This window comes from Salmo trutta, chromosome 17 (genome assembly GCF_901001165.1).
Source record: "Salmo trutta chromosome 17, fSalTru1.1, whole genome shotgun sequence".
Classification (NCBI taxonomy): Eukaryota; Metazoa; Chordata; class Actinopteri; order Salmoniformes; family Salmonidae; genus Salmo; species Salmo trutta.
Window position 1 is genome coordinate 6,024,130 of NC_042973.1, and position 144,179 is coordinate 6,168,308.

General features: G+C 42.4%; 3 protein-coding genes and 2 long non-coding RNA genes across 7 annotated transcripts; 3 read left to right on the forward strand and 2 right to left on the reverse strand.

Annotated features, from left to right (window-relative positions):
- Window positions 1-5,827: 5,827 nt before the first annotated feature.
- On the forward strand, window positions 5,828-33,133 carry alpi.1 (alkaline phosphatase, intestinal, tandem duplicate 1). 3 transcript variants are annotated; one of them, XM_029695459.1, is made up of 11 exons: window positions 5,828-6,139; window positions 14,373-14,498; window positions 16,052-16,167; window positions 16,867-17,041; window positions 23,489-23,661; window positions 24,442-24,576; window positions 26,764-26,839; window positions 27,523-27,657; window positions 29,555-29,746; window positions 30,006-30,122; window positions 31,438-33,133. In XM_029695459.1, exons 3-11 carry the CDS (start codon window positions 16,054-16,056, stop codon window positions 31,707-31,709), a joined length of 1,389 nt encoding a protein of 462 aa, XP_029551319.1. In that variant the 5' UTR covers window positions 5,828-6,139; window positions 14,373-14,498; window positions 16,052-16,053; the 3' UTR covers window positions 31,710-33,133. The 3 variants fall into 3 exon arrangements, with proteins under 3 accessions (XP_029551319.1, XP_029551317.1, XP_029551316.1); XM_029695457.1 differs by lacking the exon at window positions 5,828-6,139 and adding an exon at window positions 13,361-13,543; XM_029695456.1 differs by lacking the exon at window positions 5,828-6,139 and adding an exon at window positions 14,125-14,253.
- An 8,492-nt stretch (window positions 33,134-41,625) lies between these two features.
- alpi.2 (alkaline phosphatase, intestinal, tandem duplicate 2) lies at window positions 41,626-67,949 on the forward strand. The gene is made up of 11 exons (XM_029695460.1): window positions 41,626-41,757; window positions 45,982-46,098; window positions 51,313-51,428; window positions 51,868-52,042; window positions 55,970-56,142; window positions 58,862-58,987; window positions 59,259-59,328; window positions 60,978-61,112; window positions 62,005-62,196; window positions 65,927-66,043; window positions 66,510-67,949. The coding sequence occupies exons 1-11, from the start codon at window positions 41,667-41,669 to the stop codon at window positions 66,797-66,799; spliced, it is 1,602 nt and encodes a 533-aa protein (XP_029551320.1). The 5' UTR covers window positions 41,626-41,666; the 3' UTR covers window positions 66,800-67,949.
- Window positions 67,950-69,067: 1,118 nt separating this feature from the next.
- LOC115151484 (uncharacterized) lies at window positions 69,068-80,027 on the forward strand. The gene is made up of 9 exons (XM_029695461.1): window positions 69,068-69,727; window positions 70,115-70,267; window positions 70,484-70,589; window positions 71,273-71,396; window positions 71,631-74,309; window positions 77,272-77,446; window positions 77,661-77,823; window positions 78,114-78,246; window positions 79,813-80,027. Exons 1-9 carry the CDS (start codon window positions 69,660-69,662, stop codon window positions 79,983-79,985), a joined length of 3,774 nt encoding a protein of 1,257 aa, XP_029551321.1. The 5' UTR covers window positions 69,068-69,659; the 3' UTR covers window positions 79,986-80,027.
- A 12,196-nt stretch (window positions 80,028-92,223) lies between these two features.
- Window positions 92,224-93,345, reverse strand: LOC115151486 (uncharacterized). Its single transcript, XR_003867303.1, has 2 exons — window positions 92,476-93,345; window positions 92,224-92,405 (listed from the first exon to the last, which is right to left on the reverse strand). It is a non-coding gene; the product is annotated as an uncharacterized LOC115151486 (long non-coding RNA).
- A 24,886-nt stretch (window positions 93,346-118,231) lies between these two features.
- On the reverse strand, window positions 118,232-118,692 carry LOC115151485 (uncharacterized). The gene is made up of 2 exons (XR_003867302.1): window positions 118,543-118,692; window positions 118,232-118,494 (listed from the first exon to the last, which is right to left on the reverse strand). It is a non-coding gene; the product is annotated as an uncharacterized LOC115151485 (long non-coding RNA).
- Between the last annotated feature and the right edge of the window lie 25,487 nt (window positions 118,693-144,179).

Consider the following 144,179-nt stretch of genomic DNA (forward strand, 5'->3'; position numbering starts at 1 on the left):
TGACATGCGTTTTTCTCGATATTTTTGTTGTTTTTCTGTTTCTCACTGTTCAAATAAACCTAACATTAAAATTATAGACTGATAATTTCTTTGTCAGTGGGCAAACATACAAAATCAGCAGGGGATCAAATACTTTTTCCCCCACTGTATCAGTGTATCTATTATATCAGTATATATTATACCAGTATATCTATATATCAGTATATATACAATATTAAATATCTATTATATCAGTATATATACTGTATCAGTATATGTATTATCGGTATCTCTTATATCAGTACCCCCTGCAGGGGAACCAGTGCTGGCAGAAGTCACAGTACACCCCTGCAGTGGAACCAGTGCTGGCAGAAGTCACAGTACACACCTGCAGTGGAACCAGTACTGGCAGAAGTCACAGTACACACCTGCAGTGGAACCAGTACTGGCAGAAGTCACAGTACACACCTGCAGTGGAACCAGTACTGGCAGAAGTCACAGTACACACCTGCAGTGGAACCAGTGCTGGCAGAAGTCACAGTACACACCTGCAGGGGAACCAGTGCTGGCAGAAGTCACAGTACACACCTGCAGGGGAACCAGTGCTGGCAGAAGTCACAGTACACACCTGCAGGGGAACCAGTGCTGGCAGAAGTCACAGTACACACCTGCAGGGGAACCAGTGCTGGCAGAAGTCACAGCACACCTGCAGGGGAACCAGTGCTGGCAGAAGTCACAGCACACACCTGGCATCTCGAACCTACACTCCTGCGAGGTGCTCGCAGGCGGATCACGCTTACCGCAGTGTGCACAGCAGGTGGTGTCTTCTTATATTTGAAAACATTTCAATTAAACACATCAAATTGATTAACATGGTTTTTGCAAAATGTAGAAGTACTACAGCAACAATAGTAATTGATACAACTAAGAGAGTGAAAAACAAATAGATTATAAAGTACCTGAGAGTGGTGTCATGGGTGGCGTGACAGAGGTGGCCGATGGAGCTTTTCACTTCCTTTTCTGTGCTGCAGTTGAGAGAAAAAGTAGTGTTAGACAGAGCATGTTTCATCAAAACCCATTTTACTTTTTCATACATCAATACCTCTGGAGGAAGCTGCAGAAGTTTTGAAGGAGGTGGACATGCCTTGATGGCTGGTGCTATGGACTGTAGATATGTAAAGAGAGAGAAAAAAGTTTGAACATTGTAGATTTATAAAACATAAACAGTTATATATTTTTTAATTTGACATGTGTTTACCTGTGGAGGTGGCTTTATTCAAATTGCAGAGGGCAGGGACACCAGACGAGGTTGCTTAGGTGGTGTAACCAGGGGAGACGAAGGAGGCAGTCGGTCCAGAGGAGGCCGCGTTGGTGGTGACAGACAGGGTGGGGGGTGGTGTGCATCGTGGTGGTGGTGGACGAATCCGCAGATGATGGCTTGGAGGAGCTGGTTTTTGTAATGGTTGGGTTGAGGGGACGACGATGGTGTGACCGGGAGAGTAGGCATGTGGCCTTCTTCTGCGGCTCCGGCAGCTCCTACAGGTGTTACACACTGGGAGGCACTGGCGGTGGTGATGCAGCTGTCAGCGGTGGCTCCAGCAGGGGGTCCAGCAGAGGCGATGGCGTCAACGGTCTCATCCATGGCAGCCCTCTCCTGTTCCCTCTGTGTTCTGAGGGCTGCCCGATGCTCTTTCTCCTCTGCCTCGGACCTCTCCTTCTCACCCCTCTCCTGGGACTGGGACTAGAGCTGGGACTGGAGCTGGGACTGGGACTGGAGCTGGGACTGGGACTGGAGCTGGGACTGGGACTGGAGCAGGGACTGGGACTGGAGCAGGGACTGGAGCAGGGACTAGGACTGGGACTGGAGCTGGGACTGGAGCTGGGACTGGGACTGGGACTGGAGCAGGGACTGGGACTGGAGCAGGGACTGGGACTGGAGCAGGGACTGGAGCAGGGACTAGGACTGGGACTGGAGCTGGGACTGGAGCTGGGACTGAAGCAGGGACTGGGACTGGAGATGGGACTGGAGCTGGGACTGAGGGTCCTCCTGTGGTCGTTGGGGAGGAGGTGCTGATGGATGGCACAGTGCTGCTGGTTCCAGGAGAGGCGGTGGTGGGACCCGGTAGGGACCGAGATGGCATTAAATGGGACCCTTCAATGGCTGAAGGGTCAAAGGGGAACAGGCCAAACTTCTTAAACCCTTCCACCACATAGCACATGTCTTTGCAGCGCTGGTACGGATAGCGGAATACTCTGGCAAATTCTGATTTGTTTACCATGTACCTTGGAGAACTCAGCCTTTAAAGGGCCAAAGTATGCCATGTCCAGAGGCTGAAGGACATGAGTGCAATGTGGTGGAAGACAAAGAAGTATAGCTCCTTCCCTTTGTGCCGCCGTGAGCACCTCCGGGTCCATGTGGCTCTTGTGCCCAATCAAAAAGGAGAAGGAGAGGGCGCTCCTTCACTGCATGCTTAGTGAAGTGCTGAAACCACTTCCTGAACAGGTCCCTGTCAACGTAGCCACTGTTTGGCTTGTGTCACAATATCAAGGCTTGTGTCACAATATCTATTATATCAGTACCTATTATATCAGTATCTATTATATCAGTACCTATTATATCAGTATATCTATTATATCAGAATCTATTATATCAGTATATCTATTATATCAGTATCTATTATATCAGTACCTATTATATCAGTATATCTATTATATCAGAATCTATTATATCAGTATATCTATTATGTCAGTATCTATTATGTCAGTATATCTATATATCTATTATATCAGTACATCTATTATGTCAGTATATCTATATATCTATTATATCAGTATATCTAGTATATCGGCATATATTATATCAGTATCTATTATATCAGTATATCTATTATAGCAGTATCTATTATATCAGTATATCTATTATATCAGTTTATCTGTTATATATATATATTATATCAGTATATCTATTATATCCGTATCTATTATATCAGTACATCTATTATAGCAGTATATCTATTATATCTGTATCTATTATATCAGTATATCTATTATATCAGTATATCTATTATATCTGTATCTATTATATCAGTATATCTATTATATCAGTATATCTATTATATCTGTATCTATTATATCAGTATATCTATTATAGCAGTATCTATTTTATCAGTATGTTTACATATAACTCCTTTGCCAGCTGTGGTTGTGTCTTTTTGTGACTGTTTCTAAGTGTGTGTGTCTATTATATCAGAATCTATTATATCAGAATCTATTATATCAGTATATCTATTATATCAGTATCTATTATATCAGTATATCTATTATATCAGTATCTATTATATCAGTATATCTATTATATCAGAATCTATTATATCTGTATCTATTATATCAGTATATCTATTATATCAGTATCTATTATATCAGTATCTATTATATCAGTATCTATTATATCAGTATATCTATTATATCAGTACCGATTATATCAGTATATCTATTATGTCAGTATCTATTGTGTCAGTATATCTATTATATCAGTATCTATTGTCAGTATATATATTATATCAGTATATCTGTTCTATCAATATATATTATAGCAGTATATCTATTATATCAGTATCTATTATATCAGTATATCTATTATATCAGAATCTATTATATCTGTATCTATTATATCAGTATATCTATTATATCAGTATCTATTATATCAGTATATCTATTATATCAGTATCTATTATATCAGTATCTATTATATCAGTACCTGTTATATCAGTACCGATTATATCAGTATATCTATTATGTCAGTATCTATTGTGTCAGTATATCTATTATATCAGTATCTATTGTCAGTATATATATTATATCAGTATATCTGTTCTATCAATATATATTATAGCAGTATATCTTTTATATCTGTATATATTATATCAGTATATCTATTATAGCAGTATCTATTATATCAGTACCTATTATATCAGTATATGTATTATGTCAGTATCTATTATGTCAGTATATCTATATATCTATTATATCAGTATATCTATTATGTCAGTATATATTATATCAGTATCTATTATATCAGTATATCTATTATATCAGTTTATCTGTTATATCAATATATATTATAGCAGTATATCTATTATATCTGTATCTATTATATCAGTATATCTATTATATCTGTATCTATTATATCAGTATATCTATTATAGCAGTATCTATTATATCAGTATGTTTACATATAACTCCTTTGCCAGCTGTGGTCGTGTCTTTTTTGTGACTGTTTCTAAGTGTGTGTGTCTATTATATCAGAATCTATTATATCAGAATCTATTATATCAGTATCTATTATATCAGTATATATATTATATCAGTATCTATTATATCAGTACCGATTATATCAGTATATCTATTATGTCAGTATATCTATATATCTATAATATCAGTACATCTATTATGTCAGTATATCTATATATCTATTATATCAGTATATCTATTATGTCAGTATATCTATATATCTATAATATCAGTACATCTATTATGTCAGTATATCTATATATCTATTATATCAGTATATCTATTATGTCAGTATCTATTATATCAGTATATCTATTATATCAGTATATCTATTATGTCAGTATGTATTATATCAGTATATCTATTATATCAGTATATCTATTATGTCAGTATCTATTATATCAGTATATCTATTATATCAGTATATCTATTATGTCAGTATCTATTATATCAGTATATCTATTATATCAGTATCTATTGTCAGTATATCTATTATATCAGTTTATCTGTTATATCAGTACCTATTATATCAGTATATGTATTATGTCAGTATCTATTATGTCAGTATATCTATATATCTATTATATCAGTATATCTATTATGTCAGTATATATTATATCAGTATCTATTATATCAGTATATCTATTATATCAGTTTATCTGTTATATCAATATATATTATAGCAGTATATCTATTATATCTGTATCTATTATATCAGTATATCTATTATATCTGTATCTATTATATCAGTATATCTATTATAGCAGTATCTATTATATCAGTATGTTTACATATAACTCCTTTGCCAGCTGTGGTCGTGTCTTTTTTGTGACTGTTTCTAAGTGTGTGTGTCTATTATATCAGAATCTATTATATCAGAATCTATTATATCAGTATCTATTATATCAGTATATATATTATATCAGTATCTATTATATCAGTACCGATTATATCAGTATATCTATTATGTCAGTATATCTATATATCTATAATATCAGTACATCTATTATGTCAGTATATCTATATATCTATTATATCAGTATATCTATTATGTCAGTATATCTATATATCTATAATATCAGTACATCTATTATGTCAGTATATCTATATATCTATTATATCAGTATATCTATTATGTCAGTATCTATTATATCAGTATATCTATTATATCAGTATATCTATTATGTCAGTATGTATTATATCAGTATATCTATTATATCAGTATATCTATTATGTCAGTATCTATTATATCAGTATATCTATTATATCAGTATATCTATTATGTCAGTATCTATTATATCAGTATATCTATTATATCAGTATCTATTGTCAGTATATCTATTATATCAGTTTATCTGTTATATCAATGTATATTATAGCAGTATATCTATTATATCTGTATCTATTATATCAGTATATCTATTATAGCAGTATCTATTATATCAGTGTGTTTACATATAACTCCTTTGCCAGCTGTGGTTGTGTCTTTTTGTGACTGTTTCTTGTTTCTTAGTGTGTGTGTGTGTGTGTGTGTGTGTGTGTGTGTGTGTGTGTGTGTGTGTGTGTGTGTGTGTGTGTGTGCCTGTGCCTATTTCTTTCTCTCCTTCTCATGAACCCTCAGAGTCCCTCTTCGGTTCCTCACAAATAAATTCAAAGAAGAAACCTACATATAGCTACAAAGCCCCACAACCTGAGAAACTGACAGAACATACCTAACAGGCTTGTGTTCACAAAGATAGAGAACAAAAAATATTAATCTGACTTCAAGTGTGCTACTGTGGTGGAGAGAGAGAACAGGAATGGGCCATCTAGCTTTCAAAGCACTGGGATATTTCTGACGCGAACGTGTGTAAATGGTCAAAACCAAAAGGTGAGTGGTGTTTTTTCTTTGTTTTCTCCTTCCCCCTCTCTTTAACACAATAAAATGAGGAGCTACGCTGTGGAAGTAGGGGGATGGAAGCTAGCTAGTGTTTACGTCCATAATTTATGACTTCTGTAATTCCCAGAGGTGAGAAACTTTGCCAGCCATTGTTGTGGAAGGCGTTTTAAGAGGCAGATTGCAGATCTGGTGTTAACGGTAACATAGAGAGGAATACAAGACTTAAATAGAAAGACTCAACGTCAGAGATTCTGAGGACCAAGATAGTGTACGGACCAAGATAGTGTACGGACCAAGATACTGTACGGACCAAGATACTGTACGGACCAAGATAGTGTACGGACCAAGATACTGTACGGACCAAGATACTGTACGGACCAAGATACTGTACGGACCAAGATACTGTACTGTCCTAGGGCACAAGGGGCAAGATGAGGCTTGTGGCGCTGTACCTGCTAGTCTTTTCTGTGGATGCTGCTGCTCTGCAGATGTAGATTCAGGTGTTGTATCTTGGTTGACAATTTAATGGGCACACATCCATAATGAGGAGTAAACATGAATAGCAGAGTGGTGACACGTGAAATTCTAATGTGATTATAAATACTATAGAACAGTGGTCGCCAACCTTTTTTTGAGTCAAGATCATTTTCTGAGTCAAAATGCAGGCCGGGATCTACCGCTCAGATCTTTTTCAAAATGACTTGCAACATTAACCAATTAAAAACAGTTCTGTAGCAATGAGGTTTGTGCAGTAAGCTATAGGCCCATTACATTATTACTGCATTCTGGATAGGCTTAAATTGAAAATAAGATAGGTATTTGATTACACTGATCATGTGTTGTATTACTTGTGAGGCACAGCTCCCTCCACTCTCCCTCCCTCCACTCTCCCTCCCTCCACTCACCGTCCCTCCTCTCTCACTCCCTCCACTCTCACTCCCTCCTCTCTCATTCCCTCCTCTCTCCCTCCCTCCACTCACCGTCCCTCCTCTCTCACTCCCTCCACTCTTCCTCCCTCCACTCACTGTCCCTCCTCTCTCCCTCAATCCACTCAATTAAATTCAATTCAAGGGGCTTTATTGGCATGGGAACACATTTTAACATTGCCAAAGCAAGTGAAGTAGATAAACCAAAGTGATATAACTTGTTATGGATAGGGGGCAGTATTTTCACGGCCGGATAAAAAACGTACCCGGTTTAATCTGGTTATTACTCCTGCCCAGAAACTAGAATATGCATATAATTATTAGCTGTGGATAGAAAACACTCCAAAGTTTCTAAAACTGTTTGAATGGTGTCTGTGAGTATAATAGAACTCAAATGGCAGGCCAAAACCTGAGAAGATTCTGTACAGGAAGTACCCTGTCTGACTATTTCTTGGCCTTCTTTGCCATCCCTATCCAAAACAGGGGATCTCTGCTGTTACGTGACATTTTCTAACGCTCCCATAGGCTCTCAGAAGGCGCCAGAACGTTGAATGATGACTCTGCAGGCCATGGCTGAAAAACAGTAGAGCATTTGGTAAGTGGTCGATCTGAGAACAATGAGACTGGTGCGCGCGTGCACGAGACGACTCCATGTTTACATTTTCAGTCTTTGAACGAAAACAACGACTCCCGGTTGGAATATTATCGCTTTTTTACGAGAAAAATTGCATAAAAATTGATTTTAAACAGCTTTTGACATGCTTCGAAGTACGGTAATGGAATATTTTGAATTTCTTTGTCACGATACGGGCGCGTCACCCTTCGTTACCCTTCGGATAGTGTCTTGAACGCACAACAAAACGCCGCTATTTGGATATAACTATGGATTATTTGGAACCAAAACAACATTGGGTGATGAAGTAGAAGTCCTGGGAGTGCATTCTGACGAAGAACAGGAAAGGTAATCCAATTTTTCTTATAGTAAATCTGAGTTTGGTGAGGGTCAAACTTGGTGGGTGTCAAAATAGCTAGCCATGATGGCCGGGCTATCTACTCAGAATATTGCAAAATGTGCTTTCACCGAAAAGCTATTTTAAAATCGGACACTGCGATTGCATAAAGGAGTTCTGTATCTATAATTCTTAAAATAATTGTTATGTTTTTTGTGAACGTTTATCGTGAGTAATTTAGTAAATTCACCGGAAGTGTTCGGTGGGAATGCTAGTTCTGAACGTCACATGCTAATGTAAAAAGCTGGTTTTTGATATAAATATGAACTTGATTGAACAAAACATGCATGTATTGTATAACATATAACAGGAGTGTCATCTGATGAAGATCATGAAAGGTTAGTGCTGCATTTAGCTGTGGTTTTGTTTTTTGTGACATTATATGCTAGCTTGAAAAATGGGTGTCTGATTATTTCTGGCTGGGTACTCTGCTGACATAATCTAATGTTTTGCTTTCGCTGTAAAGCCTTTTTGAAATTGAACAGTGTGGTTAGATAAAGGAGAGTCTTGTCTTTAAAATGGTGTAAAATAGTCATATGTTTGAAAAATTGAAGTTTTCGGATTTTCGAGGAGTTTGTATTTCGCGCCACGCCCGTCATTGGATATTGGAGCAGGTGTTCCGCTAGCGGAACGTCTAGATGTAAGAGGTTATATAAACAATAAAAATCAACAGTAAACATTACACTCACAGAAGTTCCAAAAGAATAAAGACATTTCACATGTTATATTATGTAAATATACAGTGTTGTGACGATGTGCAAATATTGAAAGTACAAAAGGGAAAATAAATAAACGTAAATATGTGTTGTATTTACAATGGTATTTGTTCTTCATTGGTTTCCCTTTTCTTGTGGCAACAGGTCACAAATATTGCTGCTGTGATGGCACACTGTGGTATTTCACCCAGTAGATATGGGAGTTTATCAAAATTCAGTTTGTTTTTTAATTATTTGTGGATCTGTGTAATCTGAGGGAAATACGTGTCTTTATACTCTCCCTCCCTCCACTCAATTTCCCTCCTCGCTCCCTCCCTCCCTCCACTCTCCCTCCACTCACCATCCCTCCTCTCTCCCTCCCTCCACTCTCTCTCCCTCAACTCTCCATCCCTCCCTCAGTTGAGAAAAGTGGACACAGTCTTCCAGCTGATGGCGAAACTCAAGTCCCACTGCTTTATTTCTGTCTCTTGCACCAATTGATGTTGTTACTCCTATGACCAGAGAATGTATTGATATTAAAAAAAGACACAAGCCGCTAATATTAACAATGCAAGCATATTGCAAACACTTTGCTCTACTCTACTCTACTCTACTCTACTAAACTGTTGAACAAAGTGTTAACGGTGCTGAATAACAACTTAAACATGATCATACTCATAAAAAACAAATACAAACAAGTACATATCTATGGTGTATACAGGGTACATATTAATGGTGTATACAGGGTACATATTAATGGTGTATACAGGGTACATATTTATGGTGTATACAGGGTACATATTAATGGTGTATACAGGGTATATATTTATGGTGTATACAGGGTTCATATTAATGGTGTATACAGGGTATATATTTATGGTGTATACAGGGTACATATTTATGGTGTATACAGGGTACATATTAATGGTGTATACAGGGTACATATTTATGGTGTATACAGGGTACATATTAATGGTGTATACAGGGTACATATTAATGGTATATACAGGGTACATATTAATGGTGTATACAGGGTACATATTTATGGTGTATACAGGGTATATATTAATGGTGTATACAGGGTACATATTTATGGTATATACAGGGTACATATTTATGGTGTATACAGGGTACATATTTATGGTGTATACAGGGTACATATTAATGGTGTATACAGGGTATATATTAATGGTGTATACAGGGTATATATTTATGGTGTATACAGGGTACATATTTATGGTATATACAGGGTACATATTAATGGTGTATACAGGGTATATATTTATGGTGTATACAGGGTACATATTAATGGTGTATACAGGGTATATATTTATGGTGTATACAGGGTACATATTAATGGTGTATACAGGGTATATATTTATGGTGTATACAGGGTACATATTAATGGTGTATACAGGGTATATATTTATGGTGTATACAGGGTACATATTAATGGTGTATACAGGGTATATATTAATGGTGTATACAGGGTACATATTAATGGTGTATACAGGGTATATATTTATGGTGTATACAGGGTATATATTTATGGTATATACAGGGTACATATTAATGGTGTATACAGGGTATATATTAATGGTGTATACAGGGTACATATTAATGGTGTATACAGGGTATATATTTATGGTGTATACAGGGTACATATTAATGGTGTATACAGGGTATATATTTATGGTATATACAGGGTACATATTAATGGTGTATACAGGGTATATATTTATGGTGTATACAGGGTACATATTAATGGTGTATACAGGGTATATATTTATGGTATATACAGGGTACATATTAATGGTGTATACAGGGTATATATTTATGGTGTATACAGGGTACATATTAATGGTGTATACAGGGTATATATTTATGGTGTATACAGGGTACATATTAATGGTGTATACAGGGTATATATTTATGGTGTATACAGGGTACATATTAATGGTGTATACAGGGTATATATTTATGGTGTATACAGGGTACATATTAATGGTGTATACAGGGTACATATTAATGGTGTATACAGGGTATATATTTATGGTGTATACAGGGTACATATTAATGGTGTATACAGGGTATATATTTATGGTGTATACAGGGTACATATTAATGGTGTATACAGGGTCAGTATTAATGGTGTATACAGGGTTCATATTTACGTTGCATACAGGGTGAGTGTTTAATGGTGTATATATTGTTAGTGTTTAATGGTGTATACAGGGTTAGTGTGGTGTATACAGGGTTATTGTTTCTGCTGTACACAGGGTTAGTGTTTATGCTGTACACAGGGTTAGTGTTTAATGGTGTGTACAGGGTTAGGGTTATTATAAAGTGAGTTTCCATGACATTCCACTCTGTCACTCTCCACAGTAATAGAGTCTTGGAGCATGAGCATGTTGACAAGTTCATCATGATAGAATTATCACAGGCAGTCATCAGTCATCTGCTGAAGAAGTCAGATTTGGTGACTGCCGTACTCTTCTGTGCTTTTGGAGGAAAACTCAGCCTGTTAAAACACGCTTTTTAAGTAAGTAATTAACTTACAGACATGAGTTGTTGGTGGAAGAGAAGCTGTGAGAGAGACCGGCAGATCTTGTGGTATTACCACTTGTCTTGATGGAAACCCAGCAACTCTCTCTAAATAAACTAGCCTTCCTTTTAGAGTCTAGAGACAGATCCCTCATTATAATAGACAGACGTGCCTCCACAAGCTCAGAGGCTCCCGTGTCTGCTCTGGTATTTTGGTTGGTGTTGGTGCACGTAGAAATAGAATGACTTGAACACAGTGGTGGAAAAAGTACCCAATTTGTCATACTTGAGTAAAGGTATAGATAACTTAATAGAAATTTACTCAAGTAAAAGTAAAAGTCACTCAGTAAAATACTACTTGAGTAAAAGCCTAAAAGTATTTGGTTGTAAATATAAGTATCAAAAGTAAATGTAATTAATATAATAAAAGTGTAAATCGTTTCAAATTTCTTCTATTAAGCAAAGCAGGCGGCACCATTTTCTTATTTTTACACTCAGACATTATTTACAAAAGATGCATGTGTGTTCAGTGAGTCCGCCAGATCAGAGGCAGAAGGGATGACCATGTGTTGTCTTGATAAGTGCGTGAATCGGACAATATTCCGGTCTTGCTAAGCATTCAAAATGTAACGAGTACTTTGGGTGTCACGTAAAATGTATGGAGTAACAAGTACATTATTTCGTTTAGGAATGTAGTGAAGTAAAAGTAAAAGTTGTCAAAAATATAAATAGTAGATTAAAAAACATGAGCTAGCAAACACCCAGAAAAATAGTTTGTGTGGAGGTGCTGACTAACGGTGCATAAACTATAAACGATCAAAATAAAGAAAGTTACACGCTCCATGTAAAATATAAATAGTCAAGTAAAGTACAGATACCCACCAAAAATACTTAAGTTGTACTTTAAAGTATTTTTTACTTAAGGACTTTACACCAGACATCCCCCCCATTCAAGTCAATGTTCTGTGATGGAGCTTTGACTTGCCTAGTTAAATAAAGGTTAAGCATTTCCCCCATTCTAGTTATTCTGTTTCCATGGTGGTATATGTGCTGTTAGCCAAATCATGTGACGCCCCTCTGCTCTGATTCCTCTTTCTGATTAGGCTTGATTAGGCACACTGTACACGTGACTAACCACAATCTGCTACTCTGCGTGTGAGTCACTGGTGAAATGGCAGAGGTTTCTCATGGCAACAGGGATAACAGGATGCAGTCCCCTCTACAAGCCTTGTTTTTTTTGTTCACATCAACATTCGACATTCAACATCAAGACCCAAACCTTGGAGTCAGTCAGTGGTTGTAGGAGGAACAATGTTGGCTCCCGTCACCTCGTTTCACACACTAACTGTTGTCTTTGTGTGATTTTCTTTTTTTATTAACACCATAGGCAGTCTCCACTACCTCACGGAAGAAAAATGCAACCCACTTTATATCCCATTACTTCCCATCAAAAACAGCCAACATTTCTGGATTATTATTTACCGTAAGGGTAGAAGGTCTTTTACATATAAAGAACACATTTCACATTGTTTTGGAGTGAATTTCCCCTTTAAAGCAAAGAAAATTTGAAACTTGAACCTTTTCCAACATGAAAAGCACAGCTCAGATCGTGACTCAATAAAATATCCCTAAGAATAAGAATGGGGAATTGTACATTCTCACATTTTTAAGAAATGAAAAGAGTAATTTGTGATTTGCACTACAGTACGTCAATGCCAACACACATTGGGCAGCCATTTTTCCTTTCTGTTAAATTAACTGGCATATAAAAATACACATTAGAGCATTTCCCACATCAAAGAAACATTTCCATTTTAAATAATACACATTTTTAGAGAGTGAGCTGGAGAGAAGAGGGGTGGGGGGGGGGACAAGCCTTTTAAGAGAGAGGGGCTCCTCTGAGTGTGGAACGATACTGGAGGAGTTTGGTCTTGTGTGGTCCCTGCTTCCCCTTTCTCTCTCTCTCTCACTCTGCCTAAGCCTATGAGCTGGCTAGGGCCCTTTGCTTACAGCACACCCTGAGCTTTAAAAGGCTGGGCTGGAGGTCTGAGGAGGTACACTCTCCTCTCCTCCTGAGTGCTGTGTGGGTCGGTGGGACAGCTTTTCCATCCTCCAGGCCAGTGATGCAGGCATCACCACAGAGCTGGGCCTTCAGGCTGCTCCCTCTCCTCCTGGCCTCTCTCCTGCTTGCCGTTACTGGGAGTATTGCCACAGCCGAAGGTGAGGATTCAGGACCCAGCAGTGGCATAGTCCCTGCCGATAATATTAGCACTGGTCTGGGTGGACGGGCGGATGGATGGGTCTTACAGCTAACCTCAGCCGTGGTTAGTCTCACAGCTAACCTCAGCCGTGGTTTGTCTTACAGGTATTTTACCCTGATGACGACAGCTTGCCTGTCGAAACGGTGGTTATTAAATTATTGCATCTGAGCTCATAGACTGTGAGGCTCTCCTTTTCTTTTTAACTTTTTAAAGTCATCTCACATGTAACCTTAGGCTTGGTTCGTCTCACAGGTAACCTCAGCTGTGGTTCATAAGTAATTGTGGTCAGGTGTGTGAGTAGAGAGAAAGAAAGTGTGTGTGTGTGTGTGTGTGAGTGTGTGTGTGTGTGTGTGTGTGTGTGTGTGTGTGTGTGTGTGTGTGTATGTGTGTGTGTGTGTGTGTGTGTGTGTGTCTGTGTGTGTGTGTGTGTGTGTGTGTGTGTGTGTGTGTGTGTGTGTGTGTGTGTGTCTGTGTGTGTCTGTGTGTGTGTGTGTGTGTGTGTGTGTGTGTGTGTGTGTGTGTGTGTGTGTGTCTGTCAGATCCAGCTTATGTAAAGTGTTATGACACAACGGGATGGATGGACTGTTTGTCTTTCCGTTGTTTTTGTGGCGCAGTCTTCCTCACACCATCAGGACAGCTGCCACTATTCTGAGACTGAGAGGCATCAAGGTGTTTCTTAACTGGTTTTGTCCTTTTTGACGCCTCCTCAGAACCCAAGTCACCTAGGAAAAATGTCTACTCAATTGTCTCAACTGTAACGTGCTTTTGTGTGTTTTTTTTTCATATAGAGGAGCAGGAGAAAGAGAGGGACCCAGCCTACTGGAATGCTCAGGCCAAGGAGACACTCCAAGCCGCGCTGAGACTCCGCCCCCGAGTGCACCGCGCCAAGAACATCATCCTCTTCCTGGGGGACGGTAAAGAGGCAGAACCATAGACATACGATAACCAGATGGTGTTTATGTAAAGCACGGCATTATCTGGCACTGCAGAGCACAGCCTCTTCACTATCTAGCACAGGGATTTCTTTGTCAATTACAGGAGTAAAAATGGAGGAATACTGTTGGATAAATAATTGGAATTGTAGTTATTGAGGCTCAGGCGTGCATCCAACGAATGTGGTTTAAAGAGAGTAGAGCGGCTTTGGGATGCACACTTAGAGGGACACAAGGTCTCAGTGTTTTTGTCATTGGCTGACAGAATTTCTACTCCGCATGAAAGGTCTATTTTGTGATATTTATGAGGAAGTTCTTCTTCTTCTTGTCCTTCTTCTTCTTCTCCTTCTTCATGAGTCATTTACATTGTCATTTGAGTCATTTAGCAGACGCTCTTATCCAGAGTTAGTGCATTCATCTTAATTAAAACAGCTAGGTGAGACATCCACATATCACAGGCACATTACAGTCACAGTAAATACATTGTTCCTCAATAAAGTAGACGTTAGCAAAGTCAGAGCTAGTATGAAAAACGGAGTAATGTGAGTGTTAGTTTACAAACTGGGGGGGGGGGTTAGTTAAGATACTCTGAAGAGGTAGGGTTTCAGATGTTTTCAGAAGATGGGCAGGGACTCTGTTGTACTAGATCAGGGTGAAGCTGGTTCCAACACTGGGGTGACAGGACAGAGAAGAGCTTGGACTTGGCTGAACGGGAGGGCCAAGAGACCAGAGGTGGCAGAACGGAGTGCTCGGGTCTGGGTGTAGGGTTTGAGCATAGCCTGAAGTTAGGGAGGGGCAGTTCCTCTTGCTGTTCCGTAGGCAAGTACCATGGTCTTATAGTGTATGCAAGCTTTGACTGGAAGCCAGTGGAGTGTGCGGAGAAGCGGGGTGACATGGGAAGGTTGAACACCAGGTGGGTTGCAGAGTTCTGGATAAGATGCAGGGATTTGATGGCACAAGCAGGGAGCCCAGTCAACAGCGAGTTGCAGTAGTTCAGATGGGAGATGACAAGTGACTGGACTAGGACCTGATCCGTTTCCTGTATGACGTAGGGTCGTACTCTACGAATGTTGTAGAGCATGAACCTGCAGGAGCGAGTCACTGCTTTGATGTTTGCAAAGAACGACAGGATGTTGTCCAGGGTCACGCCAAGGTTCTTAGTAAAGCCCTTTTGTAAGGAAAACCTAATTCTGATTGGCTGGGACTGGCTCCCCAGTGGGTCGGTCTGGCTTCCAAGTGGGTGGGCCTATGCCCTCCCAGGCCCACACATGGCTGCGCCCCTGCCCAGTCATGTGAAATCCATGAATTAGGGCCTCGTTTATGTATTTATGTCTTGTGAAATCCATAAATTAGGGCCTAACTGTAATTCAGATATTTTAAATTGTTGTATGTTGCGGCTATATTTTTCTTCAGTATAAATAGAATTGTATCAATATAAGAGGCTTCTCAATTAAACACATTAGGAAATATGTGTTAGGTCTTAGAGCACATTAATGAGGGTGGATGACATCGTTGTCATCTCATTTGTCACTCAGGGATGGGTGTGTCCACTGTGTCCGCGGCTCGCATCCTGAGGGGCCAGATGGAAGGAAGGTCTGGAGAGGAGACAGTGCTCGCCATGGATACCTTCCCTTACCTTGCGCTCTCTAAGGTCAGATGGAACCTTGCACTATTTCACCCTAAATCTCTCACTATGCCTCCATTCAATTCACTCAGTACTTGGTTTCATTTCAGGAAGATGTTTCGCATGCTCTGTTCTCTTGACATGTTGTATCTTGTCGTATTTCACCCTACTACAGCTCAGTACAGTCCTCTTGGTGTTGTTGTAAGAAAATGTTACACAGCTTAAGTTGAATTTGACATTTAAAATGAAAATGCAACCATTGTGGTGAAAGCAGGAAACACAGAATTTAGGTCTATGGTCAGAGAGAAGTTAACCAAACATAATGCCAAAATATTTTCATTCTCCATTAAATTCTACACATTTGGAAAAGAATTTCCGGTCTTTTCGCTGTCAGTTCCAGCTTCTCTCACAGTCATCAGATAAGGTGCACTGAATGGCAAACAAAATAATGTAGTTTACAGGGACTCAATGACCCCTCCTTTTTTTATGTTTCCCTAAGATTCCAACCCAAGATAGACTGCAAAGTTGTACGTTATCTTATAAAATAGTGTTTAAGAGTCAAGAAGAGACTTCGGACTTTGGACTTTAGTAGCTATTGCAGCTTAGCTGTTACGCAAAGAGCTCCAAGCCTCTTGGCGAAGTTCCTAGGTTTTGGGGAAAGGTTGTTCCAGTACTTATGTATCAATATGCCTCATAATTTGAGTGTGTTTGTTTTGTGCCTTACAGACATACAGTGTTGATAAGCAGGTAGCAGACAGTGCTAGCACAGCTACAGCGTACCACTGCGGAGTGAAGGCTAACGCTAAGACAGTGGGCCTTAGCGCCAATGCAGTGGCCTACGAGTGCAACACCACGTTTGGGAATGAAGTGTACTCTGTGCTACATCGCGCCAAAGCACAAGGTATGGTGTACTGCAGCACATACACACTCATTTTATACAGACAAGCAAAAACAAAAAAACACACAAAAGTTCACTTACACTACCCATTCACAGCCACCCCATACACATTCCATTGCACAATTGACCCTTCGCTAAGTCCCGCCCCAACATTTTGGAAAACCAATCGCAACGCTCCGGTGGATAGCAACTGTCGCTAACCTGTTTTGTGTTTGTAGCTATAGTATCGGAGTCGTTAGAGTCAACACTCTCAACTCTGACTCCAATTTGACAAGATTGGACCAAAATGAGCTATAAATAGCTACAGCTGCAATGTCAGCATAGGCAGGGCAAACTTGTTTAGACGATGTCTGGTATATCATCGAAAGTAATTAGTCACAGCACATTTTTGGACTCATTCAGTAGTTTTTACCTGATTAAGTTGAATACTATTGATGTCATGGTTGTGTGGAGAGACGGACCAAGGCGCAGCGTGCTCTGATTTCCACATATTTTATTTTGTGAAACTTACAAAACAAAAGGAAACAAACAACTAACCGTAACATCAGCGGTGCTACATGCTACTAACTCAAAACAAGATCCCCACAAAACACAGTGGGGAAATGGCTGCCTGAATATGATCCCCAATCAGAGACAACAATAAACAGCTGCCTCTGATTGGGAACCATACCAGGCCAACATAGAAATGAAACACCTAGATAGAAACATCCCCCCTAGTCACACCCCGACCTAACCAACATAGAGAGTAAAAAGGCTCTCTATGGTCAGGGTGTGACAATTGAAAACATAAGTTGAAAATTATGCTGTCGCTGCTTCCTGTCAGTAACTTTTGATAAATTGACAGATGTACAGTTTTAAAGTGTCCAAATCACTAACCAATATGCAGAAACAGTTTGTGACATATTGAAACCTAAACGTAAAATGTACTATCTACATATACGCTCCCCTACATACATTTATTTACTTGGACAGTGAAGCAAAACCTTTCACTTTGGCTCTATACTCCCAGCATTTTGGATTTGAGATGTTTTAATATGAGGCGACAGTACAGAATGTCACCTTTTATTTGAGGGGATTTTCATACATATCTGTTTGACCTTTAGAATTGAATGCACTTTATGTATCTATAGTCCCCCCATTTGAAGGTGGCATAAGTATGTGGACAAATTCACTTACAGTGTATCAAAGTAGTATTTGGTCCTATATTCTTGGCAATAATTAAATCAAGCTTGTGATTTTACAAACTCGTAGGATGCATTTGCTGTTTGTTTTGTTTGTGTTTCAGATTATTTTATGCCCAATAAGAATTAATGGTAAATAATGTACTGTGTCATTATGGAGTCACTTTTATTGTAAATAAGAATATAATGTGTTTCTGAACACTTCTACAAAAGTAATTAATCTCAGCACATTTTTGGACTCACTCAGCAGTTGTTCGATGCTACCACGATTGCAGATAATCATGAATGAAATGTGAATAATGATGAGTGAAAAAGTTACTGATATGGTATGATATTTATACCTCCGTAACTTTCAATTTAACCTTTTACTGCGGTGGGCTAAATGAAGGGGAAGAAAAGGGGATACCTAGTCAGTTGTACAACTGAATGCATTCAACTGAAATGTATCTTCTGCAAGATACAGGGCTACCTTAATCAACATCCACATCTTTGGCGCGCGGGGAACAGGGGGCTAATTGCCTTGCTCAGGAGTAGAACAACAGAGTTTTAACTTGTCAGCTTGGGGCTTTGATCCAGCAACCTTTTGGTTACTGGCTCAACACTCCTAACCACCAGGTGACCTGCCACCAGGGTCACACAGAGTGTTTCTTGGAAGTCTTAAACAAGTTACTTTGAAACAAAAGTACACACCTCACACACATGGTTATGGGCTTAAAAAAAATAAGATACCTGTACTATGTCAGATATAGAGTTGAAATTTATTATATTTTGAGTTTGCATCCCAATATTACAGTGCACGAGTGGTACCTGAATGCTTTGATGAGCATGTAAACGATGTAAACCATATGCCATGCCCATCTCAGTCACCAGATCTCAACCCAATTTAACACTGATGGGAGATTCTGGAACGGTGCCTGAGACAGCGTTTTCCAACACCGTAAAAAATACATTCAAATGATGGAATTTCTTGTGGAAGAATGGTGTCGCATCCCTCCAATAGAGTTCCAGACACTTGTAGAATCTATGCCAAGGTGCATTGACGCTGTTCTGGATCGTTGTGGCCCAAGACCCTTTAAGGACACCTTATGCTAGTGTTTCCTTTATTTTGGCAGTTACCTGTATGTTAACCACAAATTATTGCCACAATTACAGTAACAGTCAAATGTTTGGACACACCTACTCATTCAAGGGTTTTTCTTTATTTATATTATTTTCTACATTGTAGAATAATAGTGAAGACATCAAAACTATGTAATAACACATATGGAATCATGTAGTAACCAAAAAGGTGTTAAACAAATCAAAATATATTCTATAAATGAGATTATTTAAAGTCGCCACTCCTTGCCTTGATGACAGCTTTGCACACTCTTGGCATTATCTCAACCAGCTTAATGAGGTCGTCACCTGGAATGCATTTCAATTGGCAGGTGTGCCTTGTTAAAAGTTAATTTGTGGAATTTTTCCCTCTTAATGCATTTGAGCCAATCAGCTGTTGTGACAAGGTAGGGGTGGTATACAGAAGATAGCCCTATTTGGTAAAAGATCAAGTCCATATTATGGCAAGAACAGCTCAAATAAGCAAAGAGAAATGACAGTCCATCATTACTTTAACACATGAAGGTCAGTCAATATGGAACATTTGTGCAGTCGCAAACACCATCAAGCGCTATGATGAAACTGGCACTCATGAGGACCGCCACAGGAAAGGAAGACCCAGAGTTACCTCTGCTGCAGAGGATAAGTTCATTAGATTTATCAGCCTCAGAAATTGCAGCCTAATAAATGCTTCACAGAGTTCAAGTAATAGATACATCTCAACATCAACTTTTCAAAGGAGACTGCGTTAATCAGGCCTTCATGGTCGAATTGTGGCAAAGAAACCACTACTAAAGGACACCTTTTAGAAGAAGAGACTTACTTGGGCTCTGTTCTTTGGTCTGATGAGTCCAAATTTGTGATTTTTGTTTCCAACTGCTCTTTCACAAAAAAAGAAAAAAAAATTATGAGACGCAGAGTAGGTGAACGGATGATCTCCGGATGTGTGGTTCCCACCATGAAGCATGGAGGAGGAGGTGTGATGGTGTGCGGGTGCTTTGCTGTTTACACTGTCAGTGATTTATTTAGAATTCAAGGCACACTTAACCAGCATGGATACCACAGCGTTCTGCAGCGATACGTCATCCCATCTGGTTTGCGCTTAGTGGAACATCCATTTGTTTTTCAACATGACCCAAAACACACCTCCAGGCTGTGTAAGGGCGATTTGACCAAGAAGGGGGTGATGGAGTGCCGCATCAGATGATCTGGCCTCCACAATCACCTGACCTCAACCCAATTGAGATGGTTTGGGATGAGTTGGACTGCAGAGTGAAGGAAAAGCAGCAGTGGTTTAAAGTACTTAAGTAAAAATACTTCAAAGTACTACTCAACTAGGTTTTGGGGGTATCTGTACTTTACTATTTATATTTTTGACAACTTTTACTTTTACTTCACTACATTCCTAATGAAAATAATGTACTTTTTACTCCATACATTTTCCATGACACCTAAAAGTTATCTGAAACATTTTGAATGCTTAGCAGGAAAATTTATTTTTTAACATTTAAAAATAGATGGGCCATCTGGTTTGCTTAATATAAGGAATTTGAAATGATTTATACTTTTACTTTTGCACATAAATGTTTTTAGCAATTTCATTTACTTTTGATACATAAGTATACTTTTATACTTTGACAGAAGTAATATTTTACTGGGTGACTTTCACTTTTACTTGAGTCATTTTCTATTAAGGTATCTTAACTTTTACTTAAGTTTGACAATTGAGTACTTTTTCTACCACTGAAATGCAGCCAACAAATGCTCAGCATATGTGGGAACTCCTTCAAGACTGTTAGAAAAGCATTCCAGGTGAAGCTGGTTGAGAGAATGTCAAGAGTGCAAAGCTGTCATCAAGACAAACGGTGGCTACTTCTAAAATATATTTTAAATTGTTTAACACCTTTTTGGATACTACATGATCCCATAAGTGTTATTTCATAGCGTTGATGTCTTTCATTGTGTTGATGTTATACAATGTAGAAAATTGTAAAAATAAAGAAAAACCCTTGAATGAGTAGGTGTGTCCAAACTTTTGACTGGTACTGTATATGTACTGTGTGTCTCACTAGCTTAATTTCCATTTAAAGAGTTAAAAAATGCTATTATGCACAATTTAACTGGGCGCTCTAGAAAGAGCTCCCATAGTGACTGTGCAGCAGCCCATTCATTCCACTTCCCTAGTTAGTGTGTGCCTGCACCCTAATGATCTGGGTAATTGATTAGCAATACACATGGAGCCTTCTTACAATCTCTACTTACCAAAATATTCAAGGATAATCAGTAACCTACGTCAGCCTAGCTGCCTAGACAGGACTTTTGGAGTCGACTCCGACTCTCGGTTGTCAAGGAGTCGAGGAATCTTCTTTTCTGAAGTTGACTCTCCACCATTAAGTTTCAAACGTATTGGAAGAAAATGAGGACAATGGCAAAAGTCATACTGGCAGAGACTTTTCATGAAAAAATGTATCGCTTAAACGGCTAAATAATTGAACTGTGCACCAGGGGTAGTCACGACTGTGATTTCTGAAATACAGAGCCTATTGATGGAGTATTTTACAAATCAGAAAATAATACGAAGTTGCATTGTTTGGTAGCTGGTTAGCTAGCTCACAGTCTTGGTCTTGTCTTAGTCTCAGTGTCTCATTGACCACCATTGCTAACGCTAGCTAGTCAGTTAATATAACTTGTTTTCTCCAAATGCATGTTAGCTAGCTAAGTTAGCCAACGTTATATTATGAATACAACTCTTATCTACTGTTGACAGCAGGATATGATTTTAGATTACTAATTCGTTCCAAAATTGGTTAGTAGCTTTGACTGCACGCTGACAATGCATTCAGAGCCATCCAGTGGCTAGCCAGACTACAAACTTGATTTTACCAGGTTTATTTTACCAATTTTACCGTCAAGCAGTTGTAATGACAGTTCAACAAAAGCGTGTCTCCAGATTAGCAAGGGGTAGTTTGTGTTTGATTTCATTGTCAAAAACACAGTTTGAGTTCATCGAGAGGGGTTTTCTCCAGTAGTTTCAAAGGGTAATTGAAACAGTTGATTGAGGTAGCAACAGTAACAAAGGGGGCGGGGCTTACAAATGGTCAAGGTACACTATCATTATATATATATCTTGTATCCACACCCTCACACACTCCATCATAGATAGATAGATGAGGATGATAGGATTGTAAGGTTATCTAAAGTGCAATGTTCTCAACTCATTATCTACTGTGTCTGGAAGTAAAACGATCATCTGATATTAAGTAACCCTTACAGGCCCAGTGCAGTCAAAATTATATTTTTTCCTGTGTTTTATATAATATTTTACAACAGCTGATGAAACTAACACTGTAAAAGTGTCAACAAATTCCTCATAGTTGCTGTTTGAAAATAAAATCGACACAGGACCTTCTAATCAGCAGGTTAGCTTGGGCGGGAGTTTCGTGTTTCCATGGTGACATCCCCATGTGGTAAATTGGTTAATCGACCAATAACAAAAATTGTTCTAAACCTCTCTGCCAATAACAGCTCGTTTTCCCTTTTCCCATCCCCACTCAGACCACTTCCAGGCAGTTGTAGCAAATTTCTTGCTTGAAATAAAGTTTTATGCTAAAAAGCAATTTTTTCCCATTTTTAATGGAAATCTATTACTTTAAGGTACTTAATTGTTACACAGAAATGATTTGATATTGATATAAAATGGCTGTATTGGGCCTTTAACACCCATAACCCTTATACTTGTTAATCATTGATTCTTATATTTAAGGCCGGGATTCATTCCAAAACAGATAAACGACCTGCACACAATAAAATACTTTTAAACGCAATTTCCCAGACATTTGTGAACATTGAGTTGGTAGTAACCATGCTGTAGATGTAGACTCAAGTAGAAATCAGTTTGTGAGCGACAGGTAGCCTAGTAACCAAGGTTGTTAGTTCCAAACCCTGAGCCGACTATGTGAAAATTCTGTTGCTCCTGTTAGTCACTAAGAATAAGAGCGTCTATTTAAAATGTTTGTATGCCTAAATATAATTCCATAGATGAGTACCATTTATAGAATCAGTTGTTTGATGTGTCTGTCAGTGAATAGTGTGTGCATGTCTAGGGTGTGGAAGTGTGTCCTAATATGGACAATGTACACCTCTGTGTTTGTCAATGGGATATGTGTTCCAGGGAAGTCAGTGGGCATCGTGACCACCACACGTGTACAGCATGCTTCTCCTGCTGCCGCCTATGCCCACTCAGTGAGCCGCAGCTGGTACAGCGATGCTGACATTCCCTCTAGTGCCCGCCGACAGGGCTGTGTCGACATTGCCACACAGCTGGTGACCAACGTTGACATTGATGTAAGTCTCCATGAAGGCCTTTTATTGGTATCACATTCTATATATACTATCATCTCATGTCATTGCTTTTCACTGCAGTATTTCCCAAACCTGGTCCTAACCCACTGGGCACAGATGTCAGTTCAACGTCTATTTTTGATTTGGTTCAGTTGTCAACTAAACTGAATTTAACGCGAAATTGACCAAATAATTCACCATGTCATTGGATTTAGGTTAAACATTGAGAGAAAAAATAATAAAATAAATAAATTCCCTTACATTGATTTTTTTTCAAATATAAAAATGTTTCCACGTTGATTCAATGTCATCACATTATTTATTATTTTGGTTGAAATGATGTAGAAACATCATTAATCCCAACCAATGGTTTGCCCAGTGGGAAGAGTCCCAAAGGGATGCAGATTTTAGTTTTGGGCCCTAGCACTCAACAAGGACAGAGAGTATTTTTTTGAAACTGCTCTATTGGTTAGAGCCTGTAAGTTAGCATTTCACTGTAAGGTCTACACCTGTTGTATTCGACGCATGTGCCTAATACAATTTGATTTGATTTGGGAGAGGGAGGATGGGAGAAAAGAGGAGAAAACACAATCTGGGGAAAGCAGTTCCCCCTGTGCTAACAGTAATCAACATCAAGCATTTGATCTGATTTAGGTGTGTTAGTCCAAGGGCAAAAAACTAAAATGTGGACACCTTTAGGTCCCCAGGACCAGGATTGGGACATACTGTACTACTGTGTGTGGAATGTACACAGTAATATGAAGTATCTATCTGGTGCATCAGGTTATCCTGGGTGGGGGGCGGATGTATATGACCCCAAAGGGAACTCCAGACCCTGAGTACCCCACTTCCTCGTCCCGGAAAGGGGATCGGAAAGATAAGAGGAACCTCATTGACGTCTGGATGAAGGCCCAGCAGGTACACATTGATAATATCCGTTGTTGGTCACATTGAGGGTATATTGTACGAGCCTTTACACCTAAGGATGTGTTAATGTTCTGGAACCTGTTGTCTGTTAGAACCCCACAGAACTGTGTTAGTGTTCTGGAACCTGTTGTCTGTTAGAACCCCACAGGACTGTTAGTGTTCTGGAACCTGTTGTCTGTTAGAACCCCACAGAACTGTTAGTGTTCTGGAACCTGATGTCTGTTAGAACCCCACAGAACTGTTAGTGTTCTGGAACCTGTTGTCTGTTAGAACCCCACAGAACTGTGTTAGTGTTCTGGAACCTGTTGTCTGTTAGAACCCCACAGAACTGTGTTAGTGTTCTGGAACCTGTTGTCTGTTGGAACCCCACAGAACTTCAGCCAGTTCCCTTATGAAAATGGCAAAATAACTTTAATGGTCATGTTCATTCGGGCACACAACGTAAAACTAATTGCAACAGATTGTTTTTTGCAATGGAGAACTTAAATGAGCATTACTCATTGTATTGGTCACGTACACATATTTTGCAGATGTTATCGCAGGTGCAGTGAAATGCTTGTGTTTTTATCTCCAACAGTGCAGTAATACCTAACAATGCAAAATAATACATGCAAATCCCAAAAATGTAAATAAAGAAATTAATAAATATCAGAACGAGCAATTTCAGAGTCTGGAATATCAATATACAGTGCATTCTGAAAGTATTCACAGCCCTTGACTTTTTCCACGTTTTGCTGTATTACAGCCTGCATTTAAAATTGGTTAAATTGAGATTTTGTGTCACTGGCCTACCTACAATACCCCATAACCAAAGTGGAATTATGTTTTCAGAATTTTCTTACAATTAATTAGAAATGAAAAGCTGAAATGTCTTGAGTCAATAAGTATTCAACCCCTTTGTTATGGTAAGCCTAAATAAGTTCAGGAGAAAAAATGTGTTTAAGCCTTTGAGCATGGTGGTGTTATTAATTACAATTTAGATGGTGTATCAATACACCCAGTCACTACAAAGATACAGGCATCCTTCCTAACTCAGTTGCCAGAGAGGAAGGAAACCATTCAGGGATTTCACCATGGTGACTTTAAAACAGAGTTTATTGGCTGTGACAGGAGAAAACTGAGGATGGATCAACAACATTGTAGTTACTCCACAATACTAACCTAAATGACAGAGGGAAAATAAGGAATATACCAAAACATGCAGCTTGCTTGCAACAAGGCACTAAAGTACTACTGCAAAACAGGTGGCAAAGAAATGAACTTAATGTCCTGAATACAAAAGCTTTATGTTGGGGAAAATTCAACACAACTCATCACAGAGTACCACTCTTCATATTTTCAAGCATGTTGGTGGCTGCATCATGTTATGGGTATGCTTGTCATCGGCAAATGAAGGGAGTTTTTTAGGATAAGAAGAAAATGAATAGAGCTGAGCAATGGAAAAATCATTGAGGAAAACTTGGTTCAGTCTGCTTTCCAACAAACACTGGTAGACAAATTCACCTTTCATCAGGACAATAACCTAAAACACAAGGCCAAATATACACTGGAGTTGCTTACCATGACGGAATTGAAAGTTCTGAGTGGCCCAGTTACAGTTTTGACTTAAATCTGCTTGAAAATCTATGGCAAGACTTGAAAATGGCTGTCTAGCAATGATCAACAACTGACTTGACAGAGCATGCGAATATTGTTCAATCCAGATGTGGAAAGCTCTTAGAGACTTACCCTGAAAACATCAGCTGTATTCACTGCCAAAGGTGATTCTAAGATGTATTGACTCAGTGGTGGTGAATGACTAGAATACAGTATTATACATATGGAATGGGTAAAACAGTATGCAAACATTATTAGTGACCAGTGTTCCATTATTAAAGTGACCAGTGTTCCATGTTTATGTACATAGGGCAGCAGTCTCTAGGTGCAGGTTTGAGTACCAGGTGGTAGCCAGCTAGTAACAGTGACTAAGTCCATGTTGATATCCTGTTCCAGTCTGTTTTCTTCCATTTGTTCCCCGCTGAACGTGAGCCAGGTGTAATTTACAGCTTAGGCCTGTATTTACTACTTAATTGCCAGTAAAATTGTTAGGTGTAACTGATGTTCTGTTATCGCATGACGTCAATGTAAAGCTATGAATAAAACAGTGTCCTCTGTGTCTCTGTGATGTCTGTGTTTCAGGACAAGAATTCCCAGTATGTTTGGCACAGGAAGCAGTTTGACGAGATTAATGTAAAGACTACTGACCGTCTCCTGGGTAGGTTGGTTTTTATCAACATTCTGTCTACATGGACACAAGCACATACACACACACACACACACACACACACACACACACACACACACACACACACACACACACACACACACACTCATCAGAGGCGGCTGGTGGGAGGAGCTATAGGAGGATGTAACGTCTGGAATGGAATGAATGGAACGGAGTCAAACGTGGTTTCCATGGTTTCCATATGTTTGATATGTTTTATACCGTTACGTTTTTTTCTCTCCATTCCAGCCATTACAATGAGCCCGTCTCCCTACAGCTCCTCCCGCCAGCCTCCTCTATGTCACACACAAATGCACACACCCTACACACAACCACACGTACAATCAAACACACTCACAAACACCCACAAACAAACGTTCCCTTTGCCGCTAGTGTATGTGAATGTTATCAGGTGTTGAGGTGTTGGTATACCATTGGTATACCATGCCATTCTATTAACTAAGCAATGAAAGATAAGACTGTCACTGAAGTTTTGTCTGAGAATTGATGATTTCCTAATATGGATGCCGTACACGGGGGCTTGAGTTTTCCTTCACCAGGAAAAACGTACTTCTGTCATTAACTGTTACCAAAAGGTGAACTGCGTTACTAAAATTGTGTTCTCTCTTTTATTACTTTCTTCCTCCCTCTCTCTTTCCTTCTTGTGGCGGCAGGTCTCTTTGAGCCAAAGGACATGCGGTTTGAGGTTTTCCGGAATGCCACACGTGACCCGTCCATCGTCGAGATGACAGAGAAAGCCATTCAGATCCTCAGCAAGAACCCCAAAGGCTACTTCCTCTTTGTAGAAGATGAGTACCTTTATTTAAAACCCAAAGGCTACTTCCTCTTTGTAAAAGATGAGTACATACTGTAGCATGGGCTACTATTACATATACAACAAGAACTGCTAAGATGAAGAATGTACCCAGGCTGCATGCTGTTTTGCATTTACGATATTGTAATTTTTGACAGCAATTATTGACAGCATGTGGTTGTATTGAAAGCTGTGGTTGTATTGACAGCTGTGGTTGTAATGGCAGCTGTGGTTGTAATGGCAGCTGTGGTTGTAATGACAGCTGTGGTTTTGTGGTTGTATTGACAGTTCTGGTTGTAATGGCAGCTGTGGTTTTATTGACAGCTGTGATTGTAATGGCAGCTGTGGTTGTGTTGACAGCTGTGGTTGTGTGGTTGAATCGGCAGCTGTGGTTGTATTGACAGCTGTGTTTGTATTGACCACTGTGGTTGTAATGGCAGCTGTGGTTGTAATTGCAGCTGTGGTTGTAATGGCAGCTGTGGTTGTATTGACAGCTGTGGTTGTATTTACAGCTGTGGTTATAACGGCAGCTATGGTTGTATTGACAGCTGTGGTTTTATTGACAGCTGTGGTTGTAATGACAGCTGTGGTTATAATGACAGCTGTGGTTGTATTGGCAGCTGTGGTTGTATTGACAGCTTTGGTTGTATTGAAAGCTGTGGTTGTATTGACAGCTGTGGTTGTAACGGCAGCTATGGTTGAATTGACAGCTGTGGTTGTATTGTCAGCTGTGGTTGTATTGTCAGCTGTGGTTGTATTAACAGCTGTGGTTGTAATGGCAGCTGTGGCTGAAATGGCAGCTGTGGTTGTAACAGCAGCTATGGTTGTATTGACAGCTGTGGTTGCATTGTCAGCTGTGGTTGTATTGTCAGCTGTGGTTGTATTGACAGCTGTGGTTGTATTGACAGCTGTGGTTGTATTGACAGCTGTGGACAGCTGTGGTTGTATTAACAGCTGTGGTTGTATTGGCAGCTGTGTTTGTATTGACAGCTGTGGTTGTATTGTCAGCTGTGGTTGTATTAACAGCTGTGGTTGTATTGTCAGCTGTGGTTGTATTAACAGCTGTGGTTGTAATGGCAGCTGTGGTTGTAATGGCAGCTTTGGTTGTATTGACATCTGTGGTTGTAATGGCAGCTGTGGTTGTAATGGCAGCTGTGGTTGTATTGACAGCTGTGGTTGTAATGGCAGTTGTGGTTGTATTGGCAGCTGTGGTTGTAACAGCAGCTGTGGTTGTATTGTCAGCTGTGGTTGTATTGGCAGCTGTGGTTGTAATGGCAGCTGTGGTTGCAATGGCAGCTGTGGTTGTCATGGCAGCTGTGGTTGTATTAACAGCTGTGGTTGTAATGGCAGCTGTGGTTGTATTGACAACTGTGGTTGTATTGGCAGCTGTGGTTGTAATGGCAGCTGTGGTTGCAATGGCAGCTGTGGTTGTCATGGCAGCTGTGGTTGTATTAACAGCTGTGGTTGTAATGGCAGCTGTGGTTGTAATGGCAGCTGTGGTTGTATTAACAGCTGTGGTTGTAATGGCAGCTGTGGTTGTAATGGCAGCTGTGGTTGTAATGGCAGCTGTGGTTGTAATGGCAGCTGAATTGATTTTTGTTCGTTAACAAAGTGAAGTTCTACTTGATTTTGAAACAATATTGTTCAAGAAGGGTCAAGTCCTAAATTGAGATAGGCTACTCAAGTGTTCACACAATTTTCACAATTAATGATTCATGCAGATGTGTTCGTTGTGAGGATCTCAAGTTAGGATTCAATGATAAAGTAATAAAAATATGTCAATTTTTAGGACACGCTCAGTCTTAAAGCCCCCCCATCTTGAGTCAATCATCAACTCTCCTTGAGTCAGTCATCAACTCTGTCTGAGTTGTGTTGTGTTGTTCTTGTTTTACGAGGGAGAATTGACCATGGGCACCATGATGGCATTGCAAAGCTGGCGCTGACTGAGGCTGTGATGTTTGACCGGGCGGTGCAACGAGCCTCCCGGCTCACCAGAGAATCAGACACCCTCACTGTCGTTACCGCAGACCACTCCCACGTCTTCACCTTCGGAGGAAACACCCCTCGTGGAAACCCCATCTTTGGTATGGCCCAAAACAGTCATAGGTATTTGGTATGGCCCAAAACAGTCATAGGCTCATGTGTGTTACAGATAGTACTGTGTATATTTTAGAGAGATCCTCAAGGATCGCAAGGATGTCTTACAATGTACACTGTACTGTAAGATATACAGTCAAGGGTGCAATGCTTTTATTTGTCTTTTCACTTCAATGTCATATATTTTTTGTGTCCAGCATAGAATGTAATGTTCACCATCATGTTATGTAAACCATTTTGTGTCAGGTTTGGCACACAAGAAGGCAGATGATAGGATGCCATTCACTAGCATCCTGTATGCCAACGGTCCTGGTTATGTACATGTGAATGGAACGAGAGGAAACATCACATTGGTGGATTACTGTAAGTATACTACAACTATTAAAGTAATACAGGCAGTAGCTGTTTTGTAAAATGCGTGCGCATGTTTGTCTGTGTTTGTGTGTGTACAAGCGTGCATGCATGTACTGTACATGTATACTTGCAGATGTGCTCATGTTCCTCTTTCGTACACGACTGTGGTATAGTGTAGTGCTTTTCATACTGTTTTGTTCTTAGCCCCTGGCTAGACTGGCGCTGGGCTAGCTTATTCTGTGTTCACACAAACGTTTGTTAACACAGGGCTAATGATTCATACTTGTATTCCAAAGCCCTGGGCTAACGGACAAACACACATGCGAACAACATTCTATCTCTGCCAGGGGACCAACATTCTATCCCTGCCAGGGGACCAACATTCTATCCCTGCCAGGCAACCAACATTCTATCCCTGCCAGGGGACCAACATTCTATCCCTGCCAGGGGACCAAGATTCTATCCCTGCCAGGGGACCAACATTCTATCCCTGCCAGGGGACCAACATTCTATCCCTGCCAGGGGACCAACATTCTATCCCTGCCAGGGGACCAACATTCTATCCCTGCCAGGCAACCAACATTATATCCCTGCCAGGCAACCAACTTTCTATCCCTGCCAGGCAACCAACATTCTATCCCTGCCAGGCAACCAACTTTCTATCCCTGCCAGGCATCCAACTTTCTATCCCTGCCAGGGGACCAACATTCTATCCCTGCCAGGCAACCAACATTCTATCCCTGCCAGGCAACCAACTTTCTATCCCTGCCAGGCAACCAAAATTCTATCCCAGCCACATGACCAACATTCTATCCCTGCCAGGGGACCAACATTCTATCCCTGCCAGGGGACCAACATTCTATCCCTGCCAGGGGACCAACATTCTATCCCTGCCAGGGGACCAACATTCTATCCCTGCCATGGGACCAACATTCTATCCCTGCCAGGGGACCAACATTCTATCCCTGCCAGGCAACCAACATTCTATCCCTGCCAGGCAACCAACATTCTATCCCTGCCAGGGGACCAACATTCTATCCCTGCCATGGGACCAACATTCTATCCCTGCCAGGGGACCAATATTCTATCCCTGCAATATTCTACACCATGCTCTACCAACTGAGCCACACAGGATAACGTTGGTGCTAGCCCACTTACAATGTTCAAGTGTGAACACTCGCTTAGCCCCAGGCTAAAATCTCCCTAAGCTCAGGCTCTCAGGAGGCTCTTAGCCCAGGGCTAAGGTGCAGTGTGAACGCGCCTTGTATGTGTTTATAAACATGTAGACAAATTGGGCTTTAACCACTACCTCTCTGGTTCTCAGACGATGAAGAGTACATGCAGCAAGCTGCAGTCCCTCTGGACTCTGAGACCCATGGTGGGGAGGACGTGGCCATCTACGCCAAAGGCCCCATGGCCCACCTCTTTCACGGGGTCAAAGAGCAGAACTATATCGCCCACGCCATGGCCTACGCAGCCTGCATCCCACCCTACACGGACTGCCCACCACATCCGCCCGCCTCAACCGGACACACACACACCCTCTCTGGGCTGCTTTTCTGTCTGGCCAGCCTCCTCTGGTTCCTGTTCAGATGACGACACACAATCCGACAATCATGGGTACAGTGTCCATATTAGGACAGTTACCGGTCCATGAAAGTTGTGTCAGAGATGGTGCAAATGGGATAGTTCTAGGTTGTCTATTTTGGAGAAGTGTCTAGATTGCTATGTCATATTGCACTGCAGCAATTTCTAACCATCCTTATAAGGTTCTAAATGGAACATGTAAGGTGCTATAAAGATCATTTTCTTAAGGTTCTATATAGAACCATTAAGAAAGGTTCTATAAAGAACCATTAAGAAAGGTTCTATATAGCACCAAAACAGGATTCTGCTATGCTTACAACCCTGTTTGGGGCTATAAAGAACACTTTTTTATGGTTCTTTATAGAACCTTTATGGATAATGGTTCTATAAATAACCTTTCACAATCCGAAAGGTTCTTTGTAGATCCTTTTGAAGAACCATAAAGGGTCTTTTAATCAGGTCAGCCATATTATATTGTTAAAATTCCATCGGAGTAATTATTGTGTTAATTGACAAGTAGAATCAAGTGAGCTACCTCTTGGAACAACTGGGAGTCCCTGAGTAGAGAATTGAGAAGCACTGATTGATTTAGTCAACCGTTCTCAACTGACACAAGGTCATACGCGAGTCTTTCACAAGACACCGTCACTGGCCACAGTCATCTATAATATGTAATGGAATAACACAACACATTAGATAAACTGAAATTACACTCTTACTTACAGTTGCACAAAAAGAGCTAAGACTAAAACCACGGTCCAAGATATTCGTACGAGCCACAAAAAGAGCTGTGACTAAAACCACGGTCCAAGATATTCGTACGAGCCACTAAAAGAGCAAAGAATCCTTTTCTGAACTGTAAAGAACCATTGAAGAGCTCAAAGGGTTATTGGAGTCATTATGGTTCCACTTAGAACCATCACAAATCCCAAAGAACCCCTTGTGGAACCCTCATTTTTTAGTGTGTACACTATTAATGTGGTTTGCAGTGAAACTGGAAAAAAGGAGACCTGGAATGTCACCAAGATATATTTCCTAGTAGAAGTAGGCCTTACTATAAACTCCAAAGAGATGGGGTCTGTATATTTTATTTGCAATCACTAATAGCTGGACTAAGCCAATGAGATGACTGTGGTAACTAAAGAAGATGTAGTGGCTTAAATAGTATGGTCAGGTATCTAAATTGTATGTCAATTTAAAATGGAGCTGACCATAGCTCAAATAAACCTAAATACTAAATATAGAGATGTTTTTATGTTAAATGCACATGTTTAGTATTAGTGGATTAAATACATCTCTTTGCTTAGATGTATTTCCTAAAGTGTTTCCATTCCCCTTTAAGCAGTATGGTCAGGTATCCCAGACACCGGTCAAGCCTAGGCGTCCCGCTAACGGGACAACTTCCGGTGAAACTGGAGGGCGCGCAATTCAAATAAATAATCATAAAAATTATGGATATTAAACATTTAGGTACATACAAGTGTCTTATATCGGTTGAAAGCTTACATTCTTGTTAATTTAACTGCACTGTCTGATTTACAGTAGCTATTACAGAGAAAGCATGCCATGCGGTTGTTTGCGGACGGCGCCCCACATCAAAATATTTTTCCACCGGCACAGATTTCATAAATTCACAAATAGCGATTAAATATTCACTTACTTTTTGAAAATCTTCCTCTGATTTTTCATCCAAAGGGTCCCAGCAGGGACCACTAGAGATTCATGGATAGGGGGGTCTGGGCATACTCCCCCAGGATTTGTTTTAAAGCCCCCAAAACGTCTTTTCATCATGTATTATTAGAGTAACAACGGGTGTAAAATCGATCAAAATAAGGTTATTTTTGGTCAAGGTTGGCTAAAAGTATACCTGTCTCATAGTTTGTGTTAGACACTGATCTAATATGACTTACTTAAATTCTATCAAAATAAAGAAATTAAAGTCCACTCTGTCCCCATCCATCCAACACCAACAAAAGGCACAAAAACGGCTGCACTATGTAGCCAAAATACTTTTGGGATGTTATTTTGAGAGAGAGAGAGAGAGAGAGAGAGAAATGTGAAGACATGCAGGTCATATTATACCATTAGAAAAAAATCTTTATTTAAATGTGTTGCCCACAAATTAACCCAATAATTCAGACACATGGAACATCTTAACAGTATCATCCACAATGGGGCAAAATTAAATTCAACTAATGAGCTACATACGATTTTAAAAACTGAAAAATAATTAGGAATAAAATCTGATAAAGTATATAATATAACAACCTATATTACAGAACGTCTCCTCCTGCTTCTCTCTGTTGATGCTTATTTTGTGGGTGGACGCATCAAAGTGTACCTCCTATTTTTAAAGGTGGCAATGCGGTCAATAACACTATTGTGGCTTAGTGGCCCAAGCACTTCACCCTCAATGGACATGGCTGCAAGACTTGCAAGCCTTTTCTGACCCATTGTCTTAAGCAACCAGGAGTGCAGCCGGCGCAATGCACTAAAGGACCTTTCACAGGAGCAGCTGCTCACAAGAATTGTGAGGGCAAACTGAATGATTTCCTTCAGAGAAGGAAACACATCATCATCCAGGAGGTTATGCACAGCAAGTATATCTTTGGGAGGACGTCCAGCCTCTCTTTTCCAGGCAAGAAAGTTTCTGGCCACTAACATCTCTTCTGTTTTACATCAATACCGTAGTGCTTGGCAAACTCAGTTAAGCATGATGTATCTAGGACGTTTTTTGAGTTAGGGCTGCATGCCTGTATGCCTTTGAGCAGACCTGCATCTACAGTCAAGAATCGCTGGTCAAGCTCACAAACCATCCTGTCCAAGCAGGGGAGCAACAACTCTGTTTTCATTGTTTGGGAACAGGACAATTCTGTACCTAAACCCAAGGAGGTCTCCACCACAAAATCTCCCATTTTCCTTTGTTTGTGCTTTTTTGCTGCATCTGCCTCTGGAATATTATGAATTTTACAGAGTGCTTTGGTTCTGTCATAAAGTTCTGTGGCAAATGCATCTGTGCGTTTGCCTATCAGTGTGTCACATACAACTTGTTTGCTGAAACAAGCTTCTGCCAGGTCTACAGTCTCTTTCTGGAGGAACTTATGTGGAGGAACTTATGTGGAGAACAGTGGAGAACTTATGAAACTTTGCTCTCAGACCAACAGCCATGGGGGATCCAATGGCAGATAGACAATCAAAAATAGCAGTTAAAGTGTCCAGGACTGCATTTATGGAGCGCAGCTGACGTGCCCAGCGAGTGTTTGAGAGCTGTACAAGTTCAACTGATGCTATTCCAAGTTTGGACTGAGCTTCTTTGAACTTGTGGTGGTTAACTAGGGATGTACTGAAAAACGAAAACACATTTTCCAAGACACTGAAAAACTCAGCAACCTCTGAAATAGCCCTGCAAGTATGACACAACACCAAATTAAGCTCATGAGCATAGCAATGTACAGAAATCGCCTCCGGATGCAGTACTCTGAAATGTGCTTGCACACCTCCTTTGGACCCACTCATGACAGCTGCACCATCATAGGTCTGTGCAACGCACTTTAGGCCTGCTACCCCTCTCATTTGGAGCTGCTGTTGCAACTTATTTGCTATCGATTGGGCATCAAATGACTTGATTTCTGCTAGTACTAGTAAACACTCCTTAACTGTCCCCTCTGTCACATACCTAACACACAGAGCCAACTGTTCAGACTGCCCATCCCTGGCCTCATCCGCCATAATGGCATACATTCCAGATTTTGACATCTCAGAGACCATGGTGTACATAACCTCTTGAGCACAGCATTCGATCATGCCATTCTGAGATTCTGGAGAGACATACGTCGCATTTGATGGAGAATTGTACCTTTGCAGGAGAGGGTCAAACTCCTTCAAAAACTCTATACATTCAAGAAAGGTCCCTCTATTTGTGCTTTCACTAGATTCATCATTGGCACGGAAAGAGAGTCCCTGTCTTCCTAACATTGAGGTGACCGCAACAATTCTCCTCAGATAATCCCTTCTCTCTGCAATATCACTAGCATGGGCAGATGTTAAAATCTGAGCAATGTTCCCATGAGTGCTAGTTGCCTGGTAGCTTGCCATGCCACAACACTGTCTCTGTGTGTTTGTGCCATTTCATGTTTACTGAAGATAAACAAAACTTTTTTCCAATTTTTGCAGCCATTACTGACAAAATAATAAAATGTTATGTTTTTGCCAAGAAGTCTACATGGAAAGCAGAAAGCTCCGTTTTTGTGAACAGAGTACTCTACCCAATTGTATTTCTTAAACCAGCAGCGCCCTGCCCTTTTCTGTGTACCAAAACTTTCATGTGGGTAGCTATTCAGCTTCACTTGTCTGGGCCCAGTGTCTTTGTCACCTAAATCGCTCTCATTTCTGGAAGGAGTTGCTGCAGCGGCTTGATTACTTTCTTTCTCTGGATCTGTTTGTTGTCCCTCTTTCTCTGGGCATGCTTGCTCTCTCTCACTTTTATAGCTCGCATGTTGATCTCTGCCTTGCATAGAAGCCTCTCTTTCTGCATGACCCTTTAAGATATCATGAATATCATTTATTTTATGCCTAACAAAAGTAAGACATATGCTGTCATATGCTGTACAAATTGAAGTGAAAGCTTAAACATCTACTTGATTTTTTTTATCACTAACCTTGATCAGACATGCTCCCTCAGCCCTGACAGCCTCCAGCTTCTTCCCCTCATTCTTGTCTGCTGTGTTTTGACATGTATTGTTATTAAACTCATATCTACAATAACTCAAGGCTTAATAGGTGATTAATCAGTTTAAGTTTCAATTTGTTTTTTTTGGAACTGGTAAAATCTTCATTTCTCACCGAATTGGCCTTCGGCAGAGCTGCTGGCACTGCCTCTCTTGAAGAATTTCCGTATATCCATCTAACTTTAGTGGTTAGCTAGCCTACAGTAGAAGAATTGAGGATCAATTGTGATCAACACTATGTCACCTTTTCTACACATGACCTACTGATAATTGTTTTGCAGTGGCCTACTGAATGAAAGCAATTGAGTATGAAAATATATGTGCATGATGTTACGTCATCTGTCTCATTTATAGCCTGGCACAGATAGCAAAACTACATTAAATACAACATTAACTAGATATCATTGCCACAAAACTTATGTCGAATTTAAAAGACACCGTTACCGTTAGCTAGCTCGCAGCGTCTGTTACACTGTAACTTACAGGCAGCCGCCCATAAACACGTATTGGTTAACAAAGCTTTGATTATGACCAAAGTCTATAGTAGTGAATACTCTCTCTCTCTCTCTCTCTCTGTTCTAACTTGCCACAAATTCACATCGTAGCCTATCTGCATGAATTCGTCCTGTCAGAGCCTTTTCCTGTCAGTTTACAGTTAGCTAGCAGTCTCAAGCCACAGCAGTAGCTAACGTTAACCAAAATGTTAGATACAAGTAGACCTAACTGTCACTAGCGCATGCAGCAGCCTCTGCAGCAGCAGCCTCCCCCTGGTCCTAGTGCCTGCCCGGTAAGCAGTTTAAGATGCGATGGAATGGTTGACGAAAAAAAAAAAATCACAGAGAAAATATATTGACTGATATATTGATTTATTTAAGGGGGGCTAATTAATATTTTAGGGGGCTTAAGCCCCCCCTAAAATAGGCCTAGTGACGTCCCTGAGTCCCAGCTATAACATGTAGTGTCGTTTTATTAGATAAAATCCTTCTTTATATCCCAAAAAGTCATTTTGGTTGGCGCCATCGATTTTAGTAATCCACTCGTTCAACTTGCAAAGAAAGGAATCCAAAAATCTACCCTTAAACTCTACCCCTGAAGTCAAAATATATTTCTATTTTTTCCTCAGATACCCTAAAATGTAATAAAACTATAATATTTCTTACGGAAAGAAGTATGTTCAATAGGGAACCAATTTTAGTAGGTGCGTCTTGTCTTCTTGGCGCACGCAAACACAGATTTCCAAGACTGTGTCCCTGTACTAAAACTGTTGTTTCTTACTCGTTTTTCAAGTTATAAGCCTGAAACCTTGAACATAGACTGCTGACACCCAGTGGAAGCCTTAGAAATTGCATCCTGGGAGCTAGAATTGTGTATGCCCTTATACTGGCCATTGGAAAAGCATGGTCTCTCAAAAAAAACTACATTTCCGGTTGTTTTTTCTTTGGATTTTCTCCTACCATGTCTATTGTGTATACTCTCCTACATTATTGTAACATTTCTACAAACTTCCTTTTCTTTCCAATGGTACCAATTATATGCATATCCTGGCTTCAGGGCCTGAGTAACAGGCAGTTTACTTTGGGCACGTCATTCAGACAGGAAGTGGAGAAAAAATGAGCCTTATGAAGTTAAGCCTAGTCTGGACTAAAAAGCATGTTCAATATGCTTCTTAGACCAGTGCTAGGCTTAATATGTGTCTAGGGAACTGACAATACAGCTCATTCTAATTTCATCAGTCTTTTTACCCTGTTATTGCTTAAATCACTTGGCTTGGCCAATGGTCAAAGGAAGTTAAAGGTTATTCTGTTGTTGTTCTGAGAACATTTAGGATGAAATGCTCCCACTGAACTGTGTTATGGACACAGTTTATAAGTAAACAGGAAATTAACTGCCATTTAGCAAAAGTTTAAATGGTGTATTTTGACCTTTTGTTACCAGATCAATTGTCTTCCTCAGATTGTACCTCATATTAGCATTATAATCTTGTTTTTGTTGTTGAATTTGAAAATGAATGTTTTTTGTATGAAAACCTTTTATACATTTGTAAAAATTTGTTTTGAATATCTCCAAAAATAAAAAATAAAATGTGTTGATTTGCTCTCCTTCCTCTTTGAATCCAACTCACCATACAATGGAAGGGTCAGTTAAACTACTGTACCAAGGTACGTATGATATATATGAAACCTTAAAAATACTGTCTGAAATTAACTTTAATAAAATATTCTTACATTGCAGCCATTTTGTTTCACACAGCCATGGCTGATATATTTGGCTAATTTCCACAACATATTTCCTTCTGTGTTTCGTTAACCACTTTTCCTTAAGTTTTCATATATCTGAGTGAGTTTAATGTGTTTCCGTTCCATTTTCCACTCAATGAATAGTTTTGCCACACAAACTGTTGCTATATATGACAGACTTGCCCAATCTGGTTTTCACAGATGCCCTGTAGACAACAGTTTGCTGTTGAAGTGGACACAGGACAGGATAGGTTATATGATCAGATGATTAACTTACACTTTTGGGGCAGCAGGTAGCCTAGTGGTTTGAGCGTTGGACCAGTAACTGAAAGGTTGCTGGATTGAATCCCCGAGTTGACAAGGTAAAACATCTGTTGTTCTACTCCTGAACAAGGTAGTTGTTTAGGGTAAGAACTGTTCCCGGGTAGGCTGTTATTGTAAATAAGAATTTGTTCTTAACTGACTGGCCTGGTTAAATTTAAAAACTTAAAGAGTAAGATCATTTTATTTGTAGATTGGCAGCTAAGCACACTGGCGTAGCACACTCCCCTGGATATAGATAGGGTTACGTAGTGGATATATAGAGGGTTACGAAGTGGATATATAGAGGGTTACGTAGTGGATCTATAGAGGGTTACGTAGTGGATATATAGAGGGTTACGTAGTGGATCTATAGAGGGTTACGTAGTGGATATATAGAGGGTTACGTAGTGGATCTATAGAGTGTTACGTAGTGGATCTATAGAGGGTTACGTAGTGGATATATAGAGGGTTACGTAGTGGATCTATAGAGTGTTACGTAGTGGATCTATATAGGGTTACGTAGTGGATCTATAGAGGGTTACGTAGTGGATCTATAGAGGGTTACGTAGTGGATCTATAGAGTGTTACGTAGTGGGTCTATAGAGGGTTACGTAGTGGCTATATAGAGGGTTATGTAGTGGATCTATAGAGGGTTACGTAGTGGATCTATAGAGGGTTACGTAGTGGATATATAGAGGGTTACGTAGTGGATCTATAGAGGGTTACGTAGTGGATCTATAGAGGGTTACATAGTGGATCTATAGAGGGTTACGTAGTGGATATATAGAGGGTTACGTAGTGGATCTATAGAGGGTTACGTAGTGGATCTATAGAGGGTTACGTAGTGGATCTATAGAGGGTTACGTAGTGGATATATAGAGGGTTACGTAGTGGATCTATAGAGGGTTACGTAGTGGATATATAGAGGGTTACGTAGTGGATCTATAGAGTGTTACGTAGTGGATCTATAGAGGGTTACGTAGTGGATATATAGAGGGTTACGTAGTGGATCTATAGAGTGTTACGTAGTGGATCTATATAGGGTTACGTAGTGGATCTATAGAGGGTTACGTAGTGGATCTATAGAGGGTTACGTAGTGGATCTATAGAGTGTTACGTAGTGGGTCTATAGAGGGTTACGTAGTGGATATATAGAGGGTTACGTAGTGGATATATAGAGGGTTACGTAGTGGATCTATAGAGGGTTACGTAGTGGATATATAGAGGGTTACGTAGTGGATCTATAGAGGGTTACGTAGTGGGTCTATAGAGGGTTACGTAGTGGCTATATAGAGGGTTACGTAGTGGATCTATAGAGGGTTACGTAGTGGATCTATAGAGGGTTACGTAGTGGATATATAGAGGGTTACGTAGTGGATCTATAGAGGGTTACGTAGTGGATCTATAGAGGGTTACATAGTGGATCTATAGAGGGTTACGTAGTGGATATATAGAGGGTTACGTAGTGGATCTATAGAGGGTTACGTAGTGGATCTATAGAGGGTTACGTAGTGGATATATAGAGGGTTACGTAGTGGGTCTATAGAGGGTGGTGTAGAGAATATATAGAGAGTTATGTAGTGGATATATATATATACACACTACCGTTCAAAAGTATGGGGTCACTTAGAAATGTCCTTGTTTTTTAAAGAAAGCTAATTTTTTGTCAATTAAAATAACATCAAATTGGTCAGAGATACAGTGTAAACATTGTTAATGTTGTAAATGGCTATTGTAGCTGGAAACGGCAGATTTTTTATGGAATGTCTACAAAGGCGTACAGAGGCCCATTATCAGCAGCCATCACTCCTGTGTTCCAATGGCACGTTGTGTTAGCTAATCCAAGTTTATCATTTTAAAAGGCAAATTGATCATTAGAAAACCTGTTTGCAATTATGTTAGCACAGCTGAAAACTGTTGTTTAAAAAAGCAATAAAACTTGCCTTCTTTAGACTAGTTTAGTATCTGGGGCATCAGCATTTGTGGGTTCGATAACAGGCTCAAAATGGCCAGAAACAAATAACTTTCTTCTGAAACTCATCAGTCTATTCTTGTTCTGAGAAATGAAGGCTATTCCATGCGAATAATTTCCAAGAAACTGAAGATCTCGTACAATGCTGTGTACTACTCCCTTCACAGAACAGTGCAAACAGGCACTAACCAGAATAGAAAGAGGAGTGGGAGGCCCCGGTGCATAACTGAGCAAGAGGACAAATACATTAGAGTGTCTAGTTTGAGAAACAGATGCCTCACAAGTCCTCAACTGGCCGCTTCATTAAATTGTACCCTCAAAACACCAGTCTCAACGTCAACAGTGAAGAGGCGATTCCGGGATGCTGGCCTTTTAGGCAGAGTTCATCTGTCCAATGTCTGTGTTCTTTCGCCCATCTTAATCTTTTCTTTTTATTGGCCAGTCTGATATATGGCTTTTTCTTTGCAACTCTGCATTTGTGTGTGTGTATGTGTGTGTGTGTATGTGTGTGTGTGTGTGTGTGTGTGTGTGTGTGTGTGTGTGTGTGTGTGTGTGTGTGTGTGTGTGTGTGTGTGTGTGCATGTGTGTGTGTGTGCATGTGTGTGACATCTCACATGGCGAGGATTACACATTTGCCCTTTGAACCCACCACATTCAGGTCATAAATGGGACCACTAACAATGCTTCAACCTTCCTAACTTTGTTCAGATGTCCTAATGTCATTACTATGCACATAGCACACACCATGGCTAGTCAGCATACCCTCATTGGATTACTCCTATTTCTATCGGTGGATTGGACTTTATCTGTCATTCCAGGTAAAGAACTGTTTTATTTGCTTGGTTTACCAATTAAGCAATTAATTTATGGTATTCTTACGTTATCTGAAATGAATTGGTTATAAGACTATTCATACATGTTGACAAATGGTGAATTAGAAATATTTTTTAACAAGAGACACCTGTCTTTAGACAGTATCAGCAGTCATTTCAAAAGGTACATAACATCTACTATATCAGGATGATGGACAGACTTTTCTTTTTTATTATTTTAGGAGTAACAACTATCATGTGTGACACAAAGTGTGACAATAAATGATAGGGACTAACATAAATAAACATAATGAAATATGGCATGTATCACATATACAGTTGAAGTCTGAAGTTTACATACACCTTAGCCAAATACATTTAAATTCAGTTTTTCACAATTCCTGACATTTAATCCTAGTAAAAATTCCCTGTCTTAGGTCAATTAGGATCACCACTTTATTTTAAGAATGTGAAATGTCAGAATAATATTAGAGAGAATGATTTATTTCAGCTTTTATTTATTTCATCACATTCCCAGTGGGTCAGAAGTTTGCATATTATTATTTGACCCTGCTGGTCATCATAGAACATTTGAACATCTTGGCCATGTTCTCCCCCGGCACAGCCAGAAGAGGACTGGTCACCCCTCATAGCCTGGTTCCTCTCTAGGTTTCTTCCTAGGTTCTGGCCTTTCTAGGGAGTTTTTCCTAGCCTCCGTGCTTCTACACCTGCATTGCTTGCTGTTTTGGGTTTTAGGCTGGGTTCAGCACTTTGTGACATCAGCTGATGTAAGAAGGGCTTTATAAAAACATTTGATTGTATTTGATTGACATACACTCAATTAGTATTTGGTAGCATTGCCTTTAAATTGTTCAACTTGGGTCAAACGTTTTGGGTAGCCTTCCACAAGCTTCCCACAATATGTTGGGTGAATTTTGGCCCATTCCTCCTGACAGAGCTGGTGTAACTGAGTAAGTTTTGTAGGCCTCCTTGCTCGCACACACTTTTTCAGTTCTGCCCACACATTTTCTATAGGATTGAGGTCAGGGCTTTGTGATGGCCACTCCAATACCTTGACTTTGTGGTCCTTAAGCCATTTTGCCACAACTTTGGAAGCATGCTTGGGGTCATTGTCTATTTGGAAGACCCACTTGCGACCAAGCTTTAACTCCCTGACAGATGTCTTGAGATGTTGCTTCAGTATATCCACATCATTTTTCTTCCTCGTGATGCCATCTATTTCGTGAAGTGCACTAGTCCCTACTGCAGCAAAACACCCCACAACATGATGCTGCCACCTCCGTGCTTCACGGTTTGGATGGTGTCCTTCGGCTTGCAAACATCCCCCTTTTTCCTCCAAACATAAAGGATGGTCATTATGGCCAAACAGTTCTATTTTTGTTTTATCAGACCAGAGGACATTTCTCCAAAAAGCACAATCTTTGTCCCCGTGTGCAGTTGCAAACCGTAGTCTGGCTTTTTTATGGCGGTTTTGGAGCAGTGGCTTCTTCCTTGCTGAGCGGCCTTTCAGGTTATGTCGATAAAGGACTTGTTTTACTGTGGATATAGATACTTTTTTACCTGTTTGCTCCAGCTACTTCACAAGGTCCTTTGATGTTGTTCTGGGATTGATTCACAGTTTTCGCACCAAAGTACGTTCATCTCTAGGAGATCTCTAATGCATCTCCTTCCTGAGCGGTATGACGGCTGCGTGGTCCCATGGTGTTTATTCTTGCGTACTATTGTTTGTACAGATGAACATGGTACCTTCAGGCATTTGGAAATTGCTCCCAAGGATGACCCAGACTGGTGGAGGTCTACAATTTTGTTTTCTGAGGTCTTGGCTGATTTCTTTTGATTTTCCCATCATGTCAAGCAAAGAGACACTGAGTTTGAAGATAGGCCTTGAAATACATCCACAGGTACACCTCCAATTGATTCAAATGATGTCAATTAGCCTATCAGAAGCTTCTAAAGCCATGACATAATTTTCTGGAATTTTCCAAGCTGTTTAAAGGCACAGTCAACTTAGTGTATGTAAACTTCTGACCCACTGGAACTGTGATACAGTGAATTATAAATGAAGTAATCTGTCTGTAAACAATTGTTGGAAAAATGACTTGTGTCATGCACAAAGTAGATGTCCTAACCGACTTGACAAAACTATAGTTTGTTAACAAGAAATTTGTGGAGTGGTTGAAAAACGAGTTTTAATGACTCCAACCTAAGTTTATGTAAACATCCGACTTCAACTGTATCTATTTAAGAGAGATATGGCATCTCGCAGTTTTGCTGATGTACCGCGCATAGTATGAAGGTACTTCTTTGAAGAATGCAATACATTTCTACTCTTTCTGTCTTTTAACTGTATGTTAAAGTTGTGTCACTCTGAATTAGCAATGGGGAGCCAATTATATGGAGAGATGCTTTAATGCAAAGCAGCATGAAGGCTAGTGAGAGGTAGCCTACCGGTAAGAGAGGCGAACCGGAAACCGGTGGTTTGCTGGTACCAAATCCTAGATGCCATTGCCTGCTGTTGTGCCCTTGAGCAAGGCACTTAACCCCCCACAACAATAGCCCACCCTACTCCTCTCCAAAAACCTGTTTATCTATGCACAGTACCAGTCAAAAGTTTAGACACACCTACTCACCTACTCAGGGGTTTTCTTTATTTGTACTATTTTCTACAGACATCAAAACTATGAAATAATACATATGAAATTAAGAAGTAACCAAAAAAGTGTTAAATAAATCAAAATATATTTTATATTTGAGATTCTTCAAAGCAGCCACCAGTTGCCTTGATGACAGCTTTGCACACTCTTTGCATTCCCTCATCCAGCTTCACATGGAATGCTTTTCCAACAGAATTTAAGGAGTTCCCACATACGCTGAGCACTTGGCTGCTTTTCGTTCACTCTGTGGTCCAACTCATCCCAAACCATCTCAATTGGGTTGAAGTCGGGTGATTGTGGAGGCCAGGTCATCTGATGCAGAACTACATCACTCTCCTTCTTGGTCAAATAGCCCTTACACAGCTGGGAGGTGTGTTGGGTGATTGTCCTGTTAAAAAACAAATGATAGTCCCACTAAGCGCAAACCAGATGGGATGGTATATTGCTGCAGAATGCTGTGGGAGCCATGCTGGTTAAGTGTGCTGGTTAAGAATTCTAAATAAATCACTGACAATGTCAGCAGCAAAGCACCATCACACCTCCTCCTCCATGCTTCACAGTGGGAACCACACATGCGGAGATCTACTCTGCCTCTCACAAAGACACGGCAGTTGGAACCAAAAATCAAAAAATTGTACTCATCAGACCAAAGGGACAGATTTTCACCGGTCTAATGTCCATTGCGCGTGTTTCTTGGCCCAAGCAAGTCTCTTCTTCTTATTGGTGTCCCTTAGTAGTGGTTTCGTTAAAGCAATTTCACCATGAAGGCCTGATTCACGCAGTCTCTAACCAGTTAATGTTGAGATGTGTCTGTTACTTGAACTCTATGAAGCATTTATTTGGGCTGCAATTTCTGAGGCTGGTAACTCTAATCAACTTATACTCTGCAGCAGAGGTAACTCTGGATCTTCCTTTCCTGTGGCGGTCCTCATGAGAACCAGTTCCATCATAACGCTTGATGGTTTTTGCGACTGCACTTGAAGAAACTTTCAAAGTTCTTGAAATTGAAAGAAATTCTACAAATTAACATAAGACACACCTGTTAATTGAAATGTATTCCAGGTGACTACATCATGAAGCTGGTTGAGTGAATACCAAGAGTGTGCAAAGCTGTCATCAAGGCAAAATGTGGCTACTTTGAAGAATCTCAAATATGAAATATATTTAGATTTATTTTTTAAATGTTGGTTACTACATGATTCCAGATTAGTTATTTCATAGTTTTGATGTCTTCACTATTATTCTACAATGTAGAAAATAGCAACAACAAAAAATGAAAACCCCTGGAATGATTAGGTGTGTCCAAACTTTTCACTGGTACTACATGTGTATTTTGGAGGGGTTGGGTTAAACTACAATTTTGGTTGGACCTTGTAGGCAATTGACCAATAAAGTGATCTTAAACACCAATTATATCTGACCTAAGCAGAAATCACAACCATTGGAAACCTCCAACCGTGATATTTCCAGAACCAAAGTCTCTGAGCTATTGGAACTACATGGATTATGTCATGAATAAAAACAAACGTAACAAAATGTTGATGCTCTTCCTTAGAGAATGAGAAGCACCCCAGCTACTGGAACAACAAGGGGAAGCAGGCCCTCCACAAAGCTCTGGATATGAAGCCAAATGTCCGCCGGGCTAAGAACTCCATTCTGTTCCTGGGAGATGGTGAGTGAGATGGGGCTAAGTGTTGGCATGATTTCCACTATAGACAGGACAAAGGGAGGGGGGGACATGTTCCCCCACACTTAAAAATGTGTCTATTTATGTGATTTAAAGGGTAACATTTGAATTCATGGAAGCTAGAGCCCAATAAAATAAAATTAGCTTTGAATGGCAAAACATTTTCAGACAGACCCGTTATGTTGTCCCCCCATGTGCAATCAATTTTACGCCCTTGGGGCCAGGGATAGGTTATTGAATGGGCAAAATGCTTGGAGGGGAATACGCTTTGCTGAATGATGTATGCTGTATGCATGTGTCAAAACACAGGTTCTATCAATACCAGGCCACCACAGACAGTTTAAAAAGGCAATTTGCTTGTAAGACTTGGAAAGGTTACAAACATTCGAAAACAAAAGACAACTAATTCCCAAGATGGAGGACAGAGTCCAACAACTGCAACCAAACCATGCTTCTGCCTGGAGGACAGAGCCGAACAATGAGTGCTACAATGCATAACGCCTCCTATGGACCAGATAAGGGATGGTACATTTCCTGGACTGACTGCGTGTTTCTGAGAGAATGCTCCCGCCAGACCCCTTGCTCTGTTCTTTCCCCCCGACCCCTGCTCTTCTCTTTCCCCCTGACCCCTGCTCTGTTTGACCCCTGCTCTGTTTGACCCCTGCTCTGTTTGACGCCTGAATCCTGCTCTGTTCTTTAATTCTTCGGCTCTGTCCTCCAGGCAGCAGCATGGCTCGGTTGCTGGTGAGGTGAACAGTATATCCACCGCTACCAGTAGATTGTTCATCCAGCAAGGGTCAGGGGGGAGAACAGAGCAGGGGTCAGGGGTCAAACAGAGCAGGGGTCGGGGTCGGGGAGGGGGGGGCAGAGCAGGGATCAGGGGGGAGAACAGAGCAGGGGTACGGGGTAAAACAGAGCAGGGGTCAGGGTGAAAGAACAGCAAGGGTCAGGGGGGAAGAACAGCAGGGGTCAGGGGGGAAGAACGTAGCAGGGTCGGGGGGACAGAGCAGGGGTTAGGAGCAGAAAAATAGCAAGGGTCAAGGGGGAAAGAACAGAGCAGGGGTCGGTGGTCAAAGAGAGAAGGGGTGAGGGGGTAAAGAACAGAGCAGGATTCAGGCGTCAAACAGAGCAGGGGTCAAGCAGGTTTGGTTGCAGTTGTTTGGCTCTGTCCTCCAGGAAGCAGCATGGCTCGGTTGCAAATATTTAGTGATATTACCTATGATAACAGAGCTCCGAGGCGTTTTATAGACATTTTTGTCATTTAGAAGACGCTCTTATCCTGAGAAATTTACAGGAGAATTAGGGTTTAAGTGCCTTGCTCAAGGGCACATCGACAGATTTTTTACCTAGTCAGCTTGGCCCTTAATCACTTGGCTACCTGCCACCAACTGTGAATATAATGCAGGGGTGTCAAACTCATTCCATGTCGGTTTTTGGTTTTCCATTCAATAAAGAGCTAGACAAACATGTGAGTGAGACCTTAATACATCCATCAAGGGTGGAGCGAAAACCCGCAGACACTTGGCACATGATATAATAAGGCACGAGGGGTTGTGGTATATGGCCAATATACCATAGCTAAGGGCTGTTCTTAGAGCAGTAAAAATACATGTTTTGTCATGCCCGTGGTATACGGTCTGATATACCACAGCTGTCAGCCAGTCAGCATTCAGTGCTGGAACCACCCAGTTTATAATGCATTATGAAGCAGTCATTAAAGCATATATTACAAGCAGGATGAGGATGGAAAGGATGCATTTCTCTCTGTGTACAAACAATAAACTTAAACGATTCAAATTTAAAACATAGTGGGAGTTAATAATGACCCTTATCATAAATAAATCATAAATAAACAATTTAGTAAAATATAGCAGCTTTCATCTCGTTGAAAACTGACTAACGCAGTTGGTTGGATTGATAGTTCAGCTATTTCATGATGATGATCTTATTAATAATATTGTTGGATAACTTTACATCACCTGCTCTTGAATGGCATGTTTATGACATATAGGGCAGATGAGCAACAGGTATGATCAAGTAGGCCAGCGGCATATCAATGTATTATTATTTAAAAATAATAAGAATATTTATTTATGTTTTATTTCACCAGGTAGGCCAGTTGAGAACAAGTTCTCAATTATTAATTCTAGTCAGTCTATCATTGTTTTATGATATCCTGTCTTTTGTTTGATAAATCTAAGGAGTAGCTGGCTGGTACATATGCATAATCTAGTAGACAATCTAATCTGGAGCAATTTAGAGAAGCGAGTACAAACTGTAATGGTCCCACGGTGAGATTTGAACCCACAACCCAGGTAATGAAAGCACCATGTTCTACCAACTGAGCCACACATGACCTTGCATTTGGCCTCACTTGAAGAGTGTTCACTTTAAGGTGAAGGAGAAATCCAATAGCGACATAGCATCCCATTGCACCAGACATGCTCAATCAAGCACCGGTAAAGTATTTGATAGAAAACTAACCCAGATCTGAAAACCAAAAGATTCCCATTTAGTTTCAATCAAAGTAATGAAAAAACCTATAGCTCTCTCTCAAATCACAAGGTTGACATTTTATCAAGTTAAACTCATTGCAGTGAGAACTAATTTAAGGTTGGGACAGGCTTCCCAGCATGCTAGCTGTTCCTGGAATCCATGAGTTCATTTGACTCTGAATAAGTAGAATAAGGACTTAGTTACCAACATTTCACACTATCCCTTTTATAGATAACAAGCAGTATGCAGCCACAATATACAGTAAATGTTCACCGAGCTGGATTCAACACCTACATCACCCACATTCAATGTTAGAGCTGATAATCTGTAGTCACCCATCAATGTTAGAGCTGATAATCTGTAGTCATCCATCAATGTTAGAGCTGATATTCTGTAGTCACCCATCAATGTTAGAGCTGATAATCTGTAGTCACCCATCAATGTTAGAGCTGATATTCTGTAGTCATCCATCAATGTTAGAGCTGATATTCTGTAGTCACCCATCAATGTTAGAGCTGATATTCTGTAGTCACCCATCAATGTTAGAGCTGATATTCTGTAGTCACCCATCAATGTTAGAGCTGATAATCTGTAGACACCCATCAATGTTAGAGCTGATAATCTGTAGTCACCCATCAATGTTAGAGCTGATAATCTGTAGTCACCCATCAATGTTAGAGCTGATATTCTGTAGTCACCCATCAATGTTAGAGCTGATATTCTGTAGTCACCCATCAATTGTAGAGCTGATATACTGTAGCTCATTGAACCATGCAATCATTATCAGGTCCTGCGGCAAGGCAGTGGTTGGACTGAAAGTTATAAATTGTATTAGTCATACAGTACCAGTGAAAAGTTTTAGAACACCTACTCATTCAAGGGTTTTTCTTTATTTTTACTATTTTCTACATTGTAGAATAATAGTGAAGACATCAAAACTATGAAATAACACATATGGAATCATATAGTAACCAAAAAGGTGTTAAACAAATACAAATATATTTTATATTTGAGATGCTTCAAGTAGCCACCCTTTGCCTTGATGACAGCTTTGCACACTCTTGGCATTCTCTCAACTAGTTTCACCTGCAATGATTTTCAAACAGTCTTGAAGGAGTTCCCACATATGCTGAGCACTTGTTGGCTGCTTTTCCTTCACTCTGCGGTCTGACTCATCCCAAACCCATCTCAATTTGGTTGAAGTCGGGGGATTGTGGAGGCCAGGTCTTCTGTGACAGCCTGGGCAGCACCATTGAGGGGTTGATTTCTCCATTCTAAAAGAATCCATTTCTTCTTCTACTTCTTTAAGTGTATTGGCAGTTCATAAATAATGTGATAAGAGGCGTACTACCACCTACTGGGCTGCAGTAGGTATAAAGCCAAGGTTGGTGATTTACTGTGTGGTGGCTAATTTCTGCATTACCGAATGAGGAGAGTTACAAACTTCATACACCAGTCAGAGTTATACTTAAACTACATCTTTAATAATAAGAGCTTTACAAAAGCACTTTGACTTTCAATGATGCGCTATCTCTAATGAACCATTGAAAGTGACAACACAAAAGTACAAAGATCTTTTATAGCCAAGATACACCCCTTCTCAACGTACATGACGAACCACAGATACATAGAATGGGTCACAAGGTTAAGTTTTGTATGAAAGATATCTATAAAACATAGCAGACAGCAACTGCTGTGTCAACAGTTTTCATTGTATAGGCCAGTCCTCCTACTCCAAACTGGAACCGTCTCTCCCTGGTACGGTATAGAACAGAACCATTAGCTCATGTTATCTGGAATGCTCTTTAGGCATTATTACCCAAAGACATCGTAAATCTCCTCTGTCAGTGCTATCTCATTGAGGCCCATCCTCAGTAAGACACACAAACATATGTAGACAATGTTCCATTCTGTCCTCTTCCCGTTCTGATATTCTGCATGGCACCAGGGACATTTGAAAAACAAGCCTGACCTCTGCCCTCTCTGGGCTCCAAGTGACTGAGCCCCAGCTGAGGGAAGAAGTCAGGCTTCCAACACCAGAGTCCAAAGGGATACATTCTGATTCATCCGCCACAACTGTCACCTGGAGTTATGGCATGTTTGCTCAGGAGTATAATTCATTCCTTGGCTGACCTGTTGACTAAGTACCGGTACCCCTTGTATATAGCCTTGTTTGTTATTGTTATTTTATAGTGTTACTTTTTTATTTATTTTTTTACTTTGTAAGTATTTTCTTACCTCTATTTCTTGAACTGCATTGTTGGTTAAGGGCTTGTAAGTAAGCATTTCACAGTAAGGTCTACACCTGTTGTGTTCAGCACGTGACAAATAAACTTTGATTTATCTTCCACCCAGCACAGGGCATTTTTTATTGAACCTTTATCTAAAAAGGGAAGTCAATTAAGAACAAATTGTTATTTACAATGACAGCCTTCCGGGGACGAGTGCCTTGTTCAGGGGCAAACTACAGATTATTTTCCTTGTTAGCTCAGGGGAATCAATCCAGCAACCTTTCAGTTACTGGCCCAACGCTCTAACCACTAGTCTACCTGCCGCCCCAGGAGGAGCTGTAAAAACGTTATCTGTCAATTCAGGTGAAGTTGGCTTAAGCTTGTGTGTCTTTCAGGAGAAGCTGTAAAAACGTTATCTGTCAATTCAGGTGAAGTTGTCAAAAGGTTGTGTCCTCCACCAATGTCCATGCAGGTATGGGCATCCCCACAGTGACTGCAGCGAGGATCCTCAAAGGGCAGATGAATGGAGGGAACGGAGAGGAGTTTAGTCTGGCAATGGACACCTTCCCACACTTAGCCCTGTCTAAGGTCTGTCCAGTCTCCTCTCATGAACCCAATATCATTTGAACCTCATCCTTTTTTACATTTTGATGTCAGATATTTCAAATATGTATTATGCTCACTACTTTGAACAGGCTGCAAAGATGTGAAGTTAACCCACCTGATGGCCTTTATGATTTCAGGATACTAGTAATAGCATTATACTACTATTATAATGATAGTGTTTATACCGGGGGGAATGGGGGGGGGGGGGGGGGGTCCATTCCACTGTAATATAATCCATTCAGGAAATAAATTACAAAAAATAAAATAATTATTAATTTCTCAGTTAATTTAATGGAGAACTGATCTCAACCCTGGTATAACGGAGGCATGTAAATTAAGATGTTTCACTGGTTTACAACAAATCTGTGTGTGTGTGTGTGTGTGTGTGTGTGTGTGTGTGTGTGTGTATTTGACCCTGAAGACGTACAACGTGGACCAGCAGATGCCCGATAGTGCCGGCACGGCCACGGCCTACCTGTGTGGTGTGAAAGCCAACTATGGAACCCTGGGTCTCAGTGCCTCAGCTCTCCGCTACAACTGCAACAGCACTTTCGGAAACGAGGTGGAATCTGTCCTTCACCGCGCCAAGATGGCAGGTACGGGGGTTAAATGGAAGGTAGGGGGTTAAATAGGGTCCTTGTCTGAATAGTCTACTGCAGGGTTTCCCTAACTCAGTCCTGAGGCCCCCACTGAGCCCCCCCCCCCCCGCCCCAACCACACACATTTTGGTTTTTGCCCTAGCAATACACACAGGGTTGGGTAGATTACTTTCTAAATGTAATCCATTACAGTTACTAGTTACCTGTCCAAAATTGTAATTAGTAACGTAATTCTTGGATTAACCCAAACTCGTAATAACGTAATCTGATTACATTCAGTTACTTTTAGATTACTTTCCCCTTAAGAGGCATTAGAGGAAGACAAAAAATGTATGTTACCAATTGAACGACATCATAAATCAACGTTAAAGTTTACTCAAATTTTTACTTAATGGGTTGGTTATGTAGGCTTCTTCTAACCCATCACTTTCTACTACATATAATAATACAATAAAAAAAATTTTTTAATGGATTTAGCAACTACAGATTGCCCCTTTAAACCTCTTCAGGATATCCTACCACTGGGGGCGCCACAGCGCATTTTGGAAAAAATTGGTTCCCATTTTCAACGGCCTACTAATCAAACTCAGAAGCTAGGACATGCATATACTTATTTTATATGGATAGAAAACACCCTAAAGTTTCTAAAACTGTTTGAATGGTGTCTGTGAGTATAACAGAACTCGTATGGCAGTCAAAACCCCGAGACCGATTGAAACAGGAAGTGGGATTCTGAATTGTGGACTCGACTTCACAGCCTTCCCTGTAATTCACAACGTGAAAAATCGATAATTGAGCACTTTCTAGTGCTTCCACCAGATGTCCCCAGTCTTTACAAAGTGTTTTGAGGCTTCTACTGTCGAAACTCAGTGAAGGAGACGATGTGGCAATTGGTCACAGTAGGAGGGCCATCAGCATTGTGACGTCGGCGGCCGTGTCTACCCCCACCATTGGAAACGTTTTGAAACACAATGAAATCGTCCCACTCGAATCTTATTGGCTCTCTTGTTGAAACAGGCCCTGAAGATTAATGTTATACAACGTTTGACATGTTTGAACGAACCTAAAGGAGGGAAAAAAGTCATTTTTCGTTAGCCAAGTCCCGCGCCCGTATCAACATTTGGATACAGCCTTCGGACGCGCTAACAACAGCAAGCTAATGGAACATAAAGGATGGACTTTTTCGACCGAAAATACATTTGTCGTGGACCTGGGATACCTGGAAGTGCTTTCTGATGAAGACGACTAAAGGTGAGGGATTATTGACAATATTATACAAGATTAGATGTGATTTGCGATTGATCCAAGATGGCGCCGAGCTAGGTTTTCTAGCTCATTTTCTGAGTATCGCATCCCCTTTTATCTCAAAGTGTGATTACCCTGTAAAGTTAATTTAAAATCTGTTATGACGGGTGTTTTCAAGAGATATTCATCTATAAATCTTAGATTGACAATATAAAATAAAAAAATCGTTTTCGAATAGTAATTTATGAAATTGTAGCACTGTTTCCCGGGACGCATTTTATGGGAAAATAGTTAGTCAACGTCAGGTGCCGATGTAAAATGCTGTTTTTATATAGAAATATGACCTTTATTGAACAAAAGAATGCATGCTGTGTGTAACATGATGTCCTAGGTGTGTCATCTGAGGAAGTTTGTAAAAGGTTAGTGCTGCATTTAGCTGTTTTTTGGTTATATGTGATGCATGTGCTTGGTCGGAAAATTCAAATGATGCTACTTTTACCATGTACTCCTCTAACATAATCTAATGTTGTGCTTTTCCTGTAAAACCTTTTTGAAATCGGACGACGAGGGTCGATTCAAGAGAGGTGTATCTATAAAACGATATGAGACAGTCCTATATTTGAAAAAAAAAAATATTGAATTTCGTTATGCTAATGTCGCTAGGAGTTTTTCGCTGGAAAATGATCCCGCTAACGGGATGAGACGCTCAAGATGCCCCTTTAAGTCTATCAAAAGTGTGTGAGTTTGATCATGTGTCCATTAAGCATTTGGATATTTATTTTTTATCATCATGAATTAGATTGAGCGATAAAAGCCCCACTTTTATTCCATAGGCTGGGATCCGCACTATGCAGCTGTTGAAAGAGCGCATTTTTCACTGACTGTCCACTGGTTTCAAAAACTATGATTGATAGGCAGTTTAAACTTATTGAATTCAACCATTATTGGGTTCAAATACACATTAAATTTGTGAACAGCCATCCACACCAACCACAGTAAGGCGCAAATACCTAAATGAGAGAGCAACAGTGTGATTCACATCAATGCACTATGTAGATATCAATAATAAGTGATATCCGTGTCGCTGTAGACTACACCACAACTATCATCCTTACGTCCAAGCGTTTATTTAAACAGTATAATCCTTGGATGACGACAGCAGTCGCACCATTGGAAGACATAACTTGGACTGTAGCCTACAGAAGCCTATTCCTGCTCTTTCCCCCCGATCCATCAAACACAGTTGTTGTGTCATCATAGTGATCTCTGACTTGTGGTCAGACTCGCTCAGGTGGAACAAACTTAAACTTGCACCTTTTTTCAATGCTGATTTGAATGTGTCAAAGATTTTTTTTCTCGCAAACATCCTTTCTGAATTTAAAAGTCATCCTCAAAGTAATTATCTAGTTTTTCAAAAGTATCTGTAATCTGAGTACAATATTTTAGCTTGTATCGTAACAGATTACAGTTACCAGTTTTTTTGTAATCCCTTACATGTAATCCGCTACTCCCCAACCCTGACTACACAGCGGATTCAAAAAAATCTAAGTTTGACGATGAGTTGGTTATTTGAATCAGCTGTGTACAGTAGTACTAGGTCAAGAATCAAAACGTGCACGCAGGGGGGGCCCCAGGACCTAGTTTGGGAAACCCTGATCTAGTGGAATAGATTCCTCCTTTCGTCTCCTTTTTTTCAGATCTAAAAGGGATTGTACTGGAGATGGACCTTTGGTGAAAATCCATCCAGAGCTTTCATTAAATTAGGGGTCATCAGTGGTCATCCGTGGTCATCAGTGAAAAAAAAAGGAAAGGAGACTATTTTTAAGTGTATTGAGACACTACCGGGGACTATTTTTAACCTCTACGGGAGTTGTGTCCCCCACGGGAGCTAACGTGTGCAAATGTGATTAGCATGGATGCACGTGTGTTATATGGGCAGAAAGCTTAAATTCTTGTTTATCAAACTGCACTGTCCAATTTACAGTAGCTATTACAGTGAAATAATACCATGCTATTGTTTGAGGAGAGTGCACAATTATGAACTTGAAATGTATTAATAAACCAGTTAGGCACATTTGGGCAGACTTGATAAAACATTTGGAACAGTAATGCAATGGTTCATTTGATCAGTCTAAAACTTTACACATACACTGCTGCCATCTAGTGGCCAAAATTTAAATTGCGCCTAAACTGCAATATCACATTATGGACTTTCTCTTGCATTTCAAAGATGATATAAAAAATAAAAACGCATGTTTTTTCTTTGTATTATCTTTTACAAGATCTAATGTGTTATATTCTCCTACATTAATTTCCCATTTCCACAAACTTCAAAGTGTTTCCTTTTAAATGGTATCAAGAATATGCGTATCCTTGCTTCGGGTCCTGAGCTACAGGCAGTTTGATTTGGGTATGTTATTTTAGGTGAAAATTGAAAAAAAGGGTCCGATCCGCCACCTGTCGAAGGGGAAATATCACATTGGTATTTTCAGAGTTAGAGTAGTTAGCTAGATATTGAGACGGTTTAGAGACCATAGAAAAACATCATTAGGTTAGAAAATATAAACGAGTGTTTCTTATTGAACAAGTTGGACATTCCCTCAGTTTCCCTCAGTTTCACTCAGTTTCTCTCCCGTTGGTGCCTTATGAACATGAGCCTATGGTTTTGAATCATTTCAGGGAAGTCGGTGGGCATCGTCTCCACCGCCCGTGTCCAGCATGCCTCTCCTGGAGCCGCCTACTCCCACACAGCCAACCGAGGCTGGTACGCCGACTCTGACATGAACGCCGCAGACATCGCAGCAGGATGCCGTGATATCGCCTACCAGCTGGTCCACAACACTGACATCAATGTAAGACCCCAGAGGTGGCCATCTTAGATAATAGACAAGATGGCTGACTTTCAAGGATATTGAGCACCATAATGGGTATTATCTTATGTGAATGAAACATTTTGAATGTGCATTGTTTACATTGTAAGACATTAACTCATCCAGCAAGATAATTCAAAATAGCATACAACATTACATTTAAAAAAGTAATTCCACACTTTCCAAGCTTTTTTGTAATGTAGCTTTTTGAAACATTAAATTAGCCTGCTCTCAAAATGTTTTCCTGGTGGAACCAGCCCAATCGCTGCATCCACCATTCTATTATCCTGGTGGAACCAGCTCAATCACTGCATCCACCATTCTATTATCCTGGTGGAACCAGCTCAATCACTGCATCCACCATTCTGTTATTCTGGTGGAACCAGCCCAATCACTGCATCCACCATTCTATTATCCTGCTGGAACCAGCTCAATCACTGCATCCACCATTCTGTTATGGTGGAACCAGCCCAATCGCTGCATCCACCATTCTGTTATCCTGGTGGAACCAGCTCAATCACTGCATCCACCATTCTATTATCCTGGTGGAACAAGCCCAGTCACTGCATCCACCATTCTGTTATCCTGGTGGAACCAGCCCAATCACTGCATCCACCATTCTGTTATCCTGGTGGAACCAGCCAATCACTGCATCCACCATTCTATTATCCTGGTGGAACCAGCCCAATCACTGCATCCACTATTCTGTTATGGTGGAACCAGCCCAATCGCTGCATCCACCATTCTATTATCCTGGTGGAACCAGCCCAATCACTTCATCCACCATTCTATTATCCTGGTGGAACCAGCCCAATCACTGCATCCACTATTCTGTTATGGTGGAACCAGCCCAATCGCTGCATCCACCATTCTATTATCCTGGTGGAACCAGCCCAATCACTTCATCCACCATTCTATTATCCTGGTGGAACCAGCCCAATCACTTCATCCACCATTCTATTATCCTGGTGGAACCAGCCCAATCACTTCAGCCACCATTCTATTTCACTTTACTTATCAGTCTGGGCTTATCCCGCATTCACGTGCTAGTCGGAACTATGAAACTCAAATTGATAATAAACACTGAGGGGATTGAATAATTGTCGCGGGGTGCCTGGTGGGAGGAGATTTGTGTTTCCCCGTGGGAGGAGTTTGGAGTTACCCGGCCCGGTGGGAGGATTCTGTGGTGCCCCGGTGGGAGGAGTTTTGTGTTTCCCCGGTAGGAGCCGTTTGGAATTGCCCCGGTGGGAGGAGTTTGGGGTTGCCCTGGTGGAAGGAGTTTGGTGTTGCCCTGGTGGAAGGAGTTTGGTGTTGCCCTGATGGAAGGAGTTTGGTGTTGCCCTGGTGGAAGGAGTTTGGTGTTACCCTGGTGGAAGGAGTTTGGTGTTGCCCTGATGGGAGGAGTTTGGTGTTACCCTGGTGGAAGGAGTTTGGTGTTGCCCTGATGGAAGGAGTTTGGTGTTACCCTGGTGGAAGGAGTTTGGTGTTGCCCTGATGGAAGGAGTTTGGTGTTGCCCTGGTGGAAGGAGTTTGGTGTTGCCCTGGTGGAAGGAGTTTGGTGTTGCCCTGATGGAAGGAGTTTGGTGTTACCCTGGTGGAAGGAGTTTGGTGTTGCCCTGATGGAAGGAGTTTAGTGTTGCCCTGGTGGAAGGAGTTTGGTGTTGCCCTGATGGAAGGAGTTTGGTGTTACCCTGGTGGAAGGAGTTTGGTGTTGCCCTGGTGGAAGGAGTTTGGTGTTGCCCTGGTGGAAGGAGTTTGGTGTTGCCCTGGTGGAAGGAGTTTGGTGTTACCCTGGTGGAAGGAGTTTGGTGTTGCCCTGATGGAAGGAGTTTGGTGTTACCCTGGTGGAAGGAGTTTGGTGTTGCCCTGATGGAAGGAGTTTGGTGTTGCCCTGGTGGAAGGAGTTTGGTGTTGCCCTGGTGGAAGGAGTTTGGTGTTGCCCTGATGGGAGGAGTTTGGTGTTGCCCTGGTGGAAGGAGTTTGGTGTTGCCCTGATGGAAGGAGTTTGGTGTTGCCCTGGTGGAAGGAGTTTGGTGTTGCCCTGGTGGAAGGAGTTTGGTGTTGCCCTGGTGGAAGGAGTTTGGTGTTGCCCTGGTGGAAGGAGTTTGCACCGGAATAGATTTTGGAACTAGGCTGCCTCCCGGGCCTGAGCCAGGTGCCCTGCTCTGGCCGACAACGACGTCGGCTCAAAACTAAAGTGCCATAGGATAAACACATGGAGTAATGAGTAGGATTCTGTGTTCACATGCTAAAGGAATGGCGTTGGATAAACATGCTTTATCTGCCTTTATTTCACTTCCCAGTAACAACTAGTTTGAAAATTCAAACATTTATTTTATGGAAAAGAGATTTCTGAATGATGCATCATGCTGCTTTGTTGACAACATGACCGAACGGTGTGGTTTACTGTTCCATTTGAACAGGGTGCTCCTCCCTCACCACTTTGGTCTCTTCACGTCACGGGCCATAGACCGGTGCATCACGTTTCAGCTTTATCAAACTCCCTCACAGTGCTTTGAATTAAGCCTTCCCCTGATTGGTTGAAAGTAACCCAATTGCTGACAAGTTGATTGTCAGTGAAGTGAGCGATCAGACTACTTCCACCAGGCTACCAAAATGTATCCCACAGCATGAACATTGATCCATACATGGAAACCAACCAGCATCTACTGTCCATTAACCTCCATGTGTCCTGTGACAGGTCATTCTTGGTGGAGGACGAAAATATATGTTTTCCAAGGAGACACAGGACCCAGAGTACCCATCATACAAAGGAGTCCGTAACGACAACTTTGACCTCACCGCAGTGTGGCTTAATAACAAACAGGTAAACATGGCTGCAGACACTAAACCTTCACTACAATTGTATCAATGACTCATTCACAGCAATATGGTAATGCTGGGCTGGAGGTGTTATACCAGCTAAGACAACCTTGGCAATTGGTGACCCTTGTGTTATTGGTATCTGTAGGCTGAACTAAAAAAAGTCTGAATCTGGACAATAAGTCACAATGAGATCAGACAACTTCCACTTTCCTGCTTATTCATCATTTCTCAACCCTTTTCAATAAACCCTTACCTGTACCTCTGCTTTATAGAATGCAAAGTATGTGTGGAACAAAGCTGAATTTGACAAAGTGAATCCTGAAAAAACAGACTATCTGATGGGTAAGAATCTACGTACATCTTGCTCTGCTAGAAAATAACACTGAGCTTTAGTAGTCAATAATTATTAATTGAAATGTATATATTTTTTTATTTAGGTGGTAGATCAGCTTATATTAGATTGTAGCTTCCATCAATGTAATTGTCTGCATCACTTCCAATCCCCCATCTTTATTTGCAAATATATACAGTTGAAGTCGGAAGTTTACATACACCTTAGCCAAATACAATTAAACTCAGTTTTTCACAATTCCTGACATTTAATCCCAGTAAAAATTCCCTGTGTTAGGTCAGTTAGGATCACCACTTTATTTTAAGAATGTGAAATGTCAGAATAATAGTAGAGAGAATGATTTATTTCAGCTTTTATTTCTTTCAACACATTCCCAGTGGGTCAGATGTTTACATACACTCAATTAGTATTTGGTAGCATTGCCTTTCAATTGTTTAACTTGGGTCAAACATTTCAGGTAGCCTTCCACAAGTTTCCCACAATAAGTTGGGTGAATTTTGGCCCATTCCTCCTGACAGAGCTGGTGTAACTGAGTCAGGTTTGAAGGCCTCCTTGCTCACACACGCTTTTTCAGTTCTGCCCACACATTTTCCATAGGATTGAGGTCAGGGCTTTGTGATGGCCACTCCAATACATTGACTTTGTCTTTAAGCCATTGTGTTACAACTTTGGAAGTATGCTTGGGGTCATTGTCCATTTGGAAGACACATTTGCAACCAAGCTTTAACTTCCTGACTGATGTCTTGAGATGTTGCTTCAATATAACCACATAATTTTCTTTCGTCATGATGCCATCTATTTTGTGAAGTACACCAGTCCCTCCTGCAGCAAAGCACCCCTACAACAGGATGCTGCCACCTCCGTGCTTCACTGTTGGGATGGTGTTCTTCGGCTTGCAAGCTTCCCCCTTTTTCCTCCAAACACAACGATGGTCATTATTGCCAAACAGTTCTATTTTTGTTTCATCAGACCAGAGGACATTTCTCCAAAAAGTGCGATCTTTGTCCCCATGTGTAGTTGCAAACTGTAGTCTGGCTTTTTTTATGGCGGTTTTGGAGCAGTGGCTTCTTCCTTGCTGAGCGGCCTTTCAGGTTATGTTGATATAGGACTCGTTTTACTCTGGATATAGATACTTTTGTACCTGGTTCCTCCGACATCTACACAAGGTCCTTTGCTGTTGTTCTGGGATTGACTTGCACTTTTTGCACCAAATCAGAAATCAGCCAAGACCTCAGAAAAAAATTGTAGACCTCCACAAGTCTAGTTCATTCTTGGAAGCAATTTCCAAACGCCTGAAGGTACCACGTTCATCTGTACAAACAATAGTACGCAAGTATAAACACCATGGGACCACGCAGCCGTCATACCGCTCAGGAAGGAGATCAGTTCTGTCTCCTAGAGATGAATGTACTTTGGTGCAAAAAGTGCAAATCAATCCCAGAACAACAGCAAAGGACCATGTGAAGATGCTGGAGGAAACAGGTACAAAAGTGTATGTAAACTTCCGACTTCAACTGTTAAAACGTTTTATAGTCAATATTACTGAATGCTTCTATTCTGCATTCTATTCACCCACATCCAGTAACAATGGATTGGCCATTTTACCTGGGGATTTTTATCCTGTGTTTTTCTAATCCAGGTCTGTTTGAGCCAAGTGACTGCCGCTATGAGATAGAGCGTGACCATACCATGGACCCTTCTCTCACGGAGATGGTGGACAAAGCCATCAAGATCCTCCGCAGGAACCCCAAAGGATTCTACCTCTTTGTAGAAGATGAGTATTAATACTTCCCTGGATGACCTTGGGCAACAGCATCCCCAAATGATGATGTCCTGTGTAAGAGAACCTAGGCCAGGATAATGAAATTAGGTGGACGAGAGATTTTCTGTGTAAACTAATGCAGTTGACAGTAGTTGGGGAGTGTATTGCACGTGAGTAATTGTGGATGAAATCATGCCTAAACAGGGTACTTAACTCAAGCCCTGTGAATCAATGACTGTCAAGTATGTCATTCCATTTTAGTGCTTACATTTTGTTGACAATAAGGTACATAGTGTTCCTTCTTACAGTGACATCATCTCTTCAATATGGAGTACAGTTTTGACAGTGACATCCTCTCTCCTAGATGGAGTACAGTTTTGACAGTGACATCCTCTCTCCTAGATGGAGTACAGTTTTGACAGTGACATCCTCTCTCCTAGACGGAGTACAGTTTTGACAGTGACATCATCTCTCCTAGACGGAGTACAGTTTTGACAGTGACATCATCTCTCCTAGACGGAGTACAGTTTTGACAGTGACATCCTCTCTCCTAGACGGAGTACAGTTTTGACAGTGACATCATCTCTCCTAGACGGAGTACAGTTTTGACAGTGACATCCTCTCTCCTAGATGGAGTACAGTTTTGACAGTGACATCATCTCTCCTAGACGGAGTACAGTTTTGACAGTGACATCATCTCTCCTAGATGGAGTACAGTTTTGACAGTGACATCATCTCTCCTAGATGGAGTACAGTTTTGACAGTGACATCATCTCTCCTAGATGGAGTACAGTTTTGACAGCCTATAACATCTATTTAAAGCTGCTGCGAGTGAGGGGACTAATAAAGATATTTAATAAAAATCATATTGTATTAACAATTGCTGGGGGGGTTTTCACTTCAAGGGGGAGAATTGATCACGGTCACCACGGCAGCGGGGCCAAATTTGCCCTGACGGAGGCGGTGGAGTTTGACAATGCCATCGAGCGGGCGGCAGAACTGACCAGTGAGCTGGACACTCTGTCTGTGGTCACTGCTGACCACTCCCACGTCTTCTCCTTTGGAGGGAACTCCGACAGAGGGAACCCCGTCTTAGGTAGGCTACATTATGAAGTCCATAGGTAGGCTACATCATGAAGTCCATAGGTAGGCTACATCATGAAGTCCATAGGTAGGCTACATCATGAAGTCCATAGGTAGGCTACATCATGAAGTCCATAGGTAGGCTACATCATGAAGTCCATAGGTAGGCCTATGGTTGCAAATCTACCGGTAATTTGCCAAAGTAAACATATTAAACACCAATGGTATTCACTAAGTTGATGGTTTATATTTAGGATATTGTTTTACAGCTTTGTCATAATTTATTTTATTTTAAAATCATCTTATTTGATTATTTGCCATTGAAAAGTATTCATACCCCTTGACTTTTTCCACATTTTGTTACATTACAGCCTTATTTTAAAATTGATTAAATGAAAAAATGTTCTCAGCAATCTACACACAATACCCTATAATGACAAAACGAAAACAAGTTTTTAGAAATGTTTGCAAATGTATTAAAAATAAAAAATTATAAATACTTTATTGACATAATTATTCAGACCCTTTGCTAGGAGACTCGAAATTGAGCTCAGGTGCATCCTGTTTCCATTGATCATCCTTGAGAAGTTTCTACAACTTGATTGGAGTCCACCTGTGGTAAATTAAATTGATTAGACATGACTTGGAAAGGCACAAACATGTCCATATAAGGTCCCATAGTTAACAGTGCATTTCAGAGCAAAAACCAAGCCATGAGGTCGACGGAAATGTCAGTGGAGCTCTGAGACAGGATTGTGTCAAGTCACAGATCTGGGGAAGAGTACAAAAATATTTCTGCAGCATTGAAGGTCCTCAAGAACACAGTGGCCTCCATCATTCTTAAATGGAAGAAGTTTGGAACCACCAAGACTCTTCCTAGAACTGGCCACCCGGCTAAACTGAGCAGAAGGGCTTTGGTCAGGGAGGTGACCAAGAACCCGATGGTCACTCTGACAGAGCTCAAAAGTTCCTCTGTAGAGATGGGAGAACCTTCCAGATGGACACCAATTTCTGCAGCACTCCACCAATCAGGCCTTTATGGTAGAGTGGCCAGACGGAAGCCACTCCTCAGTAAAAGGCACATGACAGCCCACTTGGAGTTTGCCAATGGCACCTAAAGACTCTCAGACCATGAGAAACAAGATTCTCTGATCTGATGAAACCAACATTGAACTCTTTGGCCTGAATGCCAAGCGACATGTCTGAAAGAAGCCTGGCACCAAGCCTACGGTGAAGCATGGTGGTGGCAGCATCATGCTGTGCCAAGAGTGTGCAAAGCTTTCATCAAGGCAAAGGGTGGCTACTTTGAAGAATCTCAAATATAAAAAATATTTTGATTTGTTTAACACTTTTTTTGGTTACTATATGATTCCATATGTGCTATTTCATAGTTTTGATGTTTTCACTATTATTCTACAATGTAGAAAATAGTAAAAACAAAGAAAAACCCTGGAATGAGTAGGTGTCCAACATTTTGACTGATACTGTTCATAAATGTGATATTATTTTTTACATTTGCAAAAATATCAAAAAACGTATTTTTGCTTTGTCATCATGGGGTATTGTGTGCAGATTGACGAGGGGTAAAAGGATTTAATACATTTTAGAATAAGGCTGTAACGTAACAAAATGTGAAAAAAGTCAAGGGGTCTGAATACTTTCTGAATGCACTGTATATTACATGTGATGAGGCCACGCAGGGGCACCCGAGTGGACACTATTGTATTTTACAGCTCCCGAGTGGCGCAGGGGTCAAAGGCACTGCATCTTAGTGCTAGAGGCGCCACTACAGACCCTGGTTCGATCCCGGGCTGTATCACAACTGGCCGTGATCGGGAGTCCCATAGTGCAGCGCATAATTGACCCAGCGTCGTCCGGGTTAGGGTTAGGGTTTGGCCGGGGTAGATCGCCATTGTAAAAAAGATCATTGCAGACACATTTTGATAATCTGAAGTACCCAAAAAAAAGACCACTAGATGTCATGTTATAAAATAAAGTTTAAATAAACTTGAAAACGGGATGGAACCTAAATTATTTTCCAATCGTTTCGTTCTAAACTGAACCATTTGTTTTTTGTTCCTTTATACTGCAAAATAAAGTTCTGAACCGGTTTGTACCCCCAATTGAGGCATGGATTGTGTGCCATTCAGAGGGGTAACGTGCTAAACAAAAGATTTAAGTGCCTTTGAATGGGTTGTGGTAGTAGGTGTCAGGCACACCGGTTTGAGTGTGAAAAGAACTACAACGCTGCTGGGTTTCACAGTTTTCTGTGTGAATCAAGAATGGTCCACCACCCAAAGGACATCCAGCCAACTTGACACAACTGTGGGAAGCATAGGAGTCAACATGGGCCAGCATCCCTGTGGAACGTTTTCGACATCTTGCAGAGTCCATGCCCTGATGAATTGAAGCTGTTCTGAGGGCAACTCAATATTAGGAAGGTGTCCTTAATATTTTGTACACTCAGTGGATAGTTCCTTTGTTCCGTTTTAAACCTCTGAAACCAACTTATTTTAAATTACTTCACCAATCAGTGCTGATAGAGCAGCTTGTTATGGAAAGTGCAAGCTATAGCTGTTTACATGTGCGATGGACAGACAGGTGGCGCGAGATGCGATTGAAATTTTGCTGGTCAGAAGAGAAAGTGAGAGAGGGTGAGGCTAGGCTTGAAGCGCTGGGCATCTTGTTATGACATACATTATCTGAATTAGACCCACTGAATTATAACTATGGAGGAGTGGCTTCTATGGAGGAACTTTGAATGTCTTTTAACTTCCTAGAGTTTGCTTAACGTTGGACCAGAGCGAGCGAGCTAGCTAGATAACAAGTTTGTGTGTCCAGAGTGGCACCAGAATAAAAACACGTCTTACCTTTTTGTGGTTAATAAATCCAATGTGAAACGTAATAACTATAGTATAATGTAATCCAAAATATCTCCCTAATTTCTGAATCACGCTTGTAACGTCAGTATGCTACAGCCTATGCTTCGGAGGGGGAGGGGCTACAGTAACCTAGGCTTTGGAAGGGGAGGGGCTACAGTAACCTAGGCTTTGGAGGGGGAGGGGCTACAGTAACCTAGGCTTTGGAGGGGGAGGGGCTACAGTAACCTAGGATTTGGAGGGGGAGGGCCTACAGTAACCTAGGCTTCAGCGGGGGAGGGGCAGGTAGCCTAGACGCGTGCACACACTGACAAAGATTTTCAGCTGGAAGACAGATACTGGAATAAGTTTCTGAGTGGCAGCGTAAGTGGTTTGCATAGGCACTTTGTTGCGTTTTTTTGTGGGACTGGAAAAAATGCCTAGAAAGTAAAATAACTTTATTAACCGGTTCCCATACCTTTTAAAATAACGGTTATTTTCTGGAACAGTATAGATCACTTTCGTTCCAGGTTCTGATTTCGCTCTTTTACTGTTTTCGGTTTTGTTCCCAGAACCGGTTCAAACCCCTGCTTGAGAGCTACTAAGATGTTGGTAGTTTACAGGTAAACTTAGGACGTTTCCAGTAATATATGCACTCTTTGCATCCCTAGGTAGGCCACATCATACATGGTCCATCAAATATGGCCAAAAAATGCAGTGTATAGATCAGGCCCCCTATTCCATTTGCTTTAATGGTATTTTTGGGGGCTAAACATAGGGGTTTATATAATTATGTGGTCAAGGGGGCTGTTATGTGTATTTGAGCAAGCTTAGCGTTAGACTGACAAAATCTAATGTCATGCTGGTATGCATTGTGTCTTGAAGGTCTGTCCCGTAAGTTGGCTGACGATAATAAGAGCTTTACCACCACACTCTATGGAAATGGCCCAGGATACAAGTTAGTCAATGGATCTCGTGCAGATGTGAACGCAACGGAAGCAGGTACGTTTCACTTTTGAGTAATGCATCATAATAAGGAAGTCTAAATTTGACAATGTGTAGAGGAAAATTACAACAAAATAAGAATCTTGTCTGATCAAATGGAAAACTGGTGTTGGCAAAAAAAATAGGTGGGGGGGCAGTACATTTAGGAAGTAATTTGCATTTAAAATACAATTTTAAAAATACAACCTTTGAAAAAAATATTTTCTACTTTCAGTTTATTGAGAAGTCATTCAAAATATAATTAAAATGTTAGTTTATTTCCCGAATTGACTGTCTTCAATTCAAATTGACCCCTACCCTGACATCAGTTAATGAAGATTAAAATAGTTTCAATGCGTTTATCATTTGTTTATTAATTATCCTCCCCTCTTTTCAAAACTCCTAAAAGGCCTACAGTTTCCAAATTGCATGACAGCATGTGTATTTCCTCTCTCCTAACTCTGGCGCTCCTTCTCACCTCCAGGTCACAAAGATTACAAGCAACAGTCAGCTGTACCTCTGGACTCCGAGACCCACGGCTCAGAGGACGTGGCCATCTTTGCCAAGGGCCCCATGGCCCACCTCTTCCACGGGGTCCAGGAGCAGAGCTACATCGCCCACGTCATGGCCTACACAGCCTGCATTGAGCCATACACAGACTGCTTCATCCCAGACCTAGAGCCAGAGCCTGGCCACGCAGGAGCCACCAACCCCAGCCTCATAGTGCTGCTGATGGGCCTCATACCTGCCCTCCTTTCCCTCTTCTCCCTCTGATGGGCCTCCTACCTGCCCTCCTCTCTACCTGATGGGCCTCATACCTTCCCTCCTCTCCCTCTGATGGGCCTCATACCTGCCCTCCTCTCCTCTACCTGATGGGCCTCATACCTGCCCTCCTCTCTGTCTGATGGGCCTCATACCTGCCCTCCACTCCGATGGGCCTCATACCTGCCCTCCTCTCCTCTACCTGATGGGCCTCATACCTGCCCTCCACTCCGATGGGCCTCATACCTGCCCTCCTCTCCTCTACCTGATGGGCCTCATACCTGCCCTCCACTCCGATGGGCCTCATACCTGCCCTCCTCTCCTCTACCTGATGGGCTCATACCTGCCCTCCTCTCTGTCTGATGGGCCTCATACCTGCCCTCCTCTCCTCTACCTGATGGGCCTCATACCTGCCCTCCTCTCCCTCTGATGGGCCTCATACCTGCCCTCCTCTACCTGATGGGCCTCATACCTGCCCTCCTCTACCTCATGGGACTCATACCTGCCCTCCTCTCCTCTGTCTGATGGGCCTCATACCTGCCCTCCTCTCCTCTACCTGATGGGCCTCATACCTGCCCTCCTCTCCCTCTGATGGGCCTCATACCTGCCCTCCTCTACCTGATGGGCCTCATACCTGCCCTCCTCTACCTCATGGGACTCATACCTGCCCTCCTCTCCTCTGTCTGATGGGCCTCATACCTGCCCTCCTCTCCTCTGTCTGATGGGTCTCATACCTGCCCTCCACTCCTCTGTCTGATGGGCCTCATACCTGCCCTGATCTACCTGATGAGCCTCATACCTGCCCTCCTCTCCTCTGTCTGATGGTCCTCATACCTCTACCAACTGACCTACACGGGACCTATAGCTACACCTGGATAGCTCTTCTGTCCTGCAATATTGATATACCTTATTTGTTGGCATTGCTAATGTTCAATCAAGATATGGGTAATCATGTTCAACCCATGTTTGTTATTAAGGTATGGATAGCTATGTTTGCTATTGAGGTATGGGTAGTTATGTTTGTTATTTAGGAAAGGGGTATGGATAGTAATGGTGTTGTGTAAACTGAGCTGATCTACAGTATAACCTCCATAAATATCCAAATGTACTTGCAATTAGTCTAATTCATTTAAAATAAAATGACATTTTTGGTAGGAAAGAATTATTCTTGAAGAAGTTAATGCTTGTTAACCATTTTATTGTCAAAGTTAGTAACATGGCTATTGGAAGAAAAAGATAAACTGATATGGCTTCAGTCAGTAAATCTACTATGAAACGCAATACTGTGGACAACAAATGAAATCCTGTTTTAAAAATTAACATTTTGGAATATAGAATGAAAAGTTTTAAATGCATGTAGCCGGGTATTTCTTTAGAGTAGATTATGTGCTGATTGATTATTGAAAAAGGACAGGATGAAACAGGCTTTCCCAAACTCAGTCCTAGGGAACCCAAGTTTATTTGTTTTGGCCTAGCGCTACACAGCTGATTCAAATAATCAACTAATCATCAAGCTTTGATCATTTGAAGCATCTGTGTAGTGTAAGGGCAAAAACCAAAAACCCCTTGGGGTCCCAGGGATCGAGTTTGGTAAACGCTGCGATAAAGGAAAGGAACTGTAAAAACAAAACTATTGAAATGTAGCCATAGATTTCATAATTGATAACATAAAGTGGCCTGTACTCTGGTCTCATATCCTTCCCTGATCAATATCTAGCTAAATAAATATTGACTGATCTATATCTAGTTAAATGAATATTGACTGATCTATAGCTAGCTAAATGAATATTGACTGATCTATAGCTAGCTAAATAAATATTGACTGATCTATAGCTAGCTAAATGAATATTGACTGATCTATAGCTAGCTAAATAAATATTGACTGATCTATATCTAGTTAAATGAATACATGGTGAAAGAATATTTATGAATAACTCCTAACTAACGAAACAAGGAAAGCATTCCTGTTTTTGTTCATTGAGATGCACCCCATAACTGAAAGGTTGCAAGATGAATCCCAGAGCTGACAAGGTAAAAATCTGTTGTTCTGCCCCTGAATAAGGCAGTTAACCCACTGTTCCTAGGCCATCATTGAAAATAAGTATTTGTTCTGAACTGACTTGCCTAGTTAAATAAATAAAGGTTAAATAAAACATACATGCCACCCAGTTTTGATGGTAAAGTCTAATTGGTCCGAATGCTGACAGACGCTAGATTAAACCAATCAGTATTAGTTGTAGGCGGGATATTGGACTTCTGTGCAAAATAGGCTGATACAGGGTCATGATGGATAGGGAAGTGGGTTAGTGGGGAGGAACCCAGATGGGAAGAGTGAGGAATGTGTTGAGGTACAGATTGTGAAAACATGTCCTGTTATATTGCAGGCGGTATACTGAAGATAGGAGGACATTTTTCTGGGAGATGGCTGAGTTGGTTGTCACCACATTTTCGCTTGTAACAATTATGGTCTCAAATGACAGGCATAACGAAATAGCAAGGAACTTGTTGTGGTTTCTATCCACCGGCCTGCAACTAGGATTGTGAAGTTATTAGCTATTTAAATGTGTAATTCGCACTCCGACCTGAGAAAGGCAGTGAAACGCAGTGCTGCATCGAGCCTGCCGGAAACGGACAAGAACAACATGAGCTAGGCGGGGTTTATCAACTTGGAGGGAACTTCAACACAATAAACCGACAAAGGAAATGGAAGATGAAATGTCTATTTGTGTTTATCAAAATTGCAAAACATAAATAAATAGACGAAGCAGATCAATCTCAATTAAATTGCAAACCTACAATTGCATGTTTATAGTTCGGTAGTAAAGGTAATGGCTTTGATGACCAGACGACATATTACAAAAGTACGCTAGTCATGCAGCATCGAAGCAAGACAAGTCTGGCAACACAGCTGTGCAAAGCTGTGAATGATGGAGAACCAAGGTAATGTGCTGTCATCTCTTTACCTAACTAACTAACGTTACTACCAAAGCGTTTCCATCTGTGCTACTTTAACGTTAGTATTTAGTAGCTTCATAATGTCCAGGCTATGGCAAGCATGTATCATTAGAGTTATGAGAAGGGCCAGAGATACTAGGCTAACAGATGCAATGGGATCATAATATGTGCTACTGTACAGAAGGAAACGTTAACTATTTATAGTTAGCTAGATAACAACAGGGCTAGTTTAACTATTTAGTTCTGTGCTATTTAACTTCACCTTGTTGTCTGTAAGGTTTATACCCATTTTAATACATTTTACGTACATGCAATTTTAACGCAACCTATGACAAAACCAATAACATGACTATTTTCTGAACATTATTTTAGAACCGTGCAGATTCTTCTCGCCCAAGGAGCAAATCCCAATCTTGTCGGAAGCAAAGGTGTTGCTGCCGTGCATTTGGCAGTTGGCAAAGAGACTGAGAAAAGTATACGTTGCCTAAAGTTAATTCTACAACATGGGGCAGACCCAAACGTCAGGTACTGGTAGACCTAAATTCAACTAAATAGGCTCTACTGTAAAACAATCTCATCTACTGTTTTTCCAATGTGCAGAACATGTTGCTTGCCATTATGTTGTATAGCTAGACATTCCGTACAGTCGGCTCCATTACATGCTTATAACATGTCCTAAACATGCATGCAGCAAAGCTTTGCATCAAATTCCCTTTTTTTTTGTTTTCTTCTCCCATCCAGGTCTTCGGATGGCTTGACACCCCTGCACATAACAGCATTATGGGGTTGCTATCAGAATCTCAAACTGCTATTAAAGAATGGAGGGAACGCAAACTTAAAGGATCAGGTGGGAGAGGTTACATTTGAGTCTGATTTCACTCAGCTTTTTTGCACTTGTGTTTTAAAATGTAGGCTACGGTATGTCTGAGTTACGTTACTGTAAGACCTGTGAGTAGTCACAATTGCAGCAAGAAAGCAGGAGGAGCAAAGGAGGGTTTTAATTGACATATTAACTATGTTCTTCTGTACAGTGTTCTGTAAAACAACATGAATCAACTCTCTCTGTCTCTCTCTAGCCTACTTTGAGTTGTTTTGGTGTGGCGGTCATTATTACAGGGCAATTCCACGGTAACATAGTGAGATTTTTCACTTTAAAATGTATGTAAAAAAACCCCCAAAAAAACAACTACAAAAAATAAACAATGATTGCAAAGTTAAACAAACCATACAACTCTATGAAAAAATGACTATTTTTACCCAATTCCACTGAACATTTTTGCAAAAAAGAAAATTTACTTGAAGAACAGTGCAGATGCAAAGTTTGTAACAGAATAACAGTTTGTGCATCTTCAAAACATTATACAAATCTGAGTCTCACTATGTTACCAGGAAATTAAACACTGGACAATATCTACTTTTTTCCCCCTCCAGATTTTGAAACATTCACCACTTTTTCCTTCTTCATAACCCCATTTCCAGTACGGCAATCAGCCTCGCCTACTCCTTATGTTGTCTCATTGCTCTCGTCAGGAAGGGAACAAACCAGGTGATCTGGCACAACAACAGGACAACAGCAGATGTGCCCACCTCCTTCAGGAGTACCAGTCTCAGTCCTTGGACACAGAGGAGGAAGATCTGCCTCAATTCCAATACTGTAAGACATTGTCTAGACCATTTGTGATGCATCACATTGCAAACTCTGTGACGTGGCTGGATTGGTAAGAGCAAGGCCCTGGTGACGCCCCGGGTCATGGGTTCAACTCCATTGGGTCACAGACTGACTGTTGTAAGATGTGTTGGATAAAAGCGTATGAAAAATGGCATATGTTATTATAATTGTCTGATTTCTAAAGAGTCTAATTACTTTGTCCTTTTCTATTTCCTGCAGCTGTTTACAATGGCCAAGGTGACGCGTCAAGCTACACTGACTCCGAAGACTGCAGCGTTATCTCTCACAGCATGTCCTTGCTGAGTGACTTTGGGGAGGGCCCACTGAGTAGCACGCGTCAGACCTCATTCTTTGAATTGTCTGCTATTAGTAACAGGCACAGTTGGAGAGGAGGATCCCATTCAGGGGCGACTGATTATAAATCTAACCCTGAGGTGCGCCACACCAATGAGTGGGAAATGGACTCTGACTGGGAGCCTCCATCAATGTTATCCAGCACTCGTATGTCCGTCGCAGGTCCTAGAGCAGCACTTCCTGTACTTCAGGAGGACGTACCACTCACTGACTGCAGTGCGCTGCATCCGCCTGCAACCGGGAACAGACTCTCTCCTTCTCAGTTGGACTTCCTCCCTCCTTGCTTTTCACGACGCACGAGCCGCAAGAGTGTGAGCTTCAGAGAGGAAGTGGACGAATACTTCCCTGTTTTTAGTTCAGAGTCTCTGAGGCAGGAGCCAGGGGGTCAGGGTATTGCCTACTCTAAAGACTGTACTCTCGACTTCTCGGAATACTCTGAGTTCCTGGATCCAGAGCGCATGGCCACCGTCCTACATCACCAGGGGATCGACGTCACGTCCCCTGAACATGTGTTTGTATTCTCCAAGGATAATAATGAGTGCACTGAGATTGACATGGAAAAAACAGTTGTTGGACACTTCCCATTTGAGGAAGAGAACGAAGAAGTCGTTGAGAACCAGGTAGAAGAAGTGAAGGTCCCTGAACGAGCATTATGTGGCTCTGCTAGCGGCAGCAGTAGCAGCGGAACTAGTAGGTACAGCAGCTGTGATAGTGACCATTACATTACGACCCTGGAGGCGTCCCCCAGGTGGGTCTCACACTCTGAAGAGGAGCGTAAAGTGAAAAGCAGAGGTGTCGAAGACGACAAACGCACACAAAATCCAATGAACACTAACAATGTAGATACTGATGAAACTCCCAATAGCTCAAAGAGGTCAAAACCAGCCATGGAAGAACTACCAGGCATGGTACATAACCTTACATTGACTGACAAAATATCTCCAACCAAAGGTCCAGGTTGTGAAGAGATATATCCAGATGCTGTCTCAGCGGGTAATGGTGAAGAGTTGTCAACAAGACCGACTGAATTCACTCCCAGGCCGACTGAATGCACTCCCAGGCCGACTGAATGCACTCCCAGACCTGGTTCTACTCCAGCATTGGAGGAGGACCTGCCTCTGACCCCAAGTCCCTTTGTCACTGGTAGGACGCACTCGCGGCTGAGTCGCTGCTCGGTAATTAGCAGCAAGACCCCCGAGAGCCTCCTCTCCACCTCCTCGCTGTTTGAGCAGACCTTGCCTACGCCAACACGCACACGCCGCCAAAACATCAAGTCGCAAGGCAGCGACAACGTCTTTTACGACACGCCATGCGGTCGTAGTCGCACCCCAGTCATTTCTGGAAACAGGACAGGTAGTACTTCTGGGGACTCATTTGTCATCTATGAGAGCCAAGAGCCTCACTATAGCACTCTCAGAGATCAAGGGTCATATGTCAGTGCCAGCCAAGCAGACACCCTCATCATCGCTAAGGACGACAGAGGTCAGGGTTCTTGTGTTAGTGCCAGCCAAGCGGACACCCTCATCATCGCCAAGGACGACAGAGGTCAGGGTTCTTGTGTTAGTGCCAGCCAAGCGGACACCCTCATCATCGCCAAGGACGACAGAGGTCAGGGTTCTTGTGTCAGTGCCAGCCAAGCGGACACCCTCATCATCGCCAAGGACGACAGAGGTCAGGGTTCTTGTGTCAGTGCCAGCCAAGCGGACACCCTCGTCTCTAGAACCATGGCCGACACAGTCATCAGAACTCCAAGTTTAACTGACAAATTCTCTCTACTGGATCGTTACTTTTTAAAAAATCCTCACAAAGAGCCTTTACCCACTTATCTGAGAAAAGACCTTCTTGAAGGTGGAGAATTTCTAACCGACGATTTGTCCAGCTCCAGTGATGCAGTGACCAAGGAGGGGACAGTTGGTGGCTTTGGGCCAAGAGTGGAGGAATCCTGGACCACAGAGGAGGCAGACTCAAGTTCATCTTTGTCAAGTTCCCAGACTCCATCTTCATCCAGCTCCAGTTACTTCTCTCCAAAAAGAGATCAGCCCCCGTCGACCCCAGGCACTACCCCGCGCTACAGCATGAGTCGACTCTCCCGCTTCCACAAGCCCCAGCGGCTGGCCAGCCTCTCCTACACCCCAGGCGGACGTCCTCTAATACCAGACCTGGAGGAACCGGTGGAGTACCTCTACACGGACACGGAGCAGGGTCACGAACTGATCGAGACACACGTCCCACCTGCGGCCAACACCTCACTCAGCTCCAGCATGAGCACGTCCAGCAGCGAGGACACAGTGCTGTACGACTGGCGCTCCCTGCAGGGCAGTGGAGGAACGGTGGCCAAAGGGAAGGAGAACCAGGAGCCCGTGGTGGCTCAGGAGTGGTCAGAGACCAAATGCCTGACGGACAAGGAGCTGAGACGCAGGCTTGTGGAGATGGGAGAGAGTCCGGGACCCATAAGTAACCGCACCCGGCCCGTGTACATGCAGAGGCTAAGGCGGCTGTTGCTCGAGCCGGCCGCTCAACAACAACTGCCGGACCAACCCCAAGGTAATGTTCCTTTCAGTTCTGTTAACTTTCAATCAAATTTCATGATGACGTCATTAAAGTTAGATCAGAGATGTAAATGAGGGGGTAAACACGGTTGATAATGCAAATAACATTTTATCCGTCACATGTAGACGAACCGAACGAGTGTGTTTGCATACTCCCTTAAAAGACCTTCACCTGAAAAACAAGAAGAAAACGTCAATAGTACTGTTTGTCCGTTTTGAGACACCGTAGCCAGTATACACTTCCTCAAAACAGTCAGAATCTAAGATAACTCAAGAAATCTGTCATTAATTTTAACGTTTTTGTCGAGGATATCTTAGTCTCGCAATTTTACATCAAAGATGTTTGGTTCAGTATTTCTCAAGTGAAAGAAATTGCAAATAAAATGATTCCTCCTTCATTGAATGACAACAAAAATCTCTACTGTTGACCAAACGCAGACGAAGGGGCATAGACTTCAGCTACCGAATTTGGCTCACCTCAAGAAAAATGTTTGTGCACACGAACCACCGAAAAAACCCTTGCCGAAGCCCACGAACTGTTTCGGGTGGGAAGCATGAGGACGCCTTAACAATGAAATGCTTACTTATGGGCTCTTCCCAACAATGCAGAGAGATATAGAATTGAAAAGTAATATCATGTGACAATAAATACACAATGAGTAACGATAACATGGCTAAATACACAGAGTACCAGGTAATAACATGGCTAAATACACAGAGTACCAGGTAGTAACATGGCTAAATACACAGAGTACCAGGTAGTAACATGGCTAAATACACAGAGTACCAGGTAATAACATGGCTATATACACAGAGTACCAGGTAGTAACATGGCTATATACACAGAGTACCAGGTAGTAACATGGCTATATACACAGAGTACCAGGAAATAACATGGCTATATACACAGAGTACCAGGTAGTAACATGGCTATATACACAGAGTACCAGGTAGTAACATGGCTATATACACAGAGTACCAGGTAATAACATGGCTAAATACACAGAGTACCAGGTAGTAACATGGCTATATACACAGAGTACCAGGTAGTAACATGGCTAAATACACAGAGTACCAGGTAATAACATGGCTAAATACACAGAGTACCAGGTAATAACATGGCTAAATACACAGAGTACCAGGTAATAACATGGCTATATACACAGAGTACCAGGTAATAACATGGCTAAATACATGGGGTACCAGTACTGAGTCCATGTGCAGGGGTACGAGGTAATTGAGGTAGGTGCACTATATATACAAAAGTATGTGGACACCCCTTCAAATTAGATTTGGCTATTTAAGCCATACCTGTTGCTGACAGGTGTATAAAATCGTGCACACAACCATGCAATCTCCATAGACAAACATTGGCAGTAGAATGGCCTTACTGAAGAGCTCAGTGACTTTCAACATAGGACCATCATAAGATGACACCTTTCCAACAAGTCAGTTCGTCAAATTTCTGCCCTGCTGGAGCTGCCCCCCGGTCAACTGTAAGTGCTGCTATTGTGAAGTGGAAACGCTGAGGCGCAACAGTGGCTCAGTCGCGAAGTGGTTGGACACACAAGCTCACAGAACCGAGTCGTGTAGCGTGTGAAAATCGCCTGTACTCGGTTGCAAAACTCACTACTGAGTTCCAAACTGCCTCTGGAAGTAATGTTAGCACAATAACTGTTTGTTGGGAGCTTCATGAAATGGGTTTCCATGGCTGAGCAGCCGCACACAAGCCTAAGATCCCCAATGAGCCATGCCAAGCGTCGGCTGGAGTAGTATAAAGCTCGCCACCATTGGACTCTGGAGCAATGGAAACTCGCTCCCTGGATTGATGGATCACGCTTCACCATTTTCTAGCCCGACGAACAAATTTAAAGCTCACCGCCGTTGGACTCTGGAGCAATGGAAACGAGTTCTCTGGAGTGATGAATCACGCTTCACCATCTGGCAGTCCAACTGACTAATCTGTATTTGGTGGTTACCAGGAGAACGCTACCTGCCCCAATGCACAGTGTTAACTGTAAAGTTTGGTGGAGGAGGAATAATGGTCTGGGGCTGTTTCTCATGGTTTGGGCAAAGCCCTTTAGTTCCAGTGAAAGGCAATCTTAACGCTACAGCATACAATGACATTGTAGACGATTCTGTGCTTCCAACTCAGTGGCAACAGTTTGGGAAAGGCCCTTTCCAGTTTTAGCATGACAATGCCCCTGTGCACAAAGAGAGGTCCATACAGAAATGGTTTGTCGAGATCGGTGTGGAAGAACTTCACTGGCCCGCACAGAGCCCTGACCTCAACTCCATTTGAATACCTTTGGGATGAATTGGAACGCCGACTGTGAGCCAGGCCTAATCGCCCCAAAATCAGTGCCCGACCTCAGTAATACTCTTGTGGCTGAATGGAAGCAAGTCCCCTGCAGCAATGTTCCAACATCTAGTGGAAAGCCTTCCCAGAAGAGTGGAGGCTGTTATAGCAGTAAACGTGGGACTCACAGCATATTAATGCCTATGATTTTGTAATGAGATATTTGACAAGCAGGTGTCCACATACTTTTAGTGATGTAGTGTATATACTGTAGGTAGGGGTAACGTGACTAGTCAATGGGATGGATAATAAACTGTAACAGCAGCATATGTGCTGTGTCAAAAAAAGTTAGTGGGTCAATGCAGATAGTCCAGATAGCTATTTGGTTAACTATTTAGCAGTCCTCTGGATTGAGGGAAGAAGATGTTAAGAGTCCTGTTGATTCCAGATTTGGTGCAAGTTAGTTGTTATCATAAAGTGGTTGGTTACCTACACCCAGTCGGGTGTTCAGTGTTTACCCACCTTCTGATTTTTCACCACTACATCCCTGGGTTAGTTACCCTTTTGAAAGATTATCCAATTAACTATTAGTACTTATGAAAATGCTCCTCTTCTTTTTTTTTACTGTGGTGACTGACTGAGCTATGTCTGTTTTCAGGTCCTGCGCAGGGATACAGTCCAGAGCTGTGTGTAGCCCTGCGGACGTTTGTGCTGCCCGACTGCCAGGACGACGAGCTGGCGCTGTGCCAGCAGTTCGACCAACCAGATCAGAACAGGAAGTGGCGGGAAGGCGTCATCAAGTCCAGCTTCAACTACCTGCTACTGGACCCCAGGTCAGTTGTAATCGTTTGGCTTTTCCAATGCCTAAATGAATCTTTCCTTTGCATCCTCTCACCAGAGAATAATCACCCTGGACCTTCTCCTCCCAATGGGGTGCAATTAATTGCGGATAGGTGAATTTGATATTGAGCCTGGGTCATTTTTTTAAACAACTTAATTTCATTATCTATGTTCCTCTTCCCGCCATATTTTTTTTTACTGCATCAGAGTAACAAAGAACCTACCGTATCGGAGTCATTCCATGAGCCCTATGGATTGTTTCCAGACCTTCATCAGTGCTATATTCTACGTGGGAAAGGGCAAGCGCTCCCGGCCCTACAGTCATCTGTACGAGGCTCTAGATTACCACCGAGGAGATAAGACTTCTAAGGTTGGAGTCACTTTCTTTAACTACATTTGAACTTTTGGTAGCCATTTTGTTGTGTTTCTCTTGTTCTAGGGCTTATGTGCTTTCTCCTGTCAGTTGGTTGTATTGTAAAAGACAGTATTGGTGCAGTGGGGGAATTGGGTTATTTTGTCTTGACAAACAACAATGGCTACCAAAGTTCAAATGTAATATAAATGGCTAAGTGTAAAGTCATGTGAAATGGGATGTGGTCCACATCAATATGTTAACGTCCATATCGTTCCTCCTGTTTTTTTTTTGTTGGGGGGGGACAGAAACTGTGCTCCAAGGTGCAGCACATCCTCCAGGTTTGGAAAGCCGAGCAGGGGGTGATCTCTCTGCACTGCTTTCAGAACGTCATCCCTGTGGAGGCCTACACGCGTGAGGCCGTCATGGTGGACGCCATTGGTGAGTGACCATTCTTTTATTTGGGGTCTAAAGTGACTTATCCTCCTGTCCTTTTTTTTTTGTTTCTTTTTTTTTTTACTCATCTGAAAATACAGGTTATAAAACAAGTCGATATTGAGGATCCCTTTCAGACATTTCCTTTCACTGGTGTAGTTCGTAACGGTCAGTGAAGATGGAGAAAGGGAGACGAGGAGAGAAAAACATCCTATGTAGCCTGGTTGTACTTCTATGTTCTGTGGGTCCCAAGTGGCGCAGCGGTCTAACACACTGCATCTCAGTACTACAGACCCTGGTTCCATTCCAGGCTGAATCACAGCGGTCTAACACACTGCATCTCAGTACTACAGACCCTGGTTCCATTCCAGGCTGAATCACAGCGGTCTAACACACTGCATCTCAGTACTACAGACCCTGGTTCCATTCCAGGCTGAATCACAGCGGTCTAACACACTGCATCTCAGTACTACAGACCCTGGTTCCATTCCAGGCTGAATCACAGCAGTCTAACACACTGCATCTCAGTACTACAGACCCTGGTTCCATTCCAGGCTGAATCACAGCGGTCTAACACACTGCATCTCAGTACTACAGACCCTGGTTCCATTCCAGGCTGAATCACAGCGGTCTAACACACTGCATCTCAGTACTACAGACCCTGGTTCCATTCCAGGCTGTATCACAGCGGTCTAAGACACTGCATCTCAGTACTACAGACCTCGGTTCCATTCCAGGCTGTATCACAGCGGTCTAAGACACTGCATCTCAGTACTACAGACCCCGGTTCCATTCCAGGCTGAATCACAGCGGTCTAACACACTGCATCTCAGTACTACAGACCCCGGTTCCATTCCAGGCTGAATCACAGCGGTCTAAGACACTGCATCTCAGTACTACAGACCCTGGTTCCATTCCAGGCTGAATCACAGCAGTCTAACACACTGCATCTCAGTACTACAGACCCCGGTTCTATTCCAGGCTGAATCACAGTGGTCTAAGACACTGCATCTCAGTACTACAGACCCTGGTTCCATTCCAGGCTGAATCACAGCTGTCTAAGATACTGCATCTCAGTACTACAGACCCTGGTTCCATTCCAGGCTGTATCACAGCGGTCTAAGACACTGCATCTCAGTACTACAGACCCTGTTTCCAATCCAGGCTGTATCACAGCCGGCCGTGATTGGGAGTCCCATAGGGTGCCGCACAATTGGCCTAGCGTCGTCCGGGTTTGGTCGGTGTAGGCCGTCATTGTTAATAAGAACTTGTTCTTAACTGACTTGTCTTGTTAAATAAAGGTTACATTTAAAAATATATATAATGTTAAGATGATGTCTTGAGATTTGATCTGCATCCTGAACTACATGACAATTTTAAGTGTTTAGGGCAACAACAAAAAATCCCTAATTTCTTTCTAATGTATCCTTTTGAGTCTCATTTAAAGTTTTTTATTTTTATCGTACGAATTGTTTAAGAAATAAAATAAAAGTCTTGCCTATATACGAAACTAAAATGAATGCAACGATATAAAGATAAAGAGTTTGAACAAAAGAAACCTTCCCATTGCAGGGCTGAAGATGCTGACCAACCAGAAGCGAGGAGATTACTACGGTGTGGTGTCCATGTGGCAGTTGAAGAGGAAGAGGGAGCTGGGGGTGCACCTGCTCTACAGGGCGATGCAGATCTTCCTGGCTGAGGGAGAGAGGCAGCTCAGACCTCCTGATATCAGGGTGGGACAGTAGTGACCCCCAGTGGGTAGAGTTGGGTACTGCACCAACAGAAAATGAAAGTGTTTATTGAACAAGGTGTTGACTAGTTTGCTCCATTCAGACAAAACTTGGGCTTAAAGGTCCAATGCAGCTGTTTTTTTTTATCTCAATGTCAAATCATTTCTGAGTAACAATTAAGTACCTTTATTGTGATTTGGTTTTCAATTAAAATGATTAAAAACGAATAAAAATAGCTTCTTAGACAAAGCAATTTCTCAAGCAAGAATTTTGATAGGACTGTCTAGGAGTGGTCTGAGTGGGGAAAGGAACATTTGAAAATGTACTAATTTACAGCCTGTTAATGTTACCAGGCAGGCCAAAACTCCATCCCACCAAAACAGGCTGACATTTCAGGCGGTCATTTCAAACAGCTCTTACACTAAAAGGGCATTATCATAATTTTCGCAATAATATTTCAAGCTCATAGTGTGGGAATTTAATAAAACACAGGAAAAACCACATTTTTTAAAATGGTTAAAAAAAAATAGCTCCCTCGCAAAGCAAGGATTTGAATTGGGCTGTCTAGGGAGAGGAATACTGAGAATGAACTGTTGGCAGAGCGGTTTGGAACTCTTTCTTATTGATCTATTACCAGATTTACTGCCTGGTGATGTCACCGTGGAAGACAAACTCCATCCCACCAGAACAGGCTGTCATTTCAAACAGCTCTAATACTAAAAGGGCATTGTCATAATATTATTTCAAGCTCATAGTGAATTTAATAAAACACAGGAAAAACCACATTTTTGGCTATACTGGGCCTTTTAAAGTGTAAATGTTTTACTTATTGATGTAAAAGAGATTTGCTTGTTGGAACACGGGACCAAGATATCGGTTATTTTTCTATACATTTTTGTGACCATGTCATACCTAGGCTCCTCAACCAGATTCACCTTGGAGCTCTAATGGTTGTCATTTCACCTTTCTGTCAGTTCTCCAATCTCCTCCTCTAATCCCATCTCCTTGCCTCCTCCTCCTCTAATCCCATTTTGCCTCCTTCTCTAATCCCATCTCCTCGCCTCCTCCTCCTCCTCTAATCCCATCTCCTCGCCTCCTCCTCCTCCTCTAATCCCATCTCCTCGCCTCCTCCTCTAATCCCATCTCCTCGCCTCCTCTAATCCCATCTCCTCGCCGCCTCCTCCTCCTCTAATCCCATCTCCTCGCCTCCTCCTCCTCTAATCCCATCTCCTCCGCCTCCTCCTCTAATCCCATCTCCGCGCCTCCTCCTCTAATCCCATCTCCGCGCCTCCTCCTCCTCTAAACCCATCTCCTCGCCTCCTTCTCAACCGCATTGGAAGAGAAGTTCCAAGGTCCCTCCTGTCGGACCTTCTTCTCCAATACGTTTTTAGAAGGAGCTGAAGAGAGCGTTGATGAATCGAGGAAAGGAGAATTGAGAAAGAAAGCTTGTCCACTTAACATTAGTTTAATGTACATCCATTAAATATTTTTTTGGGTATTTACCTTTATGTAACTAGGCAAATCAGTTAAGAACAAATTCTTATTTTCAATGATGGCCTAGGAACAGTGGGTTAACTGCCTTGTTCAGGGGCAGAACGACAGATTTGTACCTTCTCAGCTCAGGGATTCGAACTTGCAACCTTTCGGTGACTAGTCCAACGCTGTAACCACTAGGCTACCCTGCCGCCCCTATATGATGCGAATAGATGTATTTCTTTAGCGGAAAACCATTAGGCCTGTATTGTTAGTGGTATGATCATGTTTTATGTATTTGTAGATAAAGTCTACCACACAAATGAAAGCACTAAAGGAAAGAAACTATTTCAAAAAAAAAAAATAAGAATCTTGTCACAACCAATGTACGTCTCTGGTCAAAACACTGGGTGGAAGGAAAAACACATTTACACACGTTTCGAGGATTTTGTTATTTACCTCGGTCAAATCAATTACAGATAAACTTGATTTAACTATTTCCCTTTTAACAAGTGATATGATAAATGCATAGTTAAAATGAAGTTTCCAAACAAATGTCAATATCATTAGCTATATGCCTATGCTGATTGTGCTATGTCAAACTGCCCAAAAGTTTACGCGTTCGAATCATCTCATCCACAGAATCTTTCAACTGTCTATAGACGATTTCATCAATGTAGCATGCTTTTTCTTTGTTGTATGTAAGGATGTTCTTTTATAAAAACAAAAATAGCAAAGTAATTTGACTGTTTGTCACTTTTCATTTCAGTTTACCCTGACATTTCACTATAACAGCATTTGGCATTGACCTGAACAATAGGCTGTAAAAGGTTTGCTTGCGTTCCAGCATAATTTGAACAATAGGAGAATGGCAATTGCATTTCCTTGATTCCTCACATCCTCTCTTCTACTGTAGCTTCCTCCTCAAAATCCATTGGATGAGAAGTTCTGAGGGGAGGGACCTCTGACCTCATCCAATGATTTTGAAAAGGAGGCAAGGAAACGCTAGAGATCCTCACATAGTCTTGTTAAGTGATTTATATATTTTTTTTATTTCAATAATTTCTAAATTGTAAAAAATATATATTGTCTTTTTTTATGTTTATAATTTTATATTTTATTTAACTAGGCAAGTCAGTTAAGAATAAATTCTTATTTACAACAAGGGCCTACCCCGGCCAAACCTGGATGACGCTGGGCCAATTGTGCGCCGCCCTATGGGACTCCCAATCACAGCCGGATGTGATACAGCCTGGAATCGAACCACAGACTGTAGTGATGCCTCTTGCACTGAGAAGCAGTGCCTTAGACCGCTGCGCCACTCGGAAGCTAAATGAAGGACATGCTAGCTTTGCTGTACAAGTCTCTTCAACCAGCTAGAGTTTGATTTCAATGGTAGTTAGGTAATTGGACCTGAAGATATATGTAATGACTAGATGTACAGATGCACTGTACTTTATATGGATACATGTATTGTAATGACTTTAAAAAACAAACATTTTATAATATAGCAGTAAACTTCAAATGGGTACACACATTTACCATACTGTACTCAGTGGTGTGAATGTCCTGCAATGATGGTGTCTATATCACCACGTCAGAGTTCCCTCTAGTGGTCTTCTGATGGTGTCTATATCGCCACGTCAGAGTTCCCTCTAGTGGTCTTCTGATGGTGTCTATATCGCCATGTCAGAGTTCCCTCTAGTGGTCTTCTGATGGTGTCTATATCGCCACGTCAGAGTTCCCTCTAGTGGTCTTCTGATGGTGTCTATATCGCCACGTCAGAGTTCCCTCTAGTGGTCTTCTGATGGTGTCTATATCGCCACGTCAGAGTTCCCTCTAGTGGTCTTCTGATGGTGTCTATATCGCCACGTCAGAGTTCCCTCTAGTGGTCTTCTGATGGTGTCTATATCACCACGTCAGAGTTCCCTCTAGTGGTCTTCTGATGGTGTCTATATCGCCACGTCAGAGTTCCCTCTAGTGGTCTTCTGATGGTGTCTATATCGCCACGTCAGAGTTCCCTCTAGTGGTCTTCTGATGGTGTCTATATCGCCACGTCAGAGTTCCCTCATAGAGTTTTCTATTTTACTATTGTACTTTGGATGGAAACACTCCCAAACTTTTGTCATTGGCAAAATCTTGTGTTCCCCATGTATTGTTTGAGTTATAAACAGTGGGGTCTGGAATTATTGGATCTCTTGATAAAGATGAGCAAAAAAAAGGATAAAATAATATAAATGCTGAGCTATATTGTAAAAAAAAAAATATATATATACAAAATTATATTGTTTTATACTAACACAATTAGTCAGAGAATCTGATTTTGTTATATATATATATATAAAAAAAAAAACATTCTCAAAACATTTTCCCCCTTGAGAGAACAACAGAACTGAGCCTTTTTCGAAAATGTTTTATGACACATTGGAGAACACATTGGGAATGGATCTTAGACCAGTCCTCCATACAGAATCTTACCACATCCTTGATATCTTTCATCTGTACTTATGGACTGTCTTCTTCAAAATCAAACCACATGTCCGGAGAATGAGATGGCCAAGCATATCTTTGTGGATTTTGATGTGTGCTTGTGGTTATTATCTTGCACGAAGATTCACATGCAACCAGGTTTTTGACTAAAATATCTTGGTCCTTGTTCAAGTTTATAATGCCGTTGACCTTAACAAAGGGCCCCCAAGACCAGTGGAAGCAAAATAGCCCCATTACATCATAGATCCACCACCATATTTTACAGTAGGTATGGGGTTCTTTTCTGCTTTTATGTATTGTGTTCTTTCGAAGGCCAAACCCACCGTTGGTGTTCGTGGCCAAAGACTTATGACCACAGCATTGGTTCCAATCCAAGTGCCAAGGCCGTTTAGCCAACTCCAGGCTGTGATATGGTCAGGTGCTGGACTATTGAAAACAGGGGATCCAATAATTTTGACCCCTATCTTTCAAGGAGCTTATCTTTTGTATTACTTTGTTAAACAAAATAATTCTGAACAATTGTATTAGTATGAAAGAATATAATTGTTTGAGCATTCCCATATAGCTCAGTATTTCAATTATTTTACACTGTCTGTTTTATATATATATATATTCTTTTAATCAAGGGATCCTGTAATTCCATCGTTTTACATTTTAGTCATTTAGCAGACGCTCTTATCCAGAGCAACTTACAGTAGTGAATACATTTCATGCATATTTTTTTTTGTACTGGCCCCCCCGTGGGAATCGAACCCACAACCCTGGCGTTGCAAACACCATGCTTTACCAACTGAGCCACAGGGGAGCTCCAGACCCCACTGTATCTGAAGTTGGGCTACATTTACATAAGTAACAGCATAAAACGGGTCACAAATTCTTCTCTCATGATATTATTCAAGTGTTTATTTTCTGGAAGATAAAAGGACTAGATAAATGTAAAATAGATGAGAACAAAATGTTAAAATGAATTTAAAGTAATCAAATTCCAGACACACTTAACTAGTTAGAAGTCTTATATATAATATTTGAGTTGTCATCGTCCTTGTTGTGAGGTAGAGTAGCATTCTCTTTATGGATTCACAGAACTTCTATCTCTACATGTATTATATAATGTCTACTAAATACCTTTAAATCACTACAGGTTGGGTGGTGTGATGCACTGTTTCTCCAAGATGATTAGTGGGGCTATTGCCTTCAGGACATATCAAATGTTATTTGTCACATGCGCCGAATACAACAGGTGATATGCTTACTTACAAGCCCTTAACCAACGATGCAGTTTTATGAAAATACCTAAAAAATAAACATTTGAAAAAAGTAAGATAAGAAAAACAAATAAAGAGCAGCAGTAAATAACAATAGCGGGGCTATATACTGGAGGTACCGGTACAGAGTCAATGTGGAGGCTATATACAGGGTGTTACGATACAGAGTCAATGTGGAGGCTATATACTGGAGGTACCGGTACAGAGTCAATGTGGAGGCTATATACAGGGTGTTACGGTACAGAGTCAATGTGGAGGCTATATACAGGGGGTACCGGTACAGAGTCAATGTGGAGGCTATATACAGGGTGTTATGGTACAGAGTCAATGTGGAGGCTATATACAGGGGGTACCGGTACAAAGTCAATGTGGAGGCTATATACAGGGGGTACCGGTACAGAGTCAATGTGGAGGCTATATACAGGGGGTACCGGTACAGAGTCAATGTGGAGGCTATATACAGGGGGTACCGGTACAGAGTCAATGTGGAGGCTATATACCGGTACAGAGTCAATGTGGAGGCTATATACAGGGGGTACCGGTACAGAGTCAATGTGTCAATGTGCAAGGGCACTGGTGTTGAGGTAATTATGTACATGCAGGTAGAGTGGCTATGCATAGATAACAGAAAGTAGTAGCAGCGTGGGGGGGTGCAAATAGTCTGGGTAGCCATTTGATTAGCTGTTCAGGAGTCTGTTTAGCTGTTTAGAAGCCTCTTGGACCTAGACTTGGCGCTCCGGTACCGCTTGCCGTGCAGTAGTAGAGAGAACAGTCTATGACTAGGGTGGCTGGAGTCTGACGATTTTTAGGGCCTTCCTCTGACACCGCCTGGTATAGAGGTCCTGGATGGCAGGAAGCTTGGCCCCGGGGATGTACTGGGCCGTACGCACTACCCTCTGTAGCGCCTTGCGGTCGCAGAGGCCAAAGCAGTTGCCAAACCAGGCAGTGATGCAACCCATCAGGATGCTCTCGATGGTGCAGCTGTAAAATCTTTTGAGGACCCATGCCAAATCTTTTCAGTGTCCTGAGGGGGAATAGGTAATGATGGGGTTGGAGTTGTCCCTGGCCGTGCAGTCATCCTGTCCTCCATCTGTCAAACTAGACCAATTTAGTGTTAATGTCTAATAATCTTACAGTAGGTTGCCTTTGTGCTAAATTTGACAGTCGCCCACACTGTGAAAGAGTGATGGGTTAAAACGTTTCTTCAGATTTTCAGTTAATTCCTGTCTCTAATCCTTGGTAATGACAGTCTGTGGTTTATTGTTATTTAGGGTTCTATTCAATCTGTGTCGCTGAAGCGTTAAGAGATTCCACGGTAGAAATGTAAAATGGCAGCCGACATATGTTGGATGCAGTCTCTACTAACGCAGGGAACATTCCTTTTAAAATGTTAAATCGCACTGTAACGGTGGACTTTAGCGACACGGAGGGAATAGAGACCTTAGATTTGTATCTCAATGAGAAAAATAAAGGCTGTGTTGGAAGAAGGACCTATAATATCTGCCTTGTTAAAATCCTTTTGACCCTCAGTCAAAATAAAGAAACCCACACAGAATCATACGAAATATACATTTTATTCCCCCCTTTCCCATAGCCACATAACAAGTCTCCACGAGCATGATCAAGATGAGATATGTCGCAATGTCTACTTACATTCTCCATACAATATATAAATAACACACACACACTAGAATCAGCATATCAGAACGAGATCCCCTCTGATGGTTGATTGCTGCGAAAATCTGGGACACAGTTGCATTCATTGTTCAGCGAGTTTTTCCACATAGTTAAACCCACCGACAGCAATGAATGTTGATTGTGACCTTTGTTGTGGTTTGGGGCTAGAGGCTTTTCTTTTCAGGAGAGTTGTTCTGAAGGAAAGGATACAGGATGTGGGCTGGGGTGGGTGGGTGTTTGGGGCGGGGTGTGGTAGTGGTGTGGGGGTGGAGGGGGCAGGGTGTGGTAGTGGTGTGGGGGTGGAGGGGGCAGGGTGTGGTAGTGGTAGTGGTGTGGGGGTGGAGGGGGCGGGGTGTGGCGTGGGTGGGTGGAGGGGGCAGGGTGTGGTAGTGGTGTGGGGGTGGAGGGGGCAGGGTGTGGTAGTGGTAGTGGTGTGGGGGTGGAGGGGGCGGGGTGTGGCGTGGGTGGGTGGAGGGGGCAGGGTGTGGTAGTGGTGTGGGGGTGGAGGGGGCAGGGTGTGGTAGTGGTGTGGGGGTGGAGGGGGCAGGGTGTGGCGTGGGTGGGTGGAGGGGGCAGGGTGTGGTAGTGGTGTGGGGGTGGAGGGGGCAGGGTGTGGCGTGGGTGGGTGGAGGGGGCAGGGTGTGGTAGTGGTGTGGGGGCGGAGGGGGGGGGGGGAGGCAGATGGGACCATAGTATTCTTCCTCTGGTTATAATGAGAGTTAGTAGCCATGCGCGTCGATCATCAAGCGACAAGGGCTGGCCACAGGGTACAATCAACGGTCGATGGTCTTTGTCAATTTAGCTCAAAACTCACCGACAGCGTTGAATGTTCACCGGGGCGAACGGGGCCTGATAGTGAGCAAGGTTGACAGTCTGACGCTTGGAGATTCAGAGAGATGAGCACAGTGGGTGACTGGGCCTATCATTTCCTCTCTCTCTCTCTCTCTCCCTCTCTCTCTCTCTCTCTCTCTCTCTCTCTCAGAGAGCTAGAAGGACACTACAAAGACACAGCCATTATCCCTCATATCTCAAGTCACTTTTCAGACAGCTCTCTTTACCGGGTTATCAGAGGATGGCTATTTAATGTTTCACAGAAGACACTCGATTCCTTTTTTTGTTGTTGTTACATTCTACTTCAATGACTGAAACCGTTTCATAATTGCGCCCTGTGTGAAAAAGTGTGCAGAGAGACGAAAGGCTTGGAAATGAATGCAGACGGTCTCTTCTTGCCCCTGGTCTTGTCCTCTGGCTGACAAAGAAAAAGGAGAAAAGAAAGGCAGGAATTAAGAATGTAAAAAAAAAAAACTCTTCCATTTGGTTAATAAAACTGAATTTCAAATAGTCCCATTATCAATTTTGTTTCAGACTGTTAAATGTCTTGATGTAATTTAATACATTTGTAATATTCTTATTTTGCTCAGAGTTTAAGCTTCAGTTCAGCTCCTTACTTGTCTTTGACTGATGTAACACAGTATAAAAACTGTACACAGGGCAGGAAAACATGTTTATTTTCTCTCTCGGTAGCGGTTGGGGCTTTAGTCATATTTTAGTCATCTCTAAAGTCCTGACTCATTTGAGTTTTGGTAAACAGCACACTGTGGGAATGCTAGGGGTGGTATCGAGATGGCCTATCCGCATGCGTTGCTTACCTCAACTGAGCGGTCTTAGCGCCAATTAGCTTCAGTGGGTGGAGGTGCCCCTAACTGTAACCCAGAGGGTTCGTCTCAGAGCTCAGGATGAGACAGTGTCGGACTCGCAACCTGCTTGGGTCATGATAATTGATAGCACCTGGAGACTATGATGTGGGGCATGGCCGCAGGAAAATGCGGGGTAAAAAAAAGTATATAGTGGCACACAGTAGAGAGCATGGATGTTTTAGTATTTTCACAGGGTCTGGAAAAACCCGGGAAAAAAATGGCCTTTTATAAACACATTTCATGACATTCTACGTAATTTGCATGACAGAACACATTAACAGAACCGTTTGAAATACCACACAAAAGGCTACTCTGACAATCAAATCAATAAAAATGACCAGATATTGAATGCAAATAAATAGCCCAGGCCAATTACACACACATACATACACACATTTATGTCAATTACACACACAACGTCCTGGTTAGGGTTTGGCTGGAGTAGGCCATCATTGTAAATAAGAATTTGTTCTTAACTGACTTGCTTAGTTAAATAAAGGTTAAATAAAAAATGTAAAAAAAAAGAGAAAATATTAAAGTGCCTTTGAACGGGGTATGGTAGTAGTTGCCAGGCGCACCGGTTAGAGTGTGTTAAGAACGGCAACGGTGTTGGGTTTTTCACACTCAACAATTTCCCGTGTGTATCAAGAATGGTCCACCACCCAAAGGACACCCAGCCAACGTGACACAACTGTGAGAAGCATGGCACAATTAATTGAGACTGTTCTAAGGGCAAAAGGGGGTGCAACTCAATATTAGGAAGGTTTTCTTAATGATTTGTACTCAGTCTATATGTGACCCGTCTATATTGTGACCCGTCTATATAGTGACCCGTCTTGATTGGCTACTATCTTTTGTCTATTCCCTCCTGCTAAATAAAACAACAAGCTCCTAACCGGGCCTTTAATGGCTTGCTCCAGAGACATTACCAAATGTGCAGTCAGTCCATGTTCGAGGGCCACATCAAACTCCCTGACCCCTGGCCCCTTGTAAAGCCATTGGACTGACATTGTGTGAATTGACAGAAGTGGATTAGCAGAGGTAGTGGCAGTGTACTGTAAGGTCTTCTACTGGCCAGAGGACAAGATGACAGAGACTTGTTAAGCCAGGAGTCAGAGAGAACCAGAGAGGGGCCCTGAGCTGACATCCAAGCCCATATCAGAGTGACAGGGCTGGGCATCATAGGCGGACGGGTCAAGGTGGATGGTGGAATGGAGGAGGTGGAGAGGGAGGAGGGGGTTGGTAGTCTTTCCCTTAATGGCGCCAGCAGCTCTGACATTTAACCACTTCATGGATGTAAGTCAGATGATGGGTGGAGGGAGACTGCTGTGTCAGAAGGGGATGTGTCTATAGTCATAAAGCATGTGACTACAGATAAATAATTGACTGTGCTTAACATGGTGGAACATAAGGTTTCAATCGCTGAAGTAATCCTAGTGACTTAAAAAAACTAGGAAAATACTGTAAATACGATATAATTATTTTTGTTGTATAATAAAGAAAAAGACAGAGTAAACAACACATTAACTAAAGTGTAAACACATATTCAGACCCCTCCCTCTGAAAAGCACAGAATCTCCAGAATGACAAATCGCCTGGCGCGATCGAATTACTGAAAAATAACACAAAGGGAGGTGTCGGCACATTGCTGCTACATTACTGCTCATAGGGAAGGGTGGTATGACACAAAACTAGCTCAGCGACGACACAGGAACACTTTGTGACACTGGTTAGAGAAAACCAGGTAACACTATACAGGACACCGGGCTACTGGGTCATCTTCATTAGAGAAACACGTTAAAACACTCTGCAATCAAAAAAATAACATTTCTAAATTGGACAAGTCCAGGTAGTCCCTCCCAGTTGCAGTCTGGATTAGTTCTGTTGTATTACAGGACACTATCAGGGTAAAGTAGTTCTGTTGTATTACAGGACACTATCAGGGTAAAGTAGTTCTGTTGTATTACAGGACACTATCAGGGTAAAGTAGTTCTGTTGTATTACAGGACACTATCAGGGTAAAGTAGTTCTGTTGTATTACAGGACACTATCAGGGTAAAGTAGTTCTGTTGTATTACAGGACACTATCAGGGTAAAGTAGTTCTGTTGTATTACAGGACACTATCAGGGTAAAGTAGTTCTGTTGTATTACAGGACACTATCAGGGTAAAGTAGTTCTGTTGTATTACAGGACACTATCAGGGTAAAGTAGTTCTGTTGTATTACAGGACACTATCAGGGTAAAGTAGTTCTGTTGTATTACAGGACACTATCAGGGTAAAGGGAACTGTTGTATTACAGGACACTATCAGGGTAAAGTAGTTCTGTTGTATTACAGGACACTATCAGGGTAAAGTAGTTCTGTTGTATTACAGGACACTATCAGGGTAAAGGGAACTGTTGTATTACAGGACACTATCAGGGTAAAGTAGTTCTGTTGTATTACAGGACACTATCAGGGTAAAGTAGTTCTGTTGTATTACAGGACACTATCAGGGTAAAGGGAACTGTTGTATTACAGGACACTATCAGGGTAAAGTAGTTCTGTTGTATTACAGGACACTTTCAGGGTAAAGTAGTTCTGTTGTATTACAGGACACTATCAGGGTAAAGGGAACTGTTGTATTACAGGACACTATCAGGGTAAAGGGAACTGTTGTATTACAGGACACTATCAGGGTAAAGTAGTTCTGTTGTATTACAGGACACTATCAGGGTAAAGTAGTTCTGTTGTATTACAGGACACTATCAGGGTAAAGTAGTTCTGTTGTATTACAGGACACTATCAGGGTAAAGTAGTTCTGTTGTATTACAGGACACTATCAGGGTAAAGTAGTTCTGTTGTATTACAGGACACTATCAGGGTAAAGTAGTTCTGTTGTATTACAGGACACTATCAGGGTAAAGTAGTTATGTTGTATTACAGGACACTATCAGGGTAAAGGGAACTGTTGCAGACTGCAGGTTGTCCACCTGAAGAGGAAATTCACCTGCCTCTCACCTCCAGGAGTGCGGATGTCTGCTGGCCCCACAGCTGAAAGCTCTTGAGTTCTTCTGTGACCTGCTGTCACACACGCAGGCAAGAAATAAATATTAATACACTGTTACTATTTTGACATTTGAAAAATACTACAAGATATTTGAAGAATAGTTAGAACAGCACAAGCAAAAAAAAAGCCACACACTGTCTCTCTTTCACGTTGAAACACACCGTCCCTGTGACAGGATGTGTTTGATGCGGTTGATTACAGTCATTGTGGGTGTGTGTGTGTGTGGGGGATGCTGCGGCAGGAAGGTTGTTATGGAGTGGGGAGGACAGGCCGCGACACCCCTATCGACACCCAGCCACTGAGCACTGACAAAAAAACTCAGACCAAACCAAAATGGCAGCATTTTCCAAGCATCAGGCCTAGTGTGAACTTCAAAATGACAGCATTTTCCCAGCATCAGGCCTAGTGTGAACAACACACAAAGAAAGCCATCCTCCATTTGAGCTTGTAACACACACACACACACACACACACACACACACACACACACACACACACACACACACACACACACACACACACACACACACACACACACACACACACACACACACACAGGGCTGAGCTGGGGAATGGGGCAGAGACATTCAGTCTCACAGTATTAGCTGAGAAGAGAGGAGGTTGACAGAGACCTTTATTATTGATGCCATGTGTTTCATAGAGCGCCTAAGTGCCTTCGTGGCTACACATTCAATCCATTCATTTAAATCTATACATTAAAGCCATTGCTCAATAGGCCCTAGACATCTAGTATAATGTGCAATAAAACACTCCTTAACAGACCTATTGACATAATCCATTCATTCCTTAGTATAGACCTATTGACATAATCCATTCACTCCTTAGTACAGACCTATTGACATAATCCATTCATTCCTTAGTATAGACCTATTGACATAATCCATTCACTCCTTAGTACAGACCTATTGACATAAGCCATTCATTCCTTAGTATAGACCTATTGACATAATCCATTCATTCCTTAGTACAGACCTATTGACATAATCCATTCATTCCTTAGTACAGACCTATTGACATAATCCATTCACTCCTTTGAAAAAATCCACTCCATAATCTGACAACTTTTCTGAAGTTCCACACCAGTCTGTATAACCACGTGGTCTCTGGTCTTTTTAATACACATCATGCTTTTCTCCAACGACTACGCACACTAAGCCTTGTGTGACGTGGACTGGGTAGACGTTGAAGCCAGTAGAGTGACCACAGGTGATAAAACCGTGTCCATCCAGCTAGGCCACGTCTCCACCTCCGGTCAGGCCACTGAGAGACAGATCTGGGTTACGCTCATTAAGGCATGCAACCAAAAAAGTTTTAAAAATGTTTTGCAACTGGAAATGAAACCTTGATTCAGTCAGTTAATGTTTGTTTTTTTGGTGCCTAATGAACGCAACCCTGAGGTAGTACTTTGGGTCAAACCAGAATACAGGACAGGACAGGGCCTTGGTGTGTGAGAGTTAAAGAGAGAGACAGACCAGACACATCTGTCTGTGTACAGGGCAGGCTTCACATTGTCTCTATTCAGCCTTGACATATACATATGTGAGTGAGTGAGTGAGTGAGTGAGTGAGTGAGTGAGTGAGTGAGTGAGAGATTGAAATACAGAGAGAGATAAATGAAGAGAAAGTGAACATCAAGCCCAAGACAGAAACAAAGAGAGATGGAGAGTAAAAGAGTGAATAGTAACCTGCAATATCGTTATCGTCCGCCCTCCCTCTGTTATCGTCCGCCCTCCCTCTGTTATCGTCCGCCCTCCCTCTGTTATCGTCCGCCCTCCCTCTGTTATCGTCCGTTATCGTCCGCCCTCCCTCCGTTATCGTCCGCCCTCCCTCCGTTATCGTCCGCCCTCCCTCCGTTATCGTCCGCCCTCCCTCCGTTATCGTCCGCCCTCCCTCCGTTATCGTCCGCCCTCCCTCCGTTATCGTCCGCCCTCCCTCCGTTATCGTCCGCCCTCCCTCCGTTATCGTCCGCCCTCCCTCTGTTATCGTGCGCCCGCCCTCCCTCTGTTATCATTCATCCTCTGGATGAGAACATCAATAGTCATCCATTAGATGGAGAGAGAGAAAGAGCGAAGGGTTTCCATGGTAACCTGGGATGGCATCGCTCCAGTGTTTGTGAAGTGCAGTGGGGATGATTCATTGTGGGAAAATAGAGCTGTTGAGAGTGAGTGAGTGAGCGAGTGAGCGAGTGAGTGAGTGAGTGTGTCCTGTGAGTGAGTGCATGATTGTGCGTGTCCTGTGAGTGAGTGCATGATTGTGCGTGTCCTGTGAGTGAGTGCGTGATTGTGCGTGTCCTGTGAGTGAGAGTGAGAGAGAGAGAGTGAGTGAGATAATAAGAGAGTATAAAAGGTCATACGGGTCTCATTAGGGGGTCCGACAGAGCGGATACACAGGCCAGTGTGAGAGAAGGCACATAGTTCTCACTGCATAGCAGTTGTATTCACTAATATGCAACATTCATGTTTAAGAAACACATGCATCAGTCCAGTACAGGTCGATAATACATACAATAAGTACATACAATAAGTACATACAATAAGTACATACAATAAGTGCATACAATAAGTACATACAATAAGTAGAAGATAGTTTGGATCCTCTCATCATTATTACACATCCAGTCATTACTACACATTGTTGTCTGTGTGGTTATTACCATGGGCGGTGTACAGGATGTGTGGTTATTACCATGGGCGGTGTACAGGATGTGTGGTTATTACCATGGGCGGTGTACAGGATGTGTGGTTATTACCATGGGCGGTGTACAGGATGTGTGGTTATTTCCATGGGGCGGTGTACAGGATGTGTGGTTATTACCATGGGCGGTGTACAGGATGTGTGGTTATTACCATGGGCGGTGTACAGGATGTGTGGTTATTACCATGGGCGGTGTACAGGATGTGTGGTTATTACCATGGGCGGTGTACAGGATGTGTGGTTATTACCATGGGCGGTGTACAGGATGTGTGGTTATTACCATGGGCGGTGTACAGGATGTGTGGTTATTACCATGGGCGGTGTACAGGATGTGTGGTTATTACCATGGGCGGTGTACAGGATGTGTGGTTATTACCATGGGCGGTGTACAGGATGTGTGGTTATTACCATGGGCGGTGTACAGGATGTGTGGTTATTACCATGGGCGGTGTACAGGATGTGTGGTTATTACCATGGGCGGTGTACAGGATGTGTGGTTATTACCATGGGCGGTGTACAGGATGTGTGGTTATTACCATGGGCGGTGTACAGGATGTGTGGTTATTACCATGGGCGGTGTACAGGATGTGTGGTTATTACCATGGGCGGTGTACAGGATGTGTGGTTATTACCATGGGCGGTGTACAGGATGTGTGGTTATTACCATGGGCGGTGTACAGGATGTGTGGTTATTACCATGGGCGGTGTACAGGATGTGTGGTTATTACCATGGGCGGTGTACAGGATGTGTGGTTATTACCATGGGGCGGTGTACAGGATGTGTGGTTATTACCATGGGCGGTGTACAGGATGTGTGGTTATTACCATGGGCGGTGTACAGGATGTGTGGTTATTACCATGGGCGGTGTACAGGATGTGTGGTTATTACCATGGGGCGGTGTACAGGATGTGTGGTTATTACCATGGGCGGTGTACAGGATGTGTGGTTATTACCATGGGCGGTGTACAGGATGTGTGGTTATTACCATGGGCGGTGTACAGGATGTGTGGTTATTACCATGGGCGGTGTACAGGATGTGTGGTTATTACCATGGGCGGTGTACAGGATGTGTGGTTATTACCATGGGCGGTGTACAGGATGTGTGGTTGTGTGGTTATTACCATCTGCGGTGTACAGGATGTGTGTGTAGTGTCTCCTCCATGTCTGGACCTGAGGAAATGAACAGAGTAGAAACAAGGAGATTAACTCAGGTGTACTGTATGTACACAGGGTTATTGACTGTGAAACAAAACATTAAACCTAAAGTCACACTGTTTGTGGATACAAATCCACTCACAACCTAACATAAAACACATCATGGGTGATCTACAGCTTTTACGGTGCATTACTCTCAACCTAACTTGACTGTCATGTCTTTGGCAGCACCTTTTTATATCACATGTAGAGAATGAGGAGTTTCTTGTGAAACGTGTATCTCTCTCTGTGTGTGTGTGTATATATATATCTCTCTCTCTCTCTGTGTGTGTATATCTCTCTGTGTGTGTGTGTGTGTATGTATATATATATATCTCTGTGTGTGTGTGTGTGTATATATATATATCTCTCTCTGTGTGTGTGTGTGTGTGTGTGTGTGTGTGTGTATCTCTGTGTGTATCTCTCTCTCTGTGTGTGTGTGTGTGTGTGTGCGTGCGTGCATATATATATATATATATATATAAATATATATCTCTGTTTGTGTATATATATATATATCTCTGTGTGTGTATATATATATATATATATATATATCTCTGTGTCTGAGTGTGTGTGTGTGTGTGTATATATATATATATATATCTCTCTCTGTGTGTATATCTCTCTCTCTCTGTGTGTGTGTGTATATCTCTCCCTCTCTCTCCCCCCCCCCCCCCCCCCCCCCCCCCCACAGTAGAACCTTGAGATAAGGAACGTATTGAGGTGTTACAATTCAATCTGCAACATTACAGAACATTCAGATAGAAATATACGATGTAGAACAGATATAGAGTAATTGCCTATCATGAATAATAGGGAATTTTGTCTGCTCTATTCATTACATTTCTCTACTTTGTTAAAGGAAAACTCCCTTTGGTATTTGTCCACTGTTGATACAGTCCCAAAATGTGTTGCATTTCAGCAGTCAAGATATCAGGAAACAAAAAGTGTCACTTTGTTTATTTTTTTTGCAATATACTGAAAACTTTACTGCTGACATGCAAAACATTTTGGGACTGTATGAACACTGGACTAATGTAAAGAAAACGTTTGACTGAATTTTTCCTTTAATAGACCCTGGTTGCAGCTGGGAGCATTCCGTCCAATGGTGTGAGATGTCCACGTGGCTCAACTGGCCACGACTGTGGCCTCTGACATTTCCCCCTGGTTAAAATACACATGTGCTTTACAACTAAGGACAAATAGTCTGTATGCCAAATGGTACCCTATTAGCAATAGTGCACATTGGATCCTGGTCATAAGTAGTGCACTACATAAGGAATAGGGTGCCAAGTAGGGTGCAGTCACAGAGTATCGTTCTATCTAATTAGTGTTACCCTAGATTAATGTGTTGGTACTTTATTCCACCTAGGAAGGAAGGAAGGAAGGAAGGAAGGAAGGAAGGAAGGAAGGAAGGAAGGAAGGAAGGAAGGAAGGAAGGAAGGAGGACAGACACCTCTGGTTAGGTGATTATCAGTCAGGGAAGGAAGGAAGGAAGGAGGACAGACACCACTGGTTAGGTGATTATCAGTCTAGGAAGGAAGGAAGGAGGACAGACACCTCTGGTTAGGTGATTATCAGTCAGGGAAGGAAGGAAGGAGGACAGACACCTCTGGTTAGGTGATTATCAGTCAGGGAAGGAAGGAAGGAAGGAGGACAGACACCTCTGGTTAGGTGATTATCAGTCAGGGAAGGAAGGAAGGAGGACAGACACCTCTGGTTAGGTGATTATCAGTCTAGGAAGGAAGGAAGGAGGACAGACACCACTGGTTAGGTGATTATCAGTCTAGGAAGGAAGGAAGGAGGACAGACACCTCTGGTTAGGTGATTATCAGTCTAGGAAGGAAGGAAGGAGGACAGACACCTCTGGTTAGGTGATTATCAGTCAGGGAAGGAAGGAAGGACAGACACTTTTCTTCTTTGTACTGGTAATATACTATCTGAACAATGTATTGTTCCCTACTGTAGACCATATATAGACTGAAGAACTCTCTAGAAGAACTTTTCTAATCAATTTTTAATAAAACATTTAACCTCCCAAAATCTGGAAGGTTACAATACATGCTGAAATACAGCACCCAAACTACTTAAATGGAATTGCATTCACAGAGAAAGAACTGTGATTGACCCTGAGTTTGTGAGAAATTGCCTCGATTGTTCATACCTCACTTTGAAGTTAAATATGACTGGGATGTTGGCAGGCCTGCTATAGCTGAGATGAGAGCAGGAGGGAAAAATGAGTCCGTTATTCCCGTGACTTTAAAAATGAGTCATTTATTCTCTCCCCCTCTCTCCCTCCCGTTCCCGCTCTCCCCGCCCGTTCCCTCTCTTTCTTCCCGCCCGTTCCCTCTCTCCCCACTCCTCTCTCCCGTTCCCTCTCTCCCCTCCCCTCTCTCACTCCTCTCTCTCACTCCTCTCTCTCACTCCTCTCTCTCACTCCTCTCTCTCACTCCTCTCTCTCCCGTTCCCTCTCTTCCCTCCCGCCCGTTCCCTCTCTTTCTTCCCGCCCGTTCCCTCTCTCCCCTCCTCTGTCTCCCGTTCCCTCTCTTCCCTCCCGTTCCCTCTCTTCCCTCCCTCTCTCCTGCCCTCTCTATCCTTCTCTCTAACTCCAAGCATCAATGAGCAGACAGACGGGCTTGCTGAAACCAGGGAGGGCATTCTTCATTAGGACAGACACGGCACAGAGACTCGCCAATTTATTCCCTCATTAGCAGATACATGTGCTGCACACTTCAGTAAAAACATGGGGACCACCCACGTAGTCATGCCCTCTCTAACAACTAGGCACAATAAAGAGCTGCTCTCTGGTGACTAAATAGTGAAAGAGCTGTTTATTTGGCTCCCTGATTTGAATACTACTACTTCTGCTTTTTGCACTCCAAACAACAATTATCTGCTGATAAGTTACAAAATCAATCTCTGAAGAGGGTGAATCCTCACTGCAGAAACAATAAATAGTGGGAAGAACAAGGCATTCTGGTCCACACACATTTTTGCAGTGTGTTAAAAGAAAAAATACTTTTTTGCAGGTCAACAAATCATTTGGCCAGGTAGAAATGTACTTGAACGCGCATTTCACATTCTGACAATGGCACTCTACTTTTAGGGTTTTCCATTGGAGATCAAAAATCATGGTCCAAGTCAAATTTTAAGCATTTTCAACAAAGAGTCATTTGGGAGCCAAATTAACGGCTCCCAAACGACTCATAACGTGTGTAGTAAACTAACACAGTGCTGTCATTCAAACAACCCCCCTCCTCTCACCAGTCTAACAGTCTTCATCCTCTGGTGCCATTCTACTTACAGCACATCTAGAAAGTTCACTAGTTCACTAGGAAACCAATCCTCACTCAGCAATATCCCACTGGGCACAGACGTCAATTTAACGTCTATTCCATGTTGGTTCAGCGTAATTTCATTGAAATGACATGGAAACAACGTTGATTCAACCAGTGTATGCCCAGTGGGATACGTCTTTATGTGAAGTCATATCGAGAGCTAATAGTTTATTAACGTTGTAAGCTAAACGTTCTGATCTGTTGCAGCAGCCTCAGTGCTTTTAAAAAGGGTTTTTGATGCTAGTGGTTGTATTCATTTGGGATCTATCACATCCCAGAACTGTCCAGCTTTTTATTTGGAATATTTATTTAATGCACAGAAGGACAAGTTGCCCAATAGAACAGGTCAACTTTTGTATTATGGGGGATAGTAGATTGACATAGGCTAGTGCTTTTGCTGTTCGTTAGGCCTACTCATCTTGTTGGCTGACGAAAAGTACGCGGTTCTACTAACATCAATATGCTTTTCGGAATTCAATAAGAGGGGCGCACAGTTGTGTCCTCGATGTCTCTGTCTTCACCTGTAGCCTACTTCTTAGCTGTGATAAGGACCCAATCACATGATGGGCATTGGCTAATAAGAAGTTAGATATCGGAGAGGCTCATGTGAGTGAGAGGTGGTTATGGCAGCCTGGAGAAGGGAATTATAATCAGCCCAAGGGTACAACGGCCACTTTGGCTGCAAAAGGCATGGATTTTTTAGGGGCCATTACAGCCACACAAGGGGGATGCCACCGGAATATTCGAGGCCTGGTGAGAATATTATCAAGTGCTTGTCAAATTGTGAATGAGAGACTGATGAAGTGTGTACAGCCTGCGCAATTAAACAAAGCAGAGCTCATGCCTTTCATGTGACTTTTTTCAAATCATCATTAGAGCAGCCTTGCAGCCTTAGAATGTATTAAAAATTGAAACATATAGCCCAACATTTGTATCACAACTAAAGTTACATAAGGAACTATAAATTAAGCAGATATGAGGACGTGGTTCATTGTTAACTGCTCAACACAGAATACCTGCATGTTCGAACTCCCTTGGAAATCGTTTGGGAGCCAAATCCTTTCTATTTTAATCAGCTATGTTCAATTGTATTCTTCATACTATAAAATAATTTAAAAAAAAAAAGAATGCCACAGAATTCTAAGCAAATCTTGTCTGCTAAATGAACTAGTGTAGCCCACAGCCATTTGGCACAGCCAGATCAGGACGTAACATAAGGACAACTCAGAGTATGTTATTCTGTTCTTTTGAAATAGACTACATGTTCTTCGTGTCATGTTTCTTTAGACCTGTCTAAACTAAATAAGCCACTGATGTTCAGAAGGTCTGCATCAGTGGCTTGTAGGCTATGCAGGAAACTAAACGTCTTTATGTTAATTAACGGTCAATTACCGTGAGACTGGCAGTTATTTGCTTGCCAATCACCGGCTGACGACATTTTATGACCGCCACAGCCCTAGTTGTTATGCATACTTATGGATGTTATCATTATCGTGGCTTTGTTTACACTGACTATTCATTTAAGTTGCACTGTATTAAAATGCTCCTAAACAACAAGTAAACGTTACCCATCGACAACAACATTGAACTCCAGCTGAGGTTATGTGCTCAGTCTACAGAGATAGTCGGGAAAACACACCGACACACTCAAATCCTTTTGACTTCAAAGACCTGAGTAAAAAAAAAAAGCTCTATATCAAGCCAAGCGCAGACAGAGGAAGAGCCGGAGATGAAAGGAGGGAAGAGAGACGTCGTAATGAAGGAGTGTCTGCAACAACAAAAAAGGAGCTGCTGTTGTGAATACACTGCTGCAGTGCCTTTCAGAGGCCTGTAGTTTTAAACTGGTAATATTCAGAGTCGAGGGGTAGGCAGGACCCGTATCAATGCCTCTCTGCCAGATCAAAACCCTATGATCCTCTGGCCATCTCGCTCCTGAATGTTTTGTTTGGAAACAAATAGTTTAGGTGCTTCCGCTAAAGCACAGTGACATTCCCACGCACTAAACTGTGCCCGAAAAAGCCACTAAACAAAAGAACACAAAGAACACTTCGAAAAAAGGGTTCTTTAGATGTCCTGGTATGAGAAACTTTCTTTGGTTCCAGGTACAGTAGAACCATTTCACCTAACAAAGAACCCTTTGGAACCAATAAGCAATACCTCCAGGGACAGCCAAAGAACCCTTTGGAACCAATAAGCAATACCTACAGGGACAGCCAAAGAACCTTTATGGTGAAGAGAAGAAGAGTAGAAAATAAGGAAGCCAAGAGAGCAGAAGAGAGCGAGAAGTCCCCCTCCGTCCTTTCCTCCTCGGCTACGAAATGTGCAAAAACAACTGTGCTGGAGGTTAGCGCCGATACGATCAGAGGCCATTTATTCCAGGCCGTGTGGCTAATGACCCCTAACTGATGCTAGCAGTTGCTGGGCCGCGGGACAAGAGAAGATAAGTAACCTTGTATATTACGGTTGGAGGGAGCCGAGCTTAGCCTAATGAGTGTCAATGGGCAAGTCAGCATGAGTCATCCCGTTAGGACTGGGTCGTATTCATTAGGGCTACATCATCCCGTTAAGACTGGGTCGTATTCATTAGGGCTACATCCTCCCGTTAAGACTGGGTCGTATTCATTAGGGCTACATCATCCAGTTAGGACTGGGTCGTATTCATTAGGGCTACATCCTCCCATTAGGACTGGGTCGTATTCATTAGGGCTACATCATCCCATTAGGACTGGGTCGTATTCATTCGGGCTACATCATCCCGTTAGGACTGGGTCGTATTCATTAGGGCTACATCCTCCCATTAGGACTGGGTCGTATTCATTAGGGCTACATCATCCCGATAGGACTGGGTCGTATTCATTAGGGCTACATCCTCCCGATAGGACTGGGTCGTATTCATTAGGGCTACATCCTCCAGTTAGGACTGGGTCGTATTCATTAGGGCTACATCCTCCCGATAGGACTGGGTCGTATTCATTAGGGCTACATCCTCCAGTTAGGACTGGGTCGTATTCATTAGGGCTACATCCTCCCGTTAGGACTGGGCCGTATTCATTAGGGCTACATCCTCCAGTTAGGACTGGGTCGTATTCATTAGGGCTACATCCTCCCGTTAGGACTGGGTCGTATTCATTAGGGCTACATCATCCCGATAGGACTGGGTCGTATTCATTAGGGCTACATCCTCCCGATAGGACTGGGTCGTATTCATTAGGGCACACGGTAGCAAAACGTTCTGCAACGGAAAATTAAGTTCAGGTGGTCCCTTCCTTTTTCAGTCAGCTTTCCTCTGTTTGGTGCCTAATGAATACGATCCAGGCAGTCATATAGCGTCCCTTCTTCAGAGCTACTTATCCTCGTACACAGAGGGGGAGACTGAGGGCAGACGACCATTTTAGCTTCAGTGAACTGGCGCTGATGGGAACACAGCGAGGGCCGGGTGGGGGGGGGGGCACTACGCCTTCCTCTCAACTTATTTGATTCGACTGTCTCTGTCACAACCACTAATGACGGATGTGGGAGAAGCTGTGTGTGTGTGTGTGTCTGTGTGCGGCACCTGCTTGTGTGTGTGTGGGGAGGTAATGCCTCCAAGGGCAGCCTAATGCTACCTTTTATCGACACCCAGCAGTGAACATGAGCCTTTGTCTCCAGTCTCGGGAATTATTGAGAGTTTAAGGATTCCTTTACCTAACCAGCTGATACACTAACGCTAGAGCTCTCAACTAAGGTTACGTCCCAATTATCTCTCCTTCCTCCTGAACTGTGGTCTCGTTCACTACTTCCAACACATTTTAAACTCATTGGATTGGTGTAGGCATAGGCGGGGAGTTTTCATATACCCGAAAGGAGACATTATTGGGACTAGGGACAGACACGGTTAACCGATGAATCAAATATCCGAACAGACGTTAGTATTCAACTACTTGACTGAGTATTTTGACAATGAAAAAGCTTTGTCTGAATTACATTTTAATTACCCTAGTGACATTGCTACCTACAAAGATATACTATGACTTTTGAAATGCTTAATTTAAAAACAAACTTTTGATTGTAGTTTTTTTTTAACCTTGCGTTGAACTACCGCTGTACATTTAGCCCTGCAGTCAGCTTATAATCTTCCCACCTTTAAATAGCAATTACATGCTCATACCTAACAGAGTTTCCACAAGACCTGACACAGATCAGAATCAGTTCTGTCACGGTGAAAATCTGACTTTGCTTTCACTGTTAGTCAAAACTACCAGTGAAAAGCAGTCCGTCCTGTTTACCTCTGCCATGTGCATTTGCATCATAAAAATGTTGACTGTCCGGGTATCCGGAAAATGTCATGCTGATGTTATTCAAATAGGAAAATAATTTAAAATAGCCATCCTTAAATTGGGACGTAACCCTTTCAACAGAGAGGACGAGCCAGCATCCAGAGTAAATGCTGTAGCCTAAACCGTTCTTTGAAAGCTGAGCCAGCATCCAGAATAAATGCTGTAGCCTAAACCGTTCTTTGAAAGCTGAGCCAGCAACCAGAATAAATGCTGTAGCCTAAACTGCTCTTTGAAAGCTGAGCCAGCATCCAGAATAAATGCTGTAGCCTAAACCGTTCTTTGAAAGCTGAGCCAGCAACCAGAATAAATGCTGTAGCCTAAACCGCTCATTGAAAGCTGAACCAGCATCCAGAATAAATGCAGTAGCCTAAACTGCTCTTTGAAAGTTGAGGAAGTTACTGAGTAAAAGAGAAAATAAGGAGAGTTGCTTTGCCTCTGTCAATAATATATAAATGGTCTGAAAAGGTTCTCATTGGAAATAAGGGTCGAAATAGACTTGTTGTCTTTTATATAAAAATGTTTGTAGCAGTTTGGAAATGGAAATGATCTCTTTCAATGATAATAATCATGATTGCTCTCAATCTACAGGCTAAAGAGGCACAGAATGGAGAGCAGCACTAATTCATACAGTCCTTCATTAAAGAGAGGTCCCCTCATTAAATCACTCACACACTGCAATTAGAGGAGGACCATGAAACACACAACTTTATGACCTTATATAAAAGCGTTAGACCAAGCACACATCTCTCTCTCTCTCTCTCTCTCTCCAGAACAAGACTGCATGTGATCAAGACTATAATGAGGGTCTAGCTGCGGGTGATGTCTGCCTGCCTGCCTGCCTGCCTGTCTGTCTGTCTGTCTGTCTGTCTGTCTGTCTGTCTGTCTGTCTGTCTGTCTTTAGCAAATGGAAAAAGGCTAACTTTAGTCCTACAGAACAATTTAGGCTAGAGGCTACAAGTCTTGGTAGTTCTTGGTAGGTCTGCAGTCCTAAAATGACACAGAAAGAGCTGAAATGCACTGTGCTCCCAGTTTGAGCCCTCATTCACGGAGACGCCACACTCGAGAGGAAACCACTAGGCCTTGATGAATAAAGACCCGGGGTAGTGTTCATTAGGGCACAGATAATGTTTTAAAATGTCTTGCAACGGAAAACAAAAATGTGCATTTCTTATTCACCAGACAGCCTTGCATCACAGGGAGCCATAAGAACAGTCAGGTGACATCCTGGCTTTAAAACCACACTCCTATTCATTAGACACTAAACAAAAGAAAAACTTACTGAAACAGAAGGCAACACCTGAACTTGCTCGTTTGTATTTTCTGTTGCAAAAAGTGTTGCTACGTTTCGTCCTAATGAATAGGACCCAGGGGGAGGTAAAGCAAAGTGGGGTTATTTGCTTGGAAGCCTTTACAGGAGGTTTCCTTGTAAAGAAACAAGGAGGTACCCTCTATATCCCCTTAATCTCTTTCATCACCTCCTGCCTTTAAAATGTGAAAACATGAAGCCTTTGTTGGAGGGCCTAGTAGGATGGAAGAGCAGTCACAGAGTAGTCAAGGGCCTGGGAACCACGGTGGGCCCAGTAGGACAGGGTCTGGAACTTGGACTGGCGGTAGCAACTGGATGCCAACAGCTTGCAGAAAGGGGGGGGGTGAACTGTGAAGGGGCTCTTGGAGAATGAGGAGAGAGAGAGAGAGAGAGAGAGAGAAAGAGAGAGAACACCAATGTAGGTGTGGGTAAGGAGGACTTGTATTTGTTTCAGAGAAGTCGACTACAGCAACTAAGTTACCACAACAGCTAAGTTTGAAGCTACAGTGTCAAATCTTTTCTACCTCCTACCACCCGGTTTTGAATTCTACCACAGAAGAGCGAAAGAGAGGAGAGGCGAAGAGAAGAAGAGAGGGAAGAAATGACAGCTTTCTGGCATTCTGCATCCTCTTTATATCTCGGCCTAGAATCTTAAGAGCCCCGGTCTGACCACGCTACAGGCTAGCATTTGATTTACTGTGGCTTTTAGCCCGGGAGAGGGAAAGACAGATTGCTCGGAGGTTAAGTGGCAGAGACGTGGGAAGCCTACAACACAATGCAGTAGCTGTTTTTCTCTTTGTGTTCCGTCCTTTTGCTCTGAACCGTTCACACATGCTGTTTTGAACATACAACATTTTTACATTACATTTTAGTCATTTAGCAGACGCTCTTATCCAGAGAGAGTTACAGTAGTGAATGCATACATTTCATACATTTTTTTCCCGTACCAACCTTGAGAGAGAGTTGTTTTTCTCAGATTGTGTTAAAGGCAACAAAAAAAAGATAAGGTTCAACAGTTCACACCAGACCTGGGTTTAAATCTGGTTTGAAATAGCTGTGCTTGATGTTTTATTTAACCTTTATTTAGACAGGGAGTCAATGCTGAGACCAAGGTGTCTTTATTTAGACAGGGAGTCAATGCTGAGACCAAGGTCGTTTTATTTAGACAGGGAGTCAATGCTGAGACCAAGGTCGTTTTATTTAGACAGGGAGTCAATGCTGAGACCAAGGTGTCTTTATTTAGACAGGGAGTCAATGCTGAGACCAAGGTCGTTTTATTTAGACAGGGAGTCAATGCTGAGACCAAGGTGTCTTTATTTAGACAGGGAGTCAATGCTGAGACCAAGGTCGTTTTATTTAGACAGGGAGTCAATGCTGAGACCAAGGTGTCTTTATTTAGACAGGGAGTCAATGCTGAGACCAAGGTGTCTTTATTTAGACAGGGAGTCAATGCTGAGACCAAGGTCGTTTTATTTAGACAGGGAGTCAATGCTGAGACCAAGGTGTCTTTATTTAGACAGGGAGTCAATGCTGAGACCAAGGTCGTTTTATTTAGACAGGGAGTCAATGCTGAGACCAAGGTGTCTTTATTTAGACAGGGAGTCAATGCTGAGACCAAGGTCGTTTTATTTAGACAGGGAGTCAATGCTGAGACCAAGGTCGTTTTATTTAGACAGGCAGTCAATGCTGAGACCAAGGTGTCTGTATTTAGACAGGCAGTCAATGCTGATACCTTAAAATACACAATAAAATGCACATTCCAATATGTTATACACAAAAATAGACAAAAAGCTAAACAATCATAAAAAACAGACACATTCTTTAGTAAAAAGGTCCCCTAACAACCGTCTGAAATGCCCTAGAGGCACCAATTCATCCCATTTTAAAGTGCATTGTAGATCATTCCACACGTAAGGTACAAGGAAATTAAAGGCGGATTTATCTAACTCTAGACGCCAAAGGAGTCTCCCGCCTCGTGTGGTAGGGAGGGCGCCTCGTGTGGTAGGGAGGGCGCCTCGTGTGGTAGGGAGGGCGCCTCGTGTGGTAGGGAGGGCGCCTCGTGTGGTAGGGAGGGCGCCTCGTGTGGTAGGGAGGGCGCCTCGTGTGGTAGGGAGGGCGCCTCGTGTGGTAGGGAGGGCGCCTCGTGTGGTAGGGAGGGCGCCTCGTGTGGTAGGGAGGGCGCCTCGTGTGGTAGGGAGGGCGCCTCGTGTGGTAGGGGGCTGTAGTTAAAAGCCCAGAGTAAATCTCTCCTTCACGTGTTAAGAGTTGCTTCACATTAGTATCTTTTTGCTCGACACCAGCTATCAAATTGGGCTCATATTATGATCATATTTTTGGTAATGCCATGAAAATGTCTCAGGCCTTGTAGTCAGTCGGCCCATTTGAAATACTTATTTGAATCATAAGAGCAACCAATATCAGACCATCTTATCTATCCTCCCATGCTATGGTCGTTGTATAGCTAACAATACTTATTCTGTATTCCAGTATTCGGTCGATTGAACCAAGTTGACTTGGATGTGAAGCAAATACTATTTTCTGAAATACCAGGTGGGTGGGATTTTCACTTTTGTGCAATCTGGAAAACTGTCAAATCCCTCTAGGGTCCTACTTCCTCCTCTCTGCCACAGCAAATTAATTCAGACACAGGCCACATTACGGAAGAAAAAAAATGCTTTCACTGATGCATTTAAAAACCATGTTATTTCATCTTTCTCTGAGAAAGAACTTCTAAGCCTATTCACAATGATATTGGACTGGATGCTGATCGGGGAAAGTTGCTGAATGATCAGATAAATTATAGTCAAAGCTTTTCATTTAGGATATTTACAGAAAAATAAGTCCTGAATGCTTTTTAAATGTATTTTTATTTAAGCTTTATTTAACTAGGAATGTCAGTTAAGAACGAATTCTTATTTACAATGACGGCCTACCCCGGCCAAACCCTCCCCTAACCCAGACGACACTGGGCCAATTGTGTGCTGCCCTATGGGACTCCCGATCACGGCCGGTTGTGATACAGACCGGGATTGAACCCAGGTCTGTAGTGACGCCTCTAGCACTGAGATGCAGTACGTTAGGCTGCAATAGACGACAATAAAAACCACAGGGGCCGACCAATTGGATCCTGGTCTGCTTAAGTGTCCAGAGCCCATCATTGTTGGCTCAATAACGCACGTTTTAGTTCGACCATTGTTATCAGGAAATATGCCAAAAGTATGGAAATCAGCTCTTGTGCTGCCGCTCTATAAGGACGGGGAAAGTAGTGATCTCAATAACGATCACCCCATTCCAAGACTTCCTTGTCTATGATTCTAGAATCCTTGGTAAATGTACAGCTATTTTTCTTTCATTCTGACTAATGTATTTTGAATATAAATCAATCAGGGTTTAGTCCTGGATATAGTACTATTACAACAACCACTACAGTCAGGGTTTAGTCCTGGACATAGTACTATTACAACAACCACTACAGTCAGGGTTTAGTCCTGGACATAGTACTATTACAACAACCACTACAGTCAGGGTTTAGTCCTGGACATAGTACTATTACAACAACCACTACAGTCAGGGTTTAGTCCTGGACATAGTACTATTACAACAACCACTACAGTCAGGGTTTAGTCCTGGACATAGTACTGTTACAACAACCACTACAGTCAGGGTTTAGTCCTGGACATAGTACTGTTACAACAACCACTACAGTCAGGGTTTAGTCCTGGACATAGTACTATTACAGCAACCACTACAGTCAGGGTTTAGTCCTGGACAACCACTACAGTTGTCAATGAACTTGTCAATGCTTTAGACACTAAAATGAAATGTCCTGCTTTGTTTGTGGACTTGTCAAAAGCTTTTGATACAGTTGATCATGCCATTTTATTGAATAAGTTTGTCCTCGATAGACCTGAGCTCTGACACCTGTTCATGGTTTCATGATTATCTTGGTGACAGAACTCAGGCCATCTTGATTGATGGTGTTAAGTCTAGAAGTACATAAAGGTGTTCCGCAGGGGTCGACACAAGGACCTGTTCTTTTCACTATTTATATAATTGCTATTGGTCAATCTGTTAAAAATAAAACATTTATATGCGGATGATACTATTATGTACTCAATTGCCCTGACTGCTGACCTGGCCGTGTCAAAACTACAGTCTGATTTAAAACTAGTATTTAATAAATGGCAAAACTAAATATATGTTGTTTTTAAGTTCTGGTAAGATTGTCTCAGAAGGATGCATACAAATACCTTGGTATTTAGATTGACAATGATTTAGCGTTTAAAAAAAACGACCTTTTTCTTTTTTTTACAGAAACAGATCTTGTCTCTCTCTGGTCAACAGGAAGCAGATTGTGCAGTCAACCAATCTACCTGTTCTTGATTATGGAGATACTATTTATCAAAGTGCAGCTGCCTCTATTCTTAAACCCTTGGATGCTGTTTTTCATAGAGCCCTTTGTTTTATCACCGGAGACAGTTGTCTTACTCATCACTGTATTCTTTACCAAAAAGGTTGTCTGGACCTCTTTAAAGTCACGTAGGTCACATCATTACACTCTTTTTGTTTACAAAGCCCTGCTCCACAAACTTGGCTTACCTAACGTCACTTAAGATTTTAAATGATAAGTCCCCCTTCCTACTACACCCTCACCTTCCCTACCACACAAGGCTCCGTTTGACCTCAGGGCTCTTACCTCTATCACTCTTTCATGTCACAGCAGTCATCCCTCCCTCCCTCTGGTTCTGCTCAGGGGCTTCTTCCATTCCTTCGCATCACTTGTCTTCATCCTCTCCTTCTCTCTCCATTTTCCTGTCAGCTTTCTGATAGCCTATTGAAATGTAATAGGACAGAGGGAAACCCGATAAATAAATGGTTCCAGCATATGGAGTCATCCTCATCTTCATAAGGCTGAGGGCAGGGAACAGGCTGAGGGCGGGGGACAGGCTGAGGGCGGGGAACAGGCTGAGGGCAGGGGAACAGGCTGAGGGCGGGGGAACAGGCTGAGGGCGGGGGAACAGGCTGAGGGCGGGGGAACAGGCTGAGGAACAGGCTGAGGGCGGGGAACAGGCTGAGGGCGGGGGAACAGGCTGAGGGCGGGGAACAGGCTGAGGGCGGGGAACAGGCTGAGGGCGGGGAACAGGCTGAGGGCGGGGAACAGGCTGAGGGCGGGGAACAGGCTGAGGGCGGGGAACAGGCTGAGGGCGGGGGAACAGGCTGAGGGCGGGGGAACAGGCTGAGGGCGGGGGAACAGGCTGAGGGCGGGGGAACAGGCTGAGGGCGGGGGAACAGGCTGAAGGGCGGGGGAACAGGCTGAAGGGCGGGGAACAGGCTGAAGGGCGGGGAACAGACTGAGGGCGGGGAACAGGCTGAGGGCGGGGAACAGGCTGAGGGCGGGGAACAGGCTGAGGGCGGGGAACAGGCTGAGGGCAGGGAACAGGCTGAGGGCAGGGAACATTCCATTAAAAACTAAATTTGTCTAGAGAGACATGCCCAGGTTGTTGGATCCCAATCATTTCATTAGTGATTTGATTATCTTCCAAAATGGCTACAACAAAGATATAAAATATTAAGGGGGAGAAAAGAATCCTGGGAAATAATACCAGGGTGGATGAGAGCAGATATTTCTAATGCATGGGGCAAGATGGTGTCCAAAAGCTTCAATGCATTCAGTAGTTAAAAAAGGTGAGCAAAGCAGCGAAGCCAGAATAATGGACTGTGTTTTGGGCCGAACAGCAGCCACATACTGCAGGGAGATAACTTGTGTGGAGAGTGAAGGGGTCAGCTAGAGGGGAATCCACTGCTGTTATAAGTGTACTCATGAAATTGCTAACAGCTGTGCTCCTATTCAGCTAGTTAGAACCCCCCCCCCACCGGCCTTTTTTTTTTTTTGAACATACAGCTGCACAGATAGAGGGTTAAGCAAATATTACACAATGAACAGTAAAATACAGCAGACCTTCTACTCCTCGCACCTCGCTTCGGGAAACATGGGCAAGAGAACCCTACTGTGTGTGTGTGTGTGTGTGTGTGTCAGTGAACTCACTGCTTGTGCTCTTTGTCTGTCTCAATATACCCCCTCTTAATATTTTATTCTCTATTCTCTGCACCCTCCCATCACCCACCCTCCCTCCTCTCCCGCACCGCCTGCCCCCGCCGACCCTACCCAAAAACCTTGGGGAGGCAATGACAGTGCTCCTTTGTTCGCCCTCCTCTCCTCTCCTCTCGCCCCGTCGCTCTCTCACTCCCTCTGTGCCCACGTCGGTTGTGAGGGGAGGCATGCCTGGACAGGCGCAGGGAGGGAGGGAGAGCCAAGAGAAGGGTGAGGAGGGGAGGGGGGGGGTCTCTCTCTCTCAATTCTCCACCTTTCTGTCAACTCGGCAATACCAGAGTGGGCTTGGGAGAGGGGGTCAGCAGTAAGGTCTGACCTCTGAACTAACCACTACAGGAGGTCAGCCACACCCCATAGCTGGGGCCTATATAATGACTTTATATCAGAACATAAACAAAACTCCAAACTAAAACACTGGGGAGAGACGAAACAGACTTAGAGGCTCTGTGGCTTCACAAGAACAACGAGAAAAGGTTTTATTTCTGCGGTCGTTTGGAAATAAAACAACATTCCAGACTACAGTAATAACGTGCCATGGTAACGCGCAGGCCCCGGGTTATGTGTTTTTTTGGGGGGGGGCGGGGGGGGGGGGAAGAGTACACATCTTCTTTAAAGCAAAGAAACATGCAGTCTGTTCATTATGGTCAGAGAGACAGTTTTCTGAGCTGCTCCTTTAGCAAACCCATTCCCAAATAGTGGGCATAGAAACAGAATGACTAGAATGGACCTTCTGTAATTATATTTCTATGCTATATGTTGCCTGCAGTACTGTAGGTGCCTGGTGGTAATCAGGGAGCCTCCCTGCTAAGAACAGCTCATTTTCCCCAACCCATACTTTAAAGACGCCTAGCCTCCCAGGCAAATCGGATCATTAACCTCAGCTAATCTACAAACATTATGTTTAGAAAAAACGTCTTCCCAGGCTTAAACTCTGTGCACAGCCAAAGCGCCTTGCTTATTCATTTGGAGGGTGCAAGACTGACAGTGTGTATGTGTGTGTGTGTGTGTGTGTGTGTGAGATGGAGTGTACACATGAGAGAGTGTGCGTGTGTACGAGTGAGACTGTGCATTTTTATGTGCTACATGATTGCTACAAAAAATAAAGAAGAACAAAAAAACTCTGAGCAGCCTTGATGGTGTCTGTTGTCTCTCCTGCCAAGACAAGCCCCTGCTGGGATCTCAATCAATAGGACCGATGAAGACACCCGGCTCCCGTCGTGCCATGAGGGAAAACGTTAGTCTGTGTTAGAGACGGGCTGTCAATCCCTACATGTGCAGAGATAATCTGAACGTCACCTCACTGATTCTATGATTCGCATAAGAGCTTATATATCTTATATATCTTGAATGTGGAGATAAAAATGCACTGGCTCTAAAAACAGGGATTCAGTATCCGAAATGGTTTCTTATTCATTTGGGGATGAAATCGATTCTGGATGTGAATAATACAAATGAGAAAATGCAAATTCACTCTGAGTGCAATAAACATGGTTCTACCCTATTGTACTATTCTGAAAGTCCTCATCTTCCTTCAATGTAACAAACATGAACCCGCAATAAAAATGAACACATTTATGTGGTTTTATGGATTTTTCCTTCTCTCTTTTAAAACGTGAATCCAGAAAAATTAATTAATAACTAAATATACAGTACTTCAATGCTTGTACGACCTGCTAGTTGAAGGCAATACGGTGGAAGCTACCCCACTGCACTGCTGACGACTGTTCTCAGATCTGAAGTGTCTGGATAGACAACAGTTAGGGTAGGGAAGGGCTTGGCAGCAAATTGAGACTGCTCGGTTTGTCATATCTTGCTCTTTATAGGCCCACACCACATCTCTGACAGAGATGAGTGATCAAGACTCCAGCCAAAGTGCACACAGGTGATTAGGAGGCGTCCCACGTGAACATCTGCGAATCAAACTGTCAATCACAGAACAGGGAGGGTTTTGTGTGAAGGGGAAGTAGCTTCGGGTTCTCCTGACTTAACTGCCACGTTGGTCCGAGAACCAAGAAGCGTCCGGAAGCGATTCTGCGACTGTCATATTTACTAATCTCTGTGGTTAGAAGGAATGCCTTTGGGGAGCTTGGTTTAGCCAAGCATTATAACGTGAGATGTCAGCTTGAAAAGATGACTTGTGTTTCCCTTCGAATTATTTGAAACTTTCTCCAAAAACCTTGACAACTTCAGTAATATATGTAGACACAATATGTTATTTATAACATTATAAATGTTTCTTGCATTTGGTTAAGCAGTATCATTCAGTCTAGAGGGTAGACTACGGCCCAGTGGGTAAACTACGGCCCAGAGGGTAGACTACAGCCCAGAGGGTAGACTACGGCCCAGAGGGTAGACTACGGCCCAGAGGGTAGACTACGGCCCAGAGGGTAGACTACGGAGTGTTAAAAAAAAACTGCTCTCTCAAAGTTGCCATCTCAATTTCATTTCCAGTTAATGTTTTTTTTTCTTCTACAACTGATGTCGCTACCACAGGAAGATTTTGTCATTTCAACCATAGAATGCGTGTCATTTCCTGGTATTCCAACTTCCAGATGAAATCGACACAACAGCTCAGATACCAATTCTACAACAATAACCTTTTAAAACGTTATCCACCCGTGGAAGTTGGGGACTTTTAACTGTGCATGTTTAAAATGCTTTATAATATAATTGGTGACATGTATCAATGTGTACAATGTTCTTTTAGTTGGTAATATCTTGCAATAGAAAGTCACTTTCTTTCAAACTTGAGGCTTCCCTATTCCTCTACTAAACATGAGCCAATAGCAGCAGCATCATCATCATTCTCCTAACTATCATATTTACCAAAGAGATCATCAATAAACATTTAAGAGGTGAGAATAAACTACCCAACATAGACCCTCGAGTGTTTCCAGCACCATATCTCAAAGGTTAATAGACGTGTCAATTCCCAAGCCGAGATGCCCTGACTGCCCCCCCCCCCACTCAACGCTCCTAATCAGCCTCCACAACCCTTCAGAGACCCCCCCCCCCCCCCCCCCCCAGCCAACTCCAGACACAGAGGGGCATTTATGAGGGGGACACTAACCAAATGAACGTCCTCTTGGGAGCTATAGTTTAATGGTTCGTCCTCTCCTCTCTAAATTGAACAAGCTGCCGTACTCACACAAAAGGCAATACGGATCTCTCTACCGTAAAAGACAGGCACGTTTCCATTACACTGCATCGCCAAGTACTATACAGCTGTGTAGAATGGAGCCCATGGAGGCATCATCCCATCACACCGTCTGCAATTAAAAGGGAGGGAGACCCTGTAAGGTGGGATGCCCAGATGAACGTTTCTCATCACGAGTGTGACAGAAGTCCCACTGAGGATCTCCACTTCATTATGCTTAATGGCTCCTCTTAATGGCTGATGAAATAATTCTTCTGTGACCACAGTATCCCGTTCAAAACGGTGAGGGTTTGACGGAGGGCGGGGTGAAGTGAAAATGTGTTGGATTTCAGGTGATAAAACAATGGCTCAAAGCAGTGCACTATAGAACGTCTTCCCCCCCATGGGTGTGACGTAGAATGTCTTCCCCCATGGGTGTGACGTAGAATGTCTTCCCCCATAGGTGTGATGTAGAATGTCTGTAGAATGTCTTCCCCCATAGGTGTGATGTAGAATGTCTTCCCCCATAGGTGTAATGTAGAATGTCTTCCCCCATAGGTGTAATGCAGAATGTCTTCCCCCATGGGTGTGACGCAGAATGTCTTCCCCCATGGGTGTGACGTAGAATGTCTTCCCCCATGGGTGTGACGTAGAATGTCTTCCCCCATGGGTGTGACGTAGAATGTCTTCCCCCATAGGTGTGATGTAGAATGTCTGTAGAATGTCTTCCCCCATGGGTGTGATGTAGAATGTCTTCCCCCATGGGTGTGATGTAGAATGTATTTCCCATTTTCGGGATGGACATCAGAAAGTGTGGAGCTCACCTCTCTTCCGGACTCTTCTCTTGTCCTCACCATTCCACGCTTCTCCCACATTCCTTCTTTCCTTTCTTCTGTGTGTGGTAGTGTTTTCTTTCAAAAACCCTGCTATGTTTCTTAGGACAAGGCAGGGAGGAGTTGAACATGGTTCCAGTGTAGGTATCGCCCAGCACTACAGCGAATGGTGACGAATTCACGTCTCTTTTTGCTGCAGGAGATCAAGTCAACTGTGAATTCCATCTTTCAAGGTTGAATTTCAACTACAGTCAACTACAGTAATGGTTTCATCTTTATCACTTAAAGGCGATACATGCTCCATTTTATAGAAAATAAGCTTTAGCTGACAGACCGGCGACCTTTGTAGAATTTACAGTCGTTTGAAAAAGAGAGAGGAAGTCGAGTGGCCATGTTCATCATTTACCTGGAAAGCGTTCAGCTGAAAAATGACTAACCCGGCTTTGTCGCTTACCCACCATTTAAATCATGTTCCTCAGTGGCTGTTCAGCTTTGATAGAGCCACCCGACAGGACAAATACCGGTCTCATATGAAATTGTGCAAATTATTTTCTTTCATCTCGGATCCTAGCGTCATTGTTCCATTCCCCCCACCCCACTCCCCCCCCGCGGGGTGCTAATCTGAGACAAACACTCGAAGACTCTGACACGTTGTCAAATCCCAAACTATCTAACCACAGACAGGAGACGGGAGAGGGGATATCTAACCAGAGACGGGGAGAGGGGATATCTTACCGGAGACGGGGAGAGGGGATATCTAACCGGAGACGGGGAGAGGGGATATCTAACCGGAGACGGGGAGAGGGGATATCTAACCAGAGACGGGGAGAGAGGATATCTAACCAGAGACGGGGAGAGAGGATATCTAACCAGAGACGGGGAGAGGGGATATCTAACCGGAGACAGGGGATATCTAACCGGAGACGGGGAGAGGGGATATCTAACCGGAGACGGGGAGAGGGGATATCTAACCGGAGACGGGGAGAGGGGATATCTAACCGGAGACGGGGAGAGGGATATCTAAACCAGACGGAGAGGGGATATCTAACCAGAGACGGGGAGAGGGGATATCTAACCAGGAGACGGGGAGAGGGGATATCTAACCGGAGACGGGGAGAGGGGATATCTAACCGGAGACGGGGAGAGGGGATATCTAACCGGAGACGGGGAGAGGGGATATCTAACCGGAGACGGGGAGAGGGGATATCTAACCGGAGACGGGGAGAGGGGATATCTAACCGGAGACGGGGAGAGGGGATATCTAACCGGAGACGGGGAGAGGGGATATCTAACCGGAGACGGGGAGAGGGGATATCTAACCGGAGACGGGGAGAGGGGATATCTAACCGGAGACGGGGAGAGGGGATATCTAACCGGAGACGGGGAGAGGGGATATCTAACCGGAGACGGGGAGAGGGGATATCTAACCGGAGACGGGGAGAGGGGATATCTAACCAGAGACGGGGAGAGGGGATATCTAACCAGAGACGGGGAGAGGGGATATCTAACCAGAGACGGGGAGAGGGGATATCTAACCAGAGACGGGAGACGGGGAGAGGGGATATCTAACCGGAGACGGGGAGAGGGGATATCTAACCGGAGACGGGGAGAGGTGATATCTAACCAGAGACGGGGAGAGGGGATATCTAACCGGAGACGGGGAGAGGGGATATCTAACCACAGACAGGAGACGGGGAGAGGGGATATCTAACCAGAGACGGAGAGAGGGGATATCTAACCACAGACAGGAGACGGGGAGAGGGGATATCTAACCAGAGACGGGGAGAGGGGATATCTAACCGGAGACGGGGAGAGGGGATATCTAACCGGAGACAGGGAGAGGGGATATCTAACCAGAGACAGGGAGAGGGGATATCTAACCAGAGACGGGGAGAGGGGATATCTAACCAGAGACGGGGAGAGGGGATATCTAACCAGAGACAGGAGACGGGGAGAGGGGATATCTAACCGGAGACAGGGAGAGGTGATATCTAACCGGAGACGGGGAGAGGGGATATCTAACCAGAGACGGGATGCACACAGTGGGGCTTTATTCTTTAGGCCTATCAGCATTTGCTTTGCCAATCTCCAAGATCCAATCTTCTAATACTCTGTGCCGGTCGGAAGGATATCTGTCAGATAGTGCTGCCCCAAGGCCGAGGCCCTTTCTCCAAGGCCTCGGCTGCGTAATCGGATTCCAGCAGAAGGGGAGTAATACTGGCCATGCCAACAGCCCTCTGCTCCACTCTCCCCTTACTGACCACCGCCAGGCTTCACCTCATCTTTCTACACACTGGGAATGGCAGGAAGTATCTGTTTGTAACATGCGCTCCAAGATGAGGGGGGACACATGAGTGGACTGGACGCTAATCCTTTCTCTCTCTGTGATAAATGTCATTGACTGGTTCCTTTTCAGATTGCTCAAGGATAAGCAGACCCCTCCCTTTGGAAAGACAGACCCCTCCTTTTGGAAAGGTTTTACTGTAAGAGCTGCCTTCACCCAGATCAATGGCACATGCCGTCGACTGGCCAGTTCAATCCCAGCAACAATGGTGCAAAATCATTTATCAAAACAGTTCCCCTTAATGAGGCCAAAAGTCCGATTGATTTCTCACGGAGATCAGTCTGTGGAGAAATTATACATTCCTTCTTGTCAACTCCCAAATCTATATGAAATAGGGCAGAGCATCTGTCTAGCCGCTCCATCCAGATGGCAGGCGAACAGATGTAATTTAGTTCATTAACCTAACAGCACTTAACCACTGGGCCATGTACTCTAAATGGTTCAGTCCATCAGAAATGACCCACTGGGCCATGTACTCTAGATGGTTCAGTCCATCAGAGATGACCCACTGGGCCATGTACTCTAGATGGTTCAGTCCATCAGAGATGACCCACTGGGCCATGTACTCTAGATGGTTCAGTCCGTCAGAGATGACCCACTGGGCCATGTACTCTAGATGGTTCAGTCCATCAGAGATTTCGTTTTTTTATTATTATAGCATCAGGAAACCTTAACTACTGTCACGTGTGCTCCCTCTCCGGCCTCTAGGTCATCAGGCTGCTTGTTATAATGACACTGACCTGGACTCCATCACGTCCTTGATTACCTGCTCTTTATATGTCACTCCCTTTGGTTTCTTCCCCAGTCGTCATTGTTCCCGTGTCATGTCGCTACTGCTACTCTCTATGCATATATGATGAACAGTCACTTTAACCATATCTACATTTACATACCATTTCAATCAGCCTGACTAACTGGTGCTTGTATATAGCCTTGCTACTGTTATAGCCTCACTACTGTATATAGCCTCGCTAGTCTTTTTACTGTTGTTTTTATTTCTTTACTTACCTATTGTTCACCTAATACCTTTTTTGCACTATTGGTTAGAGCCTGTAAATAAGCAATTCACTGTTGTATTCGGCGTACGTGACAAATATACTTTGATTTGATGTCGGTGCGCTGTTTGTGTTTCTTGTTTTGTTCATTTATTTATTACATTTATTCACTCCCTGAACTTGCTTCCCGACTCTCAGCGTACTCATAACAACTATGGCCAGGGGCTCATTTCCTCTGGCGTTATCAAACGGTGTAATAATTATGACAAGCGTCTGATTTTATGATCTTGTGATTATTACACTATGTCATACCATCTCAGTTTTTCTTCATTATTTGAATATAGGGGCCTATGGGGTGGGGTTTAGGCAACCCACTGAAAGAAGAGAATACAGGAGAAATCACCACCCCTTCCTGTTTAGAACCCTCACCCGAGCCAATACAATGATACAAAGACCTTCCTGTTTAGAACCCTCACCCCAAGCCAATACAATGACCTTCCTGCTTAGAACCCTCACCCCGAGCCAATACAATGACCTTCCTGCTTAGAACCCTCACCCCGAGCCAATACAATGATACAAAGACCTTCCTGCTTAGAACCCTCACCCCGAGCCAATACAATGATATAAAGACCTTCCTGTTTAGAACCCTCACCCCAAGCCAATACAATGACCTTCCTGCTTAGAACCCTCACCCCGAGCCAATACAATGACCTTCCTGCTTAGAACCCTCACCCCGAGCCAATACAAAGACCTTCCTGCTTAGAACCCTCACCCCGAGCCAATACAATGATACAAAGACCTTCCTGCTTAGAACCCTCACCCCGAGCGAATACAATGACCTTCCTGCTTAGAACCCTCACCCCGAGCCAATACAATGACACTAAGACCTTCCTGTTTAGAACCCTCACCCCGCGACAATACAATGATACAAAGAGGAGAAAAGACATGTGACAAGGATCTGTGTGTTCACACAGCGTTTCCCCCAGGTTCTCCAGTGTGTGTGAGCTCAGGCGGAGAGAGGGCTTGCACCTGGAGCAGGGAGGAGCATGCAAGGTCAGGGTCTCCTCACGGGGCTAAAACGGGACTTGCTCGCTCTCCTGAGGTCGTCAGACAATCCCTGCGGTGGCGTCGCACAATATGGGCCTTTTTTTCCCCTCTCCCGTTCCCTCTCCTTCTTCTCTTTCTTTTGGAGAAGCGCAGTAATCCATAGCACACGCAACAACCGGCAGCTCAATTATCCTCACCGTAGCACTTTTTCTAAAACAATTAACCTCTTCATGGGCGCAGACTTTTCCCAGGAAAGGGCACATCGGTAATTGAATGAATCCTCCATTTACAGTGACCCCAGGTCTCCAAGAATGTCTCAGGGGGAGTCTGGATATGCAAAAAAAATATTTTCCAATTCACACAAATATAAAACACACTTGTACATTTGTGAATTAGGACAAATATAAGCACCCACCTACTTATTGTTTTATTATTACATTCCTGACCGTGACATCGGTCTTTCATATGTAAATCTGACATCAAAAATCCTAAAGTGTTGCTTTGTGATTGTCCAATGACCTTAGCAGCACGGGTGTTATATTATCATGCAATAAAGATAACAATTTATTTCAGTACAGATTTATAGACTGGATACAAAATACATAAAAACGTTTCATATAATTCTCAATAACCATTGGCAAACAGTGATTCGCATAAGCAAATATTACTACTATTTTACGACCTACCCCTAATGCAGTGTGGTTTTGTGTTAAGATGAATGCGGAATGAAAAGGTAAGGTGCAACACAAACTCCAGTGCAACATCAACTTCCAAAGGAAATAAAAAATCCCTACTCATTACAATTTAGCTAAATTCAACCAAGATAATTCAAATAAACTGAACATCTAGACTAATAGGGCAAATAGGAGATGCATAGTGTGTAACCTGTACAGTGTGTTGTGAAACAGAAATGTGTTTTTTTTGTATATCCCACTCCCCCGAGACACCCTAGGAGAGCGGGGTCACGGCCAGGGATCAGCCATTATCAACAGCGACCCTGGAACAATTAGGGGTAAGTGTCTTGCTCAAGGGCAGATCCACAGATGTATGTATATATTTTTTTTTATCTAGTCGGCTCGGGGATTCGAACTACGTTTTGGTTACTGGCCCAACGCTAACCGCTAGGCTATCTTTTAGAGCAAATCAATGTTCTTAAAAAAAATAAAAAAATCGGAGAGGTAGAGCCTGGCTTGCATTTTGACTCAAAAAGTGATCCAATCAAATGTTTTATTTGTCACATGCGCTGAATACAACAGGTATTCACCTTACAGTGAAATGCTAACTTACAAGCCCTTAACCAACAATGCAGTTTCAAGAAAAATAAGTGTTAAGTAAAAAAATAGATAAGTAAAAAATGGAAAATAAAAGTTACAAATAATTAAAGAGCATCAGTAAAATAACAATAGCGAGGCTATATACAGGGGGGTACCGGTACAGAGTCAATGTGGAGGTTATATACAGGGGGTACCGGTACAGAGTCAATGTGGAGGCTATATACAGGGAGTACCGGTACAGAGTCAGTGTGGAGGCTATATACAGGGGGTACCGGTACAGAGTCAATGTGGAGGCTATATACAGGGGTTACTGGTACAGAGTCAATGTGGAGGCTATATACAGGGTGTTACGGTACAGAGTCAATGTGGAGGCTATATACAGGGTGTTACGATACAGAGTCAATGTGGAGGCTATATATAGGGGGTACCGGTACAGAGTCAATGTGGAGGCTATATACAGGGTGTTACGGTACAGAGTCAATGTGGAGGCTATATACAGGGTGTTACGATACAGAGTCAATGTGGAGGCTATATATAGGGGGTACCGGTACAGAGTCAATGTGGAGGCTATATACAGGGGTTACTGGTACAGAGTCAATGTGGAGGCTATATACAGGGTGTTACAGTACAGAGTCAATGTGGAGGCTATATATAGGGGGTACCGGTACAGAGTCAATGTGGAGGCTATATACAGGGGTTACTGGTACAGAGTCAATGTGGAGGCTATATACAGGGTGTTACGGTACAGAGTCAATGTGGAGGCTATATACAGGGTGTTACGATACAGAGTCAATGTGGAGGCTATATATAGGGGGTACCGGTACAGAGTCAATGTGGAGGCTATATACAGGGGTTACTGGTACAGAGTCAATGTGGAGGCTATATACAGGGTGTTACGGTACAGAGTCAATGTGGAGGCTATATACAGGGTGTTACGATACAGAGTCAATGTGGAGGCTATATATAGGGGGTACCGGTACAGAGTCAATGTGGAGGCTATATACAGGGGGCACCGGTACAGAGTCAATGTGGAGGCTATATGTAAAAAAGAGGGGGGGGGGGGCAATGCAAATAGTCTGGGTAGCCCAGGTCTTGACTTAGAAAAGGTTGGTGACCACTGATAAGGGCTAGGGTTCCATTTGGGATTTAGCCGAGGACAGATCTAGTAGTGTCCTTAAAGCCTCAGCCTAGGACAGATCTAGGAGTGTCCTTAAAGCCTCAACCTAGGACAGATCTAGGAGTGTCCTTAAAGCCTCAGCCTAGGACAGATCTAGGAGTGTCCTTAATGCCTAAGCCGAGGACAGATCTAGGAGTGTCCTTAATGCCATGACACTCAAAGTAGGCCTGAGAAAAACAGATTGTTCTCATTTCCAGCTGCCCTCATATTTTCCATAGCCTATCACACATGTTCCTTACTTTGTAGGCTAGGGGATTATTCTTTCAATAGAGAGAGAGAGAGATCAATTTCCTGTACATTATACATACTTGTAAAACATATGCAAAAGGTTTGAATTTAAATTTGAATTTAAAAGCTTGGTTGCAAGAAAGTAAAATCAATCATATAAGTCTTAATTTGATCAAAGTAAGATTTGAATCTTGTTTCAAACATAGAATACACAGTGGCCACCCAGAAATGTTAGGGGGAAAAATTCCATGACGTGGAATGCTGTAGGTCTATTTTTTATTCCACCTGATTGTAGAATGAGCATTTTGTGAGTGTCATACACAGACCACTCAAATCAGCCATTTTGTGAGTGTCATACACAGACCACTCAAATCAGCCATTTTGTGAGTGTCACACTCAGACCATTCAAACCAGTCATTTTCCATAAAGCTTGCCTATCATTCAGCATTCCTCAGACGACAGATCAACGAAGGCATTCTAAGGCAACGCGAGAAGACTTGTGACCACAAGAGGGATTTTTGTTTTTCTCCTATAACAGATAAAGGCTTGTCGTTATGAGATTAAAGCAGGCTAAATTGAAGTTGTGGGAAAAGTCCATATTTTAGGCTTCACAATAGCTCCTTTCATCCAAAGACAATTTTTCCATTGAAGGGTTTTCATTAACTGGCAAGTCCTAATGAGAGCTTGGTAAGTCAGCCATTTGTTTACTCATTAGAAACCTCTATACCCCTTAGCGTTCAGCCCCAGGTGATAGACATTCACTTATAGCAGTGAGTGTGGCCAAACGTTTAGAAAATGACACCGTCTTCAAAGGCCTGAGCATAACTACCAATGTACTACTGAAACAGGGGCAGGTTCCAATGAAAACAAAATGATCCATTTACGCATCCAAGAGCATGAGGTGCAAAGGTAAATAATGCCTTTATGCCGTAGAATGAGACAGAATGTGCAGGCTAATGATCCAAGTCAGTTTAAAAAATAAAAAAAACTCCAGCTTTCAAAATCAGCCATACTGTGTGTGTGAATAAGCCCTCAACTCTGTTTGCATTATAACCCCTAGGTGCTGTTTAACTATGTTTCACAGCCTTGCTAAAATAGTATGGTAGAAAACACATATAGACACACACATGTCCTTAACAGGAACAGTGCTGTCTTTCATGTTTTCTTACGCCTCTCTCTTTCTGTGTGTGTGTGTGTGTGTGTGTGTGTGTGTGTGTGTGTGTGTGTGTGTGTGTGTGTGTGTGTGTGTGTGTGTGTGTGTGTGTGTGTGTCCATCCCCTGCCATATACAGCGGCAGCGGAACTGGCCACCCGCAAACATAGCGTGCTGGCTCCTTGATTGTGGATGGAGGAAGGAGGCAGACAGGCAAACAGACAGGCAGGCAAACAGACAGACAAACAGACAGGCAGGCAGGCAGACAGAGGCAGCAGTAGGGGGGGGGGGGGCCACATAAAACAACTGGCTGTTCTCCAGACTGACTGGAGCACTATCTTTCAGGTGTCTGGGGCGGCAGTTGGCGGCAGTTGGGTGAGGTGTACATAACAGAGGAGCCAGACAGAGAAGGAGCCTACCAGCTGCAAGCAGGGAGGGAAGCAATGAGGTTATAAACATTTGATCAGGCATCTTCCACTGGAGTGACTTTCTGTGTTGGGTTGTTTTTCTCTCATTCACCCAATTTCTTTTCCCCAGAGAATGGGACAAACACATTTTATGGATCTAGTTAAAACCATCTGAAGCTTTTCAAAACATCAAATTTCCCGTTCTTTTATGAGATCCTTAATTTCTCGATTTCAGAGCATTTTTATTGAGACTCAAAATATATCTTTTTTTTCTTCTCCCTTCTGTGTTGAAATCAATCATAGGGTTAATAGAACGATTATAACCTCATATAGCGTGTCTTGTCAAATTGATTGGAATGTGATCCCTCTCAAGCAAAGGCACGTTTGGTAGTGAGACAGAGAACACTATTGTAGGCTAGCCAATACTGCTGACTTCAGTCTTCTTATAACTGAGATTAAAGATCTCAACATTTAAGTGTAGTTTGTATCAGAATATTTGGCATGGAAATGGAAAATAAAATTGGAGAATGATCCACCCTTTCTCCCATCCCTGTTGCTGAGCTTTGCGCCTCAGGTGCTCCATGTCCTCCTGTTGGAAACTTGGGTTATTTGCCCTCACTCAGCCATGTCGCCCGGTTGGACAGCCCTGTACGGACTTTTAGGGTCAGCGTGTTCGGCGGGCTTTTATTTAGGCTGTCATGCCCTAACATATATCCAGTCAAAAACAGAGCTGTTAGGCTACCTTTCACCGACTGTTTATAACAAAAACCACGGGGGAGGTAGGGTACGCCTATAGGCGTCAACCTCAAAGTATACGGATGAATAATACCATTTTATAAATAAAATACATGTATTTTAGAAATGACAAAATTGTTCTCTCAACGTGCAAACACATGACGTGGGTTGCAAGGTGTGAAGAGCAAAAAACAGAAATGGCTCAACTTTTTTAAACAAGACAAGCAATGAGTCACCATTGATAGGCGCGCATCATCCAAAATAAATCTGATTGAAGTAATAAAAACACTTACGGACGGCTCATTTTAGTATCTGAAGACGATTCATAGTATCGTACGGATCAAGAATTTCCGCTGCCAACAGTCAGTCCATTCGAAAATGTGTCCGGTCCCTTGAAAACTTGTCTTGATATCTAATATAATTGTTGCGCTGTCGTTGACGTCCTACCGCGCCGGACTCGGTTCTTCAGTGACGCTAGAATCCCGCGATTGAACGCTGTGTGGAGAGACGCGAGAGGAATCTGTCATGTGAGCTATGAGGAGTCACGCCATTGGCTAGGAGGAAAGCAGACATTGATAAGGCTGGTCTTTGTTCCGTTGGACGAGCACGGGAACGGACGAGCACGGAACGGACGAGCACGGGAACGGACGAGCACGGAACGGACGGAGAGAGGCGCCTCCTCAGCGAGGGTGATCTGTGTCAAAGAATGTGTGTGTGGTGAGCGGTGTCCACAATTTCCAGCAAAAACGAACAGTAACAAATTGGTGAAGTCATTTTGGTTTTGTGGTCAGGAATAACAAATACAAGTCTAATAACAAATACAAGTATAATAACAAAGTATAATATTCATAATTGAATGAAAGAGGTCTAGAGAAAGCTATACGCAAGACAGCTTTATAGAAATTATTGACAAAATTGATAAAGATGAGCAATAATGACTGTTTAAAATAAATTATTCAAATTCTGAGCTATATTGTATGCTCCAAAAAAAAAAAAGGGAAATTATATTTTTTTATACAAATACAAATGCTCAAATAAATATATTTTGTTTAACAAGTAATATTTGTTTTTCTCAAAAAGGTAGGTCAAAATTATTTTATTATAGTAATATGTTTCGAAACTCTTCCACATTAATGTGGATGCTATCATGATTATGGATAATCCAGAATTAATCGTGAATAATGATAGGCCTATATCTTGAGTGGATAGTGAGTGAGAAAGTTACAGAGTGAAAAAGTTCATACCCCTAAGACATGCTAACTTCTCACCAGTAGCAATAACAGGGGAGGTTAGCATGTTTTGGGGGTATGATCTTTGACCCTCTGAAACTTTCTCACTCATACATTATTAGCGATTCACTCAAGATTTAGGCCTATCCGTAATCATGATAGCATCTGGATTAATGTAGAGGTGCTTAGAAACATTCTATTCTTATTTACAATAAAAATGACTCCAAAATGACACAATACATTATTTACCATTAATTTCTATTGGGCACAAAATCATCTGAAACACAACCAAAAACAGACTGCAAATGCATCCAACAAGTTTGTAGAGTCACAAGCTTGATGCAATAATTAGTGCTTGGAGTATGGGACCAAACACTAAACTTTTGACTACTTTATTTATAGTTATTTATAGGGGTGTCAATAATTTTTACGCCTACCTTTTTGAGAGAAAAAAAGTATTACTTGCTAAATAAAATCTCTTTCTCTAAGCAATGTTATTAGTATGAAATAATATAATTTCCACCATTCTGTGAGCATCCAATATAGCTTTGTATTTGAATTATTTATTTTATACAGTCATTATTGCTCATCTTTATCAAAGGCGTTAATAATTTCGGACCTCACTGTAGATGAAATATGCCTACAAAATTGTACAATTTTTACAGAAGTTAATTAATAGGTAATCTGATATATGCGAATATTACTATAGGCGATTTACCCTTATGATGTTCAACACTGTTATTGCCTAAAAAAATTGTTACTGTTTAGATTTGATGCAATATTGTTTAAACTATAGGTTACAGGGTTTGTTTACAAGAGGCTGAATTGTTTGTATCCTTACTATGTTATGGCATGGGGGGTGTACTGAAGGGTTATGGCTCCTGTATTGCATAGATACTTCATGGATTAACCTCCATACATGTCAGAATAGACACAGGTTATAGCTCCATTGTAAACAGATCATCAACATCTACAGTATATTCATGACTAAATGTTGTATTCAGGACCTTCACAAAGTATTCATACTCATTGACTTATTACACATTTTGTTGTGTTACAGCCTGAATTCAAAATGGATTCAACTGTCAAATTGGTTCTTGATCATTGCTAGGCAACCATTTTTAGGTGTTGCCATAGATTTTCAAGTAGATTTAAGTCAAAACTGTAACTCGGCCACATAGGAACATTAACTGTCTTCTTGGTAAAGCGCTCCAGTGTGGATTTGGCCTTATATTTTAGGTTATTGTCCTACTGAAAGCTGAATTTGTCTCCCAGTGTTTGGTGGAAAAAAAGACTAAACGAGGTTTTCCTCTAGGATTTTGCCTGTGCTTATCTCCATTCCGTTTATTTTTCATCCTGAAAAACTCCCTAGTCCTTAATGATTACAATTATACCGATAACATGATGCAGCCACCAGTGCTCCCGAAGTGGCGCAGCGGTCTAAGGCACTGCATCACAGTGATAGAGGCTTCACTACAGACCCTGGTTCGATTCCTGGCTGTATCACAACCGGTCGTGATTGGGAGTCCCATAAGGCGGCGCACAACTGGCCCAGTGTCGTCCGTGTTAGGGGTTGAGCAGGGTATGCCATCATTGTAAATAAGAATTTCTTCTTAACTGACTTTCCTAGGTTTAAAAAAAAAAAGTATGCTTGAAAATATGGAGAGTGGTATTCAGTAATGTGTTGTATTGGATTTGCCCCAAACATAACACTTTGTATTCAAGACAAAAAGTGAATTGCTTTGCCACATTTTTTCACTCTTTCAATTAGGTTAGTATTGTGGAATAACTACAATGTTGTTGATCCATCCTCAGTTTTCTCCTATCACAGCTATTCAACTCTGTAACTGTTTTGAAGTCACCATTGTATTGATACACCATCCAAAGTGTCATTAATAACTTCACTATGCTCAAAGGGTTTAAGAAAACTTACTCCTGAACTTATTTAGGTTTGCCATAACAAAGGGGTTGAATACTTACTGACATTTACGTTTTTCATTTTTTATTAATTTGTAAAAAATGTGAAAAACATAATCCCACTTTGACATTCAAATCAAATCACATTTTATTGGTCGCATACACGTTTACCAGATGAAATTGCGGTTGCATCGAAATGCTTGTGTTCCTAGCTCCAACAGTGCAGTAACATCTAACAATACACAACAATACACACAAATCTAAAAGTAAAAGAATGGAATTAAGAAACATAGAAATATTAGGACGAGCAATTATTATATATTTTTTTTAATTGAACCTTTATTTAACTAGGCAAGTCAGTTAAGAACAAATTCTTATTTACAATGACGGCCAATGTCAGAGTCCGGAGTATAAATGTGTATATATACACTACCATTCAAAAGTTTGGGGTCACTTAGAAATGTCCTTGTTTTTGAAAGAAAGCACATTTCTGTCCATTAAAATAACATAAAATTGATCAGAACTACAGTGTAAACATTGTTAATGTTGTAAATGACTATTGTCGCTGGAAACGGCTGATTTTGAATGGAATAACTACATAGGTGTACAGAGGCCCATTATCAGCAACCATCACTCCTGTGTTCAAATGGCACGTTGTGTTAGCTAATCCAAGTTTATCATTTTAAAAGGCTAATTGATCATTAGAAAACACTTTTGCAATTATTTTAGCACAGCTGAAAACTGTGTTCTGATTAAAGAAGCAATAAAACTGGTCTTCTTTAGACAAGTTGAGTGTCTGGAGCATCGACATTTGTGGGTTCGATTACAGGCTCAAAATGGCCATAAACAAAGAACTTTCTTCTGAAACTCATCAGTCTATTCTTGTTCTGAGAAATGAAGGCTATTCCATGCAAGAAATTGCCAAGAAACTGAATATCTCGTACAACGCTGTGTACTTCTCCCTTCACAGAACAGCGCAAACTGTCTCTAACCAGAATAGAAAGAGGAGTGGGAGGCCCCAGTGCACAAATGAGCAAGAGGACAAGTACATTGTCTAGTTTGAGAAACAGATGCCTCACAAGTCCTCAACTGGAAGCTTCATTAAATATTACCAGCAAAACACCAGTATCAACGTCAACAGTGAAGAGGCGACTCTGGGATGCTGGCCTTCTAGAGTTCCTCTGTCCAGTGTCTGTGTTCTTTTGCCCATCTTAATCTTTTCTTTTCATTGGCCAGTCTGAGATATGGCTTTTTCTTTGCAACTTTGCCTAGAAGGCTAGCATCCTGGAGTCGCCTCTTCACTGTTGACATTGAGACCGGTGTTTTCCCTGGTACTATTTAATGGAGCTGCCAGTTGATACTTGTGAGGCGTCTGTTTCTCAAACTAGACACTCTAATGTACTGGTCCTCTTGCTCAGTTGTGCGCCAGTTCATATACAGCTCATGCAGACTGTAACACAACAAAATGTGGAAAAAGTCAAGGGGTGTAAATACTTTCTGAATGCATTGTACCTTGTTCTGAATGTGGTCATATATCAGCCACTGCCACACATTCACAGTCATGTATTATTAAAGAGACAGAGAAGTAGAGAAAGTATTACATGCAGGAGATGAAGTGTGCATCCCAAATGGCACCCTGTCCCCTATATAGTGCACTACTTTTGACCAGAGCCCTATGGAAAGTGCACTATATAGGGAATAGGGTGCTATTTGGAATACACACTTTACTCAATCACTGTACTCAAGCTGTGGTCTGTTTTCTGTTCACCGATAGAATATGCTGTACCACAATACTGGTCTGTTTTCTGACGCTGTACCACAATACTGGTCTGTTATCTGACGCTGTACCACAATACTGGTCTGTTATCTGACGCTGTACCACAATACTCTCTCTCTCTCTCTCTCTCTCTCTCTATCTCTCTCTATCTCTCTCTCTCTGCAGAGAGTGGAGGCAGCAGAACTCAAGGTATGGGAGAAATAGAGCAAGGGTAATACGGCACACATCGTCCACTGCTTGAAAGCAGCATTAAATCAATATTTGACAAAGCTTTCTCTTGTTGTTGCGTTCACTTGACTGCTGCCATGATGCATCTTGGGAGTTGTGTAGTCACTGCCATGATGCATCATGGGGGTTGTGTAGTCACTGCCATGATGCATTTCGGGAGTTGTGTAGTCACTGCCATGATGCATCAAGGGGGTTGTGTAGTCACTGCCATGATGCATCATGGGGGTTGTATAGTCACTGCCATGATGCATCATGGGGATTGTGTAGTCACTGCCATGATGCATCATGGGGGTTGTGTAGTCACTGCCATGATGCATCATGGGGGTTCTGTAGTCACTGCCATGATGCATCATTGGGGTTGTGTAGTCACTGCCATGATGCATCATGGGGGTTCTGTAGTCACTGCCATGATGCATCATTGGGGTTCTGTAGTCACTGCCATGATGCATCATGGGGGTTCTGTAGTCACTGCCATGATGCATCATTGGGGTTGTGTAGTCACTGCCTTGATGCATCATAGGGGTTGTGTAGTCACTGCCATGATGCATCATTGGGGTTCTATAGTCACTGCCTTGATGCATCATAGGGGTTGTGTAGTCACTGCCTTGATGCATCATGGGGGTTGTGTAGTCACTGCCATGATGCATCATGGGGTTGTGTAGTCACTGCCATGATGCATCATTGGGGTTCTGTAGTCACTTCCTTGATGCATCATAGGGGTTGTGTAGTCACTGCCTTGATGCATCATGGGGGTTGTGTAGTCACTGCCATGATGCATCATGGGGTTGTGTAGTCACTGCCATGATGCATCATGGGGGTTGTGTAGTCACTGCCATGATGCATCATGGGGGTTGTGTAGTCACTGCCATGATGCATCATGGGGGTTGTGTAGTCACTGCCATGATGCATCATGGGGGTTGTGTAGTCACTGCCATGATGCATCATGGGGGTTGTGTAGTCACTGCCTTGATGCATCATGGGGGTTGTGTAGTCACTGCCATGATGCATCATGGGGGTTGTGTAGTCACTGCAATGATGCATCATGGGGGTTGTGTAGTCACTGCCATGATGCATCATGGGGGTTGTGTAGTCACTGCCATGATGCATCATGGGGGTTGTGTAGTCACTGCCATGATGCATCATGGGGTTGTGTAGTCACTTTCTGTTTTTTTGAGGCTCATCCTCCCCTCCTCTCTGTCCGGCCTCTTTGGGATAGCTACGCGGCTCTTCTGATTGGGATAGCACCGAGGCTCCTCTGATTGGGATAGCACCGAGGCTCCTCTGATTGGGATAGCACCGAGGCTCCTCTGATTGGGATAGCACCGAGGCTCCTCTGATTGGGATAGCACCGAGGCTCCTCTGATTGGGATAGCACCGAGGCTCCTCTGATTGGGATAGCACCGAGGCGTGTACTGCCAATTCTATTTGTCCCGCATGCTCAGACAAGTTGGCAGAAATATGCTAACGCATTATCACGTGTGTGTGTATTGCCCTCAAGAAGTCGTGGTGGGCTAAAATGAAAACACATATCAGTGGTTGGTTAGAGGATCATAGCTTTTACAGGCATGCTACACCGCAGAAATTCATAGGAACTTTTTGAATACCATAATCAAGCCTTAAGCGAGCCCTTGAACCCCTTTTGGTTCTATATAGCACTATTTACGTATATTTTCACAATGGAAATGGTAAAAAAATAAAATCAGAAAATGGAACCTTCTAAGACTCAGTGGTTGAGAAAGACTGATAATCAGAAAAATGACACATATTGTGAAATAACCTAACACGTGTCCTCTTTTCTCAAAATCACTATTTGTCACCCACAGAGTTACGAAAGGTTCCACTTTCCTGCCATTTTGGATCAGCAGAAAAAGCCACTGGCCTTGTCATGCTGGTCTCGCTAACGGTATTAGAAGTGAGCGTGCGACAGAAGCATTTACCAGAAACCAGCATAGCACTTCCTTTAGAGGTTTAAGCCCTGTCACACTTCATCATCCCAGTGTATAAAACTGGTACACACGCACGCACGCACGCACGCACGCACACACACACTCTCACACACACACACACACACACACACACACACACACACACACACACACACACACACACACACACACACACACACACACACACAGCATCATTATGAAAGCAAAATTCTGTCTGCAAAAATAGGTCATACTTCACTGTATCTCAGAAAATGTACCTCTATAAGTACAGTCATAATGAACAGTCATAATGTAGTCTTAAAGTAGCCATAATGTACAGTCATAATGTACATTCGTAATGTAGTCTTAAATCAAATGAAATGTATTTATAAAGCCCTTCTTAAATGATATCTCAAAGTGCTGTACAGAAACCCAGCCTAAAACCCCAAACAGCAAGCAATACAGGTGTAGAAGCACGGTGGCTAGGAAAAACTCCCTAGAAAAGCCAAAACCTAGGAAGAAACCTAGAGAGGACCAGGCTATGAGAGGTGGCCAGTCCTCTTCTGGCTGTGCCGGGTGGAGATTATAACAGAACATGGCCAAGATGTTCACATGTTCATAGATGACCAGCAGGTTCAAATAATAATAATCACAGTGGTTGTCGAGGGTGCAACATGGCAGCACCTCAGGATTAAATGTTAGTTGGCTTTTCATAGCCGATCATTCAGAGTATCTCTACCGCTCCTGCTGCCTCTAGAGAGTTGAAAACAGCAGGTCTGGGACAGGTAGCACGTCCGGTGAACAGGTCAGGGTTTCATAGCCGCAGGCAGAACAGTTGAAACTGGAGCAGCAGCATGGCCAGGTGGACTGGGGACAGCAAGGAGTCATCAGGCCAGGTAGTCCTGAGGCATGGTCCTAGGGCTCAGGTCCTCCGAGAGAGAGAAAGAAAGAAAGGATTAGAGAGAGCATACTTAAATTCACACAGGACACCGGATAAGACAGGAGAAATACTCCAGATATAACAGACTGGCCCTAGCTCCCCGACACATAAACTACTGCAGCATAAATACTGTAGGCTGAGACAGGAGGGGTCAGAAGACACTGTGGCCCCGTCCTACGATACCCCCGGACAGGGCCAAACAGGCAGGATACAACCCAACCCCCTTTGCCAAAGCACAGCCCCCACACCACTAGAGGGATATCTTCAAACATCAACTTACCATCCTGAGACAAGGCTGAGTATAGCCCACAAAGATTTCCGTCACGGCACAACCCAAAGGGGGGCGCCAACCCAGACAGGAAGATCACGTCAGTGACTCAACCCACTCAAGTGACACACCCCTCCTAGGGACGGCATGGAAGAGCACCAGTAAGTCAGTGACTCAGCCCCTGTAATAGGGTTAGAGACAGAGAATCCCAGTGGAGAGAGGGGAACCGGCCAGGCAGAGACAGCAAGGGCGGTTCGTTGCTCCAGTGCCTTTCCGTTCACCTTTACACTCCTGGGCCAGACTACACTCAATCATACGACCTACTGAAGAGATGAATCTTCAATAAAGACTGAAAAGTTGAGACCGAGTCTGCGTCTCTCACATGGGTAGGAAGACCATTCCATAATAATGGAGCTCTATAGGAGAAAGCCCTGCCTCCAGCTGTTTGCTTAGAAATTCTAGGGACAGTTAGGAGGCCTGCGTTTTGTGACCATAGTGTATGTGTAGGTATGTACAGCAGGACCAAATCGGAAAGATAGGTAGGAGGAAACCCATGTAATGCTTTGTAGGTTAGCAGTATAACCTTGAAATCAGCCCTTGCCTTAACAGGAAGCCAGTGTAGAGAGGCTAGCACTGGAGTAATATGATCACATTTTTTGGTTCTAGTCAAGATTCTAGCAGCCGTGTTTAGCACTAACTGAAGTTTATTTAGTGCTTTATCCGGAAAGTAGAGCATTGCAGTAGTCGAACCTAGAAGTGACAAAGGCATGGATTAATTTTTCTGCATCATTTTTGGACAGAAAGATTCTGATTTTTGCAATGTTACGTAGATGGAAAAATGCTGTCCTTGAAACAGTCTTGATATGTTTGTCAAAAGAGAGATCAGGGTCCAGAGTAACGCCGAGGTCCTTCACAGTTTTATTTGAGATGACTGTACAACCATCAAGATGAATTGTCAGATTCAACAGAAGATCACTTTGTTTCTTGAGACCTAGAACAAGCATCTCTGTTTTGTCCGAGTTTAAAAGTAGAACATTTGCAGCCATCTACTTCCTTATGTCTGAAACACAAGCTTCCAGCGAGGGCAATTTTGGGGCTTCATCATGTTTCATCAAAATGTACAGCTGTGTGCCATCTGCATAGCAGTGGAAGTTAACATTATGTTTCCGAATGACATCGCCAAGAGGTAAAATATATAGTGAAAACAATAGTGGTCCTAAAATGGAACCTTGAGGAACACCGGAATTTACAGTTGATTTGTCAGAGGACAAACCATTCACAGAGACAAACTGATATCGTTCCAACAGATAAGACCTAAACCGGGCCAGAACTTGTCCGTGTAGACCAATTGGGTTTCCAAATTACAAAGAATTTGGTGATCGATGGTATCATCCGGTGGATAGAGAGCCATTTATTATGTTCAACATAGGAGGGCCAAGCACAGGAAGCAGCTCTTTAAGTAGTTAAAGTAGCCATAATGTACAATCATAATGTACTGTCATAATGAACAGTTGTAATGTAGTCTTAATGTAGTTATAGTGTACAGTAATAAGGTATTCATAATGTACAGTCAAAATGTACAGTCATAATGTAGTGATAATGTACATTCATAATGAACAGTCATACGGTAGTCATAATGTACAAGAATCATGTAGTCATAATGTACAGTCATAATGTACAATCATAATATACAATCATATGTAAACATAATGTAGTCATGATGAACAATCTTAATTTATAGTCAATGTAGTCCTAATGTACAGTCATAATGTAGTCATAATGTACATTAATAACGTAGTCAAAATGTACTTTCGTACTGTACATTATTAATGTAATCAAAATGTACAGTCATAATGTACAGTCATAATGTACAGGCATAATGTACAGTCATAATGTAGTCATAATGTACATTAATAACGTAGTCAAAATGTACTTTCGTACTGTACATTATTAATGTAATCAAAATGTACAGTCCTAATGTGCAGTCATAATGTACAGGCATAATGTACAGTCATAATGTACTGTCGTAATGTACATTAATAATGTAGTCAAAATGTACTGTCCTAATGTACAGTCATAATGTACAGTCATAATGTACATTAATAACGTAGTCAAAATGTACAGTCATAATGTAGTCATAATGTAGTCAAAATGTAGTCAAAATGTACAGTCGTAATGTACTGCCATAATGTACATTAATAATGTAGTCAAAATGGACAGTCATAATGTAGTCATAATGTAGTCAAAATGTAGTGTCATAATGTACAATCATGTGTTGTTAATGTTGTCATGATGTACAGTCATGATTTAGTGATAATGTTCAGGTATAATGTAGTCATAATATAGTCATAAGAAGGTGAAGTCATAAAATACAGTCATATGTAATCATGATGTAGTCATAATGAGCAATCTTAATTTATAATCTTAATGTACATTAATAATATAGTCAAAATGTACTATCGTAATGTATAGTCATAATGTAGTAATAATGTACAGTCATAATGTACAGTCATAATGTACAGTCATAATGTAGTCATAATGTACAGTCATAATGTAGTCATAATGTACAGTCATAATGTAGTCATACTGTACAGTCATGATGTACAGTCATAATGTAGTCATAATGTACAGTCATAATGTAGTCATACTGTACAGTCATGATTTTGTGATAATGTTCAGGTATAATGTAGTCATAATATAGTCACAAGAAGGTAAAGTCATAAAATACAGTCATAGTGTAGTTGTAATATACAGTCATACTGTATCATAGTCATATTATAGTCATATTGTAGTCATAATGTAGTCAATGTAGTTATAGTGTACAGTAATAATGTAGTAATAATGTACAGTCCTAATGTATTCATAAGTCATAAGTCATAAGGTAGTCATAATGTACATGAATAATGTAGTCATAATGTACAGTCCTAATGTATACATAATGTACAAGAACAAAATGGCGTCGGAAAAGAAGGCAGACTTTTTACGTGCCCCCAACAGATTGTGTTTTTTTTGTTCATTTATTTGCATCGTTTGTAACTTATTTTTTAACTTATTTTGTACATAATGTTGCCGCTACAGTCTCTTATAACCGAAAATAACTTCTGGACATCAGGACTGAGATTACTCACCACGGACTGGCAAAATCCTTTTTTTCCTGTCACGAGTCTGATGAGCCCGACCTGAATAATATACTGCTTTCTCGGGAACAGGCCCAGATCCCCATCATTTGCGTGAAGAGGAGGCGGAGAAAAAGGGCCCAGAGGACGGGCTGCCATCTGAGAATTCGTAGGCAATCAAATAAACCCCCACTTTCTTCCATTCTGCTAGCAAATGTGCAATCTTTGGACAATAAAATGACCTACGAGGAAGATTTGCCAACGGGACATTCAAAACTGTAATATCTTACGCTTCACGGAGTTGTGGCTGAATGACCCCACTATCAACATACAGCTGGCTGGTTACACGCTGCACCGGCAGGATAGAGCAGCGGCGTCTGGTAAGACAAGGGACGGCGAACTATGCATTTTTGTAAATAACAGCTAGTGCATGATATCTTAGGAAGTCGAGTATCTCATGATAAGCTGTAGACCACACTATCTACCTAGAGAGTTTTAATCTGTATTTTTCGTAGCTGTTTACATACTACCAGAGTCAGAGGCTGGCACTAAGAGAGCATTGAATGAGCTATATTCCGCATAAGCAAACAAGAAAACACTCACGCAGAGGTGGCGCTCCTAGTAGCCGGGGACTTCCAGAGTCAGAGGCTGGCACTAAGAGAGCATTGAATGAGCTGTATTCCACAAAAGCAAACAAGAAAACACTCATGCAGAGGTGGCGCTCCTAGTAGCCGGGGACTTTAACGCAGGGAAAATTAAATCCGTTTTACCAAATTTCTATCAGCATGTTAAATGTGCAACCAGAGGAAATAAAACTCTGGACCAGCTTTACTCCACACACAGAGATACATACAAAGCTCTCCCTCGCCCTCCATATGGCAAATCTGACCATAATTCTATCCTCCTGATTCCTGCTTACAAGGAAAAATTTAAGCAGGAAGAACCAGTGACTAGATCAATAAAAAAGTGATCAGATGAAGCAGATGCTAAGCTACAGGACTGTTTTGCTAGCACAGACTGGAATATGTTCCGGGATTCCTCTGATGGCGTTGAGGAGTACACCACATCAGTCATTGGCTTCATCAATAAGTGCATCGATGACGTCCTCCCCATAGTGACCGTACGTACATACCCCAACAAGAAGCCATGGATTACAGGCAACATCCGCACTGAGCTAAAGGCTAGAGCTGCCGCTTTCAAGGAGCGGGACTCTAACCCGGAAGCTTATAAAAAAATCCCGCTATGCCCTCCGACGAACCATCAAACAGGCAAAGCGGCAATACAGGACTAAGATTGAATCATACTACACCGGCTCTGACGCTCGTCGGATGTGGAAGGGCTTGCAAACCATTACAGACTACAAAGGGAAGCACAGCCGAGAGCTGCCAGGTGACACGAGCCTACCAGACAAGCTAAACTACTTCTATGCTCACTATGAGGAAAATAACACTGAAACATGCATGAGAGCACCAGCTGTGATCACGCTCTCCATAGCTGATGTGAGTAAGACCTTTAAACAGGTCAACATTCACAAGGCCGCAGGGCCAGACGGATTACCAAGATGTGTACTGCGAGCATGCGCTGACCAACTGGCAAGTGTCTTCACTGACATTTTCAACCTCTCCCTGTATGTTTTAAGCAGACCACCATAGTGCTTGTGCCCAAGAACACAAAGGTAAACTACCTAGATGACAACCGACTTGTAGCACTCACATCTGTAGCCATGAAGTGCTTTGAAAGGCTGGTAATGGCTTACCAGCCTTTACACGATTATCCCGGAAACCCTAAGCCCACTCCAATTTGCATAGCGCCCCAACAGATCCACAGATGACGCAATCTCTATTGCACTCCACACGGCCCTTTCCCACCTGGACAAAAGTAACACCTATGTGAGAATGCTAGTCATTGACTACAGCTCAGTGTTCAACACCATGGTGACCTCAAAGCTCATCAAAAAGCTAAGGACCCTGGGACAAAACACCTCCCTCTGCAACTGGATCCTGGATTTTCTGACGAGCTGCCCCCAGGTGGTAAGGGTAGGTAACAACACATCTACCACGCTGATCCTCAACACAGGTGCCCCTCAGGGGTGCGTGCTCAGTCTCCTCCTGTACTCCCTGTTCACTCATGACTGCACGGCCAGGCATGACTCCAACACCCTTATTAAGTTTGCAAATGACACAACAGTGGTCGGCCTGATCACCGACAACAACGAGACAGCCTATAGGGAGGAGGTCAGAGACCTGGCCGTGTGGACAACAGGACAACAACCTCTCCCTCAATGTGATCAAGACAAAGGAGATGATTGTGGACTACGGGATAAAGAGGACTGAGCACGCCCCCATTCTCATCAACAGGGCTGCAGTGGAGAAGGTTGAGAGCTTCAAGTTCCTTGGTGTCCACATCACCAACAAACTAACATGGTCCAAGCACACCAAGACAGTTATGAAGAGGGCACGACAAAACCTATTCCCCCTCAGGAGACTGAAAAGATTTGGCATGGGTCCTCGGGTCCTCAAAAGATTCTACAGCTGTACAATCGAGAGCATCCTGACTGGTTGCATCACTGCCTGGTATGCCGACTGCCCGGCCTCCGACCACCAGGCACTACAGAGGGTAGTGCGAACAGCCCAGTACATCACTAGGGCCAAGCTTCCTGCCATCCAGGACGTCTATACCAGGCGGTGTCAGAGGAAGGCCCTAAAAATTGTCAAATTGTCCAGCCACCCTTGTCATAGACTGTTATCTCTGCTACCGCACGGCAAGCGGTACCGGAGCACCGAGTCTAGGTCCAAGAGGCTTCTAAACAGCTTCAACCCCCAATCCATAAGACTCCTGAACACCTAATCAAATGGCTATCCAGACTATTTGCATTGCCCCCCCCCCTTCTTTTACACCGCTGCTACTCTCTGTTGTTATCATCTATGCATAGTCACCTTAATAACTCTACCTACATGTACATATAACCTCAACTAACCAGTGCCCCCGCACATTGGCTCTGTACCGGTACCCCCCTGTATATAGTCTCCATATTGACTCTGTACCGATACCCCCTGTATATAGCCTCCACATTAGTTCTGTACAGGTACCGCCCTATATATAGTCTCCACATTGACTCTGTACCATAACACCCTGTATATAGCCTCCACATTGGTTCTGTACCGGTACCCCCTGTATATAGTCTCCACATTGACTCTGTACCATAACACCCTGTATATAGCCTCCACATTGGCTCTGTACCGGTACCCCCTGTATATAGTCTCCACATTGACTCTGTACCATAACACCCTGTATATAGTCTCCACATTGACTCTGTACCATAACACCCTGTATATAGCCTCCACATTGGCTCTGTACCGGTACCCCCCTGTATATAGTCTCCACATTGACTCTGTACCGATACCCCCTGTATATAGCCTCCACATTAGTTCTGTACCGGTACCGCCCTATATATAGTCTCCACATTGACTCTGTACCATAACACCCTGTATATAGCCTCCACATGGGCTCTGTACCGGTACCCCCTGTATATAGCCTCCACATTGGCTCTGTACCGGTACCCCCTGTATATAGCCTCCACATTGACTCTGTACCGGTACCCCCTGTATATAGCCTCCACATTGACTCTTTACCGGTTCCCCCCTGCATCTAGTCTCACTAGTGTTATTTTACTGTTGCTCTTAAATTATTTTAGTTACTTTGATTTCTTAATCTTATCCTTATTTTTTAGAACTGCATTGTTGGTTAGGGGCTCGTAAGTAAGCACTTCACTGTAAAGGTTGTATTCGGCACATGTGAATAATAAAATGTGATTTGATTTGATTTGAACTGGTTCTTGTCTTTTATTATCCCATTATCTCCACATCCAAATGATGATCATTTTATCAACAGCAATGCACTGCCAGCCTGTTTCCTATGTAACAACATCTCAGTTTGGATAACAACAGCAATGCACTGCCAGCATGTTTCCTATGTAACAACATCTCAGTTTGGATAACAACAGCAATGCACTGCCAGCATGTTTCCTATGTGACAACATCTCAGTTTGGATAACAACAGCAATGCACTGCCAGCATGTTTCCTATGTAACAACATCTCAGTTTGGATAACATACCCACAAACAGCATCCAACTGCCAGCATGCAGGTGTGAAGACAAAACCAAGGCCACTCAGAGAGAGAGAGAGAGATCAGAGAAAAACAGTTTTACCGGAAGATCACAGAGTGAGCTAATCTGCGCTTTGTTCTTTCTCCTATATTTAGACTGACGTTTCGGAACATTTGCATAATTTGCTGAGAAGAGAGAAGCTTTTGAGAGTACAGTTAACCTTGATGGTTTTAATGCTCATCTAAGAGTTTCAGACTACTCTGAAAGCACCTGTTCTCAGCAAAATGAAAGTGTGTGTTATTTTCTCAATACTTTTGTAGGCCTGAGAGCTATTGAAATTCAAACTGATGCAATCTATACATGAGTTGAGCTGGCCTAGTACACACCTGTTATGAAAAATAATAATGGCCTCTTTTTGTAGGCACTAACTCTTCATCAGCAAACGTCACTTTTTGTGAATTTATGTAAATTCAAAAAGGACATAAAGCACATAAAGTCTTGATAATTCATAAGGTCATGTTAATGACTGATATTATCATGGAACACGACATAAAGTCTTGATAATTCATAAAGGTCATGTTAACTGACTGATATTATCTCATAGAACAAAACGTATAAGATCTCCTAAGCCTGTGATAACCTTATTTTTTTAACGTTTATCCCAAAACCTTCTTCTTTCACCATTCCTTTTCACCATAGAGGACGACAAGCTGGTGAGCTCTGTAGAATACTGGCTCTAAAATATGAAAGGCCGTACTGTAAAGTCATCACCCGCACCTATTTAATTCCACTTCAAGCACTGCTGCTATTTAAAGTTATACAGAGAATTGAATTTATTTAGTTTAAAAAAAAAATTACAAATCCACCTGAAAACATACTGTTGAGAAATGATTTTTATCAATGCCCTATGATGTGTATGCACAGAACAGTAGAGACAGTATTATTGTACACTGTAGTAGAAAAACATTGATCCCCGTGGATTTTTTTCTTCTTCCAGAAGATCGACAGTGAATCGACATTAAAAGTTACATTATATATGTTAGACATTCTGATCCAGAGGATGCGAGTTCATCACAATGAAGAAAAAATAAATAATCTTCTGCGAGCAAGTAAAAAAGGGTGCTTGGAAACAAAAATGGATGACATAAAAATGAATGGCATGTATAGCTGAATGAAAGTTCTACTGTACCTACTGTATCCTAAAAACAGATTGTTGTGTTTCGCTTTCCTAAATGTCAGCCAGGAGTCCACCAAATGCTGTATTTTGGACCAGGGCCCTGGACACAAACACAAACACACACACACCTCCATCTGTTGTGTGCGGTCATCACACAGTGAGGCAGGAGGGACAGGGACTTCCTGCTTAAAGCAAAGCATCTCCCTTAAGCTTGAAAGAGTTATAGGTTTGGCCCCAATGTTACACTGGGGACTGGCATGGCATCTGCCCCAAGCCATGAGCCAAAGGCTGGGGGAACGGAGGGAGGGACGGACAGTCCTGTAGCCCAGATAAAGACAACCTCCCCTGGCCACGGTAGTAGGAGACTAGTGGACAGGCCTTGGGGTTCAGCTAAGGACTGAGGACTGCTGATATTAATCCACATGGGTGTGTATGTTTGCATGCTTGTAGTGTACACTCTTAGAAGTAAATGAGCCTCAAATAACCTTTTGGGGTTCAAAAGGTTGCCAAACGGGTTAACCTTTCCAGGTCAAAAAGGTTCCTCGAGGAGCCCGTGTAACATGACAGATATCTTTTTGCAAAAGCTTCAGAGATTGGCGCTTATACAGTACACTGTTACTGGACTGCTTGTGTAAAGGTTAAAACAGGAACCTTTTTGTGATGGGAAGGGTTCAATTTTGATCCTTTCAGTCGATTGGAGGCGTGGCTTATTGGAGGTGTGGCTTTCAAATAGTTATTTTTTTGCCACCCGTGAGAGAAAATGTCATTCCTGTTCATCATATTAAGTTTCTACACTACAACTGTCAACTTTCCTTGAATATTTATGCATATTACATAGTATAATATAATATTAACATTGCTGATTCATATTGTAACAAATTGGTAACTACTCCAACTTTGGGATTTGCATACGCTCTTGAGGGACTCATACACCTCTTTAAGCCTCATTGAAGCTACAAAACTGTCAGTGTTCAACCTTAACATGTGATGACAATACAACAGAACAGATTAACAGGGATGACATTTACTCTCACAGGTGTCCAAAAATAACTATCTGAAAGCCATGCCCCTACTAAAGCCATGCCCCTCCAATCTTCTGAGGGGCATGGCTTTAGTAATAACCCAGCATCAGCAACCAATCCTGGCTCTTTTTTAAAGAAAACAACCCGACTAAGTGGTCCCAGCAGTTGGGTCATCAAAACAACCAAGCATTTTTAAGTGAAGTCTAGGTTGAAGATACTGTAGCCACCTAGCGACCTAAGGCTAGGTTGAAAATACTGTAGCGAACTAAGGCTAGGTTGAAGGTACTGTAGCGACCTAAGGCTAGGTTGATTATACTGTAGCGAACTAAGGCTAGGTTGAAGATACTGTAGCCACCTAAGGCTAGGTTGAAGATACTGTAGCCACCTAAGGCTAGGTTGAAGATACTGTAGCCACCTAGCGACCTAAGGCTAGGTTGAAAATACTGTAGCCACCTAGCGACCTAAGGCTAGGTTGAAAATACTGTAGCCACCTAGCGACCTCAGGCTAGGTTGAAGATACTGTAGCCACCTAGCAACCTCAGGCTAGGTTGAAAATACTGTAGCCACCTAGCGACCTAAGGCTAGGTTGAAGATACTGTAGCCACCTAGCAACCTCAGGCTAGGTTGAAAATACTGTAGCCACCTAGCGACCTAAGGCTAGGTTGAAAATACTGTAGCCACCTAGCGACCTAAGGCTAGGTTGAAAATACTGTAGCCACCTAGCGACCTAAGGCTAGGTTGAAGATACTGTAGCCACCTAGCAACCTCAGGCTAGGTTGAAAATACTGTAGCCACCTAGCGACCTAAGGCTAGGTTGAAAATACTGTAGCCACCTAGCGACCTAAGGCTAGGTTGAAGATACTGTAGCCACCTAAGGCTAGGTTGAAGATACTGTAGCCACCTAGCGACCTAAGGCTAGGTTGAAAATACTGTAGCCACCTAGCGACCTAAGGCTAGGTTGAAGATACTGTAGCCACCTAGCAACCTAAGGCTAGGTTGAAGATACTGTAGCGACCTAAGGCTAGGTTGAAGATACTGTAGCCACCTAGCGACCTAAGGCTAGGTTGAAGATACTGTAGCCACCTAGCGACCTAAGGCTAGGTTGAAGGTACTGTAGCCACCTAGCGACCTAAGGCTAGGTTAAAGATACTGTAGCCACAGTTTCTTCAACCTAGGGTAGGGTAGTGTTCATGATGGGATTATTATGGATAACAAATTAAATTATGATGATGATGATCTATGCTTGACTGCCATTTGACAAGTAAAACTGTCACCAGAATAAGACCCTTGATATTTATTGGAAATCACCCTGTGGAGTTTATTTAATCTGTAGTCTAATAAACTGCATGGTTCCCCGAGTCGTAGTGGGAGGACCACACCATATCATTGCGTGACTCCAACTTTACTTTGATACAGTATGATGGTTATTATATCAATATTTGCGCCTAAAGGCGTTTCCACCGTCATTTCTCACATATTTAATTTTACAGACACAAAAAGATCCCACCATGTCAAACGAAACAAATTATCGGTCGGCATTTATAAAATTGTACCAAAACTTAATGTTTCCATCGCAGTAAAAACTGTGGGTGGAAACGTGGTTTATGTTAACAAAACAAAATATGCTGAACAAGGTGGGATATGGATTAAGTTATGATAAACTTCATAACTTCATTATTTATGGTGGTTATGTGCACGGTTGTGAGCTTCATGCAAATTTCCATTAAATATCAAGGGTATTTTGTATTTATTATTAAGGATCCCTGTTAGCTGCTGCCAAGGCAGTAGCTACTCTTCCTGGGGACCAGCGACATTACCTTTCATAAGACTTTTCATAACACATGAAGTGTGTTCCCTCAGGCCCCTACTCTACTATCACATATCTACAACACAAAATCCATATGTACGTGTGTGTAGAGCGTAGAGAGTTGAAAATGCAACGGAAACACAATTAAACTTTTTTTTATTTTATTCGGTAGGCTATGTTAAAACTTGAGTGCAAAAGTGCTTTAATGTGCATTACGTCATCACGCACAGCATTTTATCTAAAAAAAAATCTGTTTGATGGAAATACTCCTCGTGGGAAAATATTTTTATAAGCACACTTTAGAGTATTAACATATTTGCATATTGCAATATTTGCAAATTTTGTCGCCAATTAGATGGAAACCTAGGTACTGTTACTGATTGCACTATACATTTTTTGTTGATTATTTCAGACTGTAAATGCACTAGTCTTCATGAGTACACGTTTTCTGCAAACGCTAATTTGTTCACTGTAAACAAATTTAGACATTCTCGTTCATAGGATTTAACGTTGGATTTAATATAGTGTTGTTTATTTCATAGGAATTTAATAAAGCCTTTATAATGTCTCAGGGAACAAGCTATTTGATTTTCTGTCCTTATCATTCGAGGTCAAAACATTTACCAATCAAGGAGGTGTCAAGGGTTACCTTATTACATGAACTTGGGAGGTGAATGCAATTAGTTCCGGGCACATGGTTAGTTCAGGGTGCATGATTAGTTTAGGGTACATAGTT

What these genes read in the sequence shown, in the direction of transcription:
- alpi.1 (XM_029695456.1), top strand. Translation starts at nt 14,145, where the DNA reads ATGACACAACGGGATGGATGGACTGTTTGTCTTTCCGTTGTTTTTGTG. An exon ending in CTTACCTTGCGCTCTCTAAG is followed by an intron (nt 16,168 to 16,866) that starts GTCAGATGGAAC and finishes TGTGCCTTACAG; the next exon opens with ACATACAGTGTTGATAAGCA. An exon ending in TCTGGATGAAGGCCCAGCAG is followed by an intron (nt 24,577 to 26,763) that starts GTACACATTGAT and finishes TCTGTGTTTCAG; the next exon opens with GACAAGAATTCCCAGTATGT.
- alpi.2 (XM_029695460.1), top strand. Translation starts at nt 41,667, where the DNA reads ATGCACATAGCACACACCATGGCTAGTCAGCATACCCTCATTGGATTA. An exon ending in TCACCGCGCCAAGATGGCAG is followed by an intron (nt 52,043 to 55,969) that starts GTACGGGGGTTA and finishes GAATCATTTCAG; the next exon opens with GGAAGTCGGTGGGCATCGTC. An exon ending in TCCACAACACTGACATCAAT is followed by an intron (nt 56,143 to 58,861) that starts GTAAGACCCCAG and finishes GTCCTGTGACAG; the next exon opens with GTCATTCTTGGTGGAGGACG.
- LOC115151484 (XM_029695461.1), top strand. Translation starts at nt 69,660, where the DNA reads ATGCAGCATCGAAGCAAGACAAGTCTGGCAACACAGCTGTGCAAAGCT. An exon ending in GGGGCAGACCCAAACGTCAG is followed by an intron (nt 70,268 to 70,483) that starts GTACTGGTAGAC and finishes TCTCCCATCCAG; the next exon opens with GTCTTCGGATGGCTTGACAC. An exon ending in ACGCAAACTTAAAGGATCAG is followed by an intron (nt 70,590 to 71,272) that starts GTGGGAGAGGTT and finishes TGCTCTCGTCAG; the next exon opens with GAAGGGAACAAACCAGGTGA.